The sequence below is a fragment of the Leptodactylus fuscus genome, chromosome 1 (assembly GCF_031893055.1).
Source record: "Leptodactylus fuscus isolate aLepFus1 chromosome 1, aLepFus1.hap2, whole genome shotgun sequence".
NCBI lineage: Eukaryota > Metazoa > Chordata > Amphibia > Anura > Leptodactylidae > Leptodactylus > Leptodactylus fuscus.
This window is the reverse complement of record NC_134265.1, coordinates 32,566,460-32,710,638: the sequence shown is the minus strand read 5'-3', so window position 1 is coordinate 32,710,638 and position 144,179 is coordinate 32,566,460. Positions and strand designations below refer to the sequence as shown.

Here is a 144,179-nt window from a genome sequence, read left to right as displayed (position 1 = left end):
AAACACATCCCCAACACCTAGTGGGATTTATTGTTGTCACGTAGAGATCAGACCGTCCGCTTCCAGAACCCAGGGGTTGACAGATTGCTTTTGCCATACAGTCATCCATCTCTCTTCTTACAAAAGATGACTTTCCACTCCGAGCGGAGCTAACAGCCAAGTAATAGCACTGCAATACTGCTTTCTGGCATGAAGCTGAAGATTCTTGGGGTGGAAGGTCCAGGGTTGTGGTTTGGGAGCTGGCAGAAAACTAAAATTCTATTAAGAAAGTTTACTTTAAAGGGATTTGATATTATTTAAATCCGTGAGTTCAGTGGCGTAACTAGGAATGGCAGGGCCCCGTGGCGAACCTTTGACATGCCCTCCCCCCCCCGGCTGACGCCGAAAACCCCGCACGACCCCACCCCCCGCATTCCTACGCACACTATTACGCTCTATAGTGGCCCCTGCACACATTATTATACCCCATAGTGGCCCCTGCACACATTATTATACCCCATAGTGGCCCCTGCACACATTATTATACCCCATAGTGGCCCCTGCACACATTATTATACCCCATAGTGGCCCCTGCACACATTATTATACCCCATAGTGGCCCCTGCACACAGTATTATCCCCCATAGTGGCCCCTGCACACATTATTATACCCCATAGTGGCCCCTGCACACATTATTATACCCCATAGTGGCCCCTGCACACATTATTATACCCCATAGTGGCCCCTGCATACATTATTATACCCCATAGTGGCCCCTGCACACAGTATTATGTCCCATAGTGGCCCCTGCACACAGTATTATCCCCCATAGTGGCCCCTGCACACACTATTATACCCCATAGTGTCCCCTGCACACATTATTATACCCCATAGTGGCCCCTGCACACAGTATTATACTCCATTGTGGCCCCTACACACAGTATTATGTCCCTTAGTGGCCCCTTCACCCACTATTATGCCCCGTTGTGGACACCCATTAACATTTATTATACTCTGGGGTCTTTTCAGACCCCAGAGTATAATAATCGGAGACCCAGGGGAAGAACAACATAAAAAAAATAAAAAAAACACTGTAACTTACCTGTCTCCCGACTCCCCGCTGGCGGCCATCTTCAATGACGTCAGGGACGTCATGTGACCGGGAGCCTGCGTCGCGACGCATAAGGATGCAGGCCCGATCATGTGACATCTGAGACGTCACACAAGTAGGCCGAAGCCTGCGCGGAGCCTGGAGAGGTAAGTAACACAGTTTTTTATGTTCAGTTACCTCTCCTGCACTTCCGATCATTATACTCGGGGGTCCGAAAAGACCCCCGAGTATAATAATGCTTGTGGGGTCCGCAGTGTCACTTACCAATCCCGGCCCCTGCCAGGATCGGTAAGTATATAGGGCCCGTTAGCAGCTGGAGTAACTCCAGCCGGTAACGGCCTATTAAAAAAAAAAAAACGCAGCGGTAGCGGCTGCCACCGGGCCCCCAATGTCCCGGGCCCTGTGGCAGCTGCTACTGCTGCTACCACGGTAGTTACGCCATTGCGTGAGTTGTAAGTAGCGACAAATGAACTGATTTGGATGGAACCAGATTTGACCTGAATTTTCCTGACTCGATCTGAACCTGAAACCTTTGGGTTTGTCACCGACAAAACGCTATTATACCCCAGAATACAATATATAGAGACCCAGGGGAGGTGCATAATAATAACAAACAGTTATACTCACCTCTCCTGGGTCATAGTCTCATGACATCAGTGAGCTCCACATGACTATCTAACTTCAGCCAGAGACTGGAAGAGGGCTGAAGAGGACACCAAGGGACAGCTGAACACCATAAAGATACCCAGTAAACTTGAGGCAAGGTGAGTATAACTTTATTATTTTTACTCACCTCCCCTGGACCTCGATTTATTGTACTCTGGGGTCGTACCGAATAAGCTTGGCCCAAAATGAACTGGAAAGTCGAACCTTACGAATACTCATCAAAACAAATTTCACGAGCTTCAACCATATCTAGTTGAAACATCCAATAATGACTAATAGCAGGGCTGAACTATAGCAAGGGCAAAAAGATATAGTTACCCTGGGGCTTCCAACATTGACGAGTTTCTACTTCCTTCCTTTCTTACGCTAGATTCACGCTAGACCCCATTATAGTCTATGGGGTTTGCGGGTTTCCATCACATTGAACCTGATAGACTCCCTTTAAAAAAAAATTACATGGAGCCCCATATTTGTTTTCTATAGGAGTCACCCTTCTTCTGGATCAGCCCCTGGCTAGAAAAAAAATATTAAAAATATTCATGTGGGAAGCCCCTTTAAATGGGGATTACACTGAAATTTATAATCAGAAGACCTGATCGATACAGCATGAAATGGATAATGACATGACTTGACTGCTGAAGTCACTTTGCTCATCAATCATGTCAGCAGAACGCTAGACCCCACCATTCAGCATTTCTTAGCCGCTGATATACAGAGAATTGAGCAGGAAGCAGACAGCTCCTTCCTTTGTGTAGTGGCTAAACTGAGTCACTGCAGCTTAGGCTGGCTCAAATAAAGAGGAGCTTATCTGCAGTACCTGATCTGGCCACTGCACAGAGAAGGGCGCTATCTGCTTCCTGTTCCATTCTCTATGTATCAGCTACCGAGAACCCGGGATACTGTATGTTTAAGATCTTAAGATAAGTCACCAGTATTGTACATGAGATCATCCAAAGCAATGTTACTTAGGTATTTAGCATTGAACCAAGGACAAGGATTAACATATTTAGGTGGAGCCCCTTGAGCACCTTTCTTATAACCTAGTCGGCAAATGCAAATCCTGGCACTGCTACCCTTCTATATACTAGCAAAATATAGCAGAGCTAAAACTGTAAACACACTGCAGCAGCCTCAAATAAAGGTAAAAGGTCAATAATGGAAAATCTAGACCAAAACATATGGATTAATGAATAAATGGCAAATATGAATGTCCACCTTGCTAAATATCCTCAAAGTCCCAAGTATAACTGGATATCCTCTCATTCTATCATGCTCCAGTCAACGAGCGGAGGAGTCAGATGTGTACAAGTGCAGCAGAGCTGAATTTGTTACAGTCTCTGACACAACTTCTTTGGAGAAGATATGGACGTGTGTGCACTTGTGGTATCGTGCCTTTGTATGCCATATGCAGTCATCACCCATTGACTCCATTTGTAAATATTGTCCGGGTCTGGGGTTGCTAGGTGGGGTGACATAGACACACAAGTCCAGTTTCTTTTAGTCCAAAACAAAGGTTAGAGTTTATTTTCACTAAAAAAGGTAGTGCAGCAACAAAAGGAAACAATACAAAAATAAATACCTGTCCGGCTAGGCGCTAACTAAACATAGAATAGGTTACCTCACCTAGAATAACAGAAATCCAAAAGCCAGTAGAATCATTCAGGACACAGCTCCAAAAAAATATGACCTCTCTGTCAGCTCTCCAGCCAAGCTCTGCCAATGTCTGCTGCTCGAGCAACTTCTTAAGCCTCCTTGATGAGGAGACTCTCTGCAGCTGAGTCGCTGCCGGAACATCCCCAAAGTGTGGACTGGAGGGGGGTGGAATGACAGGTCCCACTACCAACCTACCTGCCATTCCTAAAAATCCAGCCCAGTAACTGGAACTTTGAAACAACCCTCAGCAGCATAGTTATCTGCTGAAAAATGTTCTTTCTGGAGTTTTCTCATCTCTCCCACCTTAGTAGTCTGGGTGAGATGTACACCCCCTCCATTACCTGACCAGCCATCGGCTTACAATATATATATATATATATATATATATATATATATATATATATATATATTGTATGCTCCACATACAATATTTTGCCACTGTATTAAAAACCACACTCCATGGTAAGCCTCTCGATATGTTAAGCAAAGGTGGGGAGCAAGTACTTAAAATGCAGTGTGAACATGACAAATAAGTTACTGTGATATAGGGCTACAGGTGACCCCTCTTAGTTACACATGTAGCACACTTTCAAGGGGTATTCTGGTTATTTCATGTAATCCTATACCAAAGGTTAGGGGGTAATTTGTTGATCAGTGCAGATCTTTCAATGATCAAGAGAATGGGGATCCATTGCAGGAATTAGGCATCTGGCAACAGCTATCTCCGCAGAGAATCTAGCAGCAGCATGTTCAACCTGTTGGTCCAATCAGACAGGATTCTGTTCTCATGATCGGTGGAGGTCTCAGGGTCAGGCTCCCACTCATCAGCAAGTTATTGCCTACCTGTGAAAAGAAGGTAACCTAAAATAACCAGAATACCCCTTCATGGCAAACTTAGGGACCGTGATGGGTTGGTTCACACTAGCGGTGGGGACTTCGTCCCCCATTCCATTTAAAAAAGGCAAAGAGTTTTATACTGAAATCTCCGCTGATTTCAGTATAAAATCGGTTTAAACACAGCAGACTCCATTAAAGTCAATGGGGTCCGCGGATTTCAGTGGGTAACCATTTTTTAAGAGGATAGGATATCCATTTTTTTGGGGTTCCCAAGCGGACCCTATGAATGGAAACCCAAATGCTAGTGTGAACCTAGTGAAAGGTGGGTGTAAAATTAATATGACTCCCGCACCTATCCTCAGCGTTCCGTTGTCTAGTCCCCTTTCCTACTGTGCAAGGACTCATGACCCTGGAAGTAAAGAGCCTCACATGACTGCTGAAATCAATCAGTGGTCACAGGTAAAGAACTAATGATGGATGCGACTATCCAGTTTCACTAGTGATGTGAGCCGTTCCACTGTTCCAGTGCGGTGAGTTCCGGCATGAGAGGGACAATGGAGAAGTAAGGAGAGGTGAATAAGTCAGATTTTTTAGTTTCATACCCCCTCTGGATGCCCCTGAGTTTGCCGTAACAACTGTACAACTCCTATAAGTGATAAGTTATCATGTTGCAGCAAGTTCTAAGTGTTAGGGTAAAGGAAGCTACATCTGTATCTTAGCCTCAGGGGGGTTAATAACCAATGCAAGTTGGGCAATATCTACATTATACTATTTAAAAGACTTCGGCGCTCTTACCTGTCAGTAGACAGAGGTACACCGCTGGGCTGCAGCACATTCTCACGCTCTTATCTCCAGCAGCTGATGTTTCTATAGTCCGCGATCCTCTCAACGACTGCGTATATACGAGTCGGTCCTTGGAAACTTCCTAAAGCAATATTTCAGTTCCAGGATGATGGATCCTACAGAGGCATCTGCAGAAGTTCCCAAAGACCTCGCTGTCCAAGCATCTCTGTGAGAAAATCTGCTGCAGATTTACAAGCAATCCCACCAGACCTCACAAAATTCAGGGACTTGACACTATGAGAAATCTGTTGTGTTTCCAAAAGAACGTAAAAAAAAAAAAAAAAAAAAAATTTCTCTTGTATGTTGTTTCCTGATCTTACAAAAAAAAAGAAAGTAAAAGAGGAAATGTCAGAAGCTTAAAAGGACAACTGAAGACTGTCAGGGCAGATCAAACAATCCATGGACCTCGCTGCACAACCCAGAAGACGTTTCCTGTGTGTAATGGGGGAGTAGACAATGTCACTGCTATCAGCCCCTCTTCTGGCAAGCGAAAGAAAGAAAATTGCTAAGAAGTTCATTAACCTTTATGAATTAACAAGTGGCCGCGTCACGTGACCTCATGTAAGATGGACAAATATAGTAAGATCCTGCAGACTGCGCTGTTTACAGAAGGATAAACTCCCGGGAACATCTGCACTGTATATTATAAATGATACGGCTCTATTGAGCCTGCACGCTTAACGCTGCAAAGATCGCACGCTACATAGCTCGCCGTCCGTCTGGATTGCTATATTTATAATAATCTCTAGGTTACATTACTTCTGTTTTATGATCTGTTGATAATAATGGAGTAGGCGCACGCTCTTCAGCTCTAGAGCAGATTTTAAGACTCGCGTATCTAAGTTATAGATGGATTTTCATTAATAAAGAGCAGACAGTCAATTGGGGGGTCAGTTATTGGACTATAATATACAGAATATATGAGAGGAGAAAAAAATATGTGATTAATTGTAGATTACCCTTAAAGGGGTTGTGCGGGAACCAGGCATAATGGACCCGGATGACCTATCCACAGTATAGGTCATCAGTATATGATCAGTGGGGGTCCAACATTTGGCCCTGCATCAATTAGGTGATTTGGCCGCCTTGTATTCAAGCTGGAAGCAGCTCTGCTCCTATTACAACTCCCCAGGGCCACCGCTATGGTGTACGGAACTGGAAGCTGTGTACAGTGTACTGAGCCGTATACTGTAGCAGTGGCACCAAGGAACCAAAGCTCTGCTCCCATGAACTCTAATTGAAGCAAAGCTGCTTCCGACCATATACTTTCTTACGCTCTTGTATCCAGCAGCTGATGTCTCTGTAGGCAGTGATACGCTCGGTAAGTGTGTATATATAGGAAATGTTCTAAAACCATTTTTCAGTTTTCCCCAGCAGGGCAGGAAGATGGATCATACAGGGGCATCTACAAAAGTTCCCAAAGACCTTGATCAACAGCTGAAACAGATGACTGTATGGGTGCCGGAAGCTGCTAGTGGACAGGCAATGTCAGCATCACTTCTATTCATCCCTATGTAAAATCAGTTCATGAAGGAGTCAGAATCGGATCAGGAGATGGATTCAGGGTCAGACTGTGGAAACATAAAATTTGGTGGTTTGGCCTTCTGACTCCACTAATTACCCAGGAGATGTTGCATTGCACAGGCCAGGGAAGTCCTGAACTTGGACATTTTGTCTATGGTCACCCAAGAATCGCCCAGTAAACTGAAACTTCATCAGCTGGTCAGATTTGTTTTGGCTAAGTGCACCCCGAACCACCGATGTCAGGTTAAGGGAGACCAGCGTCTCATCAATTTAGTCAACATAGTTCTTCTTCCATTATCCTGCACCTAATGTAGTGCCAGGAGAGGCTCTAGCAGTTCTGGTACTCCTCCAGGTCAAAAGAGAGCACTGGTTCCCTGTACCGCAGGAGCCCCAGACTGACAGCAGAAAAGGGTGCATGGTCTATACAGGAAGAAGGAATGGAGCTTCAGAAGCCCAGGATCCAGTGGCAGTGTTACTCAGAGTTTCAGCAAAGACAGAAAGAAAAGCCAGGGTAGAGTACTGAAGGTCTGCCCATTGGAGCCCTGAGATCTCACGCAAAAATGGTGCAGAACCTGAGTAAGAGCTGGAGGCCAAAAAGACAGCCCTGCAAAGCAGACATGTTTAGATGAGAACCATTACTGCACCCCTCCTCCAAGCCACTTGCCCTAGTAGAGACCAGCAAGAGTAAAGACACCAAACTTGTGACAGTAGAACCACTGCTTCTAGGAAACCAACACATCAGATTGTGGATTCTCAAGTTGCTTGTACTCATAGTTAAGACATAAGCGCCTCACAGACCATTACATACTACTAAACTGTTGTTCCACCGGAGACTAAATACTTTTCCATTTTTGTCCCCTGTCGATTCACAGTCGAATGTTGTTAAGGCTAGCTTCACATCTGCACTGGAGTCTCCATAGCAGGAATTTTTTCTCCACTGGTTTTTAGTGGAGGCCATGGGTGTCTTCGGGTAATTGCCTTTTTAGTGGACAGGCTCTCCATCTTTCGGGTCTCCATGCGGACCCAAATGACAGAGAGCCAAAGGCTAGTGTGATCCTGGTGTAAGTCTTTGCATCCTGTTGTTGCATTGTTGATACATTTCTTTGTGTTCCATAAAAATTAGGACCGGTTGTAAGGGCAACCCCTGCGGATGAAGCATCAGAGGAGAGGGAGTCTCTTCCCCGCTGGTATGCCGCCATATAGACATACATCTTGTTTAAAAAAAATTGTACAGTAAAACAAGTTGTTAGAAGAATCTTCCTATAGGTTTGTACACCATTACCCAGAGGTTTGGTGGGAATGGAAAATCAGAGTGACCAGAGTAGCCAACCATCGTGGAGTTCCTGCCTCGCCTGCCCATTTGTCCAGTGTTCTTCTAACACAGTATATAACCAGCCCTTACCTGTATGTGCTATTGTTTGCCTGCCAAGATGCTGTTGTTTTTTAAGAAGAAAACATACAGGATTTTTTTTTTCTATTTCGTGGCTGGACTGTGTATGCATTCTTCCGATGTCATGGTGACTTCTTGGAGAAAATCCCCATTGCAGTTATGCGGCAATGCTCGGAGAGGTGCAGGGCCCTTTCTCTTGCTGTTTCTTTTTATAGTGGATAATATTCTTTAGAGCTTTATTTGATTAATATATCTCAGGTACTGCGTATAAAGAAGGCACCCCCCCCCCCCAGTCAGTATACGGGACCCTCTTTTGGCTACCACACAGTATATGACCCCTGTTTTTTGGCCCCACTTATTTGCTCCTTTGCAATATTTCAACCCCTTCTTTTGTAGTGTCCCCACAGTATATGACCCCTTTTCATGGCCCCAACAGTATATAACCCCTCTTTCTTATGGCTCCCAAAGAGTATATAACTGAGGAGAGCCCCACCAAGTATATGACTGAGGGGCTGTATTCTCTTTATAATTGGCTGCTAATTATTATAGTATTGCAATAGGTAGCACACATCCATCCACGCTACTGTTCAGGCCAGCTCTCCTACTACTTCTAGGGTGTGCTGTAGCTGGTATATTGATGAACACCAGGACATTACATCCTTAAGCGTTGTGAAGTAAATGCAGCACCACCTGAAGGTGGAAGCAGAGGCTGGCCTGCACAGGAGTGTGCATGAGTGGATAAAAAGCGGGGACCACTACCTCTGCAATACTATAATAAGTAGCCACTGATTGTACACAGTCCAGTTACATTAATGTGACCACCGGTCAAAATCCAGAATAACCACCTTTGGCAGAGCGGACCGCTGCGAGACGTGCAGGAAGAGAGGGGATGTTGTGATGATGGTCACTGGGATGTTGAGCCATGCCGACTCCAGAGCCGTGGCCAGCTGTGCTAGGTTATGCGGTTGAGCATCCATGGCGCGAACAACCCATTCAAGGTGGTCCCACAGATTCTTGATTGTGTTCAAGTCCGGGGAATTTGCTGGCCAAGGGAGTACGGGAAACTCATCCTGGTGCTCCTCGAACCACGCACGTACACTGCGAGCTTTATGACACGTCGCATTGTACTACTGGTAGATGCCATCATCCTGAGGAAAAACAATTCGCATGTAGGGGTGAACATGGTCCACAAGGATAGATGCATACTTGTGTTGATCCATGGCTGATGACACGCGCCTTCTGCCATTGGTTATTTAATATTGACATCATAAGTAGGCGGTGGTCACATTAATATGACTGGACTGTGTAAAAAGAAGTGTCATCCCCCAATTTCTTCCATGAGGCATCACCTTAGGTTGCCTCATAAAAGATGCGCCCCTGAGTACATTGGTGATGGTTTTAACAGGCAGCAGCATTGGGATAGAATTGCCGGGGTCAGTTAGAATGATAGAGTGGCTCTCCATGCTTCTATACTTACCTTTCAGCTCAAACAGGATTGTGTGTTTGCAATCGTATACACATAGTGGTGCTCCATGTGCTATCAGTGTACCTCTGAGATTCCCAGGACACTGACATAAGCACCCAGCTGACAGAGACTGATACCGCCACCCCCCTCCAGGGTGAGTTTTATTTGAGTGGAGCGGCATTTGCTACTCAAACTGGATTAAAACAGAGCAAGCGATAGCTAATACTATAGTTCTCCTTTGGAACCCTGAGCATAGTGGTCCACATTGTCCGCTCAGTGTGGGAGCAATAGTTACCTCAGTCTTGGCAGTATAAATCCTTCCAATTAGTATACTATAACTGGAGATGGGCGAATCGGTTTGTATCAGGATGATTTCGACCCAAATATTCCAAGCAGCAGTAAGGTCTGTGTTTGGGCATGCCGCGTGTCTTGATTTCATAACACTTGTGCCCATGTCACCGCTGGTGGCCTAATCAAATATATCAGCTGAGACCCCTGGACAGATGAAGTCGCAGGAGACAGTGCCTGACGCGGCCCAAAGTAACGGAAGATGAGTATGAAAGTTTTGGTTTTTTTACATCTTCACTGGGCCTACACGTATTATACTCTGGGGTCTGAAGAGATCTCACAGTATAATATACACTCACTGGCCACTTTATTAGGTACACCATGCTAGTAACGGGTTGGACCCCCTTTTGCCTTCAGAACTGCCTCAATTCTTCGTGGCATAGATACAACAAGGTGCTGGAAGCATTCCTCAGAGATTTTGGTCCATATTGACATGATGGCATCACACAGTTGCCGCAGATTTGTCGGCTGCACATCCATGATGCGAATCTCCCGTTCCACCACATCCCAAAGATGCTCTATTGGATTGAGATCTGGTGACTGTGGAGGCCATTGGAGTACAGTGAACTCATTGTCATGTTCAAGAAACCAGTCTGAGATGATTCCAACTTTATGACATGGCATTGCATTATCCTGCTGAAAGTAGCCATCAGATGTTGGGTACATTGTGGTCATAAAGGGATGGACATGGTCAGCAACAATACTCAGGTAGGCTTTGGCGTTGCAACGATGCTCAATTGGTACCAAGGGGCCCAAAGAGTGCCAAGAAAATATTCCCCACACCATGACACCACCACCACCAGCCTGAACCGTTGATACAAGGCAGGATGGATCCATGCTTTCATGTTGTTGACGCCAAATTCTGACCCTACCATCCGAATGTCGCAGCAGAAATCGAGACTCATCAGAACAGGCAACGTTTTTCCAATCTTCAATTGTCCAATTTCGATGAGCTTGTGCAAATTGTAGCCTCAGTTTCCTGTTCTTAGCTGAAAGGAGTGGCACCCGGTGTGGTCTTCTGCTGCTGTAGCCCATCTGCCTCAAAGTTGGACGTACTGTGCGTTCAGAGATGCTCTTCTGGCTACCTTGGTTGTAACGGGTGGCTATTTGAGTCACTGTTGCCTTTCTATCAGCTCGAACCAGTCTGGCCATTCTCCTCTGACCTCTGGCATCAACAACGCATTTCCGCCCACAGAACTGCCGCTCACTGGATGTTTTTTCTTTTTTGGACCATTCTCTGTAAACCCTAGAGATGGTTGTGCGTGAAAATCCCAGTAGATCAGCAGTTTCTGAAATACTCAGACCAGCCCTTCTGGCATCAACAACCATGCCACGTTCAAAGGCACTCAAATCACCTTTCTTCCCCATACTGATGCTCGGTTTGAACTGCAGGAGATTGTCTTGACCATGTCTACATGCCTAAATGCACTGAGTTGCCGCCATGTGATTGGCTGATTAGAAATTAAGTGTTAACGAGCAGTTGGACAGGTGTACCTAATAAAGTGGCCGGTGAGTGTAATATGTTTTGTAGCCCAGTACAAGAATGTCACTATAAATTGGATAGATAGGTTCCTGGGAGCCCCGACAGTGTCATACACTATGTTTTTTTGTTGTAGATTGTGAGCCCCATTTAGGCATCACAATGTACATGTTTTTCCCTATCAGTATATCTTTGAAGAACGGGAGGAAATCCACCCAAACACAGGGAGAACATACAAACTCCTTGCAGATGTTGTGCCTTGCAGGATTCAAACTCAGGACCCCAGCACTGCAAGGCTGCAGTGTTAACCATTGAGCCACCGTGTTGCCCCAGTGTCATACACTATGTTTTAAAAATAGGTTCCTAGGAGCCCTGACAGTGTTCTACACTATGTTTTATAGATAGGTTCCTAGGAGCCCTGACAGTGTTATACACTTTGTTTTATAGATAGGTTCCTAGGAGCCCTGACAGTGTTATACACTATGTATTATAGATAGGTTCCTAGGAGACCTGACAGTGTTATACACTATGTTTTATAGATAGGTTCCTAGGAGCCCTGACAGTGTTATACACTATGTTTTATAGATAGGTTCCTAGGAGCCCTGACAGTGTTATACACTATGTATTATAGATAGGTTCCTAGGAGCCCTGACAGTGTTATACACTATGTTTTATAGATAGGTTCCTAGGAACCCTGACAGTGTTATACACTATGTTTTATAGATAGGTTCCTAGGAGCCCTGACAGTGTTATACACTATGTTTTATAGATAGGTTCCTAGGAGTCCTGACAGTGTTATATACTATGTTTTATAGATAGGTTCCTAGGAGCCCTGACAGTGTTCTCCATTATGTTTTATAGATAGGTTCCTAGGAGCCCTGACAGTGTTGTACACTATGTTTTATAGATAGGTTCCTAGGAGACCTGACAGTGTTCTCCATTATGTTTTATAGATAGGTTCCTAGGAGCCCTGACAGTGTTATACACTATGTATTATAGATAGGTTCCTAGGAGACCTGACAGTGTTATACACTATGTTTTATAGATAGGTTCCTAGGAGCCCTGACAGTGTTATACACTATGTTTTATAGATAGGTTCCTAGGAGCCCTGACAGTGTTATACACTATGTATTATAGATAGGTTCCTAGGAGCCCTGACAGTGTTATACACTATGTTTTATAGATAGGTTCCTAGGAACCCTGACAGTGTTATACACTATGTATTATAGATAGGTTCCTAGGAGCCCTGACAGTGTTATACACTATGTTTTATAGATAGGTTCCTAGGAGCCCTGACAGTGTTATACACTATGTATTATAGATAGGTTCCTAGAAGCCCTGACAGTGTTATACACTATGTTTTATATATAGGTGCCTAGGAGCCCTGACAGGGCTCTACACTATGTTTTATAGATTGGTTCCTAGGAGCCCTGACAGTGTCATACATTATATTTTAAGTAAATGTAAGTTTACACCGAACTTGTTCGTCTTGAAACAAATCAGGGCCTCCTAAAGGCATGGGGTCCACCTAGAGATTCACTGGTACCCCAATGGGCCAGCCTACGCCTGCTATGGTCACAGTGCTGGCAGGCTGGTGTAAATTTGAACACGGGCTGCAATTGACCCATGGATTGGACTTAGGATATGTGTGCCTTAGGGCATATTTATTATGCCTTGTACACCATTATGGACAAATGTTACATATAATCATCGTTGGTGCCAAAATAACTGGCATTTTATTTAAATGTTTACTGGCTTCTGGATTATGAAGAATTTTGATCTCTTCAGTTTTGATTATTTTGTGTTGCCAAATACGTGTTGACTAGTGTTGAGCGAGTAGTATTCGATGGAATACCTCACCGGCATAGGAATGCGTGTAAGAGGTGCAGGTGACTGGCAACAAACTCACTCAGACAACGGAATAAAACAGGAACAGCTTTACTTGTTATGATTCTTGAACACAGCAACGAGTGATTATGAAGATAATCTTGTTTCCCTTAGTCCTAACAGCGGCACAATGTGGGGTATTTCTGCCCCTGTGTGCTGGTAGGACAGGCGGATATTTAATTAGCCAATCAAATGCGTGGCAGGCCCTATAAGAGGGCACAAGAACCTCCCCTCTGCGTGTAAATACAAAAGTACCTCCATTACATTTATATACAGTTTTATACATAAGATATGATTCCCAGGGTGGGAAATCTTGTGCCGCTGTTAGGACTAAGGGAAACAAGATTATCTTCATAATCACTCGTTCCCTGTCGTCCTCAACAGCGGCACAATGTGGGGATATAGCAAGCAGGTCCCCAAGATGGGTGGGACAAACCCATGACCGAACTTAAACTGGTCTGGGCAAAGGCAGTGGAATCTGCCACTTGGTCCTTCAGGCGGTAATGCCGAATGAAGGTGGATTCAGATGCCCAAGAGGCAGCTGCATATATTTGGTCCACAGACAAAGCACTTCTTTCTGCCCGTGAAGTGGACACTGCCCTGGTTGAATGGGCATGAAGGAAAGATGGAGCCGACAGCCCTTGGGCGGTATAGGCGACTCTAATAGTCTCGGTAACCCACCGTGATATTGTAGCTTTGGCGGCTTTGGCGCCCTTGTTTTTCCCCGTGTAGCTGACCAACAGGTTTTCAGTCCACCTAAAGGGGCGAGTGCGCTGCAAGTAGATCTGCAGGCATCTAACCACATCCAGCTTGTGCCATCTTTCTTCTTCAGCAGAAGAAGGGAACGGAAAAAAATACTGGAAGGGAAATCAGTTGGTTCCTGTTTACAGCAGATGGCACCTTGGGACGAAACCCAGGGAGGAACCTAAGCTGTACATGGTCAGAGAAAAAGGTGGTATATGGCTCCTCAGCGGACAAAGCTTGTAGTTCACTAACGCGTTTGGCAGGTGTGACTGCCAATAGCAGCGCCATTTTGCCGGTTAGCGACTTGAGGGAGACCTCTTCCAGAGGTTCAAATGGCTGGCCACATAGGGCGTTCAGGACCGGAATAAGGTCCCATTGGTGGACAGGGGTGTTTACCACCGGTCTCAGCCTAGTTGCCCCTTTAATAAAGGTGCTCACTAAAGGATCCTGAGACAAACGCCTCCCCAGATAGGCGGACAGGGCCGCTACGTGTACCTTGAGTGTGGCCGCAGCAAGACCTCTGTCTAGTCCGTCTTGAAGGAAGTCCAGGATCACCTCCGTAGGGGGATCGGTGGAGTCCACTTGATGCTGCAGACACCAGGCATTAAAGATGTTACCTATTCGACGGTAGTTCCTGTTAGTCGAATCTGCTCTGGCGCTGGATAGGGTCTTCAAGACGGCTTGTGACAGTCCTCTATTTCTCAATAGGGACTGGTCAACCTCCAGGCTGTCAGGTTGAGTCTCCTCAGATCCTGGCATCTCAGCTCTCCTTGGGTTACCAGGTCTGGGAGTGGGGGAAGCCTCCAATATATGCCCTGACTCAGTTGTATGAGCTGAGCAAACCAAGCCCTTTTTGGCCAGAACGGGATTATGGCTATTCCCGAGGCTTGGTCCTGTCTTATTTTTATCAATACCTTCGGTATGATTGGAATTGGAGGGAATATGTAAAACAGCCTGAACCTCCATGGGATGGACAGGGCATCCACCGCCAAGGGATTGTCCTCCTGGTACAGAGAGCAGAAGGTCCCCACCTTGGCGTTGAGTCGGGTAGCCATAAGATCGACCTCCGGGAGACCCCATCTCTGGACGATCTGTTGAAATACGTCTGGATTGAGAGACCATTCTCCTGATACGGTAATACCCTGACTCAGCTGATCCGCTACTATGTTCAGGGAGCCCTTTATGTGAACAGCGGATAACTGGACCAGATTCTTCTCCGCCTAGGCAAATATGAGATTCGTCTCTCTCAGCAAGGTTGGTGACCTGGTGCCCCCTTGTTTGTTTATATAGACTACCACCGTCATATTGTCTGACCGGTTTTTGACAGACTTGCCTTTCAATTCTGGGGCAAAGTGTACTAGGGCCAGGTACACTGCTCTGAGTTCCTTGAGATTGGATGACCCCAGCTCCGGACATCTCCATCGTCCTTGTACAGTTTTGTCTTGACAATGGGCTCCCCATCCCACTGGGATGCATCTGTTGTCAACAGGGTCCACACTGTCGGGACCGTGGACCTTCCGTCTTTCAGGTGTATCCACCATCTGAGGGAAAGACGGGTAGCGGGAGAAAGGCAGATCTTCTTGTGCAATCCCCGTGGAGACCTGTTCCAGGTTCTCAACACTTCCATCTGCAGGGGACGCAAATGCCATAAAGTCCAAGGCACCGCCCTGGCCGAGGATGACATCAGGCCCAGGACTCTCATGGCGGTCCGGATGGTTACCTGCCGAGTGCGCAATAGGAATCGTGCACTGGCTTGGATTCTTTCCTTCCTTGGACTGGAGAGGAAGATCTGCATCGCTTCTGAATCCACTATAAATCCGAGGAATTTTCTTCAGGTGGATGGAACGATTTCGGACTTCTCCCAATTGATAATCCTAACTCCTGTAGGAAGTTGATGGCAAGGTTGAGCTGCTGGAGGAGGGCAGCTGGAGACTGAGCTTTCAGTAGCCAGTCGTCTAGATAAGGGACGATGAAAAGACCCTGAAGTCTGAGGGCCGCGGCGACCGGAGAAATCACCTTGGTGAATACCAGTGGGGCGGATGTGATGCCGAATGGCAGAGCTGTGAATTGATAGTGCTCCCTGTGGCCGGCCATAGCGACGGCAATCCTGAGGAACTTCCTGTGGAAATGAGCAATGGGGACATGTAGATAGGCGTCCTTCAAATCGAGGGTAACCATCACCTCTCCTGGCTGAAGAAACACAGCCACGGAATCCACGGTTTCCATTCGAAATGACCTCTTCCTGATAAACCGATTGAGGTACCTCAGATCTATTATCATCCTCCAGCCCCCGGTGAACTTGGGGACCAGAAAGACGGGGGAGTAGACTCCCAGACCGAGGTCTGAGGCTGGTACCTTCTCCAGGGCGCCCTTGGTAACATATTCGGCAACCAAGGCTTCTAGACTGGCCTGCTGAGAAGGTGGAAGAGTTTGGGTGGAAACGAACCGATCTGGAGGTGGAAGATGAAAGTCGATGTGATACCCGTGTTGTATGATCTTCAACACCCATGGGTCTTGGATATGGGTGAACCATGCTCTGGAAAAGGAGGAAAGACGTCCTCCCACAGGAAGGGGGGCCACAGGGAGCTGCCCCACGTCAAAACTCAGGCTTCCTCTTGGTGTCCTCCTTGGAAGCGCCACGACCAGCTCCCCTAGGGCGATATCTAAAACGCCGTTGTTGGGAAGGGCGTCTATAATTAGAGGAAGAACCTCTGCCTCTAGGGGGAGCACGTCTGCCCCTGGATGCTTGAGGTAGGGACCTTCCCCTACCTTCAGCTAATCCCTCCATAATGGCGTCTAAGCTTTGGCCAGACACCCTTCCCGGCTCAAAGGGGAGAGCACAGAGTGCTGCTTTAGACGCAAAATCTGCCCGCCAAGGCTTTAGCCAAAGGGGTCTACGGGCCGCAGTAGACAACGCCATAGATTTGGCGGAGATTTTAAATTGATGGCAGGAGGATTCCGCCAAATAATCTGCAGCCCTATGAACTCTTTTCATAGAGGCCAGAATCTCATCTCTGTCTACGCCCAAGTCTATATCCCGCTCCAAGGCGGCTAAGCGGTTGCGGAAAAAGTCACCAACCATAGAGGAGGCTATGGCCACAGAGGCTTGCGCGGAGGAAGCTGAGTAGACCTTCTTCAGAACGGAGTCCGCCCTACGATCCAGAGGGTCCTGAAGATTTGAACCATCTTCCAAGGGCACCAGGGTTCTGCGGGACAGCTTTGCTACGGCCAAATCCACCTTCGGGGGAGGCCCCCAGGAATCCCACTTGAAGATCCTGGAAAGCGAATGTCCTTTCTCTGGCTGTTTCCACTGCTGCACCATAAGGTCGGTCAGCGTGGCGTCCGCATGGAAGGCAATATGTCCCCCAGAGGCAGACGTGGAGGCTTCCCCGTCAACATCTCGGCCCACTGTAGACCGGATGGACTTCAGCAGCCTGCCCGTTTGTTCATAATGGAACGCAGTTCTGCTGGAATAACTGAGTCGTCCTCGGAGGAATCATCCTCTGCCACCCGCAGGTGTTACAAGGGGGGGGGGAGAGACGAGGAACGGAGCTCAGAGCATGGTCTCCTGGTGAGCTGAGACAAGGTGCAATGGATCCCTTTGAGGGAATCATCCTGCAAAACAAAAAGGAGAGTACAAGCAAGGGAAAAACTATTTACCCAAGCGATGCCCAAACTCACCATCTCCTTGACCCATGCCATCATATCTCTGCCCGCGACAACGGGCCCACTCATAGCCTGAAAATAGGCAAGTTATAGGACCAGTAGTACCCCGCAGGGCACAACCTTTCAAGCCGCTACCTACCATCAGGGAGCGGTGTGTCGCAATCGAAGCAGGAAAGATGTTTCCTCTTGGAAGAGGTTTTCCTCCTACCATCCCCAGGAGGGGTAGTAGAGGATGACATATCCAGGTCCTGTAGACCGGACAGAGAGGTGACTTGGCGCCCAACGTGCGACTCGAACCCACGACCTTGAGATTAAGAGTCTCATGCTCTACCGACTGAGCTAGCCGGGCTGGCGCTGTGAACAGGATCTGAACCTGTGCGGGGAGACCCCATTGGATTTCGAGTCCAAAACCTTAACCACTCGGCCATCACAGCCGGTTCCCAATAAAGTTTGCAAACTGGAAAAGAGTTCAAGATCAATGAACACCACAATCGCACGCCTTCAGCAGATACTGCAGGAAGGTCTCTGACACCAGGCCAGCCAGCCTCTTAATTCTGGCCGGCTGGAAGTGGGCGGAGCCACAATCAAAGCAGGTGAGGCAACCTGCCCAGACAACTAACCCTGTAATCAGGGGTCTGCAAAGATATACATTCCCCCCCACCAAGAGGCCCTTAACACGGGCACTTACCCCCACATCTCCCCGTCTTTTCCGGCCTTTAATAAGGCCTGAATCTTCCCTGAGTGAGCGGCCGCCAGCGCCAGGCCGTTGCCATGGCGCTATGATACTTCCGGCGAAACCGGAAGTGCGCGCTTACAGCGGCCGGCGGGGAACAGGATACACAACAGTGTGGTTCCACCCGCCGGCAGTCCGTGCGGCCACCAGAGGCGGCATGCGGAGTCCCCGGACTCTCACCAAAATGTCAGGTAAGTCACAAGGAGCAGGGGAAGCGGAGGAGAGGGGGGGCAGGGGGGATAGAGGGGGGTAGCCACACATGGCTAACAAGCACCTTCTCCCCGCAGGGCACAGAAGGTGACAAGAAGAAAACAACCGCTCAGGAGGTGAGTGATCCTGCTGAGCTTCTCTAAGAGGACACAAGTCCTCCCACCTGTCCTCTGTCCACACAGGACAGAAAAAAACACGCAGAGGGGAGGTTCTTGTGCCCTCTTATAGGGCCTGCCACGCATTTGATTGGCTAATTAAATATCCGCCTGTCCTACCAGCACACAGGGGCAGAAATACCCCACATTGTGCCGCTGTTGAGGACGACAGGGAACAGGCTCTTGAACTATTGCAACAGGTAAATCATATACTGGAGGGACATAGTAAAGGAGGGTATAGCTACAGCTTTAGTGGCACTGTTTCACGTGTTACAGTCTCTCAATGGGCTTTGCTTACTGATCCTGCTGGAGGGCACTGGACTCCTCTGGGGCTCATGCTCTGTCTCTCCAAGGTAGTACCTTCCTCCTGATTGCAGTGGGAAAGCTGGCTGCACACTTCTGTGTCCTTGCTGCACTTCCATCACATGTGCTCTGCACTACAGTTACTTGCACTGCTCTGTGTTGCTCTCCTTCTTCAGTGTTGGCTTCAGCACTTCTGTGCTTCACTGGGCTGTTCTGCTTGGCTCTGGTCACTATATGACAGCACTCTTGTTTTCTGTTGGCAGACACTGCTTCTGCTCTCCAGCACTGCAGTCTTCTTCCCCTGGAAACACTGTGTGTCCTAGACTTCCTGTGTCCCCAGCTTCTACTTTCCCAGGTCACTCTATTGTCTCTAGCTGGGAACTGACTGCCCCTGCTGGATTGGGATGATAGCAGTAAGCCTCCATATTCTAACATTGCAGCCGTACCTCCTGACATTACATGCCTGTAATTGGCTGAACATCAAGGGGTTAAACGCATTGAATAGTTGAAGCGTTTAACCCCTTGGTGTTCGGCCGATTACACGCATTCCTATGCCGGTGAGGTATTCGATTGACTACTACTCGCTCAACACTAGTGTTGACTTGCTCTATCCCGAATAATCAGAATAACTCCCAGTTTCTACAGCTTCAAGAGCAAACTAAAGACACATCTTTTCAGACAGGTCTATCACAATTCCTAATGTAAACCCTTCCGTACCGTCATTAGAAACCCTAAAAAGAACCCTCCTCTGTCCCCGCTCCCACATTATTCCACACGATATGATGCAGTTTCACGTTATCTTTATAGGTCCAAGCTCCATCCACATGTTACAGGACACGATTGGTGACGGCTCATAAAGTTTTATGTTTGTGTAATGACAGTCACCTCTATTACAAAATTGTCTGACCCCTGTATAAGCAATGCCGCCCCTGCTACCTCTTGTGTCACCCCCTGTACCTCATAGATTGTAAGCTCTTGCGAGCAGGGCCCCCAGTCCCATTGTGTGAAATTACTTTTTTTGTAATGTAAATTTCTGTCTGTATTTGAACTCTACAACATATTAGTGCGGAATATGTTGGCGCTATATAAATAAAATTATTAATATTATTGACTTATTTTATCTTAGATTTCTGCTCTCTCAAGCTTAGCCACAAACATGAATTTCTTTGCATGGTTTACAGAATATTTGCATAACTTGATGCAAAATAACACAAAGGCGCTCATAAATGCAAAGCCCTTGCTGCATGCTCGCATTTTCTAATTTCAGCAAGTACAGGGCTAGGAGGACAGCATAGGATTTTTCTAAATAGAATTAAGGTTTTATTTATTTAGGTCCAAAGTATGGAAATTGTTCCAAAACTCCCTGGCAGCAAAAGGGTTAATAATGCTGAACATTACCCCTTACATGCTTCCGAATTCCCGGATATATTTCCCTCAAATGCTTTGTTTTGCATATAGCATGGACTTAGGACTCCCCCTATAGTTCATTAGTAAATATGCATTCCCCCTACGCCCAAACAGCAGCACAAGATGGGGTATTCCTGCCCCTGTGTACTGTTAGGACAGGTGGAACTTTTAATAAACTAACAAGTTCCCTCCCATAAAAGGCCCAGGAGACCTCCCCCTCCCTGTGTTTTTTTCTGTCCTGTGGACCAGGACAGGTGGAGGGAGAGGTCTCCTTTCCTCTCCCACAATTTTATTTTTCTTAAGGATTTTTTCCTCCTTTGGGATTTCATGTTTCCCCCTCCCCCTCTGGGTTTTACCTGGGGCAGGGGGATTCCTGGCGGCTCCTCTTGCTTCTGCTCCCCCCCCCGCCTGGGTAATGGTGCTCCGGCGGCCGGGGGGGGGGGGGAGTGAGTCTTGCGGCGCATCCTTCGGACTGCTGTCCTGTCCCGCCGCGCTTCCCCCGCCGCCTGGATGTGACAGGCTCTGGCAGCCGGGGGAGGAGGAATCTCGCGGCGCTCTACATTTTCTGCCGCGGGCACTGTCTGGTGCGCCGCGGACTTCCGCTTCTCCGCGCATGCGCGGGGGAGTTTGCTTCGCGCATGCGCGACTTTGCCGGTTCGCGCATGCGCAGTCCAGGGCGCTTCGTCTATGCGCTCTGTGCCTCCTTAGAAGGCCGTTTCAGGGGGACAGGTTCCCCCCCCCTGCTTTGGGTTGCTATTAGGTTTGCTGGGGGAAGGTTTTGTAATCCCCAGCCATGCTGGGGGGCAAGAAGGTAGAGAGGGCGGAGTTAACATAACTCCACCCCCCCCCCTTCTCCCTTATTTAGCTCTGGGTTGCCCAGTGTAGGTTGCCTGTCAGCTCTAGCTTGCAGGTTCCTACTGTTCCTGGACACCCAGAACCAGAAGGCTGAATTTCCCTACGTTGGAGATTTCTGAACCATAACCGAGGTGATGTATGCCCCCTGGTGGGGCCTGAGGGTAGAAGCTTTAAGGTAAGAGGAATAATGAGCAATGTATTTCTCTTTAGATGTCATCTTCCTCCTCTATTGCGGAGAATCCTAGGAGGAAAGCTTCTAGTAAACGGCGTCACCTTGCTTGTGCTAAATGTGAGGTGCCTTTACCGGACGGCTACGCCTACCAGTGTTGTCGCGGATGCCGAGGTCCCCCTTCAGAAGACACTTCTGTCCGTGACGTGGTTGGTTGGGTGAGAGAATTCGTTGAGGAATCAATGAGAGAAATCAAGGTCTCAATCTCTCAGCTGTCTAAAAGACCACGCATGGAGTCATCACCCCCTTCGCTTCCACCTATGGAGGCGCTGCAGATTTTGGACGAGGTTTCCTCAGGAGAGGACAACCTGGACCCAACTAAGCCGGTCTTCCCGGTGGATAGGATGCCTAAGTTGCTTAGGGTCTTACGGGCCAAGGACGCAGAGGAGGCCACGGAGGAGACTCCGTCCACCTCCCTCAAAACCTTCAAGGCCAACCCTGATATGGTCAAAAGGTTTGAAGCTGAATGGAGGTTCCCTGAGCGTCCATTCAATGCTTCTAGGCGCTTTAGGGCGCTCTTTCCCTTGGCCGAGGCCCAGTCCAGCTCCTGGGGCCCCCCCCCCTAAGGTCGACATAGCGGTCTCCAAATTATCTAAACGCACGGTGGTGCCAGCGGAGGATGGCTCTAACCTCCAGGATGTGATGGATCGCAGGGTGGAGGGGTCCCTGAGGCGTATTTACGCCTCTTCCTCTGCTCAAGCTTCGGTGGGCATCGCGGCTAGTGAGGTAGTCGCTAAACTGCGATCGGAGGTCTCAAATCTGGAGAGGGACATCGACTCCGGTGTCCATCGGGACGATCTGTTAAAGGCTATGACAACCATTAGCCTCATGTCCGACTACCTCTCTGAGACCGCTTTCTATCAGACCAAGCTGGCAGCGAGAACCATGGCACTGTCTACCGCCGCGAGGCGCCCCCTCTGGCTCAAGCCCTGGAAGGCAGATAACGCCTCAAAATTCAATTTATGCGCCCTGCCCTTTGAGCCAGGCAGGCTATTCGGAAGTGAACTTGACCGGCTAATGGAGGGGTTGGCCGATTCGAAAGGTAAGAACCTACCTCAGTCTACAGGATCCAGGCAACGATCCTTTCGTGGCTACGCCCCCGCGAGAGGCATGTCAAGAGGCCAGTTTCGAGGGCGCCCCTCTGGCTCTAGAGGCGGTCGAGGTTCCTCCCGTGGTGGTGGAAAAAGATCCACCTTCTGACTATCACGATTCCCTCGCCTGCAGGGCCAAGGTGGGGGGTCGGCTTTCCTTACATCTAGCCGCCTGGCACCATCATATCCAGGATCCATGGGTTCTCCAGCTTTTGCGGGAAGGCTACAAAATAAGCTTCCTATCCCCCCCTCCAGACAGATACAGGAGGACCCGCCCTCTTCAGGGCACCAAACAACTTCATCTGCAAAGATCCGTGCAGGAGTATGTGGACAAGGCTGCGTTGGAACCCGTCCCTCCAGACGAACAGGGTCAAGGCGTTTATTCACCCGTGTTTCTAGTACCAAAGTCCACCGGAGGGTGGCGCATGATTATCGACCTGAGGTATGTAAATCAATTCATCCGCAAGGTCCGGTTCCGTATGGAGACCATAAGATCGGTTCTCCCCTTTCTGCAGCCAGGAGAACTATTCGTCACCTTGGATCTGAGGGACGCATACCTCCATATCCCCATTTATCCTCCACACAGGAAGTACTTAAGGATTGCCACGTATTTAAACGGAAGATTACATCACTTCCAGTTTACAGCTCTCCCGTTCGGTATATCCTCGGCCCCCCACACCTTCACAAAGGTAGTGGCTCCGGTCATAGCCGCCCTGCGCCTCCAGGGGATATTTATTGTCCCTTATTTAGACGACTGGCTGATAAAAGCTCAGTCAAGGGAGGTCTTGGCCACACAGTTGGATATCACAGTGGCCTTTGTGAGCGAGCTGGGCTGGCTGGTAAACTGGCAAAAGTCGGTAGTGGTTCCATCAACCCGGATTCAGTTCCTGGGGTTCATGTTGGATTCTCTCAGTATGATGATCTCCCTGCCCTCTCCTCGGAAGGAGAAGATTGGTCGAGCGGTTCACTACCTATCCCGAACCAGGAAGGTTACAATCAGGACAGCGATGAAGGTCCTGGGTCTCATGTCCGCAACCATCGAGGCAGTTCCTTGGGCACTATGGCATATGCGCCCCTTACAACTCGAGATCCTGAGAGTATGGAACCACAGTCCTTCGGGACTTCAGAAGCCTATCCAGCTTTCCATCAGTACCCGTCGATCACTGGAATGGTGGTCTCAACTCAAGGACGGGAGGTCCACGGTCCAGACTTCCTGGACCCTGTTGACCACAGATGCCTCCCTTACAGGCTGGGGAGCGCATCTGGGGGAGACCCTAATACGAGGAGCCTGGAACCATCAAGAGAGAACTCGCTCCTCCAACTGGCGAGAGCTTATGGCAATTTATCTAGCACTACGGACTCTGACTCTCCATCTTCAGGGAAAGGCTGTCAGAATAAGGACAGACAATTCAACGGCCGTCCAATATATCAACAAACAGGGAGGCACCAGGTCTCCCTCCCTGATGAGGGTGACCAACCTGATATTCTCCTGGGCGGAGGAGAACTTGTCCCGGCTGTCAGCGGTGCATATCAAGGGCCACCTCAACGTCCTGGCAGACCAGTTAAGCAGGGGACTAATAACAACAGCCGAATGGTCTCTGTCCCCGGAAGTGTTCAAACAACTCACCAGGATGTGGGGTCTCCCCGAGGTGGATCTGATGGCCACCCAACACAACGCCAAGGTGGGACAATTCTGCTCCCTGTATCGGGACGGCAATCCCTTGGCGATCGATGCCCTGTCAATACCCTGGAGCTTCAAACTAGCATACGTTTTCCCTCCGATTCCAATGATTCCCAGGGTGTTGGCGAAACTCAGGCAGGACCAGACTTCGGCCATTGTCATTATGCCATTCTGGCCGAAAAGGGCATGGTTTACCCACCTCATGGTAATGAGTCGAGGGACCTACTGGAGGCTTCCGTGTGTCCAAAACCTGGTAACTCTAAACAGTCAGCTCTGCCAGGATCTGGACAGGTTCAACCTCACTGCCTGGAGGTTGACCGCACCGTACGTGGAGACAGAGGATTGTCCCAGGCCGTCTTAAGAACATTGGCCCACTCTAGAGCGGATTCGACCAATCGCAGTTACCAGAGGATTGCTCGAGTATTTAAGGACTGGGGGGCCAGAAGACAGTGTGATACATCGTCCATTGAATCAGTCCTGGAGTTTTTACAAGAGGGATTGGACAAGGGATTGTCCCCGGCCACCTTGAGAGTGCATGTTTCGGCACTATCCGCTCTATTGGGGACTAGATTGTCTCAGAATCCTCTCATAAGGCAATTCCAGAAAGGGGCCTCTAGGCTCCGACCCCCGGTACGGCCCCCGACCCCCCAATGGGACCTAGGTGCGGTCCTACAAGGTCTATGCGGCCCTCCATTTGAACCCTTAACAGAGGTGGAGCTCAAATACCTCTCATGGAAAGTAACCTTTCTTCTGGCAATCACATCTGCCAAGCGAGTGGGAGAGCTCCAGGCTTTGGCGGCATCAGAGCCATACACGACCTTTTTTCCGGACCGAGTCCAACTTAGGTTTATTCAAGGTTTTCTGCCTAAAGTTCCCTCAGTGGAAAACATAAACCAGGTTATAACCTTACCTACCTTCTTCCCCTCTCCTTCCTCGGAGTGGGAACAGAAAATGCATAGTTTGGATCTGGTGCGAACTCTGCGAATATATCTGGACCGGACAGGTCCATTCCGCAGGTCAGAAAACCTACTTGTCAATTTTTTTGGTCACAACAGGGGTAAGAAGGCGTCCAAGACTACTCTGTCAAGGTGGATCAAAGAGGCCATCTCAGTGGCCCTTCAGACACAGGGGCTGCCGGTCCCAGAAATTTTGCGAGCCCATGCTACCAGGGCGGTAGCGGCGTCTTGGGCAGAGAGGCAGTCCCTCTCAGTAGACCAGATCTGTGCGGCTGCATCTTGGTCTTCCCACTTGACTTTCGCCAGGCACTATAGATTGGACTGGCATACCTCCAAGGCGAAGTCCTTTGGTTACTCAATCCTGACCTCGGCCTGTCAGGATCGCCCTCCCTAGAAGGGGCATTACTTGTTAAGTCCCCATCTTGTGCTGCTGTTTGGGCGTAGGGGGAATGGAAGATTATATAGATAATCTGTTTTCCCTTAGCCCAAACAGCAGCACAAAGCTCCCTCCCTTGGCTTGTTAAGATTATATGTGGTCTTATGCTATATAGTACTTGGAGACTAACACAGGGAGGGGGAGGTCTCCTGGGCCTTTTATGGGAGGGAACTTGTTAGTTTATTAAAAGTTCCACCTGTCCTAACAGTACACAGGGGCAGGAATACCCCATCTTGTGCTGCTGTTTGGGCTAAGGGAAAACAGATTATCTATATAATCTTCCAGTATGTTGTCTAGATTCTGATTTGTATCCACATAAAATGTAAAAAAAATCTATTTCTTAATCTAGAATTTTCTTGATATAGTTTATGGATAATCGGAGGTAAAGGTGGAGATAATAAAATCTGTACCCACAAACCAAATTGTCATTGAGATGTGACAAAAGACTCCATTTACTGCACAGCGGTAACCCGGAGTTCAATCAGAAACAAACTTTCGGACAACTTTTGATTTTCTGGCAGTATTTGTGTCATTAATACATGTTGTGATATATTTTAATAACAAATTTATACTTCTCTCTGCAATGTTGGGTTCCAGGGCCCAGAGAACCAGGGGGGCCCACACGGTTTCTGCAATAAGTGCTCCATCAATACAGATAGAATTGCTCATTGCACAGTTAACAGAGCCGAAAAGTAAGTGCAAATCTTATGCTTAGTTACCGCTTATAGCTCCTCAGATTTCCTCCCCTTCCCTGCTCTGGCGCTGACAGGGTTAAATGTGCCGGAAAGGAAGGGATAGAGTGTATACATGAGAGAGATGTGCTAAGTGGTTGAGGGTAATAGAGGAGTCAAAAAGGTGCGACAGTGACAGGAGGAGGGGATGGGGGGCCCTGGCAGGTGTGGGTAGGGGTATTACATGGGTATATAACCAGGCCGTTGTACTGTATGCCGGCATAAGGGGCCACTGAACTGCATGGGGACATTTGGAGTATAAGGGCTAGTGAACGTGTATATTTGGTCCTGATTTTGAGTTGTAAGCCGCGTCAGAATAGGACCAAAATGCGACTGTTGGAAGCCACGACAGTCGCGGTTTCTTGCTCCAGAGTAGACCCAAATGAATGGCCTAGTCCAGAGGGTGCTGTCGCGAGGTGGACGTCACGGCCGAATCAGCTGCGGAATGCGCCTGAAGAAAGGGCAGCTCGCTTTTTTTTTGCGCAAGCGCGAACACACAGCGGTCTACATAGACCTCTATTGTAAGGGGGTGGATTTTGAGGTGGATTCGGTGTCAAAATCCGCTCCCTCTTGCTCCATGTGAACGTGCCCTAAGGGGGACATTATATTGTATATCACATAAGGAGGACATAATACTACCCCTAGACTTCTACCTCTTATACCCTGGTAATAATACCAATGACATGTGCAGGGAAACTTTATACTGAAACCCAGCAGGCCCCATTATAATCTATGGGGTCCAGGGGTTTCCATGGGCTTTTTAAGCAGATAGGGCTTCCATTGTTCTCTCAGGCCTGCCTTCTGTAAAGTCCAAAGGCATGGCCTAATAGGAGGTCTGTCAGAATATGACAGGCATTTTAGTACATTGCCCTGTTAAAATAGATTTTGCATTTGGACCCATTTTTCATGTTCGCCTTGTGATTGATACGATTATCTGTATCCACCATAGGAGCACGACACAAATATCTGACCAATAACTGCAGTTTAATGATGAGGATACACATAGTGGAGCGAAACAATGAGGACGAGATCATTTTTCAAGGTTAGAATATATCAAAATCTTAAAACTGACTTATGGAAACATAGAAAGGGTCAATAATCTGTATCGGTGAAACCCTCCATAATACACAGTGGATGATGGTGATCGATCTGCACTATATGAAGACGACCAGTCAATAATAATGGAGATCTCTTGGCCCAGGTGGAAGACACAGGCAACCAAGAAACCATCCTGATGTAAGAATACATTTCTGCTGGAGTCACCCTTTACATTTTAATGATATGTGGATATGGAAGCCCCTGTATTATACGAATATAACTAGAAGACTGTATCTGACATCATAGGCATGTGTCCTATATGAAGAGTAATAAGGCACAGATATGATATTATCCAAAGTAAAGACAGAAGCAGCGACATTCTGGAGGGCCGAAACATCCCAGGGTTCAGGATGAGAAGCCTCCGCCATCTTTATTCTTCTTCTCACAGACCAAACACTTTAGGGTCCACAGAGGACTTCAGCAGCTCATTCCCAGCTCTGACAAACTGATCCAGGGAGGAACCTGGGAAAATAGGAAACGTTCCCTGGTTAGGACCATCAATAGCATTAGATATGTCAATGGTCACAGCGAGGAGCTCAATAGCTGTGACTATAAGAATATTGTGTTATGGAGCCATATTTGTCCCAAATGGAATGTGGACTGGTATTTCTATCTCCATTGCTTTATTGCCTTCTCACATCTGTACACAATATCATTAGGACATTGTCAGGTCTCGGAGATATTACCTGCTTTGGTCTTAAGCCAGGAGACGGCTTTTCCCTCCAGTAATTCCCATTCCTCTCTCTGGTCCAGACAAGAAGCATGGAGCCAGATCACTGCCAGGACCGTCGCCCACACTGAGGGCTCCACATTCTAGTGAGAAATAAATGAATTGGAATAAAATACTGTATATTAGTACATTGTACAAAATGGACATTAGATTGGAGGACACAAACATGAGCCGGCGGCCATTTTTGGGTAGCCGCTCTTGCAGTTCAATACAGGAGCCGGCCAGCAGCCATTTTTGGGTAGCCGCTCTTGCAGTTCAATACAGGAGCCGGCTGGCGGCCATTTTGGGGTGGCCTCTCTATGCTCCTGTATCAAACTACAAGAGCAAGAGAAGCCAGAAGAGGCGGAATTGCTGCAGAACAAGGAGGCGGCGCAGGAAAGAGCTCCCGGGCAGCAATGGGGACGCGCTCATCAGCCTTTCAGCGCTGGGGCCCGCCCTCATTGCTGCGGAGAGCTCATTTGCATACCGGTTAAAACCGGTATTTCTACGGAACAGCGCGGCGGAGACCACGTCTAAAGGTAGGAGACGAATAGCCTTTCTTAAGGCTATTCCGACGTGTTCATTAGAAAAAAAAAGTAGTTTAATGGTAGAATCCCTTTAATGTCTTCACATACCTGCCACTATTTAGGACAATCAATATGTGGCTATTGATGTGGTTGGTGAGGGTTTTTGGCTCCATAATGTATGTGTGCTATATGTAGTAATAATATATAGAATTGTCCACGTTGTGGGCGTTAGATTTAACAAGAATACAAACCATACTTGCAAACCCCGATGAGATATCTAGGAGGCTCCAGAAGAGCGGGAAGGCCTCCTGGACTCCCGGAAGAGCAAATCTCCTGGTCTGGGTGGTCTCTATAGTCTCTCATAGGCACATGCTGAATAAAGGGCATGCTATGCTTTAAAAGTTAGCACACCACACCCATAAAGGGGAGGGTCACGCTAAAAGGGTCTCATGCAAACTCTCAATACTCCTGGAAAGTATGCTTGAAGATTGGAGAACTTTTTCATGTACAACTAGGATATTAAACGATTGAAATATTATTATATCATTGGTCATCTCTTCCACCACAATTTGACCATGATGTATTTTGGACCAATCATTTGATCAGCCATCAAAAAAAAAAAAAAGAATTAAGCAAAGCGTTGTAAGGACGTCAAGGCTAAGATTCTCCGAGCACATCGGTCATACCTTATCTGGATTCTTATTGCTGATGTCCTGCTGAGATAGTCCCAGTATTGAGGAGAATTCGGAGTTAAGATTCCAGGAACCATCAGCATTTTGAAGAGAAATTAGCTTGACAACTGGGGGAATCGTCACGCGTGGAGGTGGAGGTGGAGAGGGAGCGGCGGCATACACAAAGTCAGCTGTATAAACGATAATAGTACAGGTATTACATTAGAAATTTGTTTTTGAGTTAGTGTGTTGGGGAGGTATTTGGTGACCATTTTCGTTATATACTTTCTTATCCTATCTAACTTCCTTTATATTATAAAACAGGCTGGAATATTCTCCATAGCAAACATCTAACTGAACGGTTACTAATGAAAGTCCGTACACATTTGTATTGTATTGATGGTTACTTCATATGACTGTATCTCCGGTTTTATACCACCTGGACAAATCTAATATTGGTATACTCAGATTCTCAGCTTTCATATGCCACCAAGATAGAAATACGAGCTATAACAGAACCAGAGATATCACTAGTTAAATACACAGTCAGGAATTTGAACTTAATATGCAGAAGTTCTTTCCTTACTGTGCATTTAACTAGTGATCTCTCTAATTCTTTTAGCCAGTACAATTTTGGCAACATATGAAAGCTGGGAAACCATTTTTCTAGGTGGAGTAACGCACCGCGCATTCAGACACGTATACACGCGTCAGAGTGTGAGCGCTCAAAACAGATCCCATTCACTTCAATGGGTGCCGGCTTACGGGCGCTACACATTGAAATCAATGGAAGGCTTTTTAACCCATTGATTTTAATGTGTAGCGCGTGTGAGCCGGCACCCATTGAAGTGAATGGGATCTTTATTGAGCGCTCACACTCTGACACGTGTATACGTGTCTGAATGCACGGCACATTACTCCTTGGGAACGGAGCTTTAATAAATCTGGATTTCAGGCTACCAAACACTTGGGTTAAGGAAACTAGGAGAATAAAGAAAGTCCTACCTTCTAACTGTACGTGTGCTGTGGAAAGAAGAGCAAATGATAAGCTGGAAAACATCAGTTCATATACTATATATATATAAACATACGTCCCAACCGTCCCGATTTCCGCGGGACAGTCACGATTTGGGTGACATGTCCCGCGGTCCCGGTTGGAGGGAGGTATGTCCCTATTTCAACTCAGATCGGCGTCCAGAGGACACCAATCTGAGTTGAACACATATGCGGCTGAAGCAAGGAGCTGACACAGGTCAGCTCCTCGCTTCGCCGCTGCCCGCCTCTCTCCCTGACACATGCGGCTGAAGCTGCTCGCTTCGCCGCTGCGTCTCTCTCTCGCTGACACATGCGGCTGAAGCGAGGAGCTGACCTGTGTCAGCTCCTCGCTTCGCCGCTGCCGCCGGCTCCTGTCTTGTAGACGCGATGTACAAGACAGGAGCCGGCGGCAGCGGCGAAGCGAGGAGCTGACACAGGTCAGCTCCTCGCTTCAGCCGCATGTGTCAGCGAGAGAGAGACGCAGCGGCGAAGCGAGCACGCCGCATGTGTCAGGGAGAGAGGCGGGCAGACAGCGGCGAGGGAGCGGAGGAGAAGGTAAGTTTAATGTGGAGGTGGAACGTGAATCTGGGGGCAGATGAAGGAGAGGACGGCATGACACTGGGGGCAGAGATGTGGGGACATGAATCTGGGGGCAGAGATGGAGGGACATGAATCTGGGGGCAGAGATAGAGTGGACATGAAACTCAGGGCAGAGATGTGGGGACATGAATCTGGGGGCAGAGATGGGGGACATGAATCTGGGGGCAGAGATGTGGGGACATGAATCTGGGGGCAGAGATGGAGAGGACATGAATCTGGGGGCAGAGATGGAGAGGACATGAATCTGGGGGCAGAGATGGAGGGACATGAATCTGGGGGCAGATGAAGGGTGTATATGAAACGGGGTGAGATAGAGGGGGGACATATAATTTACGGGTGACTGTAGGAGGATTATACTGTGTGCGGGCACATGAAAAATTAATGAGTGGGCGGAGTCAACACAGAAGTGGGCGGGGCTAAATTTGCCACACGTTTTGTCCCTCTTTCGGTTCTTCAAAAGTTGGGAGGTATGTATAAATGTCCACACAATCCTTGCTACCCTGCTATGCCATATATAGAGATTCTGTCAAAAACTGGGTGGTAGTTTTTGAGAATATCTACCCATTATACTATACTAGTGTATTGCCTGGTTTACAAGGAGTATGTATGAAGTATAGATAGTGTACTGAGCCTATGAGGGTGAGCTGGGGCCCCACTTTGGCTCAGGGGCCCAGCAGGGTTTTACTTATTCATCTCTGGGCCAGTTTGAACCTGGGCAGGTCCACTTGAAAACCCATAGCCTATCTGCTAGAAATCCACAGTAGTAAACACTGTACCAATGTGCGGAATTTTTTTTTTTTTTTTTGTAGAAAACATGGCATAATTTCTGCACATTTGCATTGCATTGTAATGTGAAAATTCACATCTGGAGCCAAGTTCGCTAGTACTTAGCATCAAAGAGAGTCAACCATCACAGAGCACATTAAGGTGATAAATTATTCAGAAATATAATCATTAAAAATGGGGAAAAAAATGTAAAAAAAAAAAAATTAAAAAAGTCAAACCACTTTTTTATGCTGTTTTGCCTCACATAAAAATTTCAGTAAATGAATTCAATCCCATGGATATTAGACATCTGAAAAATACATCTGGACCTTCAAAACCAGATGCCTTTTTTGCAAGAATTTTTTATTTTTATTTTTTGCAATGTTTTTGATTTTTTTAAGGGGTTAAAACAGAAAAAAGAAAAAGAAAAAAACTATATAAAATTTGATATCCCTGGAATCCTACTGACCCATAGGATACAGGTGAGTTGTCAGTTTGGCTGCACAGTGAACACCATAAAAACAAAGTCCGGGAAGAGTTGTACAAAACACAGTTTGTCTACAATTCCACCCCATTCAGAATTTTTTCCCAGCTTCCCAGTACATTGTGCGCCATAATAAATGGTACCATTACAAAAATACAATTTGTGAGGCAAAAATTAATCGCTCATAGGCCTCTGAATGAAAAAAATTAAAAATAAATAAAAAAAATTCGGGGAGGGAGTGAAAAATGAAAATAAAAAAATGGCAGCTATGGGAAAAGAAATGATTTTACGTACCCATCGGTGCACTTTTTTGGGATTTCTTGAGAGCTGTTAAGTAGAAAAAAAAAAATTACGAATTAGAGATGTAACGCTATAAGGGTGTGGTCGCTTTCTGGCTTAAAAAAAAAAAATTGATATAGAGGAGATGTCCCCTATAAATGACAGGATGTAATTGTGCATATTGCCTGTGGCTACATATGATCAGTTCTAAATTTTTATGTATGAAGTTAACCTTTTTGTATCTAGCCTGTAAAATGTATATCTGTCATGGAGTATTAGAGGGGTCACGTGCAGCAAGGACTTCCACAGGAACAAGCCCCAGGGCACCATGGGACTGAACAGAGCGCTGGGCAAAGGAGACCAATTTATTTATTTATTTATTTTGTTTTCACCTTCCCTGGCCTCGATGGTAAAAGCTGTTTTACTTGGACAATCCCTTTAAGGATAGACTTAAGGCCATTAAAAAAAAAAAAAAATTATATATATATATATATACATACATATATATATACATATACACTAGCAGTTACCCGCAACTTCATCTGCGGTTTGGCGGTGGCGCCGAGCCGCTTATATTTCTTGTCCCCCTATCTGTGCCCCCAGTATCTTGTTCCCCGCCATCTCTGCCCCCAGTTTGTTCTCTCCCTATCTCTGCCCCCAGCTTCATGTCCCCCCTTCTCTGCCCCCAGTCCACTTCATCTGGCCCCATCTCTGACCCCCAGTCTCATGTCCCCCCCTCTCCGGCCCCCAGTTTCTTCCCCCCATCTCTGCCCCCAGTTTCTTGTCCCTCCATCTCTGCCCCCAGTATCTTGTCCCTCCATCTCTGCCCCCAGTATCTTGTCCCCCCATCTCTGCCCCCAGTCTCATGACCCCCCATCTCTGCCCCCAGTATCTTGTTCCTCCATCTCTGCCCCCCAGTCTCATGTCCCCCCCTCTCCGGCCCCCAGTTTCTTCCCCCCATCTCTGCCCCCAGTATCTTGTCCCCCCATCTCTGTCCCCAGTTTCTTCCCCCCATCTCTGCCCCCAGTATCTTGTCCCCCCATCTCTGCCCCCAGTTTCTTGTCCCTCCATCTCTGCCCCCAGTCTCATGTCCCCCCATCTCTGCCCCCAGTATCTTGTCCCTCCATCTCTGCCCCCAGTCTCATGTCCCCCCATCTCTGCCCCCATTATCTTGTCCCTCCATCTCTGCCCCCCAGTCTCATGTCCCCCCCTCTCCGGCCCCCAGTTTCTTCCCCCCATCTCTGCCCCCATTATCTTGTCCCCCCATCTCTGCCCCCAGTATCTTGTCCCCCCCCATCTCTGCCCCCAGTTTCTTGTACCCCCATCTCTGCTCTCAGTTTCTTCTCCCTCCATCTCTGCCCCAGCTTCATGTCTCCCCTTCTCTGCCCCCAGTTCACTTCATCTGCCCCCAGTTTCTTTCCCCCCCCATCTCTGCCCCCAGTTTCTTCCCTCATCTCTGCCCCCCAGTCTCATGTCCCCCCATCTCTGCCCCCAGCTTCATGTCCCCCCCCCCCTACATTGGCCCCCTGTGTAGTACGACTCACCTTTGTCTTTGTCCTCCGTTGCTACACAGGGGGCCAATGTAGGGGGGGGGGGGGACTGAAGCTGGGGAGACCGACTGGGGGACACCCCCTCCCCCCCTGGACACCCCCTACCCCCGGGACACCCCCTCCCCCCGCTGTACTGACCTGTATGTGTTGAGTGGGGTGCAGCAGCCTCCTCCTTAGCCTCCTTAGCCTCCGCAATGTGTGTAGGCAGCATGGTATAGCTGCGGCTCCGGGACCCTGTGGGCAGCCGCCATGTTGTTCAGTGTGTCCCTGGTGAATCGGCACGCCAACATTCAGCCCCCAACCTATGGTGCCGCAGCCCTGGCTCTATAGCCCGCCCACAGCCTGCCATGCACCAATAGGAGGAGCGTGGACAGACCAACGCTGGCAGAATGCCAGCTTCTATAGCCGAGCCCGGAGGGATGTTTGGAGGGTGACGGTGGCGATTTGGGGTGAGTGACCCACATTTAAAGTAGCCTATTGCACCTTCCTGGGAAATATGTAGGTGTGTGTGAAATTTCACCAAAATCCATTCAGCCGTTTGGCTGTGATTGAGGAACAAACATCCGAACATCCAAACCCACAAACCCACAAACTTTCACCTTTATACCGTATTTTCCGGACTATAAGGCGCACATAAAAACCTACGATTTCCTCAGAAATTGTAAGTGCGGCTTATAGTCCGGTGCGGCTTACATATGGATGGAAGCGGCGGCAAAGTCTGCGTGCCGCTTCCATACATACATAAAAGGCACCGTAAGGGTGCATTCACACTACAGAACGCTGGCGTGTATCACAGCCGTACACGCCGGCGTTACAGCAGGGCTGCCGGACACTTCCTATTCATTTCTATGGGAGCCGGCATGCGAGCGCTCCCCATAGAAATGAATGGAAAAAAGCAGTCCATTCATTTCTATGGGGAGCGCTCGCATGCCGGCTCCCATAGAAATGAATGGGAAGTGTCCGGCAGCCCTGCTGTCACGCCGGCCTGAAGCAGAACGTGAAACTTACCGAGCGGTGCAGGGCGGGCGGGCGGGCATTCAGGCCTCCTCTTCCTCCGATGTTCCGTCCTTCTCCTCCGGCGCTCGCTGATAATGGCCGGGGCGCATGCGCAATATCATAATGCTTCTACTACGGCTACTGCGCATGCGCCCAGGCCATTATCAGTTAGTGAGCGGCGGAGGAGGAGGACGGAACATCGGAGGAAGAGGAGGCCTGAATGCCCGCCCACCCTGCACCGCTCGGTAAGTTTCACATTCTGTTTCAGGCTTTTATTTTAAAACGGGGGGGGGGTAGTAGTTTAATCTAACTTTTACGGTTGGGCTCTATCAGCATGATTTTGCTGATAGAGCCCCTCCTCGCCTGCCGAGCGCTTCCAATAGAAGCGGCTGGCACGCGGGGGGTTAAGCGGCCGCTGGCAAGGTCTGCCTGCCGCCGCTTTCAACAACATATAATGCACACCGGACTGCGGCTTATAGTCCGGTGCGCCTTATATATGAACCGAGACGGACTATAAGGCGCTCATGGGCAATGCGGCTTATAGTCCAGTGCGCCTTATAGTCCGTAAAATACGGTAATATTAATAGGATATATATATTCAACATTTTTAAAGCCACATTTACATATTTACATCTGTTGACATGTCGATTTACTGAAGTCTAAATAAACAATCTGTATAGGAAGCTTTCCTGTTATGTGCCCCTCAGCTAAAGAGCTATCAGTGCCGGGTACCGTAGCTCTTCAGTGTCAGAAGGACGTTTCTGACAGTCTGTGAAGAACGTCCCTCCTGACAGTAAAGTCCAGTGATGACGCTGAGCAGTTCGGAATGCCACCCCAGTACTAGTCTATGGGCGGGTACTGTCAGGAGGAAGGGGGTGGGGCGTTCCTCACCACTCAGCGTCATCACTGGGCAGTAAGGAACGCCTCCTCTGACAGTACAAAGCTATGGACTCTACGGTCAGGAGGGGCGTTCTTCACAGATTGTCAGAAACGCCCTTCAGGCACTAAAGATCTACAGCAGGGGTGCCCAATATGTCGATCGCGATCTACCGGTCGATCGCAATGGACGTATAGGTCGATCGCAGGATGCAGCTAGGGATCCCCGCTGTCTGCTTCTTCACAGCGCAGGCTGAGAGTTATCTCTGGACACTGGAAGGCTGGGGCTGCGGCATCCCCACCTGCCAGTGTCCGTAGATGACTCTCGGCCTGCGCTGTGAACAAGCACTTGCAGGCCGCTCTCAGGGATGGAGGGGGCCGGGCTGCTGCTTCTTCACAGCGCAGGCTGAGAATCATCTATGGACACTGACAGGCGGGGCTGCCGCAGCCCCAGCCTTCCAGTGTCCAGAGATAACTCTCAGCCTGCGCTGTGAAGAAGCAGACAGCTGGGATGCCTGGGCGGCCACCTCTCACGATCCGCCCGCCCCCGCGCCCAGCCCCGCCCCAGGCCCACCCCGGCCCCGCCCACAAGAAGTGGGTAGTCGATCTTAGGGCTTGGTTATTTAAAGAAGTAGCTCACATGCTGACAAAATGTGAGCATCCCTGATCTACAGTAATGGCACTGATAGCTCTTCACTTAACAGGAAAGCCAATGGTGCGCTGAATTCAGCACACTGTCGCCTTTGTAGCGGTGTATTACACCGCAGGTGTCCAAGAACGTGAAAGGTCCTCTTTAACGTGTACCTCCACCTATAAATAACTTTTCATAAATGAATAATGCATTTGACTATGGGAAGCTTGAAACATGTCTTATAAAGGAGATCTTATTAGGCTGCTCTCCTTCTCTTCAATCTAACTTCTTCTTTACATTATATGTAGATTGTCTGTATTCAGCCTCACACATACAGCTCTATGGAGCAGGGAGGGGCTGAGCAGGATTCTCCTATAGGCTGGATAATTTATTCTGTTCAGCGGTAGCCTCTTATCTACAAAAGTGAATGACTGCAGCAGTTATCTGAATGTCTCTTCATATACAATGTATAGAAAGCAACTGCCTGAAAAGTAGACAAAAACTTATTTCTTTACTATAGATATATTACCAACTTTTTTCTATGAACGCATACTATTTAAAGATTCAACTTGGTTTAGAACGGGATGTACGCTTTAAAGAAACCGTATTGGTTTGGCCTGATTATATTAGACAAGGCGACAACTACTAGTTTATGAAGGGATTCTAAATACGGTATTTCAGAGACTGTTCCTTTTTAGGATCTGTGGAGTTCCAGTAGTTGGATATATACGGATTATATACTAATGAATGCAAAAAATTCTGCAGCCCATGTGGCCCTTCCATTACAGTATACTAAATTCACAAAGAAGATTGAGGTAAAAGGAGAAGGTGAAGAAAGTATACATAACCTTACCTGCACGAGGAGCATGAGCTGAACCTGTGAAGGAAAAACCAAAGAACATCACTCAACATATCACACATCCATGTCCATATTATGTTCCGTTACAATAGGGGGGGAATTAGAGGTGCAACTGGAAGCTCTTGGGCCCTGATGCGAAGTCTATAACATGTTATGTATAATACTGGTGAGTTATGCTGTAGAGAGGCCTTCGGGTCCTCTCGGCCTCCAGGACCTGGTAGCAACTGCTACCTCTTCAGACCTCAGAATATAATAATTGGAGGCCCAAGAGAGTTGAGAAAAAATTATAATATAGAGGAGACTGGGGGGGGGGAGGGACCGGAAAGAACACAGGATGTTCAGGAGAGGTACGAGAAAGTGAGTAGGAGTATTATTTTTCCACACCTCTCCTGAGCCTCCGGGTTAGTATCCTCTGGGGTCTGTAGAGACTAGAGATGAACGAGTAGTATTCAATCGAGTAGGTATTCGATCGCATACTACGGTATTCGAAATACTCGTACTCGATCAAGTACCACTCACTATTCGAATGGAAAAGTTCGATGCAGAACCAGCGTTGATTGGCCGAATGCTATACAGTCGGCCAATCAACGCTGGTTCTTCGCCTACCTTTGGAAGTCTTCTCCGTGCAGGTTCCCCGCGGTGTCTTCCGGCTCTGAATTCACTCTGCCACACATCGGGCCTGGGCAGAGCCGACTGTAAGCGGCCATTTTCTTGTAGTGCGAGCATGTGCAGTCAGCTCTGCCCAGGCCAGATGCCTGGCAGAGTGAATTCAGAACCGGAAGATGCTGCGGGGACGCTGCACGGAGAAGACTGCTCGGAGGATCCAGCCCGACCCTCACTCGTAGACTTGGTAAGTATAATTTGATTGAATGTTGCCTACCCCTGAAACAAGCATTTTCCCCCCATAGACTACAATAGGATTCGATATTCGATTCGAGTAGTAGAATCTTGAGCGGCTACTCGAAACGAATATCGAACATTTTACTGTTCGCTCATCTCTAGTAGAGACCCTGGAGTATAATTTTGGTACTTCTGATATGAAACTTGCAGGTCAACCTTGCTAATATTTTCAGAATAAATATTGTGAGGTTCACCCATCTCTACTCAGCGTGTGCTTAGAATTTTTCTAAATCCTATACACTTGTATTACACACATTTCCATAAAAACTGTATTATTTATTGGACAGCTATGGATGTCCTCAACACCCACGGCCACTCTATGGTGGATTGGTCGAGACAGAATGGTTTGCCACAAGTACCATATTAGCTACGTCCTGGCTTTGGATATGTTGATAACGGGAACAGAGCTATAGCTCCTTGATGTAGAAGGCTGAACAACGACCACCACTAAACATCTCATCGATGCCGTACAGCATGGTGCCATACCAAAGATAAATGAGATGGACATCATCGGTAGCGGACAATCTAGCAAGCTGAGACGAGAATTATCACACTCAAAAAGCTCAAGCTAGTGGCACTACTTACGCATCATTCTTGGCTGGGGCGCAGCACAACATGCCATAGCTATTGGTCCATGACCAGGATGTGACATGTACATAAAACCTGCAGAAATAAAAGAATAATAGTGTAACAAAGCATGGCCTTACCCAGTTCTAGAGCCCATGCCATCACTGTTCCAGAAACGTAAATTATTTCATGTTCTCTTTCCACCCAAATGTAAGTGTACGTCACAGTGTGGGAAAGGGTGAAAAAAACCTGATATGGCCAATTCTATAATGGTAGCACTAATATGGCCAGTTATGTAACATAAGCATTGATATGGCAGGTTCCATTATAAGGACATTGATGCCTTTTACATGTACAACATACTTGGTATTTTATATAATGTAACAGCATTACTACACATCCCGATACAAGCAAGAAAATATAGAGTTCAGTACTTGGGGCAGGGATGTCTCTTCGTATCGGAGGACCTTCCACTGGAGTCTTGGTGTCCTTATTCACAGCGACAAAGGCAGTGAGTGAGGAGATGACTCGAGACTGTAGACTGGTCTCCAGGATCTTCTTCTTCACTTCCTCAGACTTTGAGTCCTTTCCACTTTCCATCTCAGAGATCAGAGACTTGGCCGCCAGTCTATGGATGGTGGGTCTGAAAGAAGAAAGGAAGTTAGTAGATGGATAGAGGTGCACTTTGGTTTGTCGTCAACATGGTTTACAGTGGTTTCATGGTTTCGGGAAGAATCATGTTCAAGACCATGAAGTAAAGGAAGAGATGAGCAAACCTCAGAAGATTAATTTTGTGACTATTCGTGCTTTTCGACCCCTTGGCTAGTTTCGGACCGAACTTGTTCGGATTGAAACTGGAAGTGCTATAATATTCTGGGGTATCAACAGACCCCATACTATAATACGTGGAAGCCCAGGGGGGTGAGAAAAAATAACAAACATACTCACCTTGCCTCTCCTTTCTTTATGGTATCCAGTGGTTCCCTTGCGTACTCTTCAGGTCTTTATGACACTTGCCATACCTCACATGACCCCAGGATGTGGGACATAAGCCAGAGACTGGAAGAGGTCTGAGGAGAACGCAGAGGAGCCACCGGACACCCAGGAGAGGTGAAGCAAGGTGAGTATAAATGTTTGCACACTGAGGAATAGGGTGGTGGGGGTTACAGTATAGTAGTGCTTTGTGGGTGACAAAACCCTACAAGTTTCGAGTCAGGAAAATGCTAAATTTTTTGAAAATTTTGGGTCGAATCTGGTTCTAAACTAATCAGTTTGCATATCCTTATCAAGAAGCAACATTAAAAAGTTATATGCTATGTATTATTAATTATTCCATAGATAAAAAGGTCAAAACATTAATAAAAAGATTCACCTATATCAAAAAATCCGGGATTCTGTCTTTGGGGAGAACTGCCTGCACAGCTAGCCTGGAATGGCAAATGGGGGACAGCTAAACTAGAAAGGCTCCATAGGTTCCTACCGAAACATTTCCCTTCGTGTTTTTACATCTGTCAGGTTGTTTGTGTTCACATTAATTCTTCGTATCACTTCAGTATTTGTGTTTTTCTATTTCTCTGTGAATTCTCCTTAAATTACCTTTCAGATTTCTCAACTTTAAGAGGGAAAGTAATGGCGTTCTTCAAAAGTTCATCCTTAAAGTTGTACTGCAGGCAAACCTCACCCTCCGCGTCAGCCTCCACCTGAGATATAGAAGAGTAAGATTTAGGGTAAATTCACAAAGAGTTTTTTTGCAGGCGGATGAATGGGAGGCAGAAAAATACGCTAGCCTCCAATTTATACCAATGGCCTTTGCAAGAGGTGGATTCCACCAGTGGAGAGGTCCTGACGTTTCTTTGTCTCTTGGTTTCCACTAGAGACAAAAATTCTGCTACTGACTGCCATTAAAATGAATTGGAGACTTGGGAGTCGTTTTTTGAGTCGGATTATGCGTGAACATGCCCTTACTAGTGTTACACTATAAAACATGAACATAGCCAAATGCTTCTGGGAATTTGCAGATTTTAATAGGTTTAACCTATCTAAGGTATGAATAAGATGCTTACTGGGTTCTTTCTAGATGGGCATAGCTATACTCCTGAACTGGCCATTTTGCGTAAGATAAAATACGCTTCTCGAGTCTTCAGAGATTTCATGTTAAAGATGGTGATGAGCAATGTATGTAATAGAAAACTGCAAAATTAGCAACTTTTTGCCTTGTAAGACAGAAAATTAAAATACATGGGATAACAAATCTGTCCCTATATTACCTACCTTTCCTTTCAGTTGAGCATAGACAATGGACTTTTGACCCTGGAAGATGGCAGTGGGGACTTTAGACAGGAGAATGGCTTCCATACCAGAAGGAAGAGACCAAGTCAGTGAGACATTCTTCACAGTGGGCTGTAAGGAACATTTCAGAGCTCGAAGAACCTAGTAAAATAAAGATGGGAAACAGACCATATATTACATGCAAAATGAACACAGACAACATTTTAGGTAGCACCGGCCAACAATCTAGTGTGTATGGGGGTCTCCTGAGTCTGCCCTGATAGCAGATATTGGGGGAGATAAGGATCTGGTTAAAAAATAAATCAGTCAACCTGGGTACACAGTTACAATGCAGATCTGTGTGTATCAATAGTTGCCCTGAGTGGCACCTCATCACGGGTGGAAGGCCAATGGAGTTGACCAAGAAGTTTAATGGTGGGCCAGCAATCCACTATTTGATTATGGTCTCGTTTTTCTCTTTGTCGTTGTGTCACATGGACACTGCTATATTGGATATGATCACTACCCCCTCACAATGTCAATGGGGTGTAAAAATCAAATTCCATACCAGTTGTGAGCCTACTAAAGGCCCCCAGGCCTGTCAACACAGATCTTTGATTACACCCTGTCACAGGCGGAGTGTAATAAAAGTGAGGTATATGTACAAAATACAGAGCCTTATATTGCATGAGCAACCCCTTAGAGGGACTAAAATTAAAAGTAAAAGCAATACAACAAAATTCAAATCACCAACTTCCCTTGGTCACATAAAAATAAAAGTTTATCTCCCCTCAAAAAAATTTAATCAAAAAGTCAGGTGTAACCCATCATGGAGCAAATAAAAACGATAGCTCGTCCAACAAAAAATGAGTCCATATTCAGTATTGTAGGTAGAAATTTAAAAAAAAAATACAAATATGGTGACAAATCTGTCTAGGGGCAACCTCTAACCCACTCCAGTGCTTACATTTTTTTTTTCACATTGAATCTTCATTGTTAATGGGGCGCATGTGAACAAATGCCTGTTGTACCCCGATACAATCCACACTCAGAACTGACACAGGGTCTATGCTAATCAGTAGCGTAACCAGGAATGGCGGGGCCCCGTGGCGAACTTTTTACATGGGGCCCCCCCCCAACCAACACCCCTCCTCCGCATTCTATTATGTCCCTTAGTAAGCCTTGCACACAGTATTATGTCCATTAGTGGCTCCTGCACACAGTATTATCCCCTATAGTGGCCCCTGCACACAGTATTATGTCCATTAGTGGCCCCTGCACCGCAGCAGTAGCGGCTGTCACCGGGCCCCCTAATAGTCCGGGCCCTGTGGCAGCTGCCTCCGCTGCCTCTATGGTAGTTACGCCCCTGATGCTAATGACAACAATAACATATAGTCAGGGAGGAAAAAACTTGACCAAGATGGCCAGAACTCACCTTGGTTTGCATTCGGTCTTTGCCGGTGATGAACTCAAATATTCCACTTCCTGCTCTGGCCATGCCTTTAATGAGGGATGTAGAGGCGCCTTCACCAATCCCGAATGTGAAGCATCTACACAGAAGTCAGGAATATGAGGTAACAATGTGATATGTCATATGAATCAGCCATGGTAGAATACTTTGTCCTCCACCTTACTAGGAGTTATTTGAGGTACTGAGTAAGCTAAGCAAGAATTTAAAAAATTTCTTAGATGGAACAAAAAAAAAAGGGAATGACTGTATAAATAATATTACCGGTGATTATGAGCGTTTTTCTGGACTTCATCAATCACTTCCTTTGTGTTCCCGACCTCACCATCAGTGAAGAGGAAAACCTTAGAAGACCATAAATATTAAGAGTTCAGACTTATCACAAGCATAGAAAATTCTTCTGTACATGGTGAATAAATCATGTTTATATTAAACTACTCCCCACATTATATTGAATTGGAAGTCCATGGTAATGCTAAATTATCATCCAAGGATCCACACAAGTAAGGCTCGGTTCATAGGTACAGAAAAGAATACAGCCTAATAAAAATTTTGATCGGGATGGAGGGTTGGTGGTAAGTTGGCATCCAATGAACGCCAATCTAAGGGCTTATAGATACAGCTGTATTAGGACTTTTGTAAGGGCTGACACAATGGAGGTCAATTATTTAGACTGGCTCTTTCTCCACCAGTCTGAATTTATTACCCCACCGGCACAAGAATTACGAGGCTCCAACCTCTTAACAATGCTATTGCATCTTTCGAGGTTCCATGAGACAAAATTGAAATCTTCACCAGCCAAGGACTGGCTTAGATTTCCGTTATAATTCGCATCGTATCAGGTATAACTCACATTACCTGTCTTGGGTGGTCTGGTCTTCCAGCAGTACCATAGATTTTCTTTAAGGGCCTCAGGATTTCTGTTCCCCCAAAGTCAGCCTTCATCTCCTTGACCTTCTTGACGGCTTCTTCCATGGACTGTTGTGTATACTCCTTACTCTCCCTGAAGAATACGAGTACATAAGGTAATGAGATAAAGGTAATGAGCTAAGAAATGAGCAAATCGAACAAAATTATTGACTCCATATTGTCTTGTGACTTAATCTATAGATGGAAGATGAATTGGTGGAGCCTGCATGATGATAAGCCACCGCGGTGAGTGGTATTGTATAGGAAATTGCAAAAGTATAGCCTAACCCTGCCCCCAAAAAGTAAAAAAATAAAAAAATAAAATTGTACATATATATTTATAGACACAAAATTTCTACCAAAAGGAATGTATAATAGACTCACATGAAGAAAGATTCAAAATCGGAACCAAATCCAAAGATATTAAAGTAACACCCAAGAGGCAAACTCTTCAATAGAAGGACCAGGGTCTCCTGGATAAGAGGAAAAAAAAAACAAAACAGTGTGATGATGGAAATAAGAAATACCATGGTAGCCAAATCTCCTCTCGCATAATAAGGTATGTGGACTCTTGCTCAAAAAAATTCAAAATGGCTACTAAGTAGATGTTACCCTGGAATCAGTCACTAACCTTAGCACTCTCAATACGAAATGGGGCATTTGGCTCTGAATTCATTGGCGATTCCATACTCCCAGACTGGTCCACCACGAAGATAAACTCTCCACTGTTTGTCTGTTCCTGCGCAGTTGGGATATTGGGATAGAAGTTAAACATGGCGACAGACTCGGTCATTAAAGATCCTAAAAAAAAAAACAATAAAAAAAAAACAAAAAAAAAAACAGGAGAACAAGAAACCAGTTAGTCATGTACAATAGAAAGAACAAAAACACATATATGGACAGGATAGGTCAACAGTATGTGATAGGCAGCACGGTGGCTCAGTAGTTAGCAATGGATTCCTGGGTTCAAATCTAGCCAAAGATCTGCATGGAGTTTGTATGTTCTCCCCATGTTTATGTGAGTCCGACAACCGGACCCCATACAGATCAGTTGTTGTAGCAGTCTATAATGAGGATAGTAAATCAGTATAAAAATTCGATTTGGGTTTTGAAGAACCCTTTAACTTAGAATTATCTATTAGGGAATACCAACTAGTTTTTACAATTAGCAACCTCTTTAAGAGTTTGAGAACTTGTCTACTTAAAGATTTTCTTTAAAGACGGTACATAAAGCTCAATCTAGAGTTAAGGACATGGCTGTTTTTGGACAAATGAAGGTCACATCCACCGACTGCAGATCTTCAGTATGACACATCTAACACTTCAGCCAATGAGCAAAATTGTTCTTCTAAGAGACGTTGGTGGACCTACTGTTAGGGCCCTCTCTATGGTTTCCAGGTGTCCATCATTCTGAAAGTTATTATTGTTTTGTATTTTCACATTAAAAAAACTGAACTATCCCCAAGGCCGTTTTTTCATAAGTGGCCTGGAGGTTCTTGAGCCACAACTGAAATTCTCTACCGTTCCTTGATGTCCTTAAATCTTCATAAGGACAAGGTCGGGGGGAGTTAAAGAATATATAAGTCACCTTTTGGCTCCTCAGCAGCATTAGATATCACTCCAGCCTCCACGGTCACGCTTGGTTTGTTCGCCTCTAAGTAGTAGGCAAGGAGCTCCACGTCTCGCTCAAACTTGTGTCCCTCAGCTAGTGATACCTGGAAATGTTTAAAGACTTATAAGAAATGCCAAGAAATACCAGAGTGACTAACACATGTAAAATATGGTTCCAAATTAGATTCTATGAAAATCCACCTTTAACCTGAGTAGACGCAATGGGGAGGGGGGATTTATCAGCACCTCTATGTCAGTTTTCTGGTGTAGATGGATGATAATGTTGGGCACATTTGGTACAAGGCCCTCTGCATAAAGTGTCCACCATTCTGCGCATCGCTTACCACTTTCCACAAATGTAATTGGGTCGGGTCTGGTTGACTGTCGCTAATACTAAGGGGCTGTTCACGCTGAGGAATTTGAGGTGGTCTTCTTCCTCAGATTCCTTTACATTGTGGGTTTTCTTGCTTCGTAACCAAAGACATAATGGGACTAGACAACCTAAGCTTTGCACTGTGGGTTCTGCAGCTGAATCCGCCACCAAATCTGCAGGAAGCAGGATGCTATTTTTCAGTGTCCAGAAAAAAAAGAAGCCTCCATCACTACCTGTCATTGAAAACAATGAGAAGCAGATTCCGGACGGAATTTCGAGGAAATTTTGAAGTGGAAGGGTGACATATCAGAAATATGGAGTACTGTCCCTATAGTACTATAGCAGCCATGACAACAAAAGACATAAAACATTACTTTTTGTCTCATGATACATTCGCTAAGGTTTTCTCCAGTCCGCACAGTCCTGTGCTGTCCCCTCACCTTGGCGCCGGTCTTGTCCTCATTAGTATACTCCATAGGGCTGATATCACAGTTGGACATTATCTTGGCAATGCCATAAGCAGACTGGAAGTGAGCGCTCAGACTCAGGGTATATGGGATCTCTCCGACAGGCACTTGTGGGCGGGTGGCGGTCACACTCACAGCATGTCCTACATGGTGGGTAAGGAATAAGGAGAAAATCAGGAAAAGTAAATCAGCCATTGTCATCTATCATTATTGTTTAGCCTCATCACCTCCATCTTGGCTTTCTATCATTCACATATTATCATCCATCCTCTATATCTGTGGACATCCTTACACCATCATCTACTATCTCCATCATTCTTCTTACTAACCAACATTGTAATCAACTATCGGCCTTACGTAAGCTCATCCATTTTTTTTGCAAAAAGGTTTCAACTTTTATTAGACTACAGATTTAGATATGGTCATGTCCATGGGAAAACTCCTTTAATCCTAATTCTTTTTCAACCATTTCATCATTTTTTTTTTAAGGTTTACATAAAAGTCACGCATGTTATTGACATGTCACTTCTACGATGATAAACTGTTTTTGAAGACCATGAAGTTTTTGTTTAGGGTTACCTGATATTGATCTTACCTTCTGGGGTGTATCTGGGGTTGAGGACAGCAGGAACCACAAAACGAACGGCCCCGTCTGCCTCGACGGGAAGCTCCCGTACATATTTTAAGGTCACTACTGCCTCCTGACCAGGTGGTAGGTTTCCAACATTACAGCTGAAAACATCAGCAGAGCTTTCATCTTCTTCCAGAAGAAAAGCCTGCTGGCCTTGGCTGATGGCCTCATCATAGGTCTTGCGAGCCTTGAAGAGGAGAAGAAGAAGAAGGCTATAAGACAACACTCATCAGGTTCTGTCTCACCGGGTATATTTAATAATTGGAAACTACAGTTGTATATTTTATAATTGGCACCCTTAATCTGGACCTACGGTACCTTGTAGGAACTCTTGTTCAATCAAGATCCTTAGTTACTATTGTTACATCCTTCATAATCATGTCATCTTCAAAAACAAAAAAAGCAAAATTTACCTCTTTCTTCTCCTGGAGATCAGCCACAATGGTTTTCCCTTCTATTATGGCCTCAAAGTTGTAGACAGCAGAGTCTTCATCCATGGGAAACACAAAGACTGCCTCCACCGCCTTCTCCTCCACATTCTTGTACTTGAGACTTGCAGACACATCAGCAACAAAGCCTTTCACCTGGACGTCAACTGAGATCCCCTTGAGAGGAACTGAAAGACCCAAAGAAGAGAACGTGGAATGAGATTTTATTCATCCACCGGAATCTTTACTATTCTACTATGCTGGATTCAGATATGCGTGTCACAAGACGAGCAGCTTTTCACAGCAACATGATTTCACAATGGTCTGCCATGAGATGATCTGCTATAGTGGTCTAGGTGTGGCCACCAGGTAGTTGACTATTGCAACCTGTCAAGGGAGTTGTTAGTATGTTGTGGTGCTGAATTGGTTTCATAGAAATGAAAGTTTTTGACAAAATGTGATCAAAGATCAGAGCGATTAAATCAATAGTGGATACCATGACTATCGAAAGTAAAAAATACCACAGGTTATGGGGCCTAGCATTTTTAGGATAGACTGATGATACAGGGACTGAGTCCAATTGTTATATTTGGAGTTGGCATCTATTTCATGTGTTTTTCCTTCCTCTGAGTCAACTTATTAGGTTTATAGGTTGGACTTGATGTGTCTTTATTCAACCTTATCAAGTATGTTACTATATTGAAGTAAGACTAGAAGCCCCAGAAAGGTGGCTCAGTGGGGTGATGCGTGAGTTAAAATCACTTGTTCGGTTATCTGTCAGATATAGTTCCTTGTGTTGCCCCCACTTGACCCACTTTTAAGTTTCAAGAGGTTGTAGGTCTTATTCAGTGAACCAGAACTCAGGCTCTCAATGCGTTCTTATGAGATCCACATTGTAAGTTCCATAGGAATGTATTGACAACCTGGTTTACTGAATAAGACAATGACCTCTGGCAACTCAAAAGGATGGGGCAAAACAAGGAACTTATCTGCTAAATAACACAACAAGTATGTTTAATCTTTACACCACCCCTCTGAACCACCTTTGTAGAAAGAAGATGGGGAGGGATAAATATATTATTATATTGGCCACGTGGACTCCTGTATTGCGGTTGGACCTAATAGGAATAGCTGAGGCTTCATTACTAGGGCAAAAAGGGCAGGTGAGCGTGGACATCCTTGTCTTGTGCCCTGCTGTATACTGGATAGGTTATTTATAGAGGAGGGTAAATTACTTATTAGTTACAAGAATTCTTCACAAGTGCTGGGCCTATAAGACTGAGCGAACAAATGAGAAAGGCCGTGTGAGGTCACATACTGCGCACTGAAGACATGGCTCTGCAACATTCTTCTGAACAAAGATTTCTGGGTGGGAGTCTGGTTAGAAGGCAAATGAGCAGCCAAACAAAGCTGATCTCTCCACGACAACACGCCCAAGTGCACAGAAAAACTTGTTTTACACTATTTGCAAGTCTCCTGCTCCTCCTTCTAGAAATCTTGCCCAGAATACATGTCTTATTCTCCTCCTGAAGCCTTTCTTCAGCAGAGACAGTGGGAAGGGATTGGAATTTCTAAAAGAAGCAAGGCTGACCTATAAAGCATTTGGGGGAAAGCTCCTGCGGCAATCGGTTGCCTTTCAGCCTGAGACAGGTCTGATCTTTGGTTTTTGATAAGGAGTGAGAGGAATCGGTTGATCTCCTGGGACACATATAGAATCATTCTTTATTAGAGATGAGCGAACACTAAAATGTTCGAGGTTCGAAATTCGAATCGAACAGCCGCTCACTGTTCGTGTGTTCGAACGGGTTTCGAACCCCATTATAGTCTATGGGGAACAGATACTCGTTAAGGGGGAAACCCAAATCCGTGTCTGGAGGGTCACCAAGTCCACTATGACACCCCAGGAAATGATGCCAACACCTCTGGAATGACACTGGGACAGCAGGGGAAGCATGTCTGGGGGCATCTAACACACCAAAGACCCTCAATTACCCCAACATCACAGCCTAACAACTACACACTTTACACACTCAATACCACCTCTCTGACAGTAGGAAAACACCTTGAAACATGTGTATTTGGCACTTGCAGTGAGGAGAGCTTGTCACCAGCAGTGAATTTGGCCCTTGTAGTAAGTTGAGGTTGGCACCAACATTTGTTTTGAAAATCAGGGTGGATTGAGCCTCTAACCAGCAGAGTTTGGGCAAATTCATGGTGGAGGGAGCCTCTAACCAGCCCAGTTTGGACCAATTCATGGTGGAGGGAGCCTCTAACCAGCCCAGTTTGGACCAATTCATGGTGGAGGGAGCCTCTAACCAGCCCAGTTTGGACCAATTCATGGTGGAGGGAGCATCTAACCAGCCCAGTTTGGACCAATTCATGGTGGAGGGAGCCTCTAAAAAACCCAGTTTGGACCAATTCATGGTGGAGGGAGCCTCTAAACAGCCCAGTTTGGACCAATTCATGGTGGAGGGAACCTCTAAACAGCCCAGTTTGGGCAAATTCATGGTGGAGGGAGCCTCTAACCAGCCCAGTTTGGGCAAATTCATGGTGGAGGGAGCCTCTAAAAACCCCAGTTTGGACCAATTCATGGTGGAGGGAGCCTCTAAAAACCCCAGTTTGGACCAATTCATGGTGGAGGGAGCCTCTAAACAGCCCAGTTTGGACCAATTCATGGTGGAGGGAGCCTCTAAAAACCCCAGTTTGGACCAATTCATGGTGGAGGGAGCCTCTAAAAACCCCAGTTTGGACCAATTCATGGTGGAGGGAGCCTCTAAAACCCCCAGTTTGGACCAATTCATGGTGGAGGGAGCCTCTAAACAGCCCAGTTTGGACCAATTCATGGTGGAGGGAGCCTCTAAAAACCCCAGTTTGGACCAATTCATGGTGGAGGGAGCCTCTAAAAACCCCAGTTTGGACCAATTCATGGTGGAGGGAGCCTCTAAACAGCCCAGTTTGGACCAATTCATGGTGGAGGGAGCCTCTAAAAACCCCAGTTTGGACCAATTCATGCTGGAGGGAGCCTCTAAACAGCCCAGTTTGGGCAAATTCATGGTGGAGGGAGCCTCTAAAAACCCCAGTTTGGACCAATTCATGGTGGAGGGAGCCTCTAAAAACCCCAATTTGGACCAATTCATGGTGGAGGGAGCCTCTAAACAGCCCAGTTTGGGCAAATTCATGGTGGAGGGAGCCTCTAAAAACCCCAGTTTGGACCAATTCATGGTGGAGGGAGCCTCTAAAAACCCCAGTTTGGACCAATTCATGGTGGAGGGAGCCTCTAAAAACCCCAGTTTGGACCAATTCATGGTGGAGGGAGCCTCTAAAAAACCCAGTTTGGACCAATTCATGGTGGAGGGAGCCTCTAACCAGCCCAGTTTGGACCAATTCATGGTGGAGGGAGCCTCTAAACAGCCCAGTTTGGACCAATTCATGGTGGAGGGAGCCTCTAAAAACCCCAATTTGGACCAATTCATGGTGGAGGGAGCCTCTAACCAGCCCAGTTTGGACCAATTCATGGTGGAGGGAGCCTCTAACCAGCCCAGTTTGGGCAAATTCATGGTGGAGGGAGCCTCTAAAAACCCCAATTTGGACCAATTCATGGTGGAGGGAGCCTCTAAACAGCCCAGTTTGGGCAAATTCATGGTGGAGGGAGCCTCTAAAAACCCCAGTTTGGACCAATTCATGGTGGAGGGAGCCTCTAAAAACCCCAGTTTGGACCAATTCATGGTGGAGGGAGCCTCTAAAAACCCCAGTTTGGACCAATTCATGGTGGAGGGAGCCTCTAAAAAACCCAGTTTGGACCAATTCATGGTGGAGGGAGCCTCTAACCAGCCCAGTTTGGACCAATTCATGGTGGAGGGAGCCTCTAAACAGCCCAGTTTGGACCAATTCATGGTGGAGGGAGCCTCTAAAAACCCCAATTTGGACCAATTCATGGTGGAGGGAGCCTCTAACCAGCCCAGTTTGGACCAATTCATGGTGGAGGGAGCCTCTAACCAGCCCAGTTTGGGCAAATTCATGGTGGAGGGAGCCTCTAAAAACCCCAATTTGGACCAATTCATGGTGGAGGGAGCCTCTAAACAGCCCAGTTTGGGCAAATTCATGGTGGAGGGAGCCTCTAAAAACCCCAGTTTGGACCAATTCATGGTGGAGGGAGCCTCTAAACAGCCCAGTTTGGACCAATTCATGGTGGAGGGAGCCTCTAAAAACCCCAATTTGGACCAATTCATGGTGGAGGGAGCCTCTAACCAGCCCAGTTTGGACCAATTCATGGTGGAGGGAGCCTCTAAAAAACCCAGTTTGGACCAATTCATGGTGGAGGGAGCCTCTAAACAGCCCAGTTTGGGCAAATTCATGGTGGAGGGAGCCTCTAAAAACCCCAGTTTGGACCAATTCATGGTGGAGGGAGCCTCTAAAAACCCCAGTTTGCACCAATTCATGATGGAGGGAGCCTCTAAAAACCCCAGTTTGGACCAATTCATGGTGGAGGGAGCCTCTAAAAAACCCAATTTGGACCAATTCATGGTGGAGGGAGCCTCTAACCAGCCCAGTTTGGACCAATTCATGGTGGAGGGAGCCTCTAAAAAACCCAGTTTGGACCAATTCATGGTGGAGGGAGCCTCTAAACAGCCCAGTTTGGGCAAATTCATGGTGGAGGGAGCCTCTAAAAACCCCAGTTTGGACCAATTCATGGTGGAGGGAGCCTCTAAAAACCCCAGTTTGGACCAATTCATGGTGGAGGGAGCCTCTAAAAACCCCAGTTTGGACCAATTCATGGTGGAGGGAGCCTCTAAAAAACCCAGTTTGGACCAATTCATGGTGGAGGGAGCCTCTAACCAGCCCAGTTTGGACCAATTCATGGTGGAGGGAGCCTCTAAACAGCCCAGTTTGGGCAAATTCATGGTGGAGGGAGCCTCTAACCAGCCCAGTTTGGACCAATTCATGGTGGAGGGAGCCTCTAAAAACCCCAGTTTGGACCAATTCATGGTGGAGGGAGCCTCTAAAAACCCCAGTTTGGACCAATTCATGGTGGAGGGAGCCTCTAAAAACCCCAGTTTGGACCAATTCATGCTGGAGGGAGCCTCTAAACAGCCCAGTTTGGGCAAATTCATGGTGGAGGGAGCCTCTAAAAACCCCAGTTTGGACCAATTCATGGTGGAGGGAGCCTCTAAAAACCCCAATTTGGACCAATTCATGGTGGAGGGAGCCTCTAAACAGCCCAGTTTGGGCAAATTCATGGTGGAGGGAGCCTCTAAAAACCCCAGTTTGGACCAATTCATGGTGGAGGGAGCCTCTAAAAACCCCAGTTTGGACCAATTCATGGTGGAGGGAGCCTCTAAAAAACCCAGTTTGGACCAATTCATGGTGGAGGGAGCCTCTAAACAGCCCAGTTTGGGCAAATTCATGGTGGAGGGAGCCTCTAAAAACCCCAGTTTGGACCAATTCATGGTGGAGGGAGCCTCTAAAAACCCCAGTTTGGACCAATTCATGGTGGAGGGAGCCTCTAAAAACCCCAGTTTGGACCAATTCATGGTGGAGGGAGCCTCTAAAAAACCCAGTTTGGACCAATTCATGGTGGAGGGAGCCTCTAAAAAACCCAGTTTGGACCAATTCATGGTGGAGGGAGCCTCTAACCAGCCCAGTTTGGACCAATTCATGGTGGAGGGAGCCTCTAAAAACCCCAGTTTGGACCAATTCATGGTGGAGGGAGCCTCTAAAAACCCCAATTTGGACCAATTCATGGTGGAGGGAGCCTCTAACCAGCCCAGTTTGGACCAATTCATGGTGGAGGGAGCCTCTAACCAGCCCAGTTTGGACCAATTCATGGTGGAGGGAGCCTCTAACCAGCAGAGTTGTGGGAAAGCAGGGTGGAGGGAGCCTCTAACCAGCAGAGTTGGTGGAAATCAGGGTGGAGGGAGCCTCTAACCAGCAGAGTTGGGGGAAATCATGTTGGAGGGAGCCTAGTATTAGCAGAATTGTGCAACGCTTATGGTGGATGAGTATGAGGATGCGGAGGAATTGGAGAGGTTGAGTACAGACATGGAGTTTCATGTTGGGGTGCTTTACACAGGTGGGCACAAAAATGAAGGCTCTATCCAGTGGTGGTTCATTTTTATCAAAGTGAGCCGGTCGGCACTCTCAGCTGACAGACGGGTGCGCTTGTCAGTGATGATGCCACCGGCTGCACTGAACACCCTCTCAGATAGGACGCTGGCGGCAGGACAGGACAGCACCTCCAAGGCATATAGGGCAAGTTCAAGCCACAGGTCCAACTTCGACACCCAATACGTGCAGGGCGCAGAGGGGTCGGAGAGGACAGGGCTGTGGTCGGAAAGGTATTCCCGCAACATGCGCCTATACTTCTCACGCCTGGTGACACTAGGACCCTCTGTGGCGGCACTTTGGCGAGGGGGTGCCATCAAGGTGTCCCAGACCTTAGACAGTGTGCCCCTCGTTTGTGTGGACCGGTGAGAACTTGGTCGCCTACTGGAGGAACTGTCCTCCCTGCCGCCAACGTCACATGCTGGAAACATCTCCATCATATTCTGCACCAATTGCCTGTGGCAAGCATTGATGCGATTGGCCCTCCCCTCTACCGGAATAAAAGACGAGATGTTGTTTTTATACCGGGGGTCAAGGATAGCAAAGATCCAGTACTGGTTGTCCTCCATGATTTTGACAATACGCTTGTCGGTTGTAAAGCACCCCAACATGAACTCAGCCATGTCTGCCACAGTGTTAGTTGGCATGACTCCTCTGGCCCCACCGGAAAGTTCAATCTCCATTTCCTCCTCATCCTCCATGTCTACCCATCCGCGCTGCAACAATGGGACGATTCGAAGTTGCCCGGAAGCCTCCTGTATCACCATCACATCATCGGACAACTCTTCTTCCTCCTCCTCCTCCTCCTCCTCCATTAAACGCAGTGAAGCGGACAGATGTGTGGACCTACTCTCCAGCTGTGACGGATCGGATGCTATCCCTAACTCCTCTGTGTGATCTGAGTTATCCCTGATGTCAATCAGGGATTCTCTCAGAACACACAAGAGCGGGATTGTAAGGCTCACCATCGCATCCTCAGAGCTCACCCTCCTTGTGGACTCCTCAAAGACCCGTAGGATGTCACAAAGGTCTCTCATCCATGGCCACTCATGGATGAGAAACTGAGGCAGCTGACTTTGTGGCACCCTAGGGTTTTGTAGCTGGTATTCCATCAAAGGTCTCTGCTGCTCAACCACTCTATTCAACATCTGAAATGTTGAGTTCCAGCGTGTGGGGACGTCGCACAAAAGCCGGTGTTGTGGCACATGCAGGCGTTGCTGGAGAGATTTTAAGCTAGCAGCGGCTACTGTCGACTTGCGAAAGTGGGCGCACATGCGCCGCACTTTCACCAGTAGCTCTGGAACATTGGGGTAGCTCTTTAGGAAACGTTGCACCACTAGGTTGAAGACGTGGGCCAGGCATGGAACATGTTGGAGTCCGGCAAGCTCCAGAGCTGCTACCAGGTTCCGGCCGTTATCACAAACGACCATGCCTGGGCCCAGGTGCAGCGGCTCAAACCATATTGCCGTCTCATCGAGGAGGGCATCCCTCACCTCGGAGGCAGTGTGCTGTCTGTCCCCCAAGCTGATCAGCTTCAGCACAGCCTGCTGATGTCTACCAACGCCAGTGCTGCAACGTTTCCAACTCGTAGCTGGGGTCAATCTAACAGCGGAGGAGGAGGCGGTGGCGGAGGAGGAGGCGGTGGCGGAGGAGGAGGCGGTAGAGGAGGAGGAGGAGGGGGGTGTTCTTCTCGTGTCCCTGCCAGGAATGTTAGGCGGGGAGACGAGGTACACCGGGCCAGTTTGGGAAGCAGTCCCAGCCTCAACTACATTCACCCAGTGTGCCATCAGTGAAATGTAGCGTCCCTGTCCGCATGCACTTGTCCACGCGTCGGTGGTCAAGTGGACCTTTGTGCAAAGTGCGGAACTAAGGGCCCGCCTGATGTTGAGTGACACGTGCTGGTGCAAGGCGGGGACGGCACACCGGGAGAAGTAGTGACGGCTAGGGACGGCATAGCGAGGTGCCGCAGTTGCCATCAGGTCCAGGAAGGCGGGAGTTTCAACAAGCCGGAACGCCAACATCTCCTGGGCCAGCAGTTTAGCGATGTTGGCGTTCAAGGCTTGCACGTGTGGGTGGTTAGCAGTGTATTTCTGCTGCCGCTCCAATGTCTGAGAGATGGTGGGTTGTTGTAAAGAAGCGCCTGATGGTGCCTTTGATGGTGCAGGAGAAGGAGATAAGACAGGAACAGGGGAGGATGAGGGAGAAGTCAACGAAGTGGCGGAGGCAGATGAAGTGGTGTCCTGGCTCGTCCTCTGGAGTGCATCGCCAGCACAGTCAGCAGTGGCAGTGGCAGAGGCAGAGGCAGTGGCAGAGGCAGTGGCAGTGGCGTGAACGGCAGGCGGCCTTTGTCCTGCCGTTGCTGCCTGCCACTGATTCCAGTGCTTGGATTCCAAATGACGGCGCATTGAAGTGGTGGACAGGTTGCTCTTCTCAGAGCCCCTAATCAATTTCGAGAGGCAAATTGTGCAGACAACACTATATCTGTCCTCGGCGCATTCCTTGAAAAAACTCCACACCTTCGAAAAACGTGCCCTCGAGGTGGGAGTTTTTCGGGGCTGGGTACGAACTGGAACATCTTGGGAGATTCCGGGTGTGGCCTGGCTTCGCCTAAGCTGCTGACCTCTGCCTCTGCCTCTAGCTACCCTTTTTGGTGCTGCACTTGCCTCAACATCCACACTACTTTCCCCGCTTGACATCCCCCCTGTCCAGGTCGGGTCAGTGTCCTCATCATCCACCACTTCCTCTTCCAACTCCTGTCTCATCTCCTCCTCCCGCACAATGCGCCGGTCAACTGGATGCCCTGACGGCAACTGCGTCACATCATCGTCGATGAGGGTGGGTTGCTGGTCATCCACCACCAAATCGAACGGAGATGGAGGAGACTCTAGTGTTTGAGCATCTGGACACAGATGCTCCTCTGTTAGGTTCGTGGAATCGTGACGTGGAGAGGCAGGTTGAGGGACAATGAAAGGAGCGGAGAACAGCTCTGGGGAGCAGGGACAGTTGGGGTTATTGTTCTGTGAAGCTTGGGAATTTTGGGAGGAAGGAGGACAAGACTGTTGGGTAATAGGAGGAGAGGAGGCAGAGTCTGACTGGCTGCTGGACAATGTGCTGTAAGCGTTCTCTGACAGCCATTGCAAGACCTGTTCCTGGTTCTCGGGCCTACTAAGGTTTGTACCCTGCAGTTTAGTTAATGTGGCAAGCAACCCTGGCAATGTGGAGTGGCGCAATGCTTGCTGCCCCACAGGAGTAGGCACGGGACGCCCTGTGGCTTCACTGCTACCTTGCTCCCCAGAACCATTCCCCCGACCTCGCCCACGGCCTCGTCCACGTCCCTTTCCGGGAGCCTTGCGCATTTTGAATTCCCAGTTAGAAATTGGCACTATATACCAGTAGCAAAAATTGTGGGTGCACGTAGCCCCAATATATTCTTTGAATTCCCAGTCAGACAATGGCACTATATACCAGTAGCAAGAAATGAGGGTATTTATAACCCCAATATATTCTTTGAATTCCCAGTCAGAAACTGGCACTATATGGCAGTAGCAAGAAATGAGGGTATTTATAACCCCAATATATTCTTTGAATTCCCAGTCAGACAATGGCACTGTATACCAGTAGTAAAAATTGTGGGTGCACGTAACCCCAATATATTCTTTGAATTACCAGTCAGAAACTGGCACTATATGGCAGTAGCAAGAAATGAGGGTATTTGTAACCCCAATATATTCTTTGAATTCCCAGTCAGAAACTGGCACTGTATACCAGTAGTAAAAATTGTGGGTGCACGTAACCCCAATATATTCTTTGAATTCCCAGTCAGACAATGGCACTATATACCAGTAGCAAGAAATGAGGGTATTTATAACCCCAATATATTCTTTGAATTCCCAGTCAGACAATGGCACTGTATACCAGTAGTAAAAATTGTGGGTGCACGTAACCCCAATATATTCTTTGAATTCCCAGTCAGAAACTGGCACTATATGGCAGTAGCAAGAAATGAGGGTATTTATAGCCCCAATATATTCTTTGAATTCCCAGTCAGACAATGGCACTGTATACCAGTAGTAAAAATTGTGGGTGCACGTAACCCCAATATATTCTTTGAATTCCCAGTCAGAAACTGGCACTGTATACCAGTAGTAAAAATTGTGGGTGCACGTAACCCCAATATATTCTTTGAATTCCCAGTCAGACAATGGCACTATATACCAGTAGCAAGAAATGAGGGTATTTATAACCCCAATATATTCTTTGAATTCCCAGTCAGAAACTGGCACTATATGGCAGTAGCAAGAAATGAGGGTATTTATAACCCCAATATATTCTTTGAATTCCCAGTCAGACAATGGCACTGTATACCAGTAGTAAAAATTGTGGGTGCACGTAACCCCAATATATTCTTTGAATTACCAGTCAGAAACTGGCACTGTATACCAGTAGTAAAAATTGTGGGTGCACGTAACCCCAATATATTCTTTGAATTCCCAGTCAGACAATGGCACTATATACCAGTAGCAAGAAATGAGGGTATTTATAACCCCAATATATTCTTTGAATTCCCAGTCAGAAACTGGCACTATATGGCAGTAGCAAGAAATGAGGGTATTTATAACCCCAATATATTCTTTGAATTCCCAGTCAGACAATGGCACTGTATACCAGTAGTAAAAATTGTGGGTGCACGTAACCCCAATATATTCTTTGAATTACCAGTCAGAAACTGGCACTGTATACCAGTAGTAAAAATTGTGGGTGCACGTAACCCCAATATATTCTTTGAATTCCCAGTCAGACACTGGCACTATATACCAGTAGCAAGAAATGAGGGTATTTATAACCCCAATATATTCTTTGAATTCCCAGTCAGACAATGGCACTGTATACCAGTAGTAAAAATTGTGGGTGCACGTAACCCCAATATATTCTTTGAATTCCCAGTCAGACACTGGCACTATATGGCAGTAGCAAGAAATGAGGGTATTTGTAACCCCAATATATTCTTTGAATTCCCAGTCAGAAACTGGCACTGTATACCAGTAGTAAAAATTGTGGGTGCACGTAACCCCAATATATTCTTTGAATTCCCAGTCAGACAATGGCACTATATACCAGTAGCAAGAAATGAGGGTATTTATAACCCCAATATATTCTTTGAATTACCAGTCAGAAACTGGCACTATATGGCAGTAGCAAGAAATGAGGGTATTTATAACCCCAATATATTCTTTGAATTCCCAGTCAGAAACTGGCACTGTATACCAGTAGTAAAAATTGTGGGTGCACGTAACCCCAATATATTCTTTGAATTCCCAGTCAGACAATGGCACTATATGGCAGTAGCAAAAATAGTGGGTGTATATAGCCCCAATTCTATTGCTAGGGGACTTGCAGGGTATTTCTGGGGTGAAGGTGGGGGGGCACACCGTTGGAACGGGTATCGGGGGTATATATCGGGTATACGGGAATACACTGACAGTGTATTCCATTCAGGATCCTGGGAAAGCTGGGTTGCGGCGATTGAGCCCGTCAGTGCCACGTTACACTGACAAGCTTCTCCCTGGAATTTAGCTCTTACAAGAGCTGTTGTGGTTGTCTTCTCCTTCCTATCCTAGCCTGTCCCTGCCTACCCAGAATCTAAGCCCTAGCTAGCTGGACGGAAACCTCCGTCCTCGGTGAATTGCAAGCTCAGAATGACGCGAACCTGGGCGGCGCTGTTCTTTTAAATTAGAGGTCACATGTTTTCGGCAGCCAATGGGTTTTGCCTACTTTTCTCAACGTCACCGGTGTCGTAGTTCCTGTCCCACCTACCCTGCGCTGTTATTGGAGCAAAAAAGGCGCCAGGGAAGGTGGGAGGGGAATCGAGTAATGGCGCACTTTACCACGCGGTGTTCGATTCGATTCGAACATGCCGAACAGCCTAATATCCGATCGAACATGAGTTCGATAGAACACTGTTCGCTCATCTCTATTCTTTATATGTTTTGTTTCAGTTTTGCTATATGAAAAAGGATCTAAAAAAAGTTGGACTTTTGGGGTAAAATTGTTTGTAAGGTCTTAGGGCCCCTTCCCATGAAGTAACACGACGCTCATTCTGACACGTAAACACGTGTCAGAGTGAGCGCTTCAAAACAGAATCCCATTGATTTCAATGGGTTCCGTCTTACGTGTGCTACACATTGAAATCAATGGGAAGGTTTTTAAAGGTGCGTAAGACGGCACCCATTGACGTCAATAGGATTCTGTTTTGAAGCGCTCACTCTGACACATGTTTACGTGTCAGAATGAGCGTCACTTTACTTTGTGGGAACGGGCCCTTAAGAATCATTTCAGGTTCAGGTGGGTCAAAGATTTGATTTGGGTCAAATACGTTTGTCATGAACATGAAGTTCCCCAGAACCCAGAATATAATAGGTGGAGAAAAAAACAATCTCCTCTAAGACCTGGTTCACATCTGCGTTTGGGATTCCATTCGGAGAGTCCGTTTCGGGACCCCCTGAATATAAACCTATAGGCATGAAAAAGCGGTTAGCTAAGAAATCACTTGGACCCCATAGATTATAATGGGGTCTGTGTGGTTTCTGCAAAAAAAACACGTGGAGAGAAAAGTACTTTTATAATAATGGGGCAGAATACTCGATTGGAACATTTTACAATAGAGGAGTTGAGGCAAAAACAGTAAAATAAAACTTCTCACCTGGCTGTTTGGATCCAACAATGATGAGACCACAACACGGAGGGGACGGCATCTTTGCTGTTATTCTGTTAGAAGATAAGACATTACAATCACAAGGATGTCATAAGACACTACAAACATCAGGATGTCGCTAGATCTGTGGGTTATTGGTATTGTATCTCTGACTCCTCTGTTATTTGCAGAGGAAAGGTTCAGTCTTGTACTCGTCTCATCCTATGTGCAACACAACTCTACAATTATATACAATAGGTACCGCACCAACAGCAAAAATTAGAATATGTTTTTAATGAATTGAATAATTAGAACTGTATCCAGATTGGAATGTTCTAGTATTGTGGATATAAGGAGGGTTCAGAGGCTTTATTGCTGTAATTAGCTTCATTAGATGTCCTAATTGTTGCAATTATCTTAATGAGCCTGAGGCTGGAGATCCTACTTACTGCTGTATATAAGGAACCAAGGATCCAGTGGATCTCCCTGAGGCCCAGTTCACATCTGAGTTTGGGTTTCCATTCGGGAAGTCTGCTTTGGAACCCCCAAATGAAAACCCATCTGCATAAAAAAAAGCTGTTACCTAAGGATACCCACAGGTCCCATAGACTATAATGGGATCCGTGTGGTTTCCGATTGAAAAATGCGGAGGCAAAAGTGCTGGCAAAAGTTACTAGCACCGCCAACACGTGGACGAGGACGCTACCGGTCAAAGCTCCACCAGATTGCAAGATAAGAGATTGCCCAGGTGTTCAGGTATGTTCATATGGTGGAATTTCACACTAAATTTAAGGAGGATTCTGCCTCAAAAATCAGCGCCAAATCCCAATTGAAACCAATCAAATAAGCGTCATACACAATATTCAGGTGGATTCCACCTGCTAACTCCTATTGACGTGACTGGCAGGTGTGAATTTTGACGGCGAATTTGGTCAAGCAGAAAAAGTACCAGTATACACCTACTCTTATGGGGTGTCCGCACATAGAAATTAGCGGCAGATTCTGCCCAGATTCTTCCATTGTTTTCAAATTGTCAAAGGCAGTAGGACGGTGAAAAAAAATTAAGCGCCCTGCTCGAACTTTCCATTGATGCCGCGGCTGATTTAGTTGCGGACTCTGTGGGTAGACACTGCCCAATGATTAGACCAATTTCAAAACTCTATAAGGACTGTTCTTACACACAACTAGGGTTGAGTGATCGGGAAAGATCGGATCCCGATCGACCAAATTTCACAATTGGCTGGAAAATGATCGAAAATCGGATTTTAAAAACGACCCTGAAATCTCAAGATCGGCTCAACCCTACACACAACATAACCATAGCCTGCCAAAATGTCTCCTATAGAGGGTGTATCTAGATTAGGGCAGAGGTGTATGGACCTACAAGTGTGTATGTGTATGGCAGAGGTGTATGGACTCGTATATGCCATTGTAAGCATTTTGGAATTGATGTATCGGGAGAAGGATATTGCAGTTGTAGGTGGAATTTGTAAAGACATGTAGATGTAAGAAGGTAAAACAACTATTACAATGAATGTTGGGAAAGGGTTAAAGTCTTATGTAAATGGGGCACTTGGGGTAGGATTTCAGCTCCCTGGATCACTGCTCATGCTGGTTGAGTAGGCTGGAGGCAGTGGCGTAACTACTGCCATAGCAGCAGAGGCAGCTGCCACAGGGCCCGGGACATTAGGGGCCCGGCGACAGCCGCTACTATCATTATATTCGGGGGTCTTTTGGGACCCCCGAGTATAACGATCGGTGGACCGGGAAAGGTAAGAAACATAAAAAACACTGTTATTTACCTCTCCACGATCCGAGCAGACTTCGGCCTAGTCGTCTGACGTCTCATGACCCCGGCCTGCGTCCCTGGTCATGTGACGTCTGACGTAATTGAAGAGCGACTACTTCGGAGGCTGACAGCGTAGAAGACGGGAGATAGGAGAGTTGTTTTTTTTTTCATGTTTTTCTCCTCCTAGGTCTCCAATTATTATACTCTGGGGTCTGAAAAGACCCCAGAGCATAATAATTGTTTATGGGTGTCCACAGTGGGACATAATACTGTGTGCAGTGGCCACTATGGGGTACAATACTGTGTGCAGGGGCCACTATGGGACATAATACTGTGTGCAGGGGCCACTATGGGACATAATACTGTGTGCAGGGGCCACTATGGAGTACAATACTGTGTGCAGGGGCCACTATGGGACATAATACTGTGTGCAGGGGCCACTATGGGACATAATACTGTGTGCAGGGGCCACTATGGGGTACAATACTGTGTGCAGGGGCCACTATGGGACTATGGGGGATAATACTGTGTGCAGGGGCCACTATGGGACATAATACTGTGTGCAGGGGCCACCATGGGGCATAATACTGTGTGCAGAGGCCACTATGGGACATAATACTGTGTGCAGGAGCCACTATGGGGCATAATACTGTGTGCAGGGGCCACTATGGGGCATAATACTGTGTGCAGGGGCCACTATGGGGCATAATACTGTGTGCAGGGGCCACTATGGGGCATAATACTGTGTGCAGGGGCCACTATGGGGCATAATACTGTGTGCAGGGGCCACTATGGGACATAATACTGTGTGCAGGGGCCACTATGGGACATAATACTGTGTGCAGGGGCCACTATGGGGCATAATACTGTGTGCAGGGGCCACTATGGGGCATAATACTGTGTGCAGGGGCCACTATGGGGCATAATACTGTGTGCAGGGGCCACTATGGGGCATATACTGTGTGCAGGGGCCACTATGGGGCATAATACTGTGTGCAGAGGCCACTATGGGGCATAATACTGTGTGCAGAGGCCACTATGGGGGATAATACTGTGTGCAGGGGCCACTATGGGGGATAATACTGTGTGCAGGGTCCACTATGGGGGATAATACTGTGTGCAGGGGCCACTGTGGGGTACAATACTGTGTGCAGGGGCCACTATGGAGGATAATACTGTGTGCAGGGGCCACTATGGGAGATAATAGAGCGCAAAGGAATGCGTAGGAGGGGGTCGGTCGAGGTCTTCGACGTTGGTGGGGGGCCATGTCAAAAGTTCGCCTCGGGGGCCCGCCATTCCTAGTTACACCACTGGCTGGAGGATGCTATTGTCGTGTGAGGATCAACTTCCACTGCATGGGGTGGCTCAGGCAGGAGATATTAGGGTTGTGATTGGCAAAAGCTGAAAGCCCGCTCCCAGTGCACCAACTGCCTCATTTGCATAAGACTTCAAAGTAGTTTTCTACAAATCTACAAAAGTAACATAAGAAAGGTATGATGTGTATCACTGTAATGTGGTAGTAGCTGCTTACTCTGATAGACTCTCTGTAATGAATAAATCCACATGATGTTATTTGAATGACTCATGATCACATAGCCTATCATAGTAGGCACAGCAAATAACATCTGCTGCCAACAATCTTCTGGCTCTTTGTGGGGTTTTTTTTGTTTTTTTTGACTCTTTTGTATCAGGATTCTCGTCTTTCTGAGTCATAGTCAAAAACTGAAAGGTTACAAGGGAGTTCCAGTTCTTTTATTTACCCTGCTAAGGCCGCAATGTTTGCATTCTCACCTCTCCGTTCAGCTGGGGATCCATTGAAGAGTCTATGGTCCCCTGGTCTGGGTTGACATTCTGACCACACGTGAGTGCTGATACTTTATTATAATAGCGGAGATCACTGCTCAGCCACTGGTTAGACGTATCGCTCACATGTGGGTCAGGAACAAGGAGGACCCAAACGGAGACCCAGCTCAATGGAGAGGCGACTATACAGTGTTTGCTATCTTAAGCCTTGGAAACGCCCCATTAACTGTTTGTAATGCTCCTTGTATTTAATGTAGGCCTTAATGACACATAATCCGTCATGGGCCAGTGAAAATAAGGCAGATGTAGATGGTAACGGGTAGTAAAAAAAAACAAACCTTGCCACAAACCTCAGAAAACCTCCGATCTAATTACTCCAAACCCTATCCACCTCCTGTCCCTCAATGCAAACCAATGGACCCTCAGCACAAGCCTTCCAAAATTGATTGTCAACTCTTATTTTTCCAATGTAAGACTTATTTTTCTCACGATAAGATCATTGTCACCACATCACAATGAGAGCTGCCTCACCACTTCCCTAGACTCCTTATCATCTCCAGTGATACAATCTACCACCATCAAATCATATGAGAACTTCAACAAAAAACACGGGCCTGAATCCTGTTGAAATCACAAGTATATTCAGCGCTCAAAGTATATTAGATGGAGGCCCAGGAGAGATGTGGAAAAATTCCAAACACTTATACTTTTCTTCCCCCTCCTCTCCTGGATATCCATGCAAGATTCGATACTTCCTTCCATCATGATGATTTTGGGGTGCATGACAGCACCCAGGAGGTTGGAGGAGGACCCAGTGGGAGTGCTGAATGCCTCCAGGATGCCCAGAAGACGGCATACGGCCCAGGGTCATCGCTGAGGCCTGTGATTGAGACTAAGTGGTCACAAGGGATGGGCCAATATCATGATGCTCGCATCATTTTTACTCATCTATCCTGGGCCTCCATCTATTATACTCTGAGCACTGAAGAGACCCCAGTGTAGAATAATTTCAAGTCTAGTTCTTGACAAACCTAGTAGTGTTGAGCTAATAGTATTCTTCGAATACTTTGCTCCCATAGGAATGCGTGCAAGCGGCCATCAAATATTCACTGCGCTTAACCTCTTGGTGTTCAGCCGCTTACACGCATTCCTATGGGAGCGAGGTATTCGACGATTACTATTCGCTCAACACTAAAACTTAGTAAATCTTTGGATGCAACCATACAAAATCAATCTTCATAGGTTCGCTCATCTCTATTCCAAAGACATTTCAGTGCCTGAGAACACCACCCTTCATTTATGAAAATTATCAACCTCTCTTCTTGCCAATAATATGGGCACCCCTTAATAGTGTAAAAACCTGGAACAGTAACCCCCCCCCCCCCCCCGCAGTGTGGACCAAAACATGTCCTGGTGGGCACGTAGTGTCCGGGACCCTGATTTTCCAGGCTCCTTGAAAGCATTGTCCAGCCACAGCCAGGGCCATAGAGGGTCTATTGCAGAATGACCCCCCAGTCCCAACTGGTCAGACACAGGTAACATGGCCAAAGTCATTAGGGACAGTATCTTTTCAGCAGTATCTCGGACTCAGCCTTTCCCCCCACCCACAGACTGCAGTAACAGCTGATCTGTGTGGGGTCCGGGTGTTAGAACCCAATAGATCCCATACGGATAACCTATCCTGTGGACTAGCGATCAGGGCTAATTAAAGGGGTTGTCCCATCACAAGGATCCTATCTATACTGCTTGTTAATGTGGATTTAAGACTTTTCCTAAATACATTGCTTCAGCAAAACTGTTTTGTTTGTCCAGGATCTTAATTTATTCAATTCATCGTTGACACAGCCCTTGGGCTTATCTGCTCAAAAGTCAAGTGACATAACTGCCTGCTCTCAGGGGGGGAGGGAGGAGGGCCAAGTGCACGGGAGCCAGCCTGGGGACAGTCTGACGCTGCACTACTGAGAGATACGGATTTCCAGGTACTATACAGGCCTGGGGACAGTCGGAGGCTGCACTATTGAGTGAAACTGATGTCCAGGTACTATACAGGCCTGACAGGATGTACAAAGGCTTTCAGTATTTATGAAATGTAGGAACAGGGACACTATGGGGGAGCTTTATGAGGTCCTCATATATCCTGTATCTCATTTTTGGCGAGGTAACACCTCCTGACGCATCCGATGCATCCTCTGGTAGGGCCGAGCACCAGCACTGAAACCTACACCATCTCATCTTTGGTATAGATTTTAGGCACTATGAACACCAATAAACTGATGTAAATGACCATAAATCTGGTGGGGCCGCTGGCCTATGTTCCTTTGCTGGAAAGCGGCAAGGGCAATATAAAAGAAGTCACAATTTTATTTTTTTTTTGCACATGCCTTGTATACCAAAAAACTAATATACATCATATATCTGCCACTATGGCAAGTGCGCTTCTTCCTGGACACGATATCTGATCATAGAAAAACCGGTATTTCTTATAGTATGCGGATCACTGACAATATAAACCCTCAGGCAAACATTTTTACCGTCTACACCCATCACAAGGAAATAGTCAAAGAAAAATGCAAAAGTCAGTCCCGATGTCACAGGGTCCCCGGTCTGTTCTCCAGGGTACGACTCGCTCCAGCGATGTCATCAATAGCCCCCCATGTGAACGTTGAGGGCACTGATGCTATCTTGTAGACTACATGTACCGTACCTCTGGTTACATATACCATATTACATACCAGATGAGTTGTACCTCTGTGTAGATACTATTATGTGTACAGTATGTACCGCACCTCCGTATACATATACTATAGATAGTATATGTATACGGAGTATACATATACTATCTTGTAGACTACAGGTACCGCACCTCCGTACACATATACCATATTACATACTAGATGAGTTGTATCTCTGTGTAGATATTATGTGTACAGTATGTACCGCACCTCCATATACATATACCATATTACATACTAGATGAGTTGTATCTCTGTGTAGATACTATTATGTGTACAGTATGTACCGCACCTCCGTATACATATACTATATTACATACTAGATGAGTTGTATCTCTGTGTAGATACTATTATGTGTACAGCATGTACCACACCTCCGTATACATACACTATATTACATACTAGGTGAGTTGTATCTCTGTGTAGATACTATTATGTGTACAGTATGTACCGCACCTCCATATACATATACTATATTACATACTAGATGAGTTGTACCTCTGTGTAGATACTATTATGTGTACAGCTTGTATCGCACCTCCGTACACATATACTATACCGTTACATTACCTCAATCAGTGTCTCTGCTTCTCCAGTGCTGAGCTCTAGATTTGTTTCTGTTACTTCCTGAACGCCTGTGTATAGGAGACGGCTGCTGTGTCATAATATGGGAGGGTCCCAATATGACAGAGAGAGGACGGGAAACTGTGCAGAGAGAGTGAACTGAACACACTGACCTGAAATACACCACCGTGATGCGGTATATACTGTACAAGGACTAGTCAAAGTATTCACGCCCTTTTTTTGCTGCAATACCAGATGATGTTCACACGACAGAATTTGGCACTGAAACTGAGGTGGATTCCAGCTCCTCAAACTAACCTCCATTGATTTCAATGAGAGACAGAGGCTGTTTTTTTTGCAGATTCCACCTGATATCTCCTATTAAAGTGAATAGAAGGTTTCACATTCCTGAGGCGGAATTTTTCGACTAGGAACAGAGTGTTCACACGGAGGAATTTGAGGCAGATTTCGCCCCCGAATCCAGAGCAGATTCCTCCCGGAATCCGTCTCCCATTGTTTTCAATGGGAAGCAGAGATCACAGCAGGACGCGGTGTCTATGGCTCGAGACTCCGTGCTGGTTAGGTCCATTCAACCGGGCCTAGTCCTTCTAGCAACAAGCCGCACCTGTCCCAACAACAGGGCACCGTATATCAGCACAATACAATATACAATAATGACTCAGCCAAACCATCTCACCTTACACCAAACAGCTGTGCAGTGTGAACAGCAGCTTTGTATACTTACAAATGGACTCTGCGGGGTGAATATAACCAAAAAATCTGATCAACTTGAATGTGAAATTAAACCGATGCAGTTTTATCCTTTCCTTGCTTTGTGCAGCTGCGCCCATCAGTATCCTGGAGAGCCCTGGCTAATTATAGTGGATTAACACTGGAAGGCCCGTCCATTCCTATCACTACAGCGGGACAATCCCTCCATGTCCTCACCAGCAGGAATGTGTGTGCAGGGGAAAGGAGGGATGACTGCCAGTAAATGGAGAGAGATCTGATCACAGCCCCTCCCCCACTTCATTTTTAATTCCTAACTACAGGATCTGTCCCATAGACTATGAGCAGACCTCATTCCGTATGTAAAGTCATTGTATGGGAAATGCATCTACTTGATACTGAAAGCACAGGTGTTGGAATCTTTGAAGATACAAGATGGAAGGGGGTATTATGACTGACAGGAGCAGTATGTACAACACAGTTCCTTTACCTAAAGCCGGCTACAGTCTATGAGATATGGCCCAGATGTATTTCATGTACCAAACCCTGAGCCAGGGTCGTCTATGATTGTCGGAGTCGATGCTTCGCCGAGGCTCTACCGTTCCGTGCAGGGGCGTAACTACCATAGAGGCAGTGGAGGCGGCTGCCACAGGGCCCGGGCCATTAGGGGGCCTGGTGATAGGGGCCACTATTGGGGATAATACTGTGTGCAGGGGCCACTATTGGGGATAATACTGTGCGCAGGGGCCACTATTGGGGATAATACTGTGTGCAGGGGCCACTATGGGACATAATACTGTGTGCAGGGGCCACTATTGGGGATAATACTGTGTGCAGGGGCCACTATTGGGGATAATACTGTGTGAAGGGGACAATATGGGGCATAATACTGTGTGCAGAGGCCACTATGGGACATAATACTGTGTGCAGGAGCCACTATGGGGGATAATACTGTGTGCAGGAGCCACTATGGAGGATAATACTGTGTGTAGGGGCCACTATGGGACATAATACTGTGTGCAGGGGCCACTATGGTGCATAATACTGTGTGCAGGGGCCACTATGGTGCATAATACTGTGTGCAGGGGACACTATGGGACATAATACTGTATACAGTGGCCACTAAGGGACATAATACTGTATACAGTGGCCACTAAGGGACATAATACTGTATGCAGGGGCCACTAATGGACATAATTCTGTGTGCATGGCTTACTAAGGGACATAATAGAGGGCGGAGGAGGGGTCGGTCGAGGTCTTCGGTGTCGGTTGGGGGGGGGGGGCCAATGCCAAAAGTTCGCCACGGGGCCCCGCCATTCCTAGTTACGCCACTGGTTCCGTGCTGTGCTCATGTTTTCTGTACGGAGACAATAGAGCTGCTAACATCAGGTCCGTATCTCACAAACCGAACCCAGCCTAAAGCATATACAGTATACATACAGATAATTGTACACAAGTCTCCACCATATTGAATAATGGGCATCCCTCGCCATTGTATAGTCACAAGTCTTTTCTATATTCTAAGCCAAATGACAACATTGGTTCGGCTACATCTTGATCAAAACTTGCAGAAATTTACAGCTCCTATTGAAGGGGAAGTACAGGACTAGACAGGCTCACGAAATCCAATTGGAAGGGTCACCAGCAGAGGGCATCCAGTATTTAACTCTTTGCTGGAGGACCATAGATTTATTTATATTATACAGGACTCTCAAGGAAGGTTTATAAGTTCTTATTTTATACTGATTATCACAGGATAGGTCATCAGCAGCACTGGCATTAGAGCGGGCAGACTGGGCAATTGCACAGGGCCCCCATTCACAAAGGGGCCTCCAGGATCAGGCTCCTGAATCCAAGGAGCTGCCCACATGTATCGGCATGGTGGTGTCAGCACCTGGCAAGCCCAAGCAAGTGTGGGGGTCCTATGGGCGGACAGGTGCTGACTGCCTCACTTTGTCTCCCCCCACTTACTTACCTTGTATCAAGGCTGACAATTCCTCCCCAACCCATCCCCCCACCCCTGAATCCATGATCCATTACATGGGGTTGCTGCAGCCCAGTGTGAGTAATCCCTGACTCGGCTCCAAGTATGTGTGTGTACATGTACATGTTCTGTCTTGTGTGTGTACACATATTTATCAGGATGATCACCATTAGATTTCCTAAGGTTATTGCTATATATGTAAATGGTGAAGGCCAGATAAGGATTGTAAGTGTGAAGCAAATTGAAAACTCTTAAGCTGAGGTCATATCTACGCTGGGCTCTCCGTTGTTCCAGTCTACCGGGAGATCTGGACCACTGTTTTAGCAGTTACATACGGACATTAGCGGACCCCATTGACTATAATGGGGTCCGCTGTTTCAAAACTGAAATCAGCAGAGAGAACAGACCAACTTACTTCAGTAAGTACTTCTGTCTCCACCAATTTTACCCACTGACTAGGGTTAAGACAATCTTGAGATTTCAGGATCATTTTTAAAATCCGATTTCCGATCATTTTCCATTTGAACCTGATCCCAATGCAAACGAATGGGATTTTTTTTTTAATAATCGAAGATTGGATTTTAAAAACAATCCTATTCACTACACAGCATGGAGTCTAAAAATTGAACGCTTTAATTGTTAGACTCCACGCTGTGTAGTGATTAAAAAAAAAAAAAATCCTCTGGCTACTTAGTCCTCCCTGGTGTCCACTTACCTGCACAGATCGCTGCCGCTGGTTCGGTCCCTGCTGTTCTCGCTCCTCTTCTCGCCTCGCTGCCCCTGCCTTCCAGGTTAGTGTTACAGACCTAGGATGAAGGCAGGGCTTGTGGTTTAGGAGAGTGTGGACGGGGAGATGATCTGTGCAGGTAAGTGTTAGCTACTAGAGATGTTAGCTAGTCTCCCATTAGAATGAATGGACGCAGTCGGCGTGCAGGGGGTTAAGCGGCCGGACGCTGGCACAGGCTGTGTGCCGGCTGCATCCATTCTTTCCTATGGGACCTAGCTAACATTGTTAGCTTTTCCCACAATGCTTGGCCGGTAGCAAAGCATTGTGGGAAATAACCTCCGACCTCGATCCTGCCTAAAAAGATCAGGATCGGAATTCCGATCGCGAAATTTACTCGATCACCGATCGCTCAACCCTACCACTGATATTGATATACATATGTATTATACACACACCAGAAGACAGAACATATGTGTGTAGATATATATATATATGGGGCTGTATATACAAGCTTCAGAGGCACTATATATAAATGCATATATATGTATACATATTGTGGGGAATCGCTCAGGTAGATCCTCGGTAGCAGTGCAGGAAACAGGGACACAGACACTGGATTGCACACAAGTTTAGGCTTTATTCACTTGTAGTGCATTAATTACCTTTGCACAGGCACAAATAAACAAAACAAAACCTTCTTGGCTGAGAACTAAACTAAACACAAGCAAACTTTTCCCTGTCTATACAGAAGCCTGGCTACCAGACTCCAACCTTGGCAACAACTATGGGTGACATAGTGCCTGCTTTGTAGATTCGGTTTGGACAGGTCAGCTCTGTCAGTGTGGTGCCACACTCCTAGTCTTCACACACAGACTATATCAGGTCTTGATTACCCAGCTGACCTCCATGGTGTGAGTCTTTACCATACACCCTTTAGGTGCCTGGCTGGGACATACCTGTCTTCCCAGACCACACCCTTCACTCTCTCACAATATATATATATATATATATATATATATATATATATATATATATATATATATATATATATGGTAGCTATGATAAGCGGACCCTAGGAACGGAAACCCCAATGCAGGCGTGAACCTAGCGTAGTGTTGAACTAAGCACTCCTTGTACAAGAGCAGGGGACATAAAGTGTAAAATATATTGGTCTTGATGATTCTTGAATTGTTATCTATGATGTTAGGAGTCCCTGCCTCTCTGTTACATACTGTCTCCTGGTGTTTACAATACAAGACAGTATGTCGTTGAGATGCAGGGACTCCTAACATCATAGACAACTATACTGCTAAGACCCTCCCCTATGTACACTGACTGTAAAGCAAAGCTATTTCCAAACCACGTAACAAAAAAAAAATAAAAAATAAAATTTGTTTCCCAGGGCGAGGCTCATCCTTTCTGTTATCAATTTTGTTTCTTTTTACTTTACAGGTCAGAGCAGGAATCCGTTTTCTGCATGTTGGCAGAGAGACTTGTTACCGGTGCCAGGCTGATTGTTAGCGAGAGTAAAAGGCTTTCTATTGGGCTGATCCATATTGCACAGAAGATAATACAAGGGGTCTGTGTGTTATCAATTTTTCACCCAGAAACATGCAACACACAGAAAACGATGGAAAAAATAATATTTATTGATCTGCTTTTCACAGACTGTACAGCACCTGAAATTTACAAGGTGTAAATAGCACTGATCTCTCACGTCTGTGGATGAGGCCTAAGGGGACGTTCACATGTAGGAATTTACCTCACATTGTTTTAAATAGGAAACGGAGATTGCAGCATGACACTGAAAAAATAAGTGTCCTGCTTGATCTTGCCCCAGATTCCGCGGCTCGATACTCCCTGGAGCAGGGGCGTAACTACCGTAGAGGCAGCAGAGGCGGCTGCCACAGGGCCCGGGCCATTAGGGGGCCTGGGGACAGCCGCTACCTCTGCGTTTTTTTTTTTTTTTTTTTAATAGGCTGTTTCGGGCCCTATTCACTTGCCGATCCTGGCTGGGCCGGGATCGGTAAGTGACACCGCGGGCCCCACAAACACTATCATTATACTCGGGGGCTTTGCAGACCCCTGAGTATAATGATCGGCGGACCGGGAGAGGTAAGGGAACGTAACAAACACTGTTACTTACCTCTCCACGATCCTGCCAGGCCTCCTTCCTGACGTCACATGAACCCGGCCTGCGTCCCCGGTCATGTGACGTCTGACGTCATTTCAGAAGGACGAGAGCGGCAGCAGAGAAGACAGCGTAGAAGCCGGGGACAGGTAAGAAACAGTAATTTTTTGTTTTTATTCCCCAGGGTCTCCAATTATTATACTCTGGGGTCTGAAAAGACCCCAGAGTATGATAATTGTTTATGGGTGTCCACTATGGGGTATAATACTGTGTGCGGGGAACACTATTGGGGATGATACTGTGTGCAGGGGCCACTATGGGGCATAATACGGTGTGCAGGGGCCAGTAAGGGACATAATACTGTGTGCAGGGGCCAGTAACGGACATAATACTGTGTGCAGGGGCCACTATTGGGGATGATACTCTGTGCATGGGCCACTATGGAGCATAATACTGTGTACAGGGGCCACTATGGGGGATAATACTGTGTGCAGGGGCCACTATGGGGGATAATACTGTGTGCAGGGGCCACTATGGAGCATAATACTGTGTGCAGGGGCCACTATGGAGCATAATACTGTGTGCAGGGGCCACTATGGGGGATAATACTGTGTGCAGGGGCCACGATGGGGGATAATACTGTGTGCAGGGTCACTATGGGACATAATACTGTGTACAGGGGTCACTATGGGGGATAATACTGTGTGCAGGGGCCACTATTGGGGATGATACTCTGTGCATGGGCCACTATGGAGCATAATACTGTGTACAGGGGCCACTATGGGGGATAATACTGTGTGCAGGGGCCACTATGGGGGATAATACTGTGTGCAGGGGCCACTATGGAGCATAATACTGTGTGCAGGGGCCACTATGGAGCATAATACTGTGTGCAGGGGCCACTATGGGGGATAGTACTGTGTGCAGGGGCCACTATGGGGGATAATACTGTGTGCAGGGGCCACGGTGGGGGATAATACTGTGTGCAGGGTCACTATGGGACATAATACTGTGTGCAGGGGCCACTATGGGGCATAATACTGTGTGCAGGGGCCACTAAGGGACACAATAGAATGCAGAGGAGGGGTCGGTTGGTGTCGGTAGGGGGGGGGCCATGTCAAAGGTTCGCCATGGGGCCCCGCCATTCCTAGTTACGCCACTGTCCTGGAGATAGGCCCATTTACCTTCCACCAGTGTGAACAGAACCTAGGGCCCATATTATAGCAACATAAAGCTCATAATATCCACTGCTGATCAGTGCAGATGTTATAAAGTCGCTCCTACAAGGATTTCTCCCCTCGGATCCATGGGTCTGATCGTGGTCTAAAAAGAACAAGAAATAATATTATGGGGTCCGCCAAGTTTCCACCCAAAATCGTTGCAGAGAAAAGTCCCCGAACGCTAGTGTGAACTAACCCTCTGAGGGTCACTTATTAACATCTTTGCTTCCGGAGATGGACATATGCCACACTGCATCCTGTGCTGTGATAGATCTCCTTCTGTGATTTTGTGGGTTGTGTCCAATATACCCAGAGATTGGAGGGAGAGCTCGGCAGTAACACAGCTCAGCTCTAACCACAAGTGCCAGGACCATTGTCACCCCATACATAAGACTGGGTGACTAAGACTTTTGACACATATTTTCAGTTTCAAGCCCTTATATTCGTAAAATTACTTATGCACAGTTTGTTTTTTCCTTTAAATCTTAAATGTGGTAAAAATGCCAAAACCTGAGCAAAAAAAAATAAAATAATCAATTTATATGAGACTATTCGAAATTTCATTTTGAATAACCTGTAAAATTGTGGCTGAAATAGAAAAAATTCTCCATAAAGTATGATTAATACAGAATAGTTATGGCAACCTTCTATAGCTTAGCTAAAGTTCACAAGAGGCTCACACCCCTGAAAGATCATCCCATTTTCTTGGCCATAGGGAGTCTATTGCAGGGGGCAAAAGTCTACTTAGACACAATACTATGCCCCTTTGTTATCCTGTTACCTTCCTCTGTCTGTGACATCTTGGATGTGTTATGCAGGTGTCAAGGTCTGAGGTTACTAGGTGGGGTGGCATAGACACAAAAGTCCAGATTCTTTAGTCCAAAACAAAGGTAGAGTTTATTTTTACTCAAAAAGGTAGTGCAGCAACAAAAGGAAACAATACAAAAATAAATCCATGCCCGGCTAGGCTCTAACTAAACATAGAATAGGTTACCTCACCTAGAATAACAGAATCCAAAAGCCAGTTGAGTCATTCTGGACACAGCTGCAAAAATATGACCTCTCTGTCAGCTTTCCAGCCAAGCTCTCCCAAAGTCTGCTGCTGGAGCTGGCTTCTTAAGCCTCCTTGACGAGGAGACTCTGGGGATGTTCCGGCACCAACTCATCTGCAAAGTGTGGACTGGAGGGGGGTGGAATGACAGGTCCCACTACCAACCTACCTGCCATTCCTAAAAATACAGCCCAGTAACCCGTAACTTTGAAATAACACTCAGCAGAGAGAATTACCTGCTGAGAAACATTCTTTCTGGAGTTTTCTCATCTCACCCACCTGAGTAGTCTGGGTGAGATGTACACCCCCTCCATTACCTGACCAGCCATCGGCTTACATATCCCCCCCTCTTCTCCAGACTGGAGGGCTGGGCATTTGTGGCCATCAAACAAGGGACCCTTGACAGGGCATCAGCATTTCCCAATAATTTCCCGGGTCTATGCTCCACTGAAAGAAAAATTTTGCAAGTATAGGAACCATCTGGTAACCCTAGCATTTCAGTCCTTATTCATTTTCGTCCATGTAAGAGGAGCATGATCAGTTATTAACTTAAACTTTCTGCCCATGAGGTAATACCTCAGGGCATCCAGTGCCCACTTAATGGCCAAGTACTCCCTTTCCACAATGGCATAGTTTTACTCAGCAGGGGACAGCTTCCTGCTCAGGTACATTACTGGATGCTCCTCACCATTTATAACCTGGGACAGCACTGCTCCTAGACCTGCATTTGCGGCATCTGTCTGCACCAGGAACTCCTTCCTAAAGTCAGGGGCTATTAGCACTGGCTGCTGGCCTAGAGCTTGCTTTAACCTCTGGAACGCCTCCTCTGCCTCTGGTGTCCAGTGGATCATCACTGACTTCCCACCTTTCGTCAGGTCAGTGAGAGGAGCTGCAATAGAGGCAAAGTTTGGCACAAACCTCCGATAGTAGCCCACAATGCCAGGAAATGCCCTGACTTGCTTCTTGGTCAGTGGTCTTGGCTAGTTCTGTATTGCCTCCACCTTATTGATTTGGGGCTTTATTACCCCTTTACCAATGACATAGCCCAGGTACTTGGCTTCCTCCAGCCCTAAAGCACATTTCTCAGGGTTAATAGTAAGGCCTGCCTCACTTATGGAGTCCAGTACTGCCTGCACCTTAGAGATGACTTCCCCAGTCTGGACTATGAATGACCACATCGTCCAAGTAAGCCACTGCGTAGTCACGATGTGGTCGCAAGATCTGGTCCATCAACCTCTGAAAGGTAGCAGGAGCTCCATGCAAACCAAATGGCATAACCCTGTACTGGAACAGACCATCAGGAACAACAAAGGCAGTTTTCTCCTTGGCTTCCTTAGACAAAGGTATTTGCCAGTAACCTTTTGTCAGGTCCAGTGTGGTTATGTACCTGGCATTACCCAACTTTTCAATAAGCTCATCAACCCTGGGCATGGGATAAGCGTCAAATTTGGAAATCTCATTCAGTTTTCTAAAATCATTGCAAAACCTCCAAGTACCATTGGGCTTTGGTATCAATACAATTGGGTTAGACCACTCACTTTTGGATTCCTCAATTACCCCTAACTCCAGCATATGTTTAACCTCAGCTGACAATACCTGCCTACGTACCTCTGGTATTCTGTAGGGTTTGAGGTTTACTTTCCTCCCAGGTTCTGTCTCTACATGGTGCTCTATCAGGTGGGTACGCCCTGGTAGATCAGAGAACTTGCGTCTATTCTTCCACAGAAACTCTCTTGCCTCCTGTTGGGGCACTGAGAGGGTCTCATTCACACGGACTGGAGGGATTGGTGGCAACAAATAACCCACCTCTGTATTTGAGGCCACCAAGGTTTCCCTCTGGTTCCAGGGCTTAATCAAGTTCACATGGTAGATTTGAAAAGGCTTCCTTTTCCCTGGTTGGTGAACCTTAGGGTGAATTCACACTGAGTAAACGCTAGCTTATTCTGAACGTAAAACACTTTCAGAATAAGTGGCGTATAAAGCAGCTCCATTCATTTCTATGGGAGCCGGCATACGAGCGCTCCCCATAGAAATGAATGGGCTGCTTCTTTCACTCCGAGCAGTCCCATTGAAGTGAATGGGAAGTGCCGGCGTGTACGCTCCGGCATGAGCAGAGCTTGCCGTACACGCAGCGCTTCCCATTCACTTCAATGGGACTGCTCGGAGTGAAAGAAGCAGCCCATTCATTTCTATGGGGAGCGCTCGTATGCCGGCTCCTATAGAAATGAATGGAGCTGCTTTATACGCCGCTTATTCTGAACGTGTTTTACGTTCAGAATAAGCTAGCGTGAATTCACCCTTATAGTTGACTGGCCCTACTTTTTCCACAATTTCATATGGACCTTGCCATTTTGCTAAGAACTTGCTCTCCACAGTAGGCACCAAAATAAGGACTCTGTCCCCTGGGTTAAACTCTCGGACTCTGGCAGAACAATTGTAAATTCTGCTTTGGGCCTCTTATGCTCTTTGCAGATGTTCTTTTACAATTGGCATGCCTGTTGAAATGCGGTCCTTGAGCTACATGGTCTATGACACTATGGTATGGGGAAGCCTTCATTTCCCAGGTTTCTTTCCATTCAGGGGGGTCCTCAAGCGGAATTCCCAAACGCAAACCCAAACGCTGATGTGAAATGGGCCTTACACTACTTAAGTGCAGGCAAAAAATGCTAGTAGAGATAGTAGAGACACGGATCAAATATGTTCAGACAAGTTTAGACAAAAAAAAAAAAAAAAAATAATGAATCATCTCTGATATGCAAAAACACAATTATACTCTACAACTGGGGAGAAGGACTGTAATTTCCTGTACTCTGTAATGTTAGGCCGGGTTCACACGGGGGCTTTTTAAATTGGATTTTGACACGGAGGCCACCTCAGAATCCAGTCCAAAAAATGACTAGAGCCGTGACTGGATGCCTATGCAGTGGATATAGTGCACCGGCATCTAGTCACGGCATTCTGCTCCGGATTAGGTCCGAACGAATGAATCAGCCGCAGAATACGCCTGAAGAAAGGGTATGTCGCTTCGTTTGTTCCCGCTCGCGGAAAAAGGAACCCATTAAAATTGAATGGGAGGTGGTTTTTGGAGCCGGATTTTGACGTGAATTCCGTGTCAAAAGCCACATGAAAAACTCCTGCGTGAACCCAGCCTTAGGTGTATTGCCACTACTACTTTTATGTATGGGGTCAAATTGACCCCTTCGGTACTTATAGGCATTAATTGTAAAATCTGGGCCTCTCAAAAAATTACAATTCATTTTTACATCCTAAAGTATACACTACCATGAATAAATAAAAGTAAGTACACCATCTAAAGTGTTTTGTAGGGAGGAGTCCTCTCCTGAAGGCATCAGAGCCCTTGTGAGTAAAATCGCAGGGATTTAATGCCCTTACATAGCAGATGGAGACCTAATGGAGGTCCCCAGGCCTGCCTTCTGTAAAGTCCAAAGGCATGGCCTAATAGGATGTCTGTCAGAATAGGAAAGGCATTATAATACATTGCACTACGATAGATGTAGCATTGGACCCATTCTTCATGTTAGCCCTGTGGTAGATCTGCTCCTCTGATGGATACAGATAACCATGACACCAATATTTGATCAATAACTGTAGTTTATTGATGATCATACACATAGTGGAGCGAAACAATAAGGATGAGATCAATTTACTAACAAAACAATGTATCAAAATCTTAAAACTATCTTATAGAAACATAGAAAGGGTTAATAAGAAGTACCAGTAAAACCCTACATAATACACTGTGGATGATGGTGGGCAATCGATCGTCGCTTTGTGAATGGATTGTACCCCCCATCCCCATCCCACTTGGTTGTAGCAAAGCCATAGAAGACTAACTTCTTGTTTGCTCATAGAAATTGCCACTTCGGTTCCACCACTATTTCTGGTGGAGTCATCCTTTACATATTAATGATATGTGGCTATGGAAGCCACTGTATAAAATGAATATAACTCTACACGTAGGACGTGTATCTGTGGCATGTGTCCTATATGAAGGGTAATAAGGCACGTATACTGTATACTATTATACAATCTGAATCCATAGTAAAGACAGAAGCAGCGACATTCTGGAGGGCCGAAACATCCCAGGGTTCAGGATGAGAAGCCTCCGCCATCTTTATTCTTCTTCTCCTCACAGGCCAAACACTTTCAGGTCCACAGAGGACTTCAGCAGCTCATTCCCAGCTCTGACAAACTGATCCAGGGAGGAACCTGGGAAAATAGGAAACGTTCCCTGGTTAGGACCATCAGTAGTATTAGATATGTCAATGGTCACAGCGAGGAGCTCAATAGCTGTGACTAAGAATATTGTATTATGGAGCCATATTTGTCCCAAATGGAATGTGGACTGGTAATCAAAAAATTGTTTCAACACTTTGCCTCCTGTAAAGAAATAGGATTAAAAGAGATAAAAAAAATTAGGGGCAACATGGTGGCTCAGTGGTTAGCACTGCAGCCTTGCAGCGCTAAAGTCCTGGGCTCGAATCCTACCAGGAACAACACCTGCAAGGAGTTTGTATGTTCTCCCTGTATTTGCGTGGATTTCCTCCCATTCTACAAAGATGTACTGATAGGGAAAAATGTACATCGTGATCCCTATAAATAAAAGTCAGAGCTTCCAAAAATTGTATCAATAAAACTCCATCTAGCCCCCACATAAAAAGATGCCTTACCCTGCACCATACACATAAGGATAAAAAAGTAAATTTTTTGAAAAGATATCAGAACATTAGAAATATTCTATAAATTTGGTATTGCTGTGATTGTACTGATCCACAGAATATAGCTAAGGGCGGGTTCACATCTGCGCCCGGGGTCTCCGTTCTTCCTGCATGAAACTGGGCAGGAAACGGAAACTTGCAGGCATTTTTCAAACCCATTCATTTGAATGGGTTTGAAAAGTGTCCGGCCATGAGCGTCGGTGAGCATTTTGTGCTCTCAGTGGCGAAAGTTTTTTTTTAACCGGACACAAAGTCGGACATGCAGTACTTTGTGTCCGGTTTAAAAAGAAAAACGGTTTTGCTGCGGAGAGCCCAAAACGCTCACGGCCGGAAACGGTCTGACAAGTTTCCGTCTTCTGCCGACTGAAGACGGAAACCTAAGTACGGAGACCGAACGCTGGTGTGAACCCAACGTAACATGTTATTTGTACCACGTGAATTTGGCACACGTTTTTTTTTTCCATTTCCACCTCATTCCAAATTTTTTTTCCAGGTTCCCAGTACATTGTATAGGATATTGAATGATGCCATTACAAAACTCAATTTGTCCCGCAAACAATAAGCCCTCATGTGACTCTGAACTGAAAAAAACCCACCAAAAATGTATGGCTCTTGGAAGGTGGAGAAGAAAAAACAGATGCACAAAAACTAAAATTGAATCGGTCTTTAAGGAGTTAAAAAAAAACCCTCTTGCACCCTAGCACCCTAACCCACCATAGGTCTTGTACACTGACATCATTATTAGGACATGGTCAGGTCTCTGAGATATTACCTGCTTTGGCCCTGAGCCAGGAGACGGCCTTTCCCTCCAGTAATTCCCATTCCTCTCTCTGGTCCAGACAAGAAGCATGGAGCCAGATCACTGCCAGGACCGTCGCCCACACCGAGGGCTCCACATTCTAGTGAGAAATACATGAATTGGAGTAAAATATATTAGTTACATTGTACAAAATGGACATTAGATTGGAGGACACAAACATGAGCCCAGAGTCATATATGCACTGAGACTGCAGATGAGGCACATAGAGAAATAAGCCGTATGCATGGAAGGCGTTGGAAACTCAGGAGCAAACTCGAGTATTCAACTTCAATCCAATCACACGTCACTACAGAGACCTCCATAGAACTGCAATACCAAAACTGCAGGTAAGAGGTATTGATCGGGGCCACTTGGGAAATAAAGGTGAGGACATGATGACTGGGTTACTTTTTCATCATTTAAGAAAACAAATTATTATTTATATTACACTATTTTACTTGTTTAATGAATATATGTGCATTCCGCTCTCCTTGTTTTCCCCGGGCTGTCTCTACCCATTTAGTGTCACTTTCCCTTTCACCATTATAATTTAGTCACTTTTGGAGTTTCCACATTTTGTTTATCTTTGTCACTTATTCACTCAATTGATCAAATTTTTATGATCATAATTTGATTTTTATTGAAGAAAATTGTTTTCAAAACAACAGCGGGCCAAAGTGAAGAAAGACAAAAACCCGTGGCCGAATCGGGCCGTACAGTACTATACGTCAAGTACAATAATCCAAACAACCTCTTATCTAATATAGACACTCAGGAACATACGCAATGGCCACAAAAGCATGAACAGTAGCAGGGTCGGACTGGGGTGCCTAGGGCCCACCAGTGGGATTATTTCCAGGGGCCCACCCTACTGCCATATGTAATATCGCCCGTCCAGTTTTTGCCATTCTACACGTTTAAAGTGCATTTTCACGCACAATACAGTGTGCAAAACAGCTATGGCTACACTACTACTTCCTTCATGCAACCAAAGATCGCAGTGTCCCTTTGGGACTCTTTCACATTAGTGAATGGAGTCGCATTGGGTCCCTCAGGTTGCAATGTGACTCCATTCACTAACATGAGTGAAAGAATCACAGGGCGACACATCTTTGGTTGCATGACGGAAGTTATAGTGTAGCCATAGCCTTATGCTAGGTTCACAACAGCGGCAAGCTCTCCGTCATACAGGTCCACCATGGGACCAGAATGACGGAGAGGTGGACTATCAAAATGGCGGTGGCAGACCTCATTAACATAATGAAGTCCGCCAGGTGTCAGCCATTTTCAGGCATTGTCAGGCAGATAAGGGTATGTTCACACATCAGTATGCCATCCGTCCGTTTGAATTCAGTTTGACACTTCAAAATGGACTGAGGCACATACTGATTGTATACTGACACCTTTTTATGCTGATAGCAAACGCTCTCCGTCCCCTAGAGGACAGATAAGGGGATTACAAGTAGCAATTGTAAACAGAGTAGAGATCAGTATGTGCATCAGTCCGTTTTGAAGTGTCAAACTGAATTCAAACGGACGGATGGCATACTGATGTGTGAACATATCCTAAGTCCTCAGCGTTTCTAAAACGTGGATATTGTTATGCTGGAGCTCTAGAAAATGGCACCAGCATAACAATAGAGTGGGACATTATCTATGGGGTGGGTGGACTACAACTCTCAACAGTTCCAGGGCATCTGGAGCTGCTGGGAGTTGTAGTAATTGAAAGATTTGGGGGCATCTTTCAATTGTCCACCTCAGACAGCGGGGGGATTGTGGGTGCTAGCAGTACCACTACAATAAATTACAACATTACAATAAATACAATGCAGTAATACTCACAGGAGACGTCTTCCCACATTTCCCGTCTCTTCCCTTTGGACCGCCATGACCACTTCTTCCAGCTGTGACTTGACTCTGTAAAGTTTGAAACACAAGACAACTTTGACTCCTCACTTCTCCACACATCCAACCCATATATATATATATATATATATATATATATATATATATATATATATATATATATATATATATATGTATTATATATCACAGCAGCCCCTGCAGCCTATATTATGCCCCACAGTGGCACAATAGACTGTGGGGCATAATAGAGGTTGCAGGGGGGCCACTGTAGGGCATAATAGAGGTTACAGGGGCCACAGTGGACCTTTCAAGCTCTATTATGCCCCACAGTTGCACGCCCATGAACTATTATTATACTCGGCGGTCTTTTCAGACCCTGAGTATAATAATCGGAGCCCCAGGGGAGGTGAGAGAACATAATAAACACTGTTACTCACCTCGCCGGGATCAGATTTTACTCCTAGCAGGCTTTGGGCCTATATGGTAATGTGTCAGACGTCACGTGGTCTGGGATATTACCATATAGGCCCAAAGCCTGTGCTAGCAGTAACATATAGGCCCAAAGCCTGTGGTAGCAGTAACAGCCTGTTACCATACAGGCCTAAAGCCTGTGCTAGCAGTAACAGGTTATTACTACTACCACAGGCTTCGGGCCTATATGTTACTGCTAGAACAGGCTTCGGGCCTATATGGTAATATTCCAGACCACGTGACGTCTGGGCATTACCATATAGCCCCGAAGCCAGCTAGGAGTAACACCGGATCCCGGAGAGGTGAGTAACACTGTTTATTATGTTCTCTCACCTCCCCTGGGGCCCCGATTGTTATACTCGGGGGTCTGAAAAGAAGCGGGGGCGGCAGTGAGCAGGTCCGGGTTGGTAAATAGGCTGCTGCCTGCTGGTAGATACTCCAGCAGGCAGCGGCCTATTATAAAACAAAAAAAAAAAAGTTATTATACTTACCGACCGCGCGCTGCTGCTGCTCCCGCCGCATGCTCTTCTCTCAGACGTCTGTGTATCAGCGTAGGCGGCGCTATTTCTTAGGATTAGGGGAGGCGCCCTAAGCGCCTCCCCTAATCCTCCTCTGACATGGGCAGGGGCCCGATTGAAATCATTTTAGCATAGGCAGGGGCCCGATCATCAATGGGGTGGTTAGGGGCCCCTGCCTATGCTAAAATGATTAGTAGTATAGTCGGGGCCCGGGGGCCCACCGGGGGATCCCCCGGTGCTCCGGCGGGCCAGTCCGACCCTGAACAGTAGTCCTAGCAGTTCTCGAGTGGCAGCTAATAACGTTCCAAACAGGGCCTGGAGCAAGGTAAGGGGGTGGGGGTAGGGAAAAGAGGGACAGGGAAGGTGGTGCAAGAATAGGGCAGGGAGGAAAACAAACATTGTTAAAAGTAAAAACAAATTTGGCATAATAAAGTCAATAAGTATCTAAGAGCAAAAACAACCCCCAAACCCCCCATGTTCAGAACAGAATGGTGCAATACAAATAAGAATGGCAATGATAAGGAGGTCGGTATACAAATAGAAGTGCAAGCGGCCACAACAATTGGAGTACCAACAATAATAATAGTAACCATGATCCAATGCACGTGACCCGTTATGGAATTGGAATAGGGGTGGAGAGGGGATTCTTGGCCCGGGGATTTCTATTATCCTCCATAAAAGCGGACCAGATGGCCCATCTGGATCAGAAACGGAAGAAGGTATGGTTTTTTGTGGCCAACACCCGCTCCAGGGTGAAAGCCAAGTCCACATGATGGATCAGCTCATTTATTGTCATACAGGGTGTAGACAACCACTGCCTCACCATCATGTATCTGACCGCTAGAATTATCTGACCCAGCACCACATGCATATCCGTGGGGAAAGACCCAGTGAAGGCATAACGCCAGCCCTGGGGAGGGGGACATGGGGAGACCAGCTACAGCGGACATGATGCCGAAGACCGTGGTCCAATAGGCCTGAAGCAGGGGGCATTCCTACCACATGTGCAATAGAGTGCCTTCACAACCGCAACCCCGCCAGCAGAGTCTCGAGAAGGAGGCATCAATATGCGCCAACTAGAGATAAGTGAACAGTAAAATATTCGATATTCGTTTCTAATAGCCCCTCAATATTCGACTTTTCAAACGTATATCGAACCCCATTATAGTCTATGGGGAAAAAATGCTTGTTTCAGGGGAACCCACCATTCGACTCAGGAGGGTCACCAAGTCCACTATGACACCCCAGGAAATGATGCCAACACCTCAGCAATGCAACTGGGACAGCAGGGGAAGCATGTCTGGGGGCATCTAACATGCCCAAGTCACAGTATTACGTCGGGATCCCTGTTAGCTTGCGATATGTGGGAGCTGACTTTTTCCCTTGGGAATGCATTGGCCAGTGTTGATTGGCCGAATGCCATACAGAGTACAGCATTCGGCCGATCAACGCTGGTTCTGCCGGAGGCTCGTCTGTGAGGAGGCATAGTCTAAGATCGGACCAGAATGGAGACTGCTGTGGACCGATCTTAGACTCCGCCTCCTCCGACAGATCCAGCGTTGATTGGCCAAATGCTGTACTCTGTATGGCATTCGGCCAATCAATGCTGGTCAATGCATTCCTATGCCGAGATGTAGCAGTGCTGGCCGTGCGCTCAGCTCGGCTACTCCGGAGATGCAGCAGAGCTGAGTGTACAGCAGGGTTCAGTGCATCTCTGATGCAGCAGAGCTGAGTGTGCAGCACGGTTCAGCGGTTCTCCGGTGTAGCAGCGGTTCTCCGGTGTAGCAGCGGTTCTCCGATGTAGCAGTGCTGGCCGTGCGCTCAGCTTGGCTGCATGTCTGGAGTAGCTGAGCTGAGCGCACGGCCAGCACTTCTACATCTAAGCATAGGAATGCATTGACCAGCTGTTACGGTTCTGTATATATAAATATTTTTTTTTAAACTACAGAACCTCTTAGCTGTAGAACACTACAGCGTGGTCCACAGGCCCAATGGTGGGTGGCTGTATGTCTGAACCCAGTGTGAATTACTGCAAAGACACTGCAGCGCGATACTTAATGTGAACAGTGTATACTGTGCGACACTCCATGTGAACAAGGTGCAACTAAAACCCTACCAGTTTAGCTCACTTGCCAGGTGCACCAGTACAAGTGAAACACACACGGCTGCCAAGGGTTAACACTCACCCCAGGCCAGCAAACACACACACTTACCCCTGCGACAGCTAGGGGCCACCACGGGAGTTTTAGAACATTCTCCTGCACACAGCTTGGAGTTACCAGGGGAGTTTGCATGGTCCTGCACACAGCTTGGAGCCATCAAACACTCATGCTCCCGCACACAGCTTGGAGCCATACATGAAGTCAGACAAGTACACATAGGCTATCTCAGAGACCATACCTACCGCAGATCTACAAGCTGGAATGGCGTCTACCGCTCCTAGCCCTGGTGTAGCTTTAACAGTTCAGGGTTTACAGGTCCTACCTAACAGCACCCAGGAAAAGCAGAGAAACCCCTCACAGAGGCCTAGTCTGAAACCTGCCTGAGTACTGGACCCTATCTCTGCAAACTACTGTCATTCATTCCATGGACTTAGAGGATATTTTAGTCTCACACTATTTAAAGGGAAGTCCCCGCCCAATAGGGGCAGTGGCCATGACCTCACCGCTCATGCTCAGTAGGGGAGAAAAGGCACTTAGCTTGTGAGCAGCTCCAATACATCTGAGCATGCTCAGTAAGGTGAAAGCTGGATGGTTAGACTGACCCGCAGGTGGCGCTGTGCGCTATGATAGCAACCTGCGGGACCCAATCCTAACACCAGCGTTGATTGGCCGAATGCCATACAGAGTACAGCATTCGACCTATCAACGCTGGTTCTGCCGGAGGAGGCGGAGTCTAAGAACGGACCCCAGCAGTCTCCATTCTGGTCAGATCTTAGACTCCACCTCCTCACAGACGAGCCTCTGGCAGAACCAGCGTTGATTGGCCGAATCACTACAAAGCGTGGGGTCCAACAATTTTTGGACTACATACTGTGTAGTGAATAGGATGGTTTTAAAATCCAATCTCCGAATGATCGGAAATTGGATTTTAAAAACTATCCTGAAATGTCAAGATTGGCTCAATCCTAAGTGCTGGCGATGTAGCAGTGTCCAATGTAGCAGAGCTGGACCTGCTACACACTCAGCGCTGCTGCATCGGATTGCTACAATCGGTGGAGCTGAGTCTGTAGCAGGTTCAGCTCGGCTTCATCTCGGCATAGGAATGGATTGACCAGCGTTGATTAGCTGAATGCTGTATTCTGTATGGCATTCGGCCAATCAACGCTGGTCAATGCATTCCTATGGGAAAAAGTCAGCTCTCGCATATCGCAAGCTGACAGGGATCCCGACGGGATGGAGCCCCAAAGAGCTGGCTGAGTAACATTCTCCCCTAAATAAAGGTAATCTCTAGCTAACCCTGCCTGTACATCTATCCCTGTCTCACAGTTACATAGTTCACAGTATTATATGACCCGGATATTAAATCCACCATTCGTATAAATTGGAGGTCACTTGATTTAGCCAGCCAATTACTTTTTCCGATTTTTTTTTTCGATACCTCAGTTGTCGTAGTTCCTGTCCTGGGAGTTGATACGAATCTTTAGTGTGCTTGCCTCGTGGTATTCGATTGGAATCGAATATCTCGAACAGCCTGATATTTCATCCAATATCTATTCGATCGAACAGTGTTTGCTCATCTCTATCGCCAACTGTACAGGAGATCTGTACCAGCGTAGAAGGATTTCTTGAGCTGTCTTCCAGTGGGCTGCCCCCTTTGAAACCCACTTAAACTCAGAGGCCTCATACCACTCAGGCAGAGAAATAGATTTGGCAAGGTCCATCTCCCACCTTGAAAGGCATAGAGGTTTGATCCGCTCTGAGGGGGTGGAGAAAAAAAGCTGAGATGCCGCCTTTAGGAGGTGCGGTTCGTCTCCACAGTCTCCATACAAGCCTGGGAAAAAACAAGTCTCGACGCTCCGTGGGTTTGAAGAAGGTGCTTAAGCTTCAGGAATTTAAAAAAATCCTTGTGAGGAGATCATATTCCTCCCGCAATACAGAGAAGGAATTAAAGCGATCGTTCTCATAGAGATGGGAGATTTTGCAAAGACTTTTCGCTATCCAACTGCGAATTCTCAACTGAGGGAGAAATGCGGTCACGTACAACAGTGGGCGTTTCGCTAGGGGGACCAAATCCTCTAAGGCAGTATGTGACAGCAAATATCGCCACGCCCACGCAGATCCTTTTATACTCAGCAATGAGGCCTGATGAAGCTGCTGGCCAAGGTCCGTGGGGCGTAATATACTCATGAGTGGAGCCTCCACATTTTTATTGTTGTTAGTTATTTATGTATTTATTATATAAAGTAGTAGGGTTAGATTTGACAAGATTCATGGCTCATAGAGGATTGTCTCTACTGACACACTGTAACAAACCTAGGAAGGAGGATATTTGGTTTCTGTAAAGGAATTCTTCATTTACATGCATGGACAACAAGCAGATGATTAAAATTGTGAGAAATTAAAACCAAACTTGCCAGGAGGTTCTGCATCAAACTTTTACATTCAAATAGCGAGTAGTATACTATGGTATTCGAAATACTCTTACTCTATCATCTCTAATTATTATATCAAAGGGAAGGATTCTCCTAGCACACCGGTCATACCTGATCTGGATTCCTATTGCTGATGTCCTCCTGAGATAGTCTCAGTATTGAGGAGAATTCAGGGTTCAGATTCCAGGAACCGTCGGCATTTTGAAGAGATATCAGCTTGACAACTGGGGGGGCCGTCATATCTGGAGGTGGAGGTGGAGCGAAGTTACAAATGGCTCCACACAAAAAACCAACTGTATAAAAGATAATAGTCCAGGTATTACATCACATATTGAGTTGCAAAAATCATGTAGCGAAGATTTCAAGTATCAATAACCAGGGCTTATATCTATACAGAATATATTGTAGGTGAAATCTACAGAATATAGACAGATGGATCACTTTGTAAATACATTGTATGACTTATCCGGTCCTGACCCTAAGTTGCAGGTTTGATGATTCTCCTGAGCTGCAGTCACAATTCTGATGGTGCTGAGTGAAAACAATCAGCAAGCTTGTAGATAACTCTATAAAATGATGCAGGAGGACTTTTCCTGTTTATCTACTTGCCTTAATGCAAATCAGCAGAGTAAACAATGAAGAAGTAGGAACTACTATAAGATGTCTGGAGCTGCAGGAAGGCTGCAGAATTGGAAATGCAGCTCCAGAGTATAACATAGAGCTGTCTGCTTCCTGCTCCATTCTCTGTGTACCAGTTACTAAGAACAGCTGACTGATGGGGGTGCTGGGTGTCAGACCCCCACTGAGATGATATTTATGACCTTTTCTTCAGGTCAACCATCTATATCTTTAGCCCAGTAAACCACCTTAAGGCTAAGGCCTCTCGGGCCGGAAATGCCGCACTAAAGCGCTGCAGGAACAACCGCGGTTCTTCCCGCAGCGCTTTGAACAGAAAGTGGACGGAGTTTTCCTCTGCGGACTTACTGTTACAATTATATCTATAGGGGAGCCACTGGCGTTTCCGTAGATATAATTGACGTGCTGTGATTTTCAAAACCGCTACAGTTTCGGAAATTGCAGAGTGACCGCGCTGCAATTTTTTCCACAAAGTGAGGATGGGATTCGCTTGAAGTACTGTAAAACGCCACTATTTTCCCACGCATTTCCGCCACATGCAAGTCACGGTGTTTCCGGCCCCAAGAGTGAAATTGAAGAATCCAATTAAATATGGCTTTTATGTTAGTACTAAGCTCTATTTATAATCAAAGACCCCCCTCAACCCAATGATCCAGAATATGCATGGCATGGATGTGCGTTCAACTGAATTTTCCCTACAGTGTTCACTGAAGACTAAAGGTTTAGCAGCACAAGTCGATCCCTGGAGGTTAGAGAGTCCAAACCCATTACCATTTGAGGCTAAGGCCCCACCGGCCATAATCGCAGCGCTAAAATGCTGCGGAAAGAACCGGGGCATGAACGCATTGTGGTTCTTTCCGCTGCCATGGAGTCTTCCTCCATGGACTTTCTCTTAACATTATATCTATGGGAAAGCCGCCAGCATTTCTGTAGATATAATCGACATGCTGCGATTTGCAAAGGAATAGCAGCGTGTCCGCACTGCAATTTCTTCCGCAAAGTGGGCATGGGATTCGCATGAATCCCATCCCCTTTGCTTGCACTGTAAAACGCTGCGATTTTTCTCACAGCGTCTCCGCTGCAGGCAAATCGTGGCGTTTACATCCTGTGGGGCCTCGGCCTGAAGGAGATAACCCCTTGGGCACGCTATGATTAATAACAACTGGGAGGAGATTAAACTTTGCTTTTACCCAGGGCCGGCGTTAGGGGGGGCAACAAACTGGGCAATTGCCCAGGGCCCTGACAGCCTAAGGGGCCCGCTGCGCTGCCTAATATTCCACCACTATTTTAGTGGAATGACCTTAAGAAAGGCTATTCTTCCCCTACCTTTAGAAGTCTTCTCCATGCCGCCGTTCCGTAGAAACACCGGTTTTCGCCGTTATGCAAATGAGTTCTCTTGCAGCACTGGGAGTGGTCCCCAGCACTCAAACAACACTGGGGGCGTCCCCAATGCTGTGAGAAAACTCTCCAGTGCCGCCTCCATCTTCTTCAGGAACATCCTCTTCATGCGTCTTCTTCCGGCACAGGCAGTGAAACTTGTAAGCCTCGGACAGAGCTGACTACGCATGCCCATAGGCCACAAGAAAAATGGCCGCTTACACAGTAAGTAAGCGGCCATTTTTCTTGTGGCCGCGGGCATGCGCCGTCGGCTCTGCCCGAGGCTTACAAGTTTCACTGCCTGTGCCGGAAGAAGACGCATGAAGAGGATGTTCCTGAAGAAGATGGAGGCGGCACTGGAGAGTTTTCTCACAGCATTGGGGACGCCCCCATGCTGAAGAGGATGTTTCTGAAGAAGATGGAGGCGGCGCTGGAGAGTTCTCTTGGAGCATTGGGGACACAGTGCTGCCAGAGAACTCCTTTGCATACCGGCAAAAAACGGTATTCCTACGGAACGACGAAGCAGAGAAGACATCTAAAGGTAGGAGAAGAATAGCCTTATATGGCTATTCCAATGTGTGAACTACAAAAAAATAAGTTTAAATGATAGGATCCCTTTAAGAAAGGCTATTCCTTTGCCTACGTTTAGATGTCTTCTCCGCGCCACCGTTCAGTAGAAATCCGGGTTTTCTTTGGACATGCAAATGAGTTCTCGCAGCAATGGGGACGGGCCCAAGCGCTCAAACAGCATTCCCAATGCTACGAGAGAACTCTCCAGCGACACCTCCATCTTCTTCTGGAACGCCCTCTCCCTGTGTTTTCTAACATCCTGGATTACAATCTTCTAGGTCTCGGGCCCAGCCGACTGCGCATGCCCGAGGCACAAGAAAATGGCCGCTTACACAGTAAGCTGGTGTAAGCGGCCATTTTATTGTGGCCCAAGTATGCGCAGTTAGCTCTGCTGGAGGCCCGCCTAGAAGACTGAAACCCAGGACGGAAGACGACACAGGGAGAAGGCGTTCCAGAAGAAGATGGAGGCAGCGGTGGAAAGTGCTCTCACAGCATTGGGGATGCCCTCAATGCTGCGAGAGATCTTATTTGCTTTGCATAGCCGAACAAAAACCCGGATTTCTGCTGAACCGCAGAGAAGACATCTAAAGGTAGGAGAAGAGTAGCCTTTCTTAAGGCTATTCCTACGTGCTATCGAGAAAAAAAGGGTATCCAATGATAGGATCCCTTTAATATTCTACTTCTATACATTTATCTGCACAGCAGAATGGTACAATCCATAGCTCGGTCCTGTGTAATACATTCATGGACTGACAGTATAGGACTAAACATGGCACTGGCAGTTAGTCATACCTCTCAACCATCCTGGATTCAGCAGGAGAGTCCAAGGACTGTATACTGTGGGTACAACTGGAGAAGGACTGTATACTGTGGGGATACCAGGAGAAGGACTGTATACTGTCAGGGCTAATGGAGAGGGACATATAATGTGTGGGCAACTTAAGGGGAATAGTACATTGTAAGGGCAACTGGAGGAGACCACTATAGAGCACAAAGAGATATTGATGGGAACGAGCAGAGGCAAAGTAGAAGGGGTTACGGGTGGATCTTAATGTGTAAATTCACCATGGTGTGTATGCACCCACACAATTTGTAACCAGAATTTTTTAAATATTTGATAATAATGTAGATTTTACATACCTTCCTTCTTGTACAAATCTTTCAACTTTCTCTTTCGAACTGCTTAGTAGGAAAAAAAATAAGAATTAGTGTTGCATTGCTATGAGTGTATGACAGAAGGGGTACGAAGTCTCTCTAAGGAGACATCGCCTCTATGAAGCCACCTTAAGGCATAAAATTTCTTATTAAACCATGTATGCTCTGCTAAGAACCTTCTGGAAAAAACATACAAATAAGTCTTCCTTGGTGGAAAAGGGAAACTTGCTCTAGCGCCACCTTTTGGAAGACCTCTCACCCAGACAGTATCCTATTTGGCACCGATGAGAGGCTATTAACTTTCCATTTGGAAGACTTATTTTGACTTGGCTTTACTCCCACAATTCACCATTAGGTTCAGGAAAACCAGGTATTGATCTGTAGGGAGCTGCCTTCAAAAAGGTGGTGCTAGAGTAACCTCCCTTTTACTACCAAGGAGGACTTTTTTGCATATTCTTTTTCAGAGAAGATTTAAAGGCAGTCTACCATCGCCCCCAAACACTTTACACTGTCGGCACCATGTTACAGTTACTGGCCTATGTGTGGACGTTGAATTAACATAGAAGACTGAGTTAAAGGAGAAAGCTGAGGAAAATATAGAAGACCGTACCTGGATCGGGTGCTGCAGCATTAATGGCCATACTTGGCCTGGGCATTGCTGAAGAATACATGGCTATATTTTGTGCAGGAACTGAACCTGTGAAAGGAAAAGCAAATTATTATAAGTTGGAAGATCACTCAATATATTACACATTCATCTCCATATTATAATCACATTGAATACACAATTCTATGGTTTTACATATCTGGACATTTGGTCCTTAGAAGGTCTTAAAATCCAGGTAAATCCAAGCTCAGATAATGACTATCTCAACATGACAAAGTACACCATGCCAGGTCACCAAGGCCACAAAGCAGAAGTCATGTATGAATAATTAAAGGACTTGTCCAGGAATTTATTTATTTTTTTTTACATCAGGCCAGGGAAGGTGAAAAAAATAAAAAATAAAAAAATCCCCCAAACATATACACATGTCCCCGGTGCTCCAGTGACTCCCAGCGTGGTCTGATCCTGCTGTTCTTCTGGAAGAAGTCCCAGGCGCATATGACCGCTGCGGCCAATCAACACAGTGTGGTTAGGGACTTGTCACAGTGTGGTTAGGGACTTGTGCCACAGGAAAACACTGCAACAGCAGGACCATGTTGGGAACCACCATAGCTCCCAGAAGCATATTCCACTGCCACCACCACTACAGCATTGAAGTCTTATGCAAATTAGGCAGTTAGTGCACTGGAGGTGGGCCTTCAGCTCCCTGGAGCACTGCTCCACCATTAATCTGCTGGGCATATCACAACTTCAATTTAAACTATGCTTTCCCATATTAAGGGTCATTGTATGGTGGGGGTCATATTAAAGGGGACATTATACTTGGGGGCCAAATTTTAGAAGACATTATACAGGGCGTTTATAATTAGGGGGAGACTATACTGTGTGAAGCATTATACTGTGTGGAGACCACAAGGAGCATGATACTGTTTAAGAACCATTAAAGGGGTACAAAGGGACATGCCAGGGAATGGGCAGAATCAAAGTGGGCATGGCTTACAATACCTAAATTCGCTGCAGTGTGCTGGGCATCGGTGGGCCATGCATGACTTGCAACAGATTTTGGTTGTTTTTCAGCCCTTTTTAAACTTGGAAGGTGATATTCTATACTCCATAAGGACCTTGTTGTTGGTCCTACCCACTTCACATGGACCTAGTTGGTGGCAGTGCCTTGGAATGTAGCTGTGCTCAGCACACTCTCCGCCTCAGCATTTGGTGTTGAAGCATAGTCTAAGTTAGAATAAGTAAGTATTCCTCTCCTACATGCAGTCCTAAACGGTCTGGTTTGATGTGGACATGGGAGGGTTTCCTACAGTCCTGGTTATGGGCTGGTGACTATGCAAATGTCCTTATGGAGTATAGGATTTACATGCTACCCTTACAATACAGTAGGTGCTAGAATAGTGTTGGTAAAATCAGATGCAACCCGGTATACTGTGGATTCAGTAGATGGTGCTGCCTCCTGTGACTGTTAGTATGAAGCACCATCTGCGGTGTCCATGACAAACCAATTGGGTTAGGGTTGCATATAGGAGAGACGTTGTTAGTCTCTACTTCAACAATGCAATACCCGAAATACAGAGGCTCCAGGTGTGTTCGCTATGATGGGCTGGCAGGGTATTATACATATGTTAGTAGTTTGGTTCTGCTACTATATTTATTATACGAGCACGGTTCTGGTATTATACTTACCATATTTTTCGGACTATAAGACGCACTTTTTTCCCCCCAAATTTGGGGGGAAAAGAAGGGTGCGTCTTATAGTCCGAATGTGGCGCCTGGCACCCGCCGTAATAGAGAGGCGGATGCCGGCAAGGGATAGACGCCGGGGCCTGAGACATCACTACGTTCCTCTGCCCTGCATGAAACCAGCAGCGGCAGTGGCGATGCTATTCCGCTCCTCCGTCTCCCCGCCGCTGGCTTCATGCAGGGCAGAGGAGCGCAGCGATGTCTCAGGCCCCGGCACCTGTGATGGCGTCTATCCCTCGCCGGCATCCGCCTCTCTAGTACAGCGGATGCCGGGTCAGTATCGGTGGCCCCTTCTCCCCCGGGGCCGGTCCCCACCGGCCCCGTACCTGTGAAGTTGCAGGCCGGCTCCTGCGTGGCGATATCGCAAGAGCTGACCTGTTCGAGTGACAGCCGGGAGCCTAATGAGGCTCCCGGGCCTGTCACTGCTATATATTAGTATTGCGGCTGGGTCTATGACCAGCCGTAATACTAATAGACAGAATGTCCCATAGACGGCAATAAAATAGTAAAAAAAAAAAACCTTAAAAAATATATAATAAAAATATGAAATAAATAAAAGTTCTAAATCACCTCCTGTCCCTAGAATATATATATATATAAGTAGAAAATCATATATCATAAACCACCGGGGTTTTTTTCAATACAAGGTGATCTAAGCAATAGATATTCCCCAAAATGGTATAACTAAAAAGTACTTCTGGCCCCGCAAAAAAAAAACACTCTATGCGTCTCCGTACAGCTGCAGGGTCACCTGTCAATGTGGCCTTGCAGCTGTTGCAAAACTACAACTCCCATATATTATATATTTTACCATTTTTTGCTTCAAAATTTTTTTTCCCTATTTTCCTCCTCTAAAACCTAGGTGCGTCTTATAGTCCGAAAAATACGGTATGTTATCAGCTTGGGTCTGGTGCTGTATTTATTATATAAGCACGGTTCTGGTATTATACATATGTTATTAGCTTGCTTCTTGTGCTGTATTTATTATATGAGCACAATTCTGGTATTATACTTATGTTATTAGCTTGGTTCTGGTGCTGCATTTATTATATGAGTACGGTTCTGGTATTATACTTATGCTATTAGCTTGGTTCTAGTGCTGTATTTATATAGTGTGCTACTGCACTTGTTAATGGACGGTGCACACCTATAATGCTGAATGTGCATATTGGTCTATGTAGCAGGTTGGACTATAGTCATCATTAAACCTCTCACCACTAACTGGCACCATGGTGCCAAACCAATGATAAATGAGATTGGCATTGGCTTGAGACATTCTAGCAAGAAGAGAAGAGATTACATGCAAAAAGATCAAACTTACGCAAAGACACTACTTACGCAAACATTTTTTTCTATAAAAACATACTCTGGCCATTAAACCTGAAAAAATAATAGAAGAAAAACAATATTAAAAAGGGACAATTTTATTATATGAACATTAATATGGCCAATTCTAACATATGGAACTAATATGGCAAGTTCTAAATCTAATACAGTATATAGGCACCAGTTCTATCGTATACAGTGTTGGCCAAAAGTATTGGCACCCCTGCAATTTGTCAAATAATACTCATTTTCTTCCAGGAAATGATTGCAATCACAAATTCTTCGGTATTATTATCTTCATTTAATTTGTCTTCAATGGAAAACCACAAAAAGAATTGTCAAAAAGCCAAATTGGATAGAATTCCACAGCAAACATAAAAAAGGGGGTGGACAAAAGTATTGGCACTGTTTGAAAAATCATGTGATGCTTCTCTAATTTGTGTAATTAACAGCACCTGTTACTTACCTGAGGCACCTAACAGGTGGTGGCAATAACTAAATCACACTTGCAGCCAGTTGAAATGGATTAAAGTTGACTCAACCTCTGTCCTGTGTCCTTGTGTGTACCACATTGAGCATGGAGAAAAGACAGAAGACCAAAGAACTGTCTGAGGACTTGAGAAACAAAATTGTGAGGAAGCATGAGCAATCTCAAGGCTACAAGTCCATCTCCGAAGACCTGAATGTTCCTGTGTCTACCGTGCGCAGTGTCATCAAGAAGTTTAAAGCCCATGGCACTGTGGCTAACCTCCCTAGATGTGGATGGAAAAGAAAAATTGACAAGAGATTTCAACGCAGGATTGTGCGGATGGTGGATAAAGAACCTCGACTAACATCCAAACAAGTTCAAGCCGCCCTGCAGTCCGAGGGTACAACAGTGTCACCCCGTACTATCCGTCGGCGTCTGAATGAAAAGGGACTGTATGGTAGGATACCCAGGAAGACCCCACTTCTTACCCAGAGACATAAAAAAGCCAGGCTGGAGTTTGCCAAAACTTACCTGAGAAAGCCAATAACGTTTTGAAAGAATGTTCTCTGGTCAGATGAGACAAAAGTAGGAAAAGGCATCAACATAGAGTTTACAGGAAAAAAAAAGAGGCCTTCAAAGAAAAGAACACGGTCCCTACAGTCAGACATGGCGGAGGTCCCTGATGGTTTGGGGTTGCTTTGCTGCCTCTGGCACTGGACTGCTTGACCGTGTTCATGGCATTATGAAGTCTGAAGACCACCAACACATTGTGCAGCATAATGTAGGGCCCAGTGTGAGAAAGCTGGGTCTCCCTCAGAGGTCAGGGGTCTTCCAGCAGGACAATGACCCAAAACACACTTCAGGTCAGCACTAGAAAATGGTGGTGAGAGAAAGCCCTGGAGACTTGTAAAGTGGCAGCAATGAGTCCAGCCCTGAATCCCATAGAACACCTGTGGGGCGGGAGAGATCTCTTGGTGGCAGTTTGGAGAAGGCCCCCTTCACATCTCAGGGGGGACCTGGAGCAGTTTGCCAAAGAAGAATGGTCTAAAATTCCAGCAGAGCCTTGTAAGAAACTCATTGCTGGTTACCGGAAGCGGTTGTGCGCAGTTATTTTGTCTAAAGGTTGTGCTACCAAGTATTAGGCTGAGTGTGCCAATACTTTTGTCCGGCCCATTTTTGGAGTTTTGGGTAAAATGATCAATGATTTGACTTTTTTTCATTCTCTTTTGTGTTTTTTCATTGCAAGCAAAATAAATGAAGATATTAATACCAAAGAGTTTGTGCTTGCAATCATTTTCTGTAAGAAACTGAGTATTATCTGACAGAATTGCAGGGGTGCCAATATTTTTGGCCAACACTGTAAGTGCCGATATGGCTAAAGTTATTTTATAAGCACTGATATTGCCATTTTTTTGTAGGAGCACTGCATATGGCAGGTTCCATTATAAGGACACTGATGTCTTTTAGATGTGCAACGTCCTGGTATTTTACATAATGTGACAGCATTACTACATGTCCTAGTGCCCACACAAGAGTATAGAGTTCAGTACGTGGAGCAAGGATGTCTCTTCGTACTGGAGGACCTTCCACTGGAGTCTTGGTGTCCTTATTAACCGCAACAAAGGCAGTGAGTGAGGAGATGACTCGAGACTGTAGACTGGTCTCCAGGATCCTCTTCTTCACCTCCTCAGACTTTGAGTCCTTTCCACTTTCCAGCTCAGAGATCAGAGATTTGGCCGCCAGTCTATGGATGGTGGGTCTAAAAGAAGAACGAGAGTTAGAAGATGGGTAGACCTGGGCTGTAGACTGATATCAACATGGTCATTGTATACAATGGTTCAAGGAAGAACCATGTTCAATATAAAGAAGTACAGATCAGAGTACCTCACGAGATTCATTTTCTATATATCTGTGAGATTCAGACTTCCAGTTCTATCCAAACAAGTTTCATACAAAACGAACAAGAAGTGGGATCTCATTAGACCCCATAGTATAATAAGTGATGGTCCAGGGTAGGTTAGGAAAAATAACACACCTATACTCTCCTCATATGACTTCTGGTCATTTTTGTGGTATCTAGTGGCCCCCAACATCTTCTTCGGGCCTCTTCTGGTCATGACACTCAGCACATCTGATGTGACTGTTGTGGCCTGGTCAGAGGCCTCAGTTGTGATTTTGGGGCACATGACATCAACCAGGGGCTGGAAGAGGCCTGTAAATAACAGTGGGACTGTTGGATGCCCAGGAGATGCGAGGCAAGGTGAGAGTATGAGTATTTATTTTCCATCATTTTCCCTGGGCCTCCACTTAGTGTTTCATGGGTGAAGGACCCCAAAAGTTTTGCGTTTGGGCAAAACAAATCCGTTCTCCCCTCCATATCAAGATGCAACTTTAGAAACTTATATGCTACCTATTATTGCATAGTTAAGAAGTGTAAAAAGTTTTGGAAATTTTGGATCCTTTCGGTGAAATCCTGGATTTTTATTCTTTCCCTTGCTTCTGTATTGAGAGCTGTTCCTGCCTCTCACCGAATGTTACTGTATAATATGTACAGAAAATGAGGGCAGAGGAGGGTCACTTCAAACAGTTATATCTTGGGCATTATAAAAGGTACAAACTTGCTTTTGGTGTCATAGGAAAGAAGACATTCTCACATCACAGTAAGGTTACAGTGCTAAATTATTTCCAGAGATATCATTGGTTGGAAAATCAGTTAGGATATTTGCATCCTCTATAATATATACGATAGAAACATCCCACGTCCAATAAAGAAATGGTTTCATTGGGGAGACCACAAAATGCTCATGGGCGGACACTGTCTGCCGGGTTTCCGTCTTCTGTCGGCAGAAGACGGAAACCCACAAAGCAGAGACCGGGCGCTGGTGTGAACCCACCCTAAGCGGACCTTTCAGCACTTCCACCAGCTTCAACTCTATGCATCTTTCAATAGGCGTCATTCCACTGATTCTTACAGTTTTCGAGCTATCAATGCTGTTAGATTCAACAACCAATATACTTTCTGATTTCTACTGGTTGATGTGTTGACATGTTACGTTTCTACATAGTCTCTGCGGGTTGGCCTAGCACCTGGGGCTTAGCCTGACAGCAGGAATCCTGTTGGGCTTCTAGGTCACTCCCCGCTGTGCTGCCACTCCCAAGACAGTAGGAACCCACTAGGTTTATACAACTTGATCAAACAGTCCAGAGAATATCATGTTCATTTTTCTAGCTTTTACTGAGAAGCATGTAGTGATGTGTGGTTCATATCTTTTTTCTAAAGTTTTGGTGCACCTTTCTGTAGACTCCACTCCACTGATTCCGGCACATTTGGAATTCTCTAACCCTCACTATTCCTGAGCAATGAATGATGTTAAATTCAACACCCAATATGCTAAGTAGGCTCAGTCTCTATTGTCAGGTGGGTTGTCCAAGAACAGATATAGAGAGTCTAATTATCCTATCAGACATTCAAACTAACTGCACTGATTGCTCAGTAATGGTGGGGGCTAGAGACCAAATTCTAGTTGTGCCCAAATCAGATGTAAAGAGTTAAAGTTGGTTTAGGTGGTGAGAGGTCCTCTTTAAAGACTCCTCCTGGGTGCTCCATCTCTGCAGAATATTGTCTTTGATTCATCTTAAAGCTGTATTATACTATATCACTGGTCGTCCATCAGGCTGCTCCAGTACTGCAGATGATCCTGCTCTATAATCTCTCCTCTCTATGTCTATCAGTCCTACCGAAACATTTCCCTTTGTGTATTTACATCTGTCAGGTTGTTGGTGTTCACATTAATTCTTTGTATCACTTCAGTATTTGTGTTTTTCTATTTCTCTGTGAATTCTCCTTAAATTACCTTTCAGATTTCTCAACTTTAAGAGGGAAAGTAATGGCGTTCTTCAAAAGTTCATCCTTAAAGTTGTACTGCAGGCAAACCTCACCCTCCGCGTCAGCCTCCACCTGAGATATAGAAGAGTAAAATTTAGGGTAAATTCACGTTTTTTTTTTTAATTTTTTGCAGGTGGATGAATGGGAGGCGGAAACCTTGGCAAGGCAGATTCTTCCAGTGATTTTACCAAATATTTGCAACTTTTTGCCTTGTAAGCCAGAAAAATTGGAATACATGGGATAATAAATCTCCCCTATCTTACCTACCTTTCCTTTCAATTGAGCATAGATAATGGACTTTTGACCCTGGAAGATGGCAGTGGGGACTTTAGACAGGAGAATGGCTTCCATGCCGGATGGAAGAGACCAAGTCAGTGTGACATTCTTCACGGTTGGCTGTAAGGAACATTTCAGAGCCCGAAGAACCTTGTAGAATTCAAAAAAATAATGAGAAAAACCACCATTTTAGGCAGCACTGGATGACCATCTAAAGTGTCGGTGGGGTCTCCTGAGTTTCTCATGATAGCAGGAGAAGATAAGTATCTGGTTAGAAGGCTCACTGGGTATACAGTTACAATGTAGACCAAGGTGTATCAATAGTTGTCCTATGTGGGAACTGATCAGTGGTGGAAAGGAAATGTAGTTGACCAGGCAGTTTACTGGTGGGCCACCAATTCACTAACTGAACATTGACTTGTCCTTTCCTCTTCTATATTATGGCTGTGGCTGTCAGGGGCGTTGAAAAGTGATGGCCATGCATGGCACTAGTATTAACCACAGCTGTAGCAACTAAGCCATGGCGGCACATGGAATCTGCTACATTGGAGTCGTTTACCCTCCCCAGCATGTTAAAGGGCTGTGACAATCAGTGGCCATGACGGCCATCACGGAGCCAATAAAAATGATAGATTGTCCCATAAAAAATGAGAACTTAGGGTTAGTTCACACGGGGAGCGGTAAGGCGGATTTTGACGGGGAGCCATGTAACTCTCGGGTCAAAACCCGCCTGAGCCGACAGTCGCGGCTTCCCCCTCCGGAGCATGCTCAAATGAATGGGCCGACTCCGGAGGTTGCTGCCACCAGGTGGATGCCGTGGCTCAATGAGCCGTGGAATCCGCCTGAGGGGGCGGATTATGTCGTGGATTACGTGCTATAATCCGCCCCCTTAGTGCCCGTGTGAACTAGCGCTTAGAGCATTGTAGATGGAAAAAAAAAAAAAAAAAAAAATATGCGAGCCACAATATGGTGCCAGGTCTGTCTATGGGCGACCTAATCCATTGCAGCAGTTCAGTTTTGTTTTTTTATTAACCCTACCATGTCTTTTTTTTTTTTTAAGATTGTGTGTTTATCAGTAATGGGGCACATGTGAACAAATACTAAAATGATACCTGTTGTACCCAGATACAATCCCCATTCATGCTAATGACAGCCATACAGTCAGGAGGAAGCCTAACCAAGATGACCAGGACTTACCTTGGTTTGCATTCTGTCTTTGCCGGTGATGAACTCAGATATTCCACCTCCTGCTCTGGCCACGCCTTTCATGAGGGATGTAGAGGCGCCTTCACCGATCCCAAATGTGAAGCATCTACACAGAAATAGAAGCTCACAATGTGATAGGTCATATAATTCAGCCATAGTAGAATACTTCGTCCTCCACCTTACTAGGGTTCTTTGAGATATTAAATAAGTTAAGTAATTGTTAAGAAAAAAAAATAAATTACTGTTTACTTAATAGTACAAAAATAGAGAATGACTAAAAAAAATAAAAAAATAGTGACAATAGAATTATTGATATTACCGGTGATTATGAGCGTTTTTCTGGACTTCATCGATCACTTGTTTTGTGTTCCCGACCTCACCATCAGTGAAGAGGAAAACCTTAGACCATAAATATAAAGATCTCAGATTTATCACAGACTAGAAAATTCTTCTGTACATGGTGGATAAATCATGTTCATATTAAACTACTCCCCACATTATATTGAATTGGAAGTCCATGGTAATGCTAAATTATAAGGTGAAGTGAGAAATCAAGATCTGCCCAAGAAACCACATAAATACTGTAAGACTCAGTTCAGAGGTAAGAGAGAGAGGACAATTCATTACCCCACCAATACAAGATGCCCCTGAATTAAGAGGCTCCAACCTCATAATAATTTTGTTGCATCTTGCGAGGTTCCATGCACCAAAATTGAAATCTTCACCAGTCAGGGACAGGCATAGATTTCAGATATAAGGCACAAGAGTTATTTGTTGGCCTAAGGTGTTCCCATCACGGCCCATCGTGCTCTCCACCCTGCTACTCTGGGAGATTGAGAACATGGCACATTTTAGTACATTTTTTGGCACAAATGGCCATACTCCAAAAATGTTCCACTTTTGTGGCAGAAAACGAGTGCTTTTTTATTTTATTTTTATTTTTTTAATTTTATTCCCACCGATGATGTTTCTACCTCCCTTTGCTTACTATTTCATACAGAGGTTCCAAAATCCTACAGAAAAAAAAATAAAAAAAAATTGCTTGCACCGGATGTAGTAGGTGCGTAAAAATATCACTCTACAAGCAATGCAATTGGGGAATATAGCTTCAGTCTCACAACGCTGGATGGCTATGCATTTGTATTAAAAATTTTCTGCAATTTTTATACAATGAAAGTTCTCTAAAAGATCATTTATGTGGGAAGATCAACCCCCATCTATACCAAAAAAATTCCTCATTCAGTGTCGGAGTGGTGAGCTTAGGGCCACCAGAGGAATTCATTCTGAGGGGCTTACAATACAGCTAAAAATTGGAAATATTTCCTGCCTCCAATACCAAATTCCTAAAAATGCACCCGGTTATAGAGGAGATATACTGTAGAGTGTAATATAGTGATTCCAACTCTCTCACATCAAACCCAACAAAGCTTCACATCATTTTTACCTGTCTTGGGTGGTCTGATCTTCCAACAGTATCATAGATTTTCTTTAAGGGGCTCAGGATTTCTGTTCCTCCGAAGTTGGCTTTCATCTCCTTGACCTTCTTGATGGCTTCTTCCATGGATTGTTGTGTATACTCCTTACTCTCCCTAAAGAATAAATACATGAAGTAGTGAGCTGCTAAGAAATTATGGATTCCATATTGTCTTGTGACTTAATCTATAGATAGAAGATCAATTGTTGGAGCCTGCATGATGACAAGCGGTGAGTGTTACTGTATAAGAAATTGCAAAAGTATAGCCTAACCCTGCCTCAAAACGTAAAAAAGTATATGTATATTTATTTAATTGACCAAAAGGGATGTATAATAGACTCACGCGAAGAAAGATTCAAAACGGGAACCAAATCCAAAGATATTAAAGTAACACCCAAGAGGCAAACTCTTCAATAGAAGGACCAGGGTCTCCTGGATAAGAGGAAAAAAAAACAGTGTGATGATGGAAATAAGAAATACCATGGTAGCCAAGTCTCCTCTCGCATAATAAGGTATGTGGACTCTTCCTCAAAAATTTCTAAATGGCTACTAAGTAGATGGTGCCCTGGAATCAGTCACTAACCTTAGCACTGTCAATACGTTGGGGGGCATTTGGCTCTGAATTCATTCTTGATTCCATACTCCCAGACTGGTCCACCACGAAGATAAACTCTCCACTGTTTGTCTGTTCCTGCGCAGTTGGGATATTGGGATAGAAGTTAAACATGGCGACAGACTCGGTCATTAAAGATCCTAAACAAAAACAGGAGAACAAGACACCAGTTAGTCATGTGATATGGACAGGATAGGTCATCAGTATGTGATGGGCAGTGATGGTGCTCAGTAGTTAGCACTGATGCCTTGCATGGGAGTCCTGGGTTCAAATCCAGCCAGCTTCATCTGTTTGTAGCCACATAGGTAGGCTTCTTCTTCTATTAAGACACTATTATTGGTTTGGGTGGTATTGTGGACCCACTAAAGGAAAAAAGTTTGCTTTTGAATGATTAGCAGTAGGTTTTCTTGAAATCTTCATAAGGCCAAGGTTGGGGAAGTTCAAGTGTATACAGTCACCTTTTGGCTCCTCAGCAGCATTAGATACCACTCCAGCCTCCACGGTCACGCTTGGTTTGTTTGCCTCTAAGTAGTAGGCAAGGAGCTCCACGTCTCGCTCAAACTTATGTCCCTCAGCTAGTGATACCTGGAAATGTTTAAAGACTTATAAGAAATACCAGAGTGACTAACACATGTAAAATATTATTCCAAATTAGATTCTATGAAAATCCATTTTCAGCTGCCTAGACAACAGGGAGAATTTATCAGCGCCCACCTCTATGCCAGTTTTCTGGTGTGGATGGATGATAATGTTGGGCACATTTGGTACAAGGCCCTCAGCTTAAAGTGTGCCCCATATCTCCCATTCTGCACCTCGCTTACCATAAATGTAATTGGGTCGGGTCTGGTTGACTGTCGCCAACACTAAGGGACAGTTCATGCAGAGGAATTTGAGGTGGTCTTCTGCCTCAGATTCCTTTACATTTTGGGTTTTCTTGCTTCGTAACCCCAGACACAATGGGACTAAACAACCTGAGCTTCGCATCATGGATTCAGCAGCTAAATCCACCACCGAATCTGCAGGAAGCAGAATGATATTTTTCAGTATCCCGAAACTAAAGAAGCCTCCATCACTAGCGGTCATTGAAAGCAATGAGAAGCAGATTCCGGATGGAATTTAGAGCTGATTTTGAGGTGGAAGGGTCACATATCAGAAAAATGATAAGAAAAAAAAACAAAACAAGGAGCATTGCTTTCTGCATTGTACCACATATTCACTAAGGTTTTCTCCAGTCCGCACAGTCCTGTGCTGTCCCCTCACCTTGGCGCCGGTCTTGTCCTCATTAGTATACTCCATAGGGCTGATATCACAGTTGGACGTTATCTTGGCAATGCCATACGCAGACTGGAAGTGAGCGCTCAGACTCAGGGTATATGGGATCTCTCCGACAGGCACTTGTGGGCGGGTGGCGGTCACACTCACAGCATGTTCTACATGGTGGGCAAGGAATAAGGAGAAAATCAGGAAGAGTAAATCAGCCATTGTCATCTATCATTATTGTTTAGACTCATCATTTTTCATCTTGATTTTCTGTCATTCACATACTATCATCCATCCTCTATATCTGTGGACATCTTTACACCATCATCTACTATCTCTATGATTCTTCTTACTCAACCAACATTGTAACAACTATGGGCCTTACGTAAGCTCATCCATTCCTCATCCTTCTCATTACTCTATTCATTTCTCCCATCGTTTAGACTGATCATCCATTTATATGTTGACACTAGAGATGAGCGAGTACTAATCGAAACTCTTGTTTCGAATAGCACCCACCCATAGGAATGAATAGACGCAGCCGGCACGCAGGGGGTTAAGCGGCCGGCGGCAAAGTCTGCGTGGCGGCCGCTTCCATTCATTCCTATTGGTACATGCTATTCGAAACCGCCGTTTCAAATAGTACTCGCTCCTCTCTAGTTGACACCATGCGCTGGGGGAAGGGATCAATGCCTCCGATCAGTATGGGCACTTATTATGGGCATTAATGCTGCCAAAGACATGGCGGCCACCAAATTTAAATAACCACCATCCACTGTACTATTACCGCAGATGTTGAGAAGAGGTTAAAGATTTTCTCTAACCATGTTTGTGGTCACATCTTTTGCCTTTAACTATTGCCAATTGGATGGCCGAGTTATCCTCTCGTACATCCACCATCCCTGCCTGTTTCTCTGTAAGGAATTAGGGTATCATGGCTGGGTTTCTGATAATTTGAAGAGAATAGAAAGTTCCTGAACTCTTAGTTGCATGAATTGGCAAGTGAAAAAAACCCTGTCACCACTAAGATGGTCAGAGAGAATCTTTAAAACTATGCAGAATTTTTAATTAGTGTTATTTGCAAAAAAAACAACAAAAAACAAAACTTAATTTTGTACAAGCTTAGATATGGCCATGTCTATGGGAAAATTCTCTCTCTTTTCCACCCATTTCATCCAAGAGATATCACTTTGAAGACCATGAAGTTTTTGTTGAGGGTTACCCTATATTGATTATTACTAGAGATGAGCGAGTAGGTATTCGATCGAATACTAAGGTATTCAAAATAGTCACTCGATTGAATTGTAAACCCAGTAAAAATTTGATTCCCCTCCCACCTTCCCTGGCGCTTTTTTTACACCAATAACTGTGCAGGGGAGGTGGGAAAGGAACTAGGACAATGTAGGCATTGAATAAAATAGGAAAAAGTCATTGGCTGGCTAAATCAGGTGACTTCCACTTTATAAGAATAGTGGGTGTCAGATTCGGGTCAGATGTGACGGTGCAGTAGAGAGCGAGAGACGTTCTGCCAGGGTTAGCTAGGAATTACAATTATTTAGGCAGAAATCTTCCACCAACAGCTCTTATAAGACCTAAACTTATATCTACCACTGCTTGAAGATTGTATATTATACACCATCTGTATATATACACCAATCTGTACACCATCTGTATATTATACACCATCAGTATATATATATACACACACACCATCTGTATATACAATATTTTTGCAACTAATTTTCCCAAAAGCCCTTGTTAGGGCTCCAATTCCGTACAACCTTTTCCCCCAATCTACCTTTCCCATCTCCTGTTATATACCTGTTTTGAGCTCAGTATATACTTCTAACATACAGATGTATTTGGGCGCTATATACCTTCACAGCTAGATACTCACCATCTGTGGTTGTCATGGGCAATGCGAATTAAAGGGGTTCATGCTAATTAGAGATGAGCGAACAGTGTTCTATCGAACTCATGTTCGATCAGATATTAGGCTGTTCGGCATGTTCGAATCGAATCGAACACCGCGTGGTAAAGTGCGCCATTACTCGATTCCCCTCCCACCTTCCCTGGCGCCTTTTTTGCTCCAATAACAGCGCAGGGTAGGTGGGACAGGAACTACGACACCGGTGACATTGAAAAAAGTAGGAAAAACCCATTGGCTGCCGAAAACATGTGACCTCTAATTTAAAAGAACAGCGACGCCCAGCTTCGCGTCATTCTGAGCTTGCAATTCACCGAGGACGGAGGTTTCCGTCCAGTTAGCTAGGGCTTAGATTCTGGGTAGGCAGGGACAGGCTAGGATAGGAAGGAGAAGACAACCAACAGCTCTTATAAGAGCTAAATTCCAGGGAGAAGCTTGTCAGTGTAACGTGGCACTGACGGGCTCAATCGCCGCAACCCAGCTTTCCCAGGATCCTGAATGGAATACACTGTCAGTGTATTCCCGTATACCCGATATATACACCCCAAATCCCCGTTCCAACGGTGTGCCCCCCCCCACCTTCACCCCAGAAATACCCTGCAAGTCCCCTAGCAATAGAATTGGGGCTATATACACCCACTATTTTTGCTACTGCCATATAGTGCCATTGTCTGACTGGGAATTCAAAGAATATATTGGGGTTACAAATACCTTCAAGTCCTGCCACTTCCATATAGTGCCATTGTCTGACTGGGAATTCAAAGAATATATTGGGGTTACAAATACCTTCAAGTCCTGCCACTGCCATATAGTGCCATTGTCTGACTGGGAATGCAAAGAATATATTGGGGTTACGTGCACCCACAATTTTTGCTACTGGAATATAGTGCCAGTTTCTGAGTGGAAATTCCCCAAATAATTTGAGGATTCATTCACCCTACATCTCAGGCTCTTGCCATATTCACCCAGGTTGTCAGTGCTGCACCAGCTCGTTCCCAGACAGCTCGGCCCGAAAAACACATTACCTATATAGAGGATTTGGACAATGAAGACAACATATTCTAAATCTAATGTCTGCACCTTCTCCAGAATTAAAATAAAGGCAGCGTTTAACTTTCAAATCGCACTGCACAAAGGAAGATCTTATCAGCTTGTCTCATGACATGCTACTAAAAAGTGTCATTTGTGTATCTTAATGTAAATATAGTTGTATAAGCTTTTTGGGTTTTAGGCACTGCCAAGTTATTTATTACCACCCGCTCCCTTATAATGATGATGACGCCAAAGTCACTGTGGGTGTTCAGAGCTCACAGCTTTGGTTGACATTTGTCTTGCTCTCTGTCGGTACCAGCTGTCTTTTTGGATACCGTAAAGTTATGTTGACTTTATTAACAGCTATAGAAGCTTTAGCCAGGTTGTGACGGTGTGTAACCCTAACAACACTAAGTGGGATACACATTAATAGTCAGTCTATGTACGCTAAACGTATCACTGAAGTAATTTTTTCCCCTCTCCCCTAATATAAGAAAGGAACAGACATTAGACCTAGACCGGGGTTCGAGGCTTGTAAAAATCCAGTATTATTTGTTCTTCATGATGTGAAATATGTGTTGAAAAGCAACCCAAGATAAAGTCAGCCATGTGTGCCAGTGTGTTACTTGGCATGCCTTTGCTGGCCCCAACTGTAAGGGTCACTCTCCATTTCCTCCATTTTCCACTCCCCTTCACACCATTTGTGGTGAAGCAATGGGATGCACTGAAGTGCACCCTCTAGCCTCGTGTGGGACAGGGACATCAGATGCCACTTCAACCCCCTCGTCTTCCTCCGCCAGCCAACGGTGCGAAGATGAGAGGAGTGTGCTCTGAATGTTTTCTGCCTAGAAGAGGCTAGTTCTCACTTACGAAAATGGCCCCACTTTGACCTGTATATCAGGCACAATGGTGTAGGTTTCACAGAAACATGGCACCAACAAGTTGAAAAACGTGGGCCATGCGTGGACCGTGTTTGAGTCTGGCAAGCTCCAGATCTGCTACCAGGTTCCAGCCATTATCACAGGCGTAAAAATGCCAGGCCCCAGGTGTAGCAGGGAAAAAAAAATGCCATCTCAGCCAGGATGGCATCCCTGACCTCGGAGGCACTGTGCTGTCTGTCCCCCAAGCTGATGAGCTTCAGCACTGCCTGCTGACGTCTCCCCACACCAGTGTTTTAGTGTTTGCCGCTAGTAGCTGGGGTGGAGGTTGCAGCATCGTAGGGTTTCAGTCTACTCCTGCCATGAATTTTGGCCTGGGAGAGGAGATAGGGTACCTCAGTTTGCACCCCGGGACCAGACTCCACCACATTCACCCTGCCTGTCCTTAAAGATAAGCAGCATCCCTGACCACAGGCGCTTGTCCAAGTGTCGGTGGTCAAGTGGACCTTGCAGCAAAGCGCGGAACTAAGGGCCCACCTGATGTTGAGTGACACGTGCTGGTGCAAGGCGGGGACGCCACACCGGGAGAAGTTGTGACGGCTAGGGACGGCATAGTGAGGTGCCACAGTTGCCATCAGGTCCGGGAAGGCGGGAGTTTCAACAAGCCGGAACGCCAACATCTCCTGGGCCAGCAGTTTAGCGATGTTGGCGTTCTAGGCTTGCGTGGGTGGTTAGCGGTGTATTTCTGCCGGCGCTCCAATGTCTGAGAGATGGTGGGTTGTTGTAAAGAAGCGCCTGATGATGCCTTTGATGGTGCAGGAGAAGGATGAGGGAGAAGTCAACAAAGTGGCGGAGGCAGATGAAGTGATGTCCTGGCTCGTCCTCTGGAATGCATCGCCAGCACTGTGAGCAGAGGCAGTGGCAGTGGCATGAACGGCGGGCGACGTTTGTCCTGCCGTTGCTGCCTGCCACTGATTCCAGTGCTTGGATTCCAAATGACGGTGCATTGAAGTGGTGGACAGGTTGCTCTTCTCAGGGCCCCTACTCGATTTCGAGAGGCAAATTGTGTAGACGACACTATATCTGTCCTCAGGGACAGTTGGGGTTATTGTTCTGGGAAGATTGGGAATTTTGGGTGGAAGGAGTATAAGACTGTTGGGTAAGAGGAGGTAGAGGCTGACTGGCTGGTGGACAATGTGCTTTAAGCGTTATCCGACAGCCATTGCAAGACCTGTTCCTGGTTCTCGGGCCTACTAAGGTTTGTACCATTCAGCCTAGTTAATGTGGAACTTTTGTTAAAAGCGCAGAACTTAGGGCCCGCCTGATGTTAAGGGACACACGCTGGTACAAGGCTCAACTCACCCTAAGTGCCAAAAACACTGCTGGTGCAAGGCTCTACTCATGCCAAGGGCCTCAATCTCTGCTGGTAGCTCAGCTTAAGGTCCTGTAACTTTGTTTGGAAGGGCTCATGTTAAGGGCTAGTAAAGTGAATTTTGGAAGGTCTTACCACATCACACACACACACACACACACTCAAAATGACAGTTAAGGGTGAGGGCGTTTGGATTTCCCATTGTCTATTCCATCCGTGGTTGTCATGGGGAACGTGATTTAAAGGGGTGGTTGTTACTGTTTGTTGAGCTTAAATTGGGGTTTGTGTCCATCCATTTGGGGAGTAAAGAAGGTTTCCAGGTATTTTCCCACTTTGATAGAGGTTTTTTTGAATGTGTAAAGTGTGTAGTTGTTAGGCTGTGATGTTGGGGTAATAGAGGGTCTTTGGTGTGTTAGATGCCCCCAGACATGCTTCCCCTGCTGTCCCAGTGTCATTCCAGAGGTGTTGGCATCATTTCCTGGGTTGTCTTAGTGGACTTGGTGACCCTCCAGACATGGATTTGGGTTTCCCCCTTAACGAGTATCTGTTCCCCATAGACTATAATGGGGTTCGAAACCCGTTCGAACACACGAACAGTGAGCGGCTGTTCGAATCGAATTTCCAACATTTTAGTGTTCGCTCATCTCTAATGCTAATGTTTCTTTAGCTTAAAATTTGTCTTTGTCCATACTAATGTAGAGGAAAGAATTTTTCCAAGTATTTTTCCACTTTCATAGAGGTTCTACTGAGTTTGGAAAGTGTCTAGTTAATAGGCTGTGATATTGGGGTAATACTGGGATTTGGGCTTGTTAGATGCCCCCAGCCATGCTTCCCCTGCTGTCCCAGTTGCATTCCAGAGGTGTTGGCATCATTTCCTGGGGTGTCATAGTGGACTTGGGAAATTGTGATTTCCCCTGAAACGAGCATTTTTCCCCATAGACTATAATGGGATTCGATATTCAATCAAATACTCGAATATTGAGGTTCTACTCGAATTGAATATTTTACTACTCACTCATCTCTAATCATTACCTTTTGGGGTGTATCTGGGGTTGAGCACAGCAGGAAGCACAAAACGAACGGCTCCATCTGCCTCGACAAGAAGCTCTCGGACATATCTTAAGGTCACTACTGCCTCCTGACCAGGTGGTAGGTTTCCAACGTTGCAGCTGAAAATATCAGCAGAGCTTTCATCTTCTTTCAGAAGAAAAGCCTGCTGGCCTTGGCTGATGGCCTCATCATAGGTCTTGCGAGCCTTGAAAAAGAAGAAGGCTATAAGACAACACTCATCAGGTTCTGTCTGTAATATTTGGAAACTTCAATTGCATATTTTATAATTGGCACCCTTAATCTGGACCTATGGTACCTTCTAGAAAACCTTGTTCAAACAAGATCCTTAGTTGTCATTGTTTCATCCTTCATAATCATATAGTCTTCAAAAAACACCAAAGATTACCTGTTCCTTCTCCTGGAGATCAGCCACAATGGTTTTCCCCTCAATTATGGCCTCAAAGCTATAGACGGCAGAGTCATCATCCATAGGAAACACAAAGACTGCCTCCACTGCCTTCTCCTCCACATTCTTGTACTTGAGACTTGCAGACACATCAGCAACAAAGCCTTTCACCTGGACGTCAACTGAGATGCCCTTGAGAGGAACTGAAAGACCCAAAGAAGAGAACGTAGAATGAGATTTTATTCATCCACCTGAATCTTTACTTTTCTATTTGGTCAGACATATCCAGATACAGTGAAGAAAATAAGTATTTGATACATTGGCGATTTTGCAAGTTTTCCCACCTACAAAAATGGAGAGGTCTGTCATTTTTATCCTAGGTACACTTCAACTGTGAACGACAGGCTCTACAAGAAAAATCCAAAAACTTAATTTGCATTTTATTGCATGAAATAAGTATTTGATCACCTACCAAGCAGCACGAATGCGAACTCTCACAGACCTGTTAGTTTTTCCTACTCTAAACTTGTTACTTGTATAATAGATGCCTGTCCACACACTCAATTACACTCCAACCTCTCCACCATGGCCAAGACCAAAGTGCTGTCTAAGGACACCAGGGACAAAATTATAGACCTGCATAAAGCTGGGATGGGCTACAGGACAAGGCAAGTAGACTTGGAAGAAAGTAACAACTGTTAGCTCAATTATTAGAAAATGGAAGAATCGGAAGATCTTGGTCTCCATGCAAAATTTCACCTTGTGGGTTAAGGATGATTCTGATAAACGTTCGGAATCAGTCCAGAACTACATGGGAGTACCTAGTCAATGACCTGAAGAGATCTGGGACCACAGGCTCCAAGATTACCATTAGTAACATACTACGCCGTGATTATTATTGTGCTAGCTTAAAATCCTGCAGGGCACACAAGGTCCTCCTGCTCAAACCAGCAGATGTCCAGGCCCGTTTGAGGTCTGCCAATGACCATCTGGATGATCTAGAGGAGGCATGGGAGAAAGTCATGTGGTCTGTTAAAACCAAAATAAAACTTTTTGGTGTCAACTTCAGTTGTCGTGTTTGGAGGAAGAAGAAGGATGAATGCAACCCTCAAGAAAACCATACCAACTGTGAAGCTTGCAGGTGGAAACTGCACTGTAATGAAGGGGAGGATGGATAGGTCCATGTATCGTGACATTTCTGCCAACAACCTCCTTCGCTCAGTAGGAGATGGTTGTGGCTGTTTTTCAGCATGACAGTCACTCAAAACACACAGCCAGGGCAACTAAGAAGCATTTCAAGGTCCTGGAGCCTCCAAAACAGAACCCAATCGAAAATATTTGGAGGGAGTTGAAACTCAATGTAGCTCAGTGAAATCCCCCCAAACCTGAAAGATCTGGAGAAGATCTGTATGGAGGAGTGGGCCAAAACACCTGCTGCAGTGTGTGCAAACTTGTTCAAGCATTACAGGAGACATCTGACCTCTGCAATTGCAAGCAAAGGTTTCTGTACCAAATATTAAGTTCTGTTTTTCTAGCGTATAAAATACTTATTCAATAAAATGGACATTCATTGTGTAAAAAGCATACCATGTGATTTTCTAGATTTTTTTTTTACATTCTGCTGCTCACAGTTGAAATGTACTTATGATAAAAATTACAGAACTCTGCAATCTTTGTGGGTGGGAAAACTTGCAAACCCGCCAGTGTGTCAAATACTTATTCTCTTCACTGCAAGGGAGTCACAAGATAAGCAGCTTTTCACAGCAACATGATTTCACAACAGTCTGGAAGAGTTTGCTTTAGGGCAGTGTCTTATTCACGGAACTGGAACTCAAGCTCTCAATGTATTCCAGACAGTGCAAGACAGTGACCTCCTGCAGTTAAAACGCAAATCACATGGGGCAATATATTTTCAAAATACAACTAAGAATTTTAGCCCCTTTGGGGGAAATATATCTGTAGAATAACCAACTAGCAAGTTTGATCCTCAGACCACTGAAGCACCCATGTAAAAACACTTTCTGTGTGCACAGACATTTGATATTTTTAGGATTGGGATTTCAAAGACATGGTCAACAATGATTTTTATTTTTTGAGGGGGGGGGGGAGCTCCTGTGGCAATCAGTTGCCTTTGACTGGTCTGAGGTTTGGTTTAGGAGTGAGGGGAATCTCCTTTGACACCCATAATATAATTCTTTAGATGTTTCATTTTGATTGAATAGGAGATAGGATCTTAAGAAAGCTGCATTTGGGGGGTGGACAAACTTCTAATCATTACAGGTTTGGGTAGCCCAAAGATTATTTTTGGCTAATTAAATTTGTCACCAGGCCCCAGAATATAATAGGTGGATGCCCAGTTATACCCACCTTCCCTAGGCCTCCTAATGGTGTCTTGCTACTGTAGGGTCCTCTTCTGGTCATGCACCCTGAGGTCACCACTGAGGTCTCAGTAGTCGTATTGGGCATTGCTATGATGCTACATGGCTTTATAGCAGTTTAAAAGAGATGAGGATCTGCACAATAACCCTTAAAGAAATGGATGTAAAGATGCTCTAACCATCCTAAACATCTAACCACTCTAAATATCCTAACGCTAAGCCACGGACTCAACTATACTTAGGGAGAAGCGTTTCTTTCAGTAGGTCTCTATTTTATGTGCTGGTATATATGATACATCTATATATTATAACTCTATATGCCAGTAGATTGTAATTTTAAAACATTTACATATACAATGTACTGACAAACAGATAAACTATATATTTCTACATGCCAATATCTTCTGCCCAGGGTGGAGCCCACACAATTCGCCTATATAGAGCCCTGAAGTTCCTGATGACAGCCCTATTGGAGACAACTGATTTACAGCATATAATTCACTATAGACACTGATGTGCCATTGAAGTGTATCATAAGATAACCCTGGACTATATGAGTATAGCTGTAAAGAGAACAACAGAAGACTCTCGGGTCACATATTATACAAATTATTTTAAGCAAAAACACCAACAAATTCTAACCTGGTTCCTTGGATCCAACAACGATGAGACCACAACATGGAGGTGACGGCATATTTGCTGTTGTTCTGTTAGAACAAAAGACATTACGATCATCAGGATGTCATAAGATACTATGATCATCAGGATGTGGCTATAGCTGTGGTTTATCAGTATTGTATATGACTTCTATGATATTCGCAGTGGAAAGTTTCAGTCTTGTACTCTTCCTGTGCACAAACTAATGCCTGACAAGCCTGGGAGCCTTCAATAGGCTCCCAGGTCTCATGGCATTGGGATCGACAGCCATGGATCTTGCTGATCACAGATAGTAGCGCTGGATCCCTGCCCCAGCTCACTCCACTCACTTTCCCAAAAAGTGGCGAGAGAGGCACAGAATGAACAAAGCACTACAACATTGGTTCAAGAAAATGACAAATATGTGTCATAATTACACCCATCCATGCCAAAAAATAACATTTGTGAGACAAAATAATAGTGTGCGTCACATTTTTTCTATGTGAGGATCAACTACTGAATGGGGTGGCACAAGCAGGAGATGGTAGGGGTCCAGGGAGCTGAAAGCCCGCCCCCAGTGCACAAACTGCCTCATTTGCATAAGACTTCAACGTTGTTTTTCTACAAACCTACAAAAGTGACATAAGAAAGATATGATGTGTATCACGGTAATGTGGTAGTGGCCGCTGAATCTGATGAGGGAGGTGATAGATTCTCTGTAGTGAAAGTTTTATGGTTAGAATGAAGGAGAAGAAGACTCATGATCACATATCCCATCGTAGTAGGCACAGCAAACAGACATCCGCTGCCAGCAGTCCTGAACAACCTTCTGGCTCTTTGACTGTTTTGTATTAGGATTCCCGTCTTTGTGAGTCACAGTCAAAAATTGAAATGTTAAAAGGGAGCTCCAGGTCTTTTTTTATTAAGCAGGTTTGCATTCACATCTCTCGTTCAGCTGGGGATCCACTGGAGAGTCTATTGACCCCTGGTCTGTGTTGACTTTCTGCCCAGATGTCGTGAGTGCCAATGCTCCACTTGAATGGCGGATGTATTGCTCACATGTGGGTCAGGACCAGTGAGGACCCAAACAGAGACCAAGCCGAATGAAGAGGCAAGTATACAGTGTTTGTTATTTTAAGTCTTTGCAGGAGTTAAGAAAAGAACAGGAACGCCCCTTTAACTGCTTGTAATGCTCCGTTTATGTAATGCAGGCCTGTAAGATACATAATCCATCTTGGGAAAGTGAAAATAAATTGAATGTAGATGGTAACAGGGGTAGTAAAAAAAAAAAAAAAAGCCACCAGGGGTTCTGCTCCTGAGTTGGCATACTCTACTAAATGTAAAACAGAATACTGCATTCATTCCAAAGAAGTGCGCAGCTTGGCACACCGGTACTGGCAGAACCACCATGCCAATACAGATCCCTAAATATAACTTTTCAGCTAATAGGAATATGGGGTCATTTCTGCAGCAGGGTATTGTTCCCGTCAGCTATATAGATGGTCAGGAAATATAGGAAGGGTAATGCCCCAAAGACAAGATAGGCAATGGGAGTAGCGGATAGCATTATTAGGCGGACATACATGGTCATTCACAATATATAAACAAACATGGTAGAGAGGGGGAAAAAAAAAATTGAAATATATCAATGCATCACCCCTAGTATGGCCCAACATAGAGTCCTGAGTTCAACTAATACCAACAAACCAAAAAAGGAACAACAGGAATGACGTATAAAAATATAAATTTTATTAGACAACAACGAGAACACATAACACTAATAAAAGGTGACTAATCACCAGTTACCATCAATTGACCGTGGGTACATGGGTGGTAAAACATGGGTAAGAACACCGTAAAGGGGATAAAAAGTACAATAACATATATACAGATCGATGAGGAGGTAAATATACCAAACAGTCTCCTATAACCGTACTAGATATCAGCATATAAAGATATTACTGCACAAAATATTATATTATACATAAATAGTGTTATGACTCCCCCTAGTGGGGTATTTTGGAATTACACCGAATATATATGTATATACAAGTGTATTAAATAAACGGTGTAGTCTATACAAATAGCAAATGCAGTAAAGACAGGGGTGTAACTACCGTGGTAGCAGCAATAGCAGCTGCCACAGGGCCCGGGCCATTAGGGGGCCCGGTGACAGCCGCTACCGCTGCGTTTTTTTTTTTTTTTAAATAGTCCGTTACGGGCCCCATTCACTTGCCGATCCTGGCCAGGCTGATACCATATTACATACTAGATGAGTTGTACCTCTGTGTAGATACTATTATGTGTACAGCATGTACCGCACCTCCGTATACATATACCATATTACATACTAGATGAGTTGTATCTCTGTGTACATACTATTATGTGTACAGTATGTACCGCACCTCCGTATACATATACCATATTACATACTAGATGAGTAGTACCTCTGTGTAGATACTATTATGTGTACAGCATGTACCGCACCTCCGTATACATATACCATATTACATACTAGATGAGTTGTACCTCTGTGTAGATACTATTATGTGTACAGCATGTACCACACCTCCGTATACATATACCATATTACATACTAGATGAGTTGTACCTCTGTGTAGATACTATTATGTGTACAGCATGTACCACACCTCCGTATACATATACCATATTACATACTAGATGAGTTGTACCTCTGTGTAGATACTATTGTGTACAGCATGTACCGCACCTCCATATACATATACTATATTACATACTAGATGAGTTGTATCTGTGTAGATACTATTATGTGTACAGCATGTACCGCACCTCCATATACATATACTATATTACATACGAGATGAGTTGTATCTGTGTAGATACTATTATGTGTACAGCATGTACCGCACCTCCATATACATATACTATATTACATACTAGATGAGTTGTACCTCTGTGTAGATACTATTATGTGTATAGCATGTACCGCACCTCCATATACATATACTATATTACATACTAGATGAGTTGTACCTCTGTGTAGATACTATTATGTGTACAGCATGTACCGCACCTCCGTATACATATACCATATTACATACTAGATGAGTTGTACCTCTGTGTAGATACTATTGTGTACAGCATGTACCGCACCTCCATATACATATACTATATTACATACTAGATGAGTTGTATCTGTGTAGATACTATTATGTGTACAGCATGTACCGCACCTCCATATACATATACTATATTACATACTAGATGAGTTGTACCTCTGTGTAGATACTATTGTGTACAGCATGTACCGCACCTCCATATACTATATTACATACTAGATGAGTTGTATCTCTGTGTAGATACTATTATGTGTACAGCATGTACCGCACCTCCATATACATATACCATATTACATACTAGATGAGTTGTATCCCTGTGTAGATACTGTTATGTGTACAGCATGTACCGCACCTCCATATACATATACCATATTACATACTAGATGAGTTGTACCTCTGTGTAGATACTATTATGTGTACAGCTTGTATCGCACCTCCGTACACATATACTATACCGTTACATTACCTCAGTCAGTGTCTCTGCTTCCCCGATGCTGAGCTCTAGATTGGTTTCTGTTACTTCCTGAATGTTTGTGTATAGGAGACGGCTGCTGTGTCATAATATGGGAGGGTCCCAATATGACAGAGAGAGGACGGGAAACTTTGCAGAGAGAGTGAACTGAACACACTGACCTGAAATACACTACAGTGATGCGGTATATACTGTACAAGGACTAGTCAAAGTATTCACACCCTAGAAAGCAATGCTTTGTGGAGCCAAATTTTGCTGCAATTCCTGACAGCAGGGACCAATTCCAATTGATCCCTCTCCAGCTTTGTGCCAACAACTTAATGGAATTATCAGCAAGGCCTCACTTAATAATGTTATAACTAAACGATTGGCTGAATTTCTTACAACTCAACATCCCAGAATTCCCGTTGTGTACACTCTTCCAAAAGTTCATAATTTACAGAGCTGACGCCTGCGCAGTCGGCTCTGACAGCAGAGACCCTGTTAGAGCCGACTGCGCATGCTCAGTAAGGTCCCTACAGCCCTCCGACGCGCGAGTGAACTCATCCAGGCGTCGGAGGGCTGTACGGACCCTACTGAGCATGCGCAGTCGGCTCTAACAGGGTCTCTGCTGTCAGAGCCGACTGCGCAGGCGTCAGCTCTGTAAATTATGAACTTTTGGAAGAGTGTACACAACGGGAATTCTGGGATGTTGAGTTGTAAGAAATTCAGCCAATCGTTTAGTTATAACATTATTAAGTGAGGCCTTGCTGATAATTCCATTAAGTTGTTGGCACAAAGCTGGACAGGGATCAATTGGAATTGGTTGATAAACCAATGTGTCACTTAATTGTCGTATAATTTCAGCCTTATAGTGTTAAATATTATATATTTACAATATTCTCTAGCAGACATGGGGTTAACACTCTACTGACATCATATCTGTTGTATTTTGGGTACATGGGTGCGGTTAGAGTACACCATTTTAGAAATCTCCCTACATAGCTGTAACATGGAAGGTAACACCCACTCTCATGAACATAAATGAGTGACAGACACACACGTCGTGGTCGTCATCCATGAGGGGGATCCATGGGGAATCTATGGCAGGTCTGTCTGCCATCCCTCTCTGTCATCCTGGACAAGATGTCGTGAATATCCCAAGTCCACCAACCAGATGACAAGCATGAACCAAGCTGTAACTACAAGATATCCAGATGATTTAACTTCTCTGAAGATGTAAGCTATTGACAATTGACTGATATTTGTGTTATTTGGACATTTTCCCTGTTCCTGTGTTTTCCTTCAAGATATTAATAAACCTCTACACTGATTTATAACAAGCTGACTTCTTCCTATCGTGGACAAGGCCAGGTCCGGATATTTAACAGTGGACACAAGTCTCACCGGCAAATACAAGATATTTAACAGTGGCGAGCCAGCCTTCCTCCGTTAATTCATGGCTATTTAACAGTGGCGAGCCCAGCACGGTCGTTTTTTTCCTGTTTTTCTCGTTCCGTTCACTTGCAATTAAGGGGGAGGAGAGGAGTATTTTGCAAGTTGTATGAATTGCAAGATTCAGGAAGACTTCGAAAAGAAACCTATATTGGTGAGATACAGATGACTGTTGCACACGTGTTATATGATACGGAAGCCTGTGTGAGGAAAGCCTGTGAGGAAATACAGAAGGACCACAAGTGCCAGACGTACTGAGACGTTCTGATGACAGGGACCAACTGTTCCAAGGATAAGCTGAAGGTGAAGCTTTCTACAGTGGTGAGTAAAGATTTTACTTTTAAAGTATGGAAAAATTTGAGTCATTGTCTAAAAAGTGTAACGTTGAGTTTAAAATTGTGTCTAGTGACAATTTAGCGAGTATATGGCAAGATTTGTATACACAATGTGAGCAGGCAAATTCTAAGATTGAAAATAGAATTTGTTCTACAAAAGAGAAGCAGGTATTTAGGAATATAGCTTCTTTGGTAAAGATTTTTAATGACATGGTAACAGAAAAGAAATTAAGTAATAGTATGCATAAATCTGTTCAGACAGATGAGAAATCTCAATATGTTGATAAAGAGCACCATGTGGCATTAATGGCCATAGATGGTGAGGAACAAATGATACAAGAAACTAAATTGAAATTAAAATCTCAGGAATATTTGATGAATCTGAGTAAAGCCATTCCCACATATGATGTAAAGATCCATGTGTGTAGAAACTCAGAAATTTTTGAAAGCCATGCAGAGAAATTTGATCTAAATATTGAACAGAGAAATAAACTGTTTAAATTATGGCTTCCTATTGATTTTACAGAACGTTTGTCTGCAAAAATGTCTTATGATAATGAGTCAGATGAATGGTTAAAAGACAGTGATGTGGAGAGATTAAGGAAACTAATCTGGTGCACTAGAGGTGACAGCATGCCAACACCTGACATACTGAATGAGATAAAGATTGGCAGAAAAGAATGTACATATGCATTCATGTCTAAATTTGAAAGGACATACAAAACTGTCATTCCAAAGGTGAACTCTTCATCTATGGTGAAAAGTTTTGTTAAAAAGTTCAAATTCTTGGATGCAGTCACCCTTGCCAGTGCCTCAGATAAGAAGACTTTATTTGAAGCTGCTAGTTTATTGGACATGGCCAGAAGACATCAGAAACATATGTCAAATGCAAACCGAGTATGTCCAAAGCAAAAAGCAAAGCCTATTAAAAGGCATCTGTCAAATCCGGTTATAGTGTCCCCTATTTGTAGGAGGAAAGGTATTGGCCAAAGTGACAAAATCTATGAGAAACGTAGGAAATTACATGTTGCATATAAACCATATGCCATGCAGGAAAGTCCACAAATTGAAATTCCAGTATTAACTGAAATTAAAGAATTGCAGCCAACCAAATCTATTGATAGTCAAAAGATTGTATCTGGGAATGTACCAGTTGTCTCCAAAATGTCAGATCTTTTCAGTAACCCAATGGCATCTGACCTGTCTTATATTCTTAGGAAAAGGGCAAGCTTGGCATTCTCTCATGACCTGGCGAGGCTATTATGGATGGACGTGTTGACAGGAAGTTCATGGGTTTAACTTAAAAATATATATCTGAAAGGAGGTCAGGGGTCGAATTTAAAAGTATCTCTGAAGGAATGACTGTCTACTGAGTTTTACTTACGTACTATTTGGCTATATAAAGAGAAATCACTTTTATATGAGGAGAAGTCCAATGATCAGGTATAATCCACATGATTATGTGATGATGTTCATAAATAATCATAATTATGCTATTGTGAATAATACTATGGATCATAATCATAATATATGTATACACACAGGAGGAGAGCCTGATGTGTGGTGACTTTTTGTCATAGCCCACTCTCTGGAAGCAGAGAGAGGAGGAACATGTTATGTACAATATATGAATATATGGCATGTATATGAATATATGTACAATATATGAATATGATCAAATAGTATTAGGAATCCATAAAGTTATTAAACTTTCCATTGGTTAAAATCAATATTGAATTAATTTGGTTTTTGCTAAAGTTTATCTATTTTTCAGATCAGAAATGTCATATATGGAAAAATGGATCAGTTCAATCAGTGATGTCCGTTCATTCATCATTCTTTCCTTCTAGCTAAAAGAATGCATGGAGTGTCTAACGATTAATGAGTAAACAAATTAACATGGTGTGACTAATAACAATGCATGATAAAGTGATAGAAGTTCTAACTTACCTCAAGCATGTTTTTCAATAGTTTCATGTAAAGTCCATGTTTTTAGGATTTTCAAGTTATAATCCATTTTGTTTAAAGGCATGTAACTAGGCATGGAGCTCTTACTTATTGTGAATTAAGTGTTCGTTCATGTGGTCAGTTGATTGACAGCAACACATTGTGACCTGTGACCCTAATGGGCTGGTCAGTATAAGTGTTAAGTGTTATGTGTCGAGTCGACTCGTGTATACAACAGATCTATGACATCACAAATAGGCCTAAGAAAATCAGGATGCATCCAACAAGGAGAAAAAGAAAATATATACAACAAAGAGATGTCTATTTTCTATTTTCTTTCTATTTTCTATTTCTTTCTATTTTCTATTTCTATTTTCTTTTTCTATTTCTTTCTATTTTTTATCTTATATGATCCTCTATATTAAACTGGGAAATTAGCAAATATATTTGAAATCCATTGAAAGGAACCTCATATGTTTATACCTACAGGAAAACCAAGTGTTTAAGTCACATGAGCTGAGGAAAGGTGACAGATGCACTAGGGTGAAGGTTATTTTAGTTTGTGAATATTTTGTAGCAAAAGAAGAAGCTTTTGACTAAGATATTGATAGCTCTTCAATATATTTGTTCAAACCTGACAAACAATAAAGGTTTATTGGGGTAATTGGATCATGGGATAATAAATATATTAGGTATGGTGGAAAATCTAGTTAGCTATAGCCAGTATTGATTTATTGTATTATTATTCATTATGTATTCTTACATGTACACACACACTTGCATACACTTACACACATCAACATCTACAAACATTGGGAAAACAAACATTGGGAAAAATATGTCTTATATGCAAATGAGATAAGCTAATCATCTTCATGAAAGGAGAAGCATAATATCATCAAAGGATATGGGATATCAAGATAGATAGTCTCTGGTTTATTCTTCAAACTTCTGATTATAGGATGTGACATATTTTGAAATGTTTATGTTTTGTATACTTATTTCATATGTATGGTGTTCACATACAGCCAGTACACAAGAATATATACAGTTAAGTTTAAGACAGAGACAAGAGTGTGTTGGCACAAGTGTTGTCTCTATTCTTGGTATTGGAGGTATCTGAAAGGTTAAAAAAGGACACAGGAGTCTGTGAAGAGACGAGGTGTTAAGAGGAAACTTTAGTCACATAAGTTTTTATGAATAAAGGGTTAATATTGTGTCTCAGATAAAGAACACAATGATATTTAATAAAGTAATGTTCAAAATAAAATTATTTCTTATTAAAAAAGGTAAATAAAGTGACTAAACTTTAGAAAATGTATGATAAGTATGATAACACATTCATATAGGAATATATGTTTAGTATAATTGGTGAAAAGTTCTAACTAAAGAATAAATATAGTGATTGTCTATAGAATGGTAATTAATGAGATCACATTATATTTCAAAGTCATGTTGCAATTTGTCATCACAAGTAAAGTACACATACATATTCATACATATAGATATAAAGATATATATATGTTGATATATGATGTTTATATAGATTATTGTATCCAAAGTACTATTATCAGATAGTTTGATAAATGTATTGAATATCAATATTTTATAAGTCAAATATAAATATTGATACAATATAAAGAGAAGTATGATATATAAATGAGTGGTATGGTACACTGTGATATTATAGTTTAGTTAATTGCCTAGTTTGGCTTAGTTATTAGGGAAAGAAAACTTTTCTTCAATCAAGTCCAAGATTATGAGAAAGTTTGATATCAAATGTTAATAAAAAGACTTTGACAGTTACAAGAAGAAGATGTGCGGGAAAAGACAAAATCTGAAGGTATGATGCTATATGCTTAAGCTTATGCCAAGGACTGTGTTTAAAAATTATTACTGGAGGTTGGAACCTTTGATCAGCTGATGATTGGACAAATATAAAGACGTCCTCATCAATGTTTGGTGGAATCTTCTCTATTTCAAGACTTCAAGTTGTTTGGTGAGCAAAAGGGTTGTGAATGAAAAAACCCGAACACAGATATTGTGTATCCAAGAGACTGAGATTCCAGGACTGAACCTTACTGACAAGCAGCAGGGATGATGTCAGAATTCACACTTGCCTTGCTTTTGCAGTATTGCTCCAGAAGTGTCACATGATTGTACAGTGACAGGTGGTCAAGGGAATTACCAAAGGAAACTCCTCTACAGTCTATGTCTTGGTGAAGTGAAACATAACATATGGACTTTGTTGTTATATCAATATCTTCATAATATGAACTTTAATGGACAATGTTATAATATCTGCACAACACGGAGGAAATCTAAAGGACTTTAAGTCAAGAACTACATTTGTGGTAATAAGCCTTCTATTATGATGGAAGAAGAGATGACCAGAAGACCAGACGATGAAAGAAGAGCCTTCATTAGATGTAGGTTAGATAGTGGATCAAATTGTTTTCATCTTTAATCACAGTTTACCATAATATTTATTAATGTCAAAATGTATTGCAAATTGTTGAAATTATTGTTATATGGACAATCAATGAAAATTAAGTTCCAGTATTCAGCAAAGAAGAAAGAAGATATAATCTAATTGTATGAATATTGTCGTATGGTATATCTTGAGAGTTCAAACAGATATTTCACTCTCAAAAGGGGGAAATGTTAAATATTATATATTTACAATATTCTCTAGCAGACATGGGGTTAACACTCTACTGACATCATATCTGTTGTATTTTGGGTACATGGGTGCGGTTAGAGTACACCATTTTAGAAATCTCCCTACATAGCTGTAACATGGAAGGTAACACCCACTCTCATGAACATAAATGAGTGACAGACACACACGTCGTGGTCGTCATCCATGAGGGGGATCCATGGGGAATCTATGGCAGGTCTGTCTGCCATCCCTCTCTGTCATCCTGGACAAGATGTCGTGAATATCCCAAGTCCACCAACCAGATGACAAGCATGAACCAAGCTGTAACTACAAGATATCCAGATGATTTAACTTCTCTGAAGATGTAAGCTATTGACAATTGACTGATATTTGTGTTATTTGGACATTTTCCCTGTTCCTGTTTTTTCCTTCAAGATATTAATAAACCTCTACACTGATTTATAACAAGCTGACTTCTTCCTATCGTGGACAAGGCCAGGTCCGGATATTTAACAGTGGACACAAGTCTCACCGGCAAATACAAGATATTTAACATATAGTGGGTGCGATTTTGTATCACAATGCCTGACCCTTTGTCGGCTGGTTTAATCACTAGGTTAGTGTTGGATCTTGAAGATAAAGCTTCACGTTCTGTTCTAGTCAAATTACAATGTACATTAGGTTTATATGTTTTGGACCACAATTTTATAACATCAGTTTGAACAAATTGTGCAAAATTTTCTAGACAAGGGTATTTTTTTTAAGGGGAGTATATCTATTCACCAGTTTAAATTGAGCAGATCTAGACGCAAAATGGGTCACATCCATGAATGTAGTGGGTTGTGCCCAGGTGGGTGAATATTCTTCAAACTCGGCTTTAATCCGTAATCTTCTAAAAAAAAATTCTCCATGTCTTGTTCAACCTCACAGTTGTTTATCTTAGTCGTAGGGAAGAAAGAAAGTCCCTTATTGAGAACCGATATTTCAGATGGTGTGAGTAACATGTCGGCGATGTTGATTACCAAGTTCTCTGTTGTCGTGCTTGCCTGGCGGGTTGTGATTTGGTGAGGGTCGTTTGTGATGTTTCCACCACCCCGCCTCCTCTGCCTCTGTTGGAACCCTTCTGGAAAGAAAAATTTCTGCGTGTCTCATGAAAAAAATTAGAAGACTGACTGCCAGACTCAGACAAAAATGGAAGAATTGGTAGCTGCTGAGTTCCTTAGTGTTGTTGCTCTGTATAGGCCCTTATATACTCGATTATTTGCGTAATCACTGCAATCTCTCAGGTACTTTGGTCTCTTATCCTGAAGGGCACTCTTAAATGCCCCAAGGTTTTTGTCGAGAATATCACGATCCGCTTGTGATTGTTCAGGAGAGTATCATGTACTTCTCGTAATTCAGACTGAATGGTTCCTATAGTTAACAAAATAATGTCAAAATATGCCATATTCAAAAATTTTTCAAACTTGGAGCAAAAATCCGCTCTATCAGAAAAAAGTGTTGGTCTTAAAGGGGCTCCATCATTAGATTTGCTGGTTTTTAGATAAACATATGCCTGAAAAGTCTATTCAGGTGCTGCTAATCGTTTTTGAACCCCCCCCCTCCGTTTCTCTGAATTACCATTAAAATTTATATGCTAATCAGTCCAACCATGCACGGTGAGCGTTCCATACACCCCCAGCGTCATAGCTTGTTCATGTCCTCCTCTCTTCTTTGACTTCCTCCTCCTTGTGATTCACTGCCTCCAGCCCAGCGGTTTCGATCAAAATCTCACACATGCACAATAGACCTCCCTCCAGAGCGCTACTGCACACACTCCTGCACTATTTTTGTGTAGAGAACTTCTCAGTTCCCCTTATAACTACACGAGCATTCTGCGCATGCGCAGTATGGGCACGATGTTCTCTACAGGAAAATGGCGCTGTAGCATGCGCAGTAGCGTTCCGGGGGGAGCACTACTGCGCATGCGCGAGATGTTTACCTAAAACTCAGGGCTGGAGGCAGTGAATCGCAAGGAGGAGGAGGTCAAAGAAGAGAGGAGGGTATGAATAAGCTATGACACGGGGGGAGGGGGGTGCAGGGAACGCTCACCGTGCATGGTAGGACTGATTTGCATATACATTTTAACAGTAATTCAGAAAGACGGTGGTGGTGGGGGGGGGGTTCAAAAAACGAGTAGCAGCACCTGAATAGCCTTTCGGGCATATGTTTATCCAAAAAACATAAAATCTAATGATAGAGCCCCTTTAAATTTGTATCAAGCCACGGGGAGTTTTGCCTGTCTTAAAATACTCGTAAAGAGTGATTGCGTGTAGATCCAATGCAATCTCCTTCCTTTTCAGTCTTTCTAATTCACGCCTGTGGTTGTCCAGTGAAGCGTTTAGAAGAAAATCTGATCTTCCACTCACCAGGTCAGTAATGCGATTAGTATCTTCGTCTGTTTAAGAAATAACATCTGTAGGAGCCGTGCCAGCGATGATTCTTGTGTGGGACATATGTGAAATATATGGTTCAGAAGCAATAACCAGTGCCAAAAGAGTTAAGAACCTGGTGCGCGCCCAGCGTGGTCAGATCAACTGAAGTCCGGGATACTTCCGGTTGCGGGGAGGTGGTCAGCCCCTAAAGGAAATGGCACCCATAAGATTTTTCATTCCCCGAGTGCTGCCTTCACACACTATTTGAGGGGTGCAACGTGTGTCCTCTCACAAGGTGGCCGAGGAGTGCGCGCAGCCCTCCTAGACGATCTACCTCCTCTGCCAGTACAGGAACTGGCCCCTAAATAGGATGCCCCTTCCCGCTATGGGTAACCTGGACAATCCCTGGCATAAACTGGTTGCAGCGTAGGAGAGCAACACAACTTTATAATGACTACTAAAGTGACTCTTGTATATCAGCACAGAATGATATACAACAAACTGAGCAATAATGGCTCATCCAAACCATCTCCCACTACACCAAGTGCACAGTTGTGCAGAGTGAACAGTAACTAAACACCTCTCTATGCGACTGTTTTTGCAGAGCAAAAGGAGAATAGTTTGTTAGTTAGGGTGTGTCCCCGCACAATCTTACAGTATACCTATAAATGAGGTCTCCTAAGTAAGCAATCGTAGTAAACTCTCATATTAAAAATATATCTGTTTTAGTGGATATCTCTACATACAATGTTGTATCATCTCCAAAAAGATATACCAATATATAACCTGTTTCATAGGTGCAGGTATACAGACTCCATTGGGTGAATAGGACTCTATGGATATCTCAGAAATTTTGCAGGGAATCTGCAGTGTGAATATAACCAAAAACTGATCAACTTGAAAGTGAAATTAAACCGATGCAGTTTTTCCGTTCCTTGCTTCGTCATGCAGCTGCGCCCATCAGTATCCTGGAGAGCTGTGGCTAATTATAGAGGAAGGCCCGTCCATTCCTATCACTACAGCAGGGGAATCCCTCCATGTCCTCACCAGCAGGAATGTGTGCAGGGGAAAGGAGGGATGACTGCCAGTAAATGGAGAGAGATCTGATCACAGCCCCTCCCCAATGCCATCTTTACTTCCTAACTACGGGATCTGACCAATAGACTATGAACAGACCTCATTCTGTATGCAAAGTCATTCTATGGGAAATACATATACTTGATAGTGAAAGCACAGGTGGTGGAATCTTTGATGATATAAGATAGAAGGTTATTTGTGTCTGATGGCAGAAGCCTGTAAAACACAATTCTTATTCCTATGGCTACAATCCATGAGATATGGACCAGATGTATTTCATGTACCGCACCCTGAGCAGGACCCGGATTCCCAGCACTATAGTCTCCGCTTTCAGGTTTCCGTCTTCTGCCGAGAGAAACTGGACAGGAGATGGAAACCCGGCAGTCAATTTTCAAACCCATTCAGGGTTTATGTCCAGATAAAAAAAAACCCAAAAAACAGTTGGATGTTTTCTAAACAAGATTCTGGATTTTGAGCCAAATGACAACTTCCCATCTGCTACATCTTAATCAAAACTTGCAGACATTTACAGTAGCTATTGAATGGGAAAGTACACGACTAGATGGACTCAGGAACTGTGGTTAAGAGGGTCACCAGCAGAGGGCATGTTACGGTCTGGGGATCTCTGACCATGGACTGGCCCCTGACTGATAACGTCTCAGTCAAGTTAAATAGAAAAACATACAAGTAAAAAACAAGATACAAGAGTAATGAGCAGTTTGGAATACTAGTGTGTGATACTCCTATACCCTGCCTTGCACAACTAGAAGTAGCCGTGGGCCCGACTAACTTGCCTGAGTGGGCACGGACACAGCCGGAGAACTAACTCGCCTATTAGTGAAACAGAAACCCCTGACTAGTTTCACATTTAAGAGTAGGAAAAGATGCAGAAAAGCCCCGCCCAGGTGTCCGACTGGACAAATGGTGAATATGAGGGAACACAAAGTATAGAGGAGGAAATAAATGTGAAACACAGAAATACTGACACTATGCAAAGGGATAGGAAGAACAGAACTTAGTATCACACACCAAAAAAACCTACAAAAATTCCAAACATCCAAGCAGTAAAAGACTAGGGTTCACTGCACCCGGAACACTATGCTCGGAACAATGTGCTCAATACTTAGCGGTAATTCAGGATAATGTGAACAGGCAGCAAGGAAGCTGAAGGGGCCAGGACTCAGATGCAGGTGAGATAGCAGCTTCAGGGAAACAGACCATGTCTGGGACACAGGTGCTGAAGATTAAGACCGGCATCAGACAGCATGCACAGCGGATCTACATAGGTCTCAGAACCGCCCACAGCCTGTAATTATCTCTCAGCACTGCAGGGGACTTAACTCCTTCAGAGGCCAAGACACACCAAGCACCAATCCACAAGGCAACTCATCATGTGATCCATGCTTGAGAACTACTGCAGAAACAGCATGCCTAGTGTGAACATACCCCTGCAGTGCATCAGATGATCCATGCGCAGAATGCCGTTCAGACACTCTACGCCTGAACGTAAAAGGCTGAGACCGCAGAGACAGGGTCATAACAGCATCCACTGTTTAAAGGGGCTCTATCATTGGGAAAAGTCATTTTTATCTAAACATATACTTGCATAGCCTTCAAAAAGGCTATTCCACATGTACCTTTTTAATGTAAATCGCCTCAGTAGTTTTTAAATGAGCCTGTTTTTATTCATATGCTAATTATCAATGCACGATCTTATAAATTCACTAGAGATGAGCGAACACTAAAATGTCCGAGGTTCGAAATCCGCACACTGTTCGACTGTTGGAACGGATTTCGAACCCCATTATAGTCTATGGGGGGAAATGCTCATTTCAGGGGTAGGCAAAATTCAATAACATTATACTTACCAAGTCCACAAGTGACGGTTGGGCTGGATTCTCCTTGAAGTCTTCTCCGTGCAGCGCCCCCGCGGCATCTTCCGGCTGGAATTCACTCTGCCTAGGGATCAGGGCCTGAGCAGAGCCGACTGCGCATGCGAGGGCATGCCCGCGCATGCGCAGTCAGCTCTGCCTAGGCCGGATGCCTAGGCAGAGTGAATTCCAGCCGGAAGACGCCGCGGGGACGCTGCACGGAGAAGACTTCTAAAGGTAGGAGAAGAACCAGCGTTAGCATTCTGCCAATCAACGCTGGTTCTGCATCGAACCTTAAACTTCGAACAGCGAGTAGTGTTCGATCGAGTACGAGTATTTCGAATACCGCAGTATTTGATCGAACACCTACTCGATCGAACACTACTTGCTCATCTCTAAAATTCACTCTTACAAGGTTTTCTCCCCATGTCAACAGATCTGATCGAGGTATAAAAAGAGCAAGTGAAGTTGTAAAGATAAAATCTTCAGATAAGTTTCGATCTATATAAAAAAGATTTTTTTATCTATTTCCTCATACATTCTTCAGTTCCTGTTGCCATAACCTGATAGTAATAAGACGCCTCCTCTGCGACACTTACAGCAGCAGATTCAGCGATCTCTGGTGTTTCAGGTCTTCCATGATCAGTCTATATAATAGTGATACAATAATGACTATACATACAGTATGTAGAACATGAGGTCATTCAGAAATAACAGGAATAATACAATGCAGAGAAGGGATAATACATAACTCATTGTGGGACTTTTATTAACCCCTTTGCCTCCGGAGATGGAATATCCCATGCTGTATTCTGTGGTGTTCTATATCTGACTCTGCGATCTTGTGGGTTGTGTCCAATGTACCCAGAGATTGGAGGGGAAACTCGGCAGTATAGATTAACTCATAGCTGATATAGAGCAGCCATGAAGTGGCATAAAGGTGAAGCGCCCCTAGTGGTATCACATGTAATCTAGCCATAGAACCATTGGGACACATCTGGGACCGGTGGGCGCTTACCATTAACCAAATTCGAGTTTACTCCCAGGTGACCAGTATTTGGCTCAGTGGTTCCATGTTGTTCATGTTTGGCAGGGCCATCTGGTGTCTCCTGATGTGAAGACATTTCTAATTAGTATGTATTAGTATTATTGCTGCTCACTACTACCGTATATTCTATGAAGACGTCTATATATCTATGGCTCATCCTAGCAGTAATAGAAAACCAGGATATGATGTAGAATACGATTGATCCTTACTAGAGATGAGCGAACACTAAAATGTTCAAGGTTCGAAATTCGATTCGAACAGCCGCTCACTGTTCGAGTGTTCGAACGGGTTTCGAACCCCATTATAGTCTATGGGGAACATATACTCGTTAAGGGGGAAACCCAAATCCGTGTCTGGAGGGTCACCAAGTCCACTATGACACCCCAGGAAATGATACCAACAGTCTGGAATGACACTGGGACAGCAGGGGAAGCATGTCTGGGGGCATAAAAGTCACTTTATTTCATGGAAATCCCTGTCAGCTTGCGATTTTCGCAAGCTAACTTTTCCCCATAGGAATGCATTGGCCAGAGTACGGAATTCGACCAATCAGCGCTGGCTCTGTTGGAGGAGGCGGAGTCTAAGATCGCTCCACACCAGTCTCCATTCAGGTCCGACCTTAGACTCCGCCTCCTCCGGCAGAGCCAGCGCTGATTGGCCGAAGGCTGGCCAATGCATTCCTATGGGAATGCAGAGACTTAGCAGTGCTGAGCCAGTTCTGCTCAACTACACCGTGTGCTGGTCAGCCCATCTGATGTAGCAGAGCCGAGTGTGCACACTCGGCTCTGCTACATCAGATGTAGCAAAGCCGAGTGTGCACACTCGGCTCTGCTACATCTGATGTGCCGGTCAGCCCATCTGATATAACAGAGCCGAGTGTGCCAGTTCTGCTCAACTACACCCTGTGTCGGTCAGCCCATCTGATATAGCAGAGCCGAGTGTGCACACTCGGCTCTGCTACATCTGATGTAGGAGAGCCGAGTGTGCACACTCGGATCTGCTATATCAGATGGGCTGACTGGCACACTCGGCTCTGCTACATCTGATTTAGCAGGCGCGAGTGTGCACACTCCGCTCTGCTACAGCTGATGTAGCAGAGACGAGTGTGCACACTCGGCTCTGCTATATCAGATGGGCTGACCGGCACACGGTGTAGTTGAGCAGAACTGGCTCAGCACTGCTAAGTCTCTGCATTCCCATAGGAATGCATTGGCCAGCCTTCGGCCAATCAGTGCTGGCTCTGCCGGAGGAGGCGGAGTCTAAGGTCGGACCTGAATGGAGACTGGTGTGGAGCGATCTTAGACTCCGCCTCCTCCAGCAGAGCCAGCGCTGATTGGTCGAATTCCGTACTCTGGCCAATCAGCGCTGGCCAATGCATTCCTATGGATTCCTATATCCACACTCGACTCTGCTATATAAGATGGGCTGAGCGGCACACTCGGCTCTGCTACATCTGATGTAGCAGAGACGAGTGTGCACACTCGGCTCTGCTACATCTGATGTAGCAGAGACGAGTGTGCACACTCGGCTCTGTTATATCAGATGGGCTGACCGGCACATCAGATGTAGCAGAGCCGAGTGTGCACACTCGGCTTTGCTACATCTGATGTAGCAGAGCCGAGTGTGCACACTCGGCTCTGCTACATCAGATGGGCTGACCAGCACACGGTGTAGTTGAGCAGAACTGGCTCAGCACTGCTAAGTCTCTGCATTCCCATAGGAATGCATTGGCCAGCCTTCGGCCAATCAGCGCTGGCTCTGCCGGAGAAGGCGGAGTCTAAGGTCAGACCTGAATGGAGACTGGTGTGGAGCGATCTTAGACTCCGCCTCCTCCAGCAGAGCCAGCGCTGATTGGTCGAATTCCGTACTCTGGCCAATCAGCGCTGTCCAATGCATTCCTATGGGAAAAAGTTTATGTCACAAAAATCACAATTACACACCCGATAGAGCCCCAAAAAGTTATTTTTAATAACATTCCTACCTAAATAAAGGTTATCCCTAGCTATCCCTGCCTGTACAGCTATCCCTGTCTCTTAGTCACAAAGTTCACATTCTCATATGACTCGGATTTGAAATCCACTATTCGTCTAAAATGGAGGTCACCTGATTTCGGCAGCCAATGACTTTTTCCGATTTTTTTCGATGCCTCCGGTGTCATAGTTCCTGTCCCACCTCCCCTGCGCTGTATTATCCCCCCATAGTGGCCCCTGCACACACTATTATGTCCCTTACTGGCCCCTGCACACAGTATTGTCCCCCATAGTGGCCCCTGCACACAGTATTATCCCCCATAGTGGCTCCTGCACACAGTATTATCCCCCATAGTGGCCCCTGCACACAGTATTATCCCCCATAGTGGCCCCTACACACAGTATTATCCCCCATAGTGGCTCCTGCACACAGTATTATCCCCCATAGTGGCCCCTGCACACAGTATTATGTCCCATAGTGGCCCCTGCACACACTATTATGTCCCTTACTGGCTCCTGCACACAGTATTATGTCCCATAGTGGCCCCTGCACACAGTATTATCCCCCATAGTGGCTCCTGCACACAGTATTATCCCCCATAGTGGCCCCTGCACAAAGACCCCCGAGTATAATGATAGTATATGTGGGGCCCGCGGTGTCACTTACCGAGGATCAGCAAGTGAATAGGGCCCGTAACGGCCTATTAAAAAAAAAAAAAAAAAAAAAAACGCAGCGGTAGTGGCTGTCACCGAACCCCCCAATGGCCCGGGTCCTGTGGCAGCCACCTCCGCTGCCTCTATGGTAGTTACACCCCTCACTGAGACCACTACTGAGCGGCACAGCAAATTGTAATACGACAGTGGCTTTGCTTACTGTCATTTGGGCTGCGTCAGGTGACATTGCTAGGGTGACCTGACTGACGAAGTGACGGAGGGGCACAGTTGACTATATTGGGCCAGGCCATGGAGACAGTGCGCTTCACTTTACTTATTGCAGGGCACCACAATTGAGGATAAAAAAATACTGTCTTGCGCATTACAGTTTAGTAACTCCATGTCCCTCACATTAACCCCTGTGTGCCCCATATAAGAGTTACTGATATGTGAGACATATGGAGGTAATAATAAAATATCTTCATTATTAGTACATCCATATGTCTCACATATTAGTAACTCTTATATGGGGCACACAGGGGTTAATATGAGGGACATGATGGGGTTAATTGCCATTAATGTGAGGCACATGGAGTTACTAACACTAAATTAATCACCCCAAATGCCTGACATTAATAGACAAAACTCCAGCATGTACCTGTGTTTTCTTTTTTCACTGTCACATTGCTGAGCTCTCCTCTGCTCCTTCTCTTCTATGCAGGCTATAATGGCAGGAGCTCGGCAGGGTCCTTGTGCTGTATAGCGATAAGTCCTGCCCCCTGGGCTCTCCTCAGTCCTCTCATTGGTGGGCAGAGGGCAGCCAGAGAGGGGGGTGGAAAGAGTCCTGAGAGCACTGCAGTTCCTGCATCGGCTGCTTTATATTAGCTGATGCTGCAGCTACACATGGAGTCCTTCTGACATATACTTTCCCTATATGAATAGGGAAAGTATTCCACCACCAGGGGGCCCCTGCAAGTGCTGGGGCCCTGGGCAATTGCCCAGTTTGCCCCCTCCCCAATGCCGGTCCTGGAGGCAGAACAGGTTTCAAAGACATCAGGAGTAGAGATGAGCGAACACTGTTCGGATCAGCCGATCCGAACAGCACGCACCCATAGAAATGAATGGAAGCACCTGGCACGTACACTTTGCCGGCAGCCGGTCGCCGTGCCAGGTGCTTCCATTCATTTCTATGGGAGCGTGCTGTTCGGATCGGCTGATCCAAACAGTGTTCGCTCATCTCTAATCAGGAGCAGTGCCCTCCAATAGGTAAAGTGAAGTGCGCTCCATGGCCTGACCCAAGCTCCCCAGGAGCTTCATTATAAATGCATGCTTGTCAGCAGGCCGGACAAATGTGTTTGGCGGGCCGCATGCGGCCCACGGGCTGCAGTTTGGGGGCCCCTGGTATAAGGCATAGTACAACACATTTATGAGACAGAAAAAAACGAATATGGCGCATGTTTTCTTGTGCAAAGTAGACCAGAGTGTGGTAAATTTACATATACACACAATCATGGTAAACAGGGGAAACAAAAATGTATGTTCATCATATATTCCCCATGGTAGGGTCCAAGCATAGAATCCTGAGTTCAGTTATAGACAAAGAAACAAAAAAGCGAACCAAGGATACATATACAAAATTGAAAATTTTATTAAACAACAACAAAGACACAGATGAATAGTTAAAAAAGGGGGGTGACTAGTCACCAAATGCCATCAGATGACAGTGAGCACACAGGTAACTCAATGGGCAAAATTGCCTAAGTAAATATGCCAAAAGTTGTGCGACACAAGAGAATGCACATATACAACAAATATTTGGTTATTAGGGAGAAATAAACTAGTACATAAGTATGATGTATACTGATGTAGAAGACCAAAGTACTTCATGTAGATTTACATAGAAAAAAGCTCAATAACTGAGACTGTAAATACTGACAAGTAGTGATGTCAATGATATACAAAAAACATGTAAAGGAAATACAACAGCTCCCCCTAATGGAGTACTATGCACAGTGGCACCAGAATCAACCTAAATACACAACACCAAGTATAGTTGAAGTATATAAAGCGAAGAAACAGCTAGAATATAAATATTAATATACCAAGTGTGTATTAAAAGACAGACTATTGTACAGGGGAACACAACAACACTGCAGTGTCTTAAGTGTTAACACAGTATACATCAAATAGTTAAGCACAATGGTCCCAGCAACTCCTGAACTAAAGTAACAGTCATAGACTGGAAGTGAGTGATATAAGCCCCAGCTGTAGGTTCACATCTCACTAAAAGTCATAGTGCCATAGCTGGAGTTGTAAACCGGCGAACTTACACATAGTATCACAACATGTAGTAACCCAAAGAAGTGTGCCCACACGTCCCCGACGTGCGTTTCGGCACTCACGGCCTTCTTCCGGGGGAAGATTTTGTCTAATTTTTTTTTTTTTTTTGGCCAAATATTCGTTTCATGGTGAAACGTGACACATTTAGTTGGATGGTATTTGAGCCACAATTTTGGATTTACTAGAAACCCTCCATATTTATGTAGGTCCATATTCATGAATGTATCTAAAAACACAAATGGAATTCACAGTTTAAGACAAAACTCTCCTTCAAAACTGGGCCAAGAATCCTAGCTGGTATCCACAAAAACCGTCAAGGACTGAAGCCAGCAGTCAGCCTTATACAGATCCCGGAAGATCTGATAGGTTGACGACAATTACACACACCTGAAGCTCGCACCCACCGAGACACAAAGCAAGCTCAAGTATACACCGAGGCAGATACCCAACCACTATCCCAACAGCTCAGTGACAAGAGAACCGACCAAACGAACCACAGGACACCGGCTGAAATCCCCAGACAAGCACCATCAAAAATACACAACAATTTTATAAACAAATCAGATCCTGACAGAATGGCATAATGCCCTCCGGTATAGGGCTGGGCGTTACTGACTGAATGGCGTCCCCATTTTCTGTTTTAACTCCCTTCTCTCCTTCTCATAGTGGGTTAATGTGGGGCATCTATGCCCTCCGGGCTCCTTCCACTTACAAAGGGGCCGCCACCTCCTTTATCTTGTAACTTGTGGATTAGGACATGTTTTTCCCGTCCTCCCTCCCTTGTTCTTATCCTTATTGCGGTATGTGATTTGGTTACTGATGCTTGTCTCCTTTTTACAGCCTGCGGTTTGTTTCCCTTAGAAGTCACAGCTGGCGGTTTGGATACGGAGAGGGGAGAGGAGGTGACGTGCCCGCGGGGAGTCTTGTGGCCGGCATACCACGCCACGCCCACCGGATTGTTGCATTAACTGTTAAGACTTCCGGTTAAAGGAGTGATTTACTGAGTTGGGTTTATCAATAAAAGCTGTGGCCGACCCCGTCCACTAAGTTTGAGTTTAAATAGTTGTCCTGTCGTTATTTGGGTCATGGGAAGCCATGTTATAATGTGGGTAAGAAGTTTTGAGTCCAGTCAGTGTGATCCTGTCTACCATATTTGCTATAACTCTCGCCAGAAAACTGTTTGGTGTAGATCTGCGACCGGGCGCATCTACTTGCAGTATAATTACCGTAGCCTCTTTCCCTCAAAGTCACTTCCATTTCCCACGAGGACCCACGCCCCCTTCTCAGTCAGGTCTAAAAAGTGTCTGAAACACTTGATAAACGTGGCACATGGCATGCTAGACTGTTTTTTTTAGTACAAGATAGAGCGGGTTCACACATGCACCTGGTCTACGCTTTGCAGGTTTCCGTCTTCTACCCGAGAAACTGGACAGGAGACGGAAACCAGCAGTCAGTTTTCACTTGAATGAGTTTGCAAAGTGTCCGCCTGTGAGCGTCTTCTGCCACTCCGCGGCGAATCAGTTTTATTTAACCAGACACAAAGTCAGACATGCAGGACTTTATGTCCGTTTAAAAAAAAAACCTGTTTCGTCGCGGAGACCAGAAGACGCTCACAGGCGGACACTGACTGCCGGGTTTCCGTCTCTTGTCCAGTTTCTCGGGCAGAAGACGGAAACCCACAAAGCGGAGACTGAGCGCAGGTGTGAACCCGAACACCAAAATTATGGCCCAATCACTCCTAATGTGTTCTAAAAACTGATGTGTGATGGATGTTGATAAAATGGCAGTCGTATGTCCATTTATCACAGTTGTGTGAATAAGCCCAGGGTTGGACTGGCCCGCCGGAGCACCGGGGAATCCCCCGGTGGGCCCCCGGGCCCCGACTATACTGATGCTTATTTTAGCATAGGCAGGGGCCCAATCCATCCCGATCCAGCCCATTGATGGGGATGGATCGGGATGGATCGGGCCCCTGACATTTCAATCGGGCCCCTGCCCATGTCAGAGGAGGATTAGGGGAGGCGCTTAGGGCGCCTCCCCTAATCCCAAGAACCAGCGCAAGGAGAGCTACCGCTCTCCTTGCGATTGTTCAGCCATCTACATATCAGCGTAGGCGGCGTCATCACGCCGCCTACGCTGATACACAGATGTCTGAGAGAAGAGTATGCGGCAGCAGCGGGAGCAGCAGCAGCAGCGCGGTCGGTAAGTATGAGAACTTTTTTTTGTTTTATAATAGGCCGCTGCCTGCTGGAGTATCTGCGGCGGGCGGTAGTGAATAGGCCCGGGCCAGGCCGTGATCCCACTGCCCCTGATATTATACTCGGGGGTCTTTTCAGACCCTCGAGTATAATAATCGGAGCCCCAGGGGAGGTGAGAGAACATAATAAACAATGTTACTCACCTCTCCGGGACCCGATGTTACTCCTAGTTGGCTTCGGGGCTATATGGTAATGCCCAGACGTCACGTGGTCTGGAATATTACCATATAGGCCCGAAGCCTGTTCTAGCAGTACTATATAGGCCCGAAGCCTGTGGTAGTAGTAGTAATAACCTGTTACTGCGAGCACAGGTTTTGGGCCTGTATGGTAACAGGCTGTTACTGCTACCACAGGCTTTGGGCCTATATGTTACTGCTACCACAGGCTTTGGGCCTGTATGTTACTGCTAGCACAGGCTTTGGGCCTATATGGTAATATCCCAGACCACGTGACATCTGACACATTACCATTTAGGCCCGAAGCCTTCTAGGAGTAAGATCAGATCCCGGAGAGGTGAGTAACAGTGTTTATTATGTTCCCTCACCTCCCCTGGGGCTCCGATTATTATACTCAGGGTCTGAAAAGACCCCCGAATATAATAATAGTTCATGGATGAGCAACTGTGGGGCATAATAGAGCTTGAAGGGTCCACTGTGGCCCCTGTAACCTCTATTATGCCCCACAGTCTATTGTGCCACTGTGGAGCATAATATAGGCTGCAGGGGCTGCTGTGATATATATATATATATATATATATATATATATATATATACATATACAGTGTGGCAAAAAAGTATTTAGTCAGGCACCAATAGTGTAAGCTCCACCACTTAAAAAGATGAGAGGCATCTGTAATTTACATCATAGGTAGACCTCAACTATGAGAGACAAAATGAGAAAAAAAAATCCAGAAAATCACATTGTCTGATTTTGTAAGAATTTATTTGCAAATTATGGTGGAAAATAAGTATTTGGTCAGTAACAAAATTTCATCTGAATACTTTGTTATATATCCTTTGTTGGCAATGACAGAGGTCAAACGTTTTCTGTAAGTCTTCCCAAGGTTGGCACACACTGTTGTTGGTATGTTGGCCCATTCCTCCATGCAGATCTCCTCTAGAGCAGTGATGTTTTGGGGCTGTCGCTTGGCAACACGGACTTTCAACTCCCTCCAAAGGTTTTCTATAGGGTTGAGATCTGGAGACTGGCTAGGCCACTCCAGGACCTTGAAATGCTTCTTACAAAGCCACTCCTTCGTTGCCCTGGCAGTGTGCTTTGGATCATTGTCATGTTGAAAGACCCAGCCACGTTTCATCTTCAATGCCCTTGCTGATGGAAGGATGTTTGCACTCAAAATCTCACGATACATGGCCCCATTCATTCTTTCATGTACCCGGATCAGTCGTCCTGGCCCCTTTGGAGAGAAACAGCCCCAAAGCATGATGTTTCCACCCCCATGCTTTACAGTAGGTATGGTGTTTGATAGATGCAACTCAGTATTCTTTTTCCTCCAAACACGTAAAGTTGTGTTTCTACCAAACAGTTCCAGTTTGGTTTCATCAGACCATAGGACATTCTCCCAATACTCTTCTGGATCATCCAAATGCTCTCTAGCAAACTTCAGATGGGCCCGGACACGTACTGGCTTAAGCAGTGGGACACGTCTGGCACTGCAGGATCTGAGTCCCTGGCGGCGTACTGTGTTACTGATGGTAGGCTTTGTTACATTGGTCCCAGCTCTCTGCAGTTCATTCACTAAGTCCCCCCGCGTGGTTCTGGGATTTTTGCTCACCGCTCTTGTGATCATTTTGACCCCACGGGGTGAGATTTTGCGTGGAGCCCCAGATCGAGGGAGATTATCAGTGGTCTTGTATGTCTTCCATTTTCTAATTATTGCTCCCACGGTTGATTTCTTCAATCCAAGCTGGTTGCCTATTGCAGATTCAGTCTTCCCAGCCTGGTGCAGGGCTACAATTTTGTTTCTGGTGTCCTTTGACAGCTCTTTGGTCTTCACCATAGTGGAGTTTGGAGTCTGACTGTTTGAGGGTGTGCACAGGTGTCTTTTTATACTGATAACAAGTTTAAACAGGTGCCATTACTACAGGTAATGAGTGGAGGAAAGAGGAGACTCTTAAAGAAGAAGTTACAGGTCTGTGAGAGACAGAAATCTTGATTGTTTGTAGGTGACCAAATACTTATTTTCCACCATAATTTGCAAATAAATACTTACAAAATCAGACAATGTGATTTTCTGGATTTGTTTTCTCATTTTGTCTCTCATAGTTGAGGTCTACCTATGATGTAAATTACAGACGCTTCTCATCTTTTTAAGTGGTGGAACTTGCACTATTGGTGACTGACTAAATACTTTTTTGCCCCACTGTATATATATATATATGGGTTGGATGTGTGGAGAAGTGAGGAGTCAAAGATGTCTGTGTTTCAAACTTTATAGAGTCAAGTCACAGCTGGAAGAAGTGGTCATGGCGGTCCAAAGGGAAGAGACGGGAAATGTGGGAAGACGTCTCCTGTGAGTATTACTGCATTGTATTTATTGTAATGTTGTAATTTATTGTAGTGGTACTGCTAGCACCCACAATCCCCCCGCTGTCTGAGGCGAACAATCGAAAGATGCCCCCAAATCTTTCAATTACTACAACTCCCAGCAGCTGCAGATGCCCTGGAACTGTTGAGAGTTGTAGTCCACCCACCCCATAGATAATGTCCCACTCTATTATTATGCTGGTGCCCTTTTCTAGAGCTCCAGCATAACAATATCCAAGTTTCAGAAACCGCTGATGACTTAGGGTATGTTCACACATCAGTATGCCATCCGTCCGTTTGAATTCAGTTTGACACTTCAAAACAGACTGATGCACATACTGATCTCTACTCTGTTTACAATTGCTACTTGTAATCCCCTTATCTGTCCTCTAGGGGACTGAGAGCGTTTGCTATCAGCATAAAAAGGTGTCAGTATACAATCAGTATGTGCCTCAGTCCGTTTTGAAGTGTCAAACTGAATTCAAATGGACGGATGGCATACTGATGTGTGAACATACCCTTATCTGCCTGAAAATGGCTGACACCTGGCGGACTTCATTATGTTAATGAGGTCTGCCACCGCCATTTTGATAGTCCACCTCTCCGTCATTCTGGTCCCATGGTGGACCTGTATGACGGAGAGCTTGCCGCTGTTGTGAACCTAGCATAAGGCTATGGCTACACTATAACTTCCGTCATGCAACCAAAGATGTGTCGCCCTGTGATTCTTTCACTCATGTTAGTGAATGGAGTCACATTGCAACCTGAGGGACCCAATGCGACTCCATTCACTAATGTGAAAGAGTCCCAAAGGGACACTGCGATCTTTGGTTGCATGAAGGAAGTAGTAGTGTAGCCATAGCTGTTTTGCACACTGTATTGTGCGTGAAAATGCACTTTAAACGTGTGTAATGGCAAAACCTGGACGGGCGATATTACATATGGCAGTAGGGTGGGCCCCTGGAAATGATTCCACTGATGGGCCCTAGGCACCCCAGTCCGACCCTGAATAAGCCCATAAACACATAGAATGTATACCCCTTGTTTATGCGCATTCATGTGTACCCCGAAGGCTGGTCCTGAGCATAGGGACAGTGTCCTCACATTTTATATCTATAGTCTTATTATTTTAACCCTTTACCGTCTCCAGGTACCTTTCTTGCTGACTTGTAATGATATTAGTAAGTTACATTAGCAGCCAATGGGTCATTATCTTATGTTGTCCAAAAGAGCTCGACCACCACCTAGTGGTAGATTTCTATATTGCACTCTCTATATTACCAGTGTCTGGGGAATACGAAATGAGCTGGATGAGCTTGTGGAGGGTAATGTAACGGTAACTCCTCATTGTACAGCTCATAGTGAATGCTGCTGTTGTGTGTTCCTGACATTAGACTTCCATCCATTAAAATCTTTATGATTTTTTTTATAGCCACATGTATGGATACGCTGTATGGATACCAATAAAAAAGCCATAGGTTATGGTGGAACAAGAAAACTCCTCGATGCTAAGGCCCCGCGTAGCAGGCCACAGCCAAAAAAGCGCTGTAGGAAAAATCGTGGCAGCAACGGATCACAATTTTTCCCATAGAAAGTCTGCGGAGGCTTCCTCTGTGGACTTTCTGCTTCCATTATACCTATAGGGAAACCACCAGCATTTCCATAGGTATAAGTGACATGCTGCAAATTCCAAAACCGCAATGGTTTTGGAAATTGTAGCATCTCCACTGCGCGTGTTTTTCTGCATTGTGTGGATGGGATTAGCTAGAATCCCGTCCACTATGCAGAGACTGTTTACGCCATGTGGGGACTCAGCCCTAAGACAGGACATTAAACTTCTATCCTATGTCCGTATGTACATAGCAGCTTGTTGTGTCTGTTACACTATTTGCTTTTTATGAGACAGCGATAGAAACATTGTATATCCTGTATATGAACCATTAAAGGGGTTTTCAAACAATTATTTTTCTAAAAAAGGTCTGTTAGTGTTCTTAATGGGTTAATAAGTACACCCACATACCTTTAGGAGTGTTTTGAGTGATTTCTGGGTATCTCTGGGAGCTCCTGCCATTCTCTGCATTTGTTTACAGGGTGTAGCTTCCTTAGCTTCCTCCTGTCTTAGCTTATGCAATACATCATGGTATTTACCTCCCTCTCACTTCCTTCATCTTCCTCTCTCATACATCCTCCCTATCTCCCTAGCTATCCTGCCCACTACTAGCCCTTCCCAACTAAGTAGGTCAGCCCACCCCTCCCAACCCCATCATACTTACCTGTCTTCCTGTCCTGACTCCCCTTCTGCGGGGATGACTCCTCGTCTTCGTTGACTCTGCTGTCTGCGCAGTAGAGATGGAGTGCCAGATACAGTGCCAGGCTAGGACTATTGTGCATGCGCCAGCAGAATCAAAGAAGAGTAGCCATCTGTGCAGGATGAAATCTGGACAGAAAGACAGGTAAGTATGAATGGGTGGATTGGGGAAGGGGGGATTTGGTGACTTTCCAGAAAAGGAACATCAGTGGATAATGAGAAAATGTGGGGTAAATATAGGATATGGGTAAATATATATTTTTGCTAAAGTATGTAATTTAGAAATTTGGAGGTGGGGAGACAGTGTTTAGATTAGTGTAGAAAATGCAGGGATATTTGATCTTTACTACTCTGTTTTGACTGAATTATCCTGGCTTTAGCGCCTACCTTGTCTTATTTCAGCAACAAAGTAACTGCTGAAGTTGGACATGCTGTATATGTAACACCATTAGACTCTTCGGCAGGGGTCATACATACACACCTGACAGCTATGGTATATTAAAGGTCACAGAGTGTGCTCAGCTTTTGTTGCCGGTAGGTTGAGGCATTTCACCTTTTAGTTTTAAGTATTTGGGATAGGTTTTAATATTGAACTATACAAGTTATATTTTATGGATGTCCATCAAAAAAATATTTGAGCCATCTCTATATTTTGGGATTTGGACTTTCTATTAAACATGCAAGGAGAATCAAATTTAGATTTGTGGACCTCGTGTGGTATGTTGGTGTCATGGCGCTAGGACCCAGTAGTGTCCCTGGGTCATGAAGAGCCTGCTGGAGGATCAACTAACATCACAAGAATACCCAGAAGAAGTGAAGCAAGGATTACAGATTGTGTTGAGTACAATGGTAAAGCAGCCTCAATCTCTCCTGCTAGTAAAGATCTTAGATTCTTGTATTGAATTTTATTATCTTCTCCATGCAAGGAAAATACATTTTTCTTACATACTAGAAATTTGTCTCTAAATCTAAACAAATAATCCGTACTGTAGTTTGTCATATTTATTGGCTGCCACTAGATGGCACTGTTATTCCTAGAAGTGGAATAGTAGCGTGACCAATACAAATAATAATAATAATAATAATAATAATAATAATAATAATAATAATAATAATAATAATAATAATAATAATGTTATATTTTCTCTGCTTTTAATTTTTCTTATGTCTTTTCTATGTGATGCACGTTCTCTTTATCCAGTACTGAATTTGACTCCTAAACTTTTTCAAGCAGAATTTTTTATGGATTGTTTTACAAATAATGACTTTTTTTTTGCCAGGCTTCTATTACAGGAGTTCACACCTGGACAATGACCACCTACATCGCAGCGACTATACACTGCCTATGTCTTGTGAAGAACACTGTCAGGACGCCTAAGAACCTATCTATAAAGCATAGAGTAGAACCAGTGGTGTAATTAAAGGTTTTTGGGCCCAGGTGCAAACTTTTATCTGGGGGCCCCCTACCAAATTCCTAGAGCAAATTATTGATAGTGGCAGTTATGGGCGCTCAAGTGATATCTCAGATACTTAAAAGGGATACAGCTTTAGTACCCACTACTGCAGTTATCAGTAATAGTGTGAGAATATAGTGAACGAGCAGTGTAGCGCCCGGCATGTAAACAATACTGGGACAGTATTACATGCTCTGCAGTGGCCCCCAAACAGTATTATGTGCGCCAGAGTGTCCCCCAAACAGTATTATGTGCTCCACTGTGGCCCCCACACAGTATTATATGCTCCACAGTGGCCCACTCACAGAATTATATACTCACAATGGCGCCATGAAGTGTTATGTACTCACCAGTGGCCCACACACAGAATTATGTGCTAACAGTGGCCACCCCCCACCAGAGACTGAACCCCCC

At 45.3% G+C, this 144,179-nt stretch overlaps 1 protein-coding gene and 1 non-coding gene across 9 annotated transcripts; both read right to left on the bottom strand.

Moving 5' to 3' along the window:
• Positions 1-17,946: 17,946 nt before the first annotated feature.
• TRNAS-CGA (transfer RNA serine (anticodon CGA)) lies at positions 17,947-18,028 on the bottom strand. The gene has a single exon. It is a non-coding gene; the product is annotated as a tRNA-Ser (tRNA).
• Positions 18,029-27,353: 9,325 nt separating this feature from the next.
• LOC142198341 (von Willebrand factor A domain-containing protein 5A-like) lies at positions 27,354-121,379 on the bottom strand. 8 transcript variants are annotated; one of them, XM_075269361.1, is made up of 21 exons: positions 117,444-117,500; positions 59,886-59,950; positions 47,069-47,271; positions 46,620-46,842; positions 45,998-46,167; positions 45,162-45,288; positions 44,205-44,374; positions 43,958-44,046; positions 43,523-43,667; positions 42,929-43,008; positions 42,632-42,746; positions 41,200-41,358; positions 40,525-40,628; positions 39,363-39,571; positions 38,947-39,024; positions 37,456-37,479; positions 32,565-32,597; positions 30,392-30,409; positions 29,402-29,577; positions 28,166-28,292; positions 27,354-27,941 (listed from the first exon to the last, which is right to left on the bottom strand). In XM_075269361.1, exons 2-21 carry the CDS (start codon positions 59,935-59,937, stop codon positions 27,862-27,864), a joined length of 2,382 nt encoding a protein of 793 aa, XP_075125462.1. In that variant the 5' UTR covers positions 59,938-59,950; positions 117,444-117,500; the 3' UTR covers positions 27,354-27,861. The 8 variants fall into 8 exon arrangements, with proteins under 8 accessions (XP_075125462.1, XP_075125471.1, XP_075125453.1 ...); XM_075269370.1 differs by lacking the exon at positions 117,444-117,500 and adding an exon at positions 67,510-67,719; XM_075269352.1 differs by lacking the exon at positions 117,444-117,500 and adding an exon at positions 66,771-66,860.
• Positions 121,380-144,179: the final 22,800 nt, after the last annotated feature.

Excerpts from the sequence above, each read along its gene's own strand:
- LOC142198341 (XM_075269326.1), bottom strand. The coding sequence starts at position 113,934 with ATGCCGTCACCTCCATGTTGTGGTCTCATCGTTGTTGGATCCAAGGAA. Across the intron at positions 87,887-91,316 it reads AGATTTGTACAAGAAGGAAG|TTGGTTTTTTGTGTGGAGCC; the intron begins GTATGTAAAATC and ends TCTTTTATACAG. Across the intron at positions 80,245-81,986 it reads AATGTGGGAAGACGTCTCCT|AATGTGGAGCCCTCGGTGTG; the intron begins GTGAGTATTACT and ends ATTTCTCACTAG.